The sequence below is a fragment of the Mytilus trossulus genome, chromosome 13 (assembly GCF_036588685.1).
Source record: "Mytilus trossulus isolate FHL-02 chromosome 13, PNRI_Mtr1.1.1.hap1, whole genome shotgun sequence".
NCBI classification, from domain to species: Eukaryota; Metazoa; Mollusca; class Bivalvia; order Mytilida; family Mytilidae; genus Mytilus; species Mytilus trossulus.
In genome coordinates, this window is record NC_086385.1 from 36,149,264 (window position 1) to 36,282,638 (window position 133,375).

Sequence of the window (133,375 nt, forward strand, 5' to 3'; positions counted from 1 at the left end):
CGTTCAATGTTCTGACAGACTTAGGCCACACTTAAAAATATTTTGGTTTGCCCAAACCCTACCCGAAGGTTGAGACAGTGAGTAGGTAGGTAGGCAGTTTCTTTTTTTTTTTCAAAAAAAGAAATTGAAGTATCAGATGTTTATTAGTCTTCATGCATATTTGATTAAAAAAAAACTTCTTCAAATCAGGACAATAAAAGAATTTGAGTAGGCAGCTTTTTTCTGGGTAGATAGAGTTTGGGCAAACAAACCTATTATTTATTATGGCCCTAACATATAGACAAATGTTGATTATTTTATCCATAAAAGTAGAACAGCATGGGTAATGTTTTAGTTATTCCATAAATTAATCATTCTATTTGATACTTATGTGTAACGATGGTAAACAAATGAACCAAAGATAGACTGCATAATTTGTTGTTTTTGTTGAAAGAGGGAACAAAGTAGACGAATGACAATTATAAGTGCTAAATATAGATATAAAAAAAGTATGGTCAGAGTGGCAAATCTTTTTTTCATGCTTAGAATATTTTTAGACATTCTTCAAGCAGGTGCTTCTAGCTTTTAAAAAGTATTTTTGTAGAACTGATAGCAAACTATTATATAATACTATCAGTTAGGTTAAAGAATTGTCTCAATTATATTCTTTTCGCTCACCTGGTAAGCAATTGCAATAACTTGGCATTTGTTTGTGTCCTTTGTATTTATGTTCTGAAATAGGTAACCAAAAAAAACATGTGCCAAATTTTGGAAGAAATGGTTCTCATTTACTCAACTTCAATTACTTATATGATCAATATGTCCACAACAGTTGGACTTGAATTGACCTCATACAAAAATATGTCAAAATGTTTTCTCTGATTTAAGTATTAATTGCTGTGAAACATTTGATTTTATGAGACAGTGGTCCTTTATATTTTGTTCTCGATTTTTTTTAGACCATTTATCTCTATATTGGAATATTTTTTTACCCTTATTAACTGGTCTTTATATTTCAAAATTTTTTGGGGGCTCTTTTTCACTATTTTTTGGCCTTGTTTCTCCTTAATTGCACTATCCCCAGGAAGACCCCTATGCAAGAGCTTTGCATATAGCTTAGAAACCAGGTGAGCAGGACAGATTCTATGGAGCTTCTAGTCACATGACAGATCATCAGGATCATAATATATGTTATTATAATTGTTTATTTTATTATGTAAATGATACTTGATCAAAATCAATATTTTTACAAGTAATGAGTTGACAATAATATTTATTTGTGTTTATTTTGTGACGGTTAAGATATGACATGAGGACCAATATCCCTAAACATTTACTCGAAGCATAAAAATGGCATTGAAATTTTTAATAGCTTTATTTTTATAAGCCAGTAGATAGTGATACTTTAGTCAGATTTTTTTTAAAATAATTTGCTGTTTCAAAATCTAATGCATCATGGGTTATATTTTCAAAACCTTATGTCAGGGTTTTGATTGGTTAAAATTATTCTAAACACTAGAAACTTAACCAATGATGTTTAGGAAGTTATTTTCATTGTGAGGTTGGAACAATGAAATAACCCATAGTCCTTTAGATTCTGAAATGGCAATTTGGAAAAAGAATATAGAAATTAGTTTTTGTGCCATAGTAGGTCAGAGTAGATTTTGTGATGAATAAAGATCTGTTATTTCATATAAAAAAGTTGTAGACTTGCTTCAATATGAATTATGAATGTGATATTGTAAATTCAGATATTTTTTATGCATTTGTTATTGCAATTATTTATTAAAATGCACACATTGAAGATAGTTATAGCAATTCATGAAAAACTGCTGTCAAAATTTAAATGCTAGGTTATTTATTTTTGTAAAAAAACTTTTTCTTTGTAATTTATGCAATAACAAAAACATGGCAAAAATTTCTGCCTTAACAGTATATAACAATTGGGAAAACTCTGCGTGGACTTATCTGAGGACATATGTCCCTACCTATTCAACTTAAACATTTCTTGTGTATGCAATTGATATTTACTGCATAGAAATATATTTATGTTGCTTTTACACATGAATATCGTTTGCAGAAAGGGGGAGGGGTTATGATTGACAGGTGATTTAAATGTTTCTATCTGATGTAATTTAGTAAGTTACATGGTTGAAACTTGGAATTAAAAGAGTTTATATAAGAATGAAAAATACATTGTATATTGGTGCAAATAAATTTTTTTCTAGACTGTTCTTGTTTGAAGGACTATAGGCCAATTTTATTTTATGTTACAAGTTTTAACAGTTTATAGACAAAAACATTCCATTTTGAATATTTATATACAGTGGAACCTGTTTAAATCGAACCTCTTCGGTACTTAAGATTTTGTTTATTTTCGGCCGATATTTGGTTTTATCAGGTTCACATCGCATGCAATTTGATGACGGTGCTGACGAACATGTTTGGTTTAGATAGGTTTTTCGGTTTATAAAGGATTCGGTTTAGTCAGGTTTCACTGTAGTTTATACTTCTTGATATTCCTTTGTTATCAGGTTTTGATGTCTTATATTTTTTTTCGTAGAAATTTTTAGAAAAATCAAAACACATGTATTATTTAATCAACTGCTGGTGTTGAAAAAAGCAATATGGTAGACGCTGTAGCTATTAAGCAAACCAACTTGTCCATTTGAAGAAAATGTATAATATGATATTCCTTACATTTTGCCTTCCCAATATTTGAATTATACAAAACTGTGATTTTCCAATACTGTAAATATATTTAATGCATTTTACAGTGTACTGAGTTATCTTCCCTTTAGTAAATACTAGATTCTCTTGAGGCAATTTGACCAAAGTATTTCCCTTTTATCACAATTTTTGAGGTCTACATGCACAATTTTCCTTATCAATCAGCAAAATTCAAATTATGCCAACAGGTAGACTAAAGAAAAAGCTGTTTTCTGAGCAATTCTATAGTCTCTAGACTTGCTTAATTCATTTCTACAATTTAGTAAGGATCTTTTATCAGACTTTTTTGTACCACATGTTTGAATTTGTTTAGACAGATAAAAAGACGAACTATTTTACCCCAAAAATCAAAATGGTGACCAAGAGAGATAACTTCAGCTTAAATTGCATCATTTTAAATTTATATTATATATTTATCTTAGTTGAAGATTTTCTTAAAAGAAGTATACCAAAGTTCAGCAATTTCCTTCTTTTTACAAATGATCAAAATAATGCTGTAAATTCAGAAATTATTGCGTACATTTTTTATTGAGATTTTGTCATTTTAGACAAAAATGAAACTTCTATTTTTTGCGATATTCAGAAAAAACCTTCATATAAAAAAAAATCAAAATGGGAGTTTTAGTGATTGTAATTATAACCCTGTCGCATTTTTTTCAATAACAAAAACATCGCAATAATTTCTGAATTTATAATATTCAAATCTTGTTTTCCCACCTTTAAATAAAACTTTGTCATGTGATAGTGAATTAAGTTTTTGAATTATGTTTTATAGAAATATATTTCTTGTTAATATCTTTATATCTATATTACCTTTGTATATAATTGAATAAGTAATTTGTCTTCCAAAGCAATAAATTTTCTGATTTTGTTATTTGTACATTGGTGTTGACTTGTTTTTATGCCCCACCTACAATAGTTGTTGGTCAAGGTAGTTTTTGATAAAGTAGAAGTCCAATCAACTTGAAACTTAGTATACATGTTCCCTTTGATAAGATCATTCTAATCTTAATGCCAAATTAGAGATTTTTTTCCAATTTCACAGTCCACTAAACATAGAAAATGATAGTACGAGTGGGGCATCCGTGTACTGTGGACACATTCTTGTTTCTGTATGCTAGTTGGGGCCTTGTTGGCTGAGTGGTCAAGTGTAGTACTGCCCTTTACTGTCAGACTTCAAACAGTCATTTTCCCCTACCATTAGTGTCAAATTGGTTATAACTTTACTGTGATACACCAAAATGTCCTTATTGTGATTCTTCAGAGGTCTTTAATAATTATCATTAGCATCATTTTGGGAAAGGAAATAACATGATGCGTCAAAATAGTATGATTTTTTATCATCTAAAAGAAAGTGTACATTTTTGTCGAGCCTGCAACTTTTGTTGCAGAAAGCTCAACATAGGGATAGTGATCCAGCGGCGTTAGCTCACTTCTTAAAAGCTTTATATTTTAGAAGGTGGAAGACCTGGATGCTTCATACTTTGTATATAGATGCCTCATGTTACGAAGTTTCTGTCAGTCACATGTCCAATGTCCTTGACCTCATTTTCATGGTTTAGTGACCACTTGAAAAAAAAGTTCAGATTTTTTGTAATGTTGAATTCTCTCTTAATATAAGTAATAGGATAACTCTATTTGGTATGTGCGTACCTTGCAAGGTCCTCATGCCCGTCAGACAGTTTTCACTTAACCTCAACCTCATTTCATGGCTCAGTGAACAAGGTTAAGTTTTGGTGGTCAAGTCCATATCTCAGATACTATAAGCAATAGGGCAAGTATATTCGTTGTATGGAAGGACTGGATGGTGTACATGTCCAACTGACAGGTGTCATCTGACCTTGACCTCATTTTCATGGTTCAGTGGTTATAGTTAAGTTTTTGTTTTGGTCTGTTTTTCTCATACTTTAAGCAATAGGTCTACTATATTTGTTGTATGGAATTATTGTAAGGTGAACATGTCTAGCGGACAGATGTTATCTGACCTTGACCTCATTTTCATGGTTCAGTGGTCAAAGTTATTTTTTTCAGTTTTGTTCTTTTTATCAAACACATTGTTAGCTGTACATGTCAGCCTGGCATGGTTCATCTGACCTTGAACCCATTTTCATGGTTCATTGGTCTTTGTTTAGTTTTCTTGGTTTAGGTTAAGTTTATGTGACAGTTATAATAAAGCTTTATACTTAGGACTATCAACATAATATCAATGATTAGTAAAGAAGGCGAGACACTTCAGTGTGTGCACTCTTGTTATCATCAGGCACTAAAAATTACTGTTAACGTCATTTGGCAAGAATTTTTACCGTAATTCGTCATGAAGGTACCCCATAACTACCCTCACTTATCTAAATCAACATGTAGCCTGTCAAATCAGAGGTTGTGAGTTTGATCCCTGATCGTGGTAGATGCATTCCACTCCGATCTTAATTGACTAGGATAGCCAGTTTTACTACCAAAGGTTGGTGGTTCAATGTAGGCACTCTGGCTGCCTTCTCAATTAAAAACAATTGACAACCACAATGTAACCATGAGTTCTGATATTAGCATTGACTTCGACAATGGAACAATCCATCATTATAATAGTTATTCTACCAGTAACTCATTCGAGGAAGACATACATGCACCTGGTCAAGCGAGAGCGACTACAAAAAGTAAAATAAAAAAAGTTTATTTTTGTAAAACAACAATTTACACTCAAAATTATCATTTAAAATTTCAATGCACAGACACATACTGGCTAACAGATGCTTATCCTTTTGAAAATGTCCACCAGAATAGATTAGACCCATATGGCTGACCACACAATTATAAGTATTGGAGGGTTAACAAGAGCTATTTTGCCAATCAACTAATTAAAGGACAGATAACATGGCAATATAAATGATAAAGGTAATCGAGAAGGTGTCAAAGAGATAACCTCACCAAAGAGCAGAAAACAGTCAAATGTCACCAAGAGGTTTTGTTTCTATCTTTACAAATAATAAAAGAACTCTTTTTTCATCTTCCAAATGGTGACGTTAACTTTTGTGCAATAAGTACACACTCAAGTATTTCCGCTGAAAGAAAAAAAATAAAACTTTCTTTGGATCGTTATATTCATAACACATGTGGTCTGCTTTATTTCTACATAAACATTTTCTATTTTTTTTTATGATGGTATGATACTAAACCCCTAACGGGAAGGATTGTGCCTGATATTCATATGATGAAATCATAATCTTTCAATCAGTTTAATTGATGTTTGAAGATGGCATGTCAGTTAACTGCTATTAGTCTGTTGTTATTTTTGTTTTATTGTCATTTTGTTTATTTTCTTTGGTTACATCTTCTGACATCAGACTCGAACTTCTCTTGAATTGAATTTTAAATGTGCGTATTGTTCTGCATTTACTTTTCTACATTAGCTAGAGGTATAGGGGAGGGTTGAGATCTCATAAACATGTTTAACCCCGTCGCATTTTTGCGCCTGTCCCAAGTCAGGAGCCTCTGGCCTTTGTTGGTCTTGTATTTTTTTAATTTTTAGTTTCTTGTGTATAATTTGGAAATTAGTATGGCGTTCATTATCACTGAACTAGTATATATTTGTTTAGGGGCCAGTTGAAGGACGACTCCGGGTGCGAGAATTTCTCGCTACATTGAAGACCTGTTAGTGACCTTCTGCTGTTATTTTTGCTATGGTCGGGTTGTTGTCTCTTTGACACATGCCCCATTTCCATTCTCAATTTTATTAATCTGATGTAATAGTATAATTGGTTTTATCAAAAGTGCAATTAAAGAGATGAAAAGGTTAAAAAAACATATAATATTCTGCTACTTACACCAAGATGTTGTTGGAAATTGGATGCCCTGTATCATTTCAGCACTTCATCTGGCAAATTACATGAGGTAATTGTTTTATAGCGTAGTAGTATTTCGAACATCTTCTGGAACTTTTAAAGTTTAAACAATATTTTGTTTTTCTTAAAACGACAAATGGCAAATCAAAGATTATATATCTCATTAAAAATATACAGCAGGCACATTTAAAACAATAAGAACTCATAAACATGGAAATTTGTCTACCTTCTTCTTTATTATTTCCTCCACTATCTTGAGTACCACTACTTGTGTAGTGTAGCACGGATAAGTAACTGATGATACTGTGAGCAACTGTGTGCATGTGCAGGAATATTGTACAGTGAATATGATCGGTGCACAAACCAGTATTATTTCACCTAAAATATATTGTTCAAGATACTGGTGTAAAGGATATCAACAGAGCCTGGCATACCCATCACCAATTTACAACGCAACGGCAGTTGGTCTTATCCAAAATGAGCTTAGCCTGCGATCCCAGCTGGGTGCTCAATTAAAAAAGTCTCCGCTATAACAAATATTATGTAATTAAGAAAAACTAAAAGTGTGATTTTAAACTGTTCAGAGAATTTGTTCTGTTGCATTTTCCCTTAAATTAACTTTTAGTAATACTTTTAAGAAATACTTCGACTAGGTCACATAGTTCTACTTGTAATATACAGTAAGAATAAACAAGTCTTGAAAAGTATTTTTAAGCGAAAAAGGGTATAAAACCCTTGTATTAGTCCAACAGCTTTGTTAGACATTTCCATACTGTTGGAACTCCGTAGAGGGATGTGTATTAATTATTCAAACTTTGTTAAGTTGAAATTAAGTATTCTGAAAGTGGTCAGGCTTTTCATTTAATTATCATTTGGACCTTGGTTGATAGTGGCCTCACTCTGACTGATCAACAATTAAACCAAGGCTGTGAACAAAGTTCACCTTTTGAGGTAAATAATGCAGCAGTAGTATACCTGTGTTCAAAAGTCCAACATCGAGTAAGAAAAAACAAATCTGGAGTACACACTAAAACCGAGGGAAACACAATCTGAAGATCTTTGGACATATGAAAACCATTGACTAAATGTTGATTTATTCTCTCCAAAACAATCACGTCAACCGCTTTGTGTTCAAGTCCCCAAAAGGTACACCTAAGATTCTTTAGATTATCTTTAAATAGTATTTAAACCAAAACAATTAAACTAAACAACTGTCTTGATTTTCATTTCAAAATTTGATATCTCTAATCTTTATTTGCGCTTTATATTTTACTATGCGTAAAATCAAGCAATATCTATATATTTAGCATGAACTCAATATGGGAATTCCGCTGTGTTCTACCCTTATTTTGTACTATTATTTTTTGTGAAAGATGTCTTATGACATAAACGTGATACCACAAATAAATTATCAGTAATTTTGTGTACCTGGATTATGGGCTTGTTTATTACATGGCACATATTTGCATGTTTAGCCAAGTTTGTTTGTTGTGCATCGCATGTAAATATTTGTTCTTATTTATTTGAAAAAAATAACAAACCCCATTATTATCTAATAACTATTTTTATTTAATTTTTGAAGCTGATGTGAATTGTCTTAAAACGTTGAAACTCTGACCACTTTTTTGCTTAGACTATTTTACATATTAACCTTAATTAATAATAAATTTTCGAATTTATTTACAAGAATTTGAAAAGAGGAGGGACATGTGCACTCTTCATTTCAATATTGAAAACTAGTTAAGTTAGATGATACAATATTAATATACCTTTGTATTGTGTGAAAAATACTCTTTAAAACTACTACCAATTCCAAAGAATGCATAAATTATATGTGAATGAATAATTTTGACTTCTTTAACAAATTGTACTCAAGTTTCAGTTTCAAAACTATTTATACTTTAGGCTCCGGTATGCTAAGCTTAAATATATTCAAACATTTTTTTCTCTTTCGTTGGAAGTCTATAGTAGCACTGCGAGACACTCAGCTCGTCCCGCCATAATTAAGATTGATTTTCTACGCATGGCTTTTGAATTCCTTGGCAAAGTTCTTTAATATAGGACTTAGCGCCCTTCAATGGGGATTTTTTTTGTTTGCTTTTATTATCTTGAATATTATAATAGATTAAGCAACATGACCGGCAAGCTTAAGGCAAGATCTACAAATGAGTCAAGATGTTTAAAATCGTGAGACGAATCCGTATTGGAGTTGTTTGCCTTTAATGATATTTTTATCATTTTCTTAGGCCCAAATGTTCATGTTTGCCTTGTTTCTCAATTATTTGAATAGTTAAATTGAGACTTAAATTAGCAAACAGGAAATGACAACCCAATGCTTTACCATTGTCTCGATAATCACCATGAACAAATCTTTATATTGGTCCAATAGCTTGATTGTAAATTCGCATAGTCAAGGGCCTGTTGGAAGGTGTGTAGTGATTGTTCAAACTGTTACAAGAATTATGAAATTATCCTTTGACCTTTGATTGATAATGCATTTGTCTCACTAACCAACATATCACCGTTTAGATTAAAGACAAGCTATGATCAAAGTTCGGTCTTTTGTGATAAGATTGCTCTCAATTAATATGAAGACGTTTATTTGTTTTTGTTTTCTAACACTCTCACATCAACGGACAATAGGTAAAATCAGGAGTTCATGAGTTTCAGTAGTTTCAGGAGTTAGCAATATCTTTTTATTGAGCATGACGTCAATATGGGAATTCCGTTGTGTTCTTTCTTTATTTTATACACTTATTATTTGTGAAATATGTCTTATGACATAAACGTGACGCCACACATAATGTATCGGTAATGATGTGTACCCGGACTTCGTGATTTGTTTATAACATGGTACATATTTGCATGTTTACCCAAGATTGTTTATTTTGCAGCACAATACATCTTTTGACCTTTTTCTTTTATGAAAACATATAACAAAAACCATTAAAATTTATTAGCACTTTAACACTTTTTTTAATATTGGGAAGCAAACATTGTAAATTGTATCCATTCGTACACAAAAATTGACACTCTGTAAACCCTTCTGCTTAGCTAGGTTAATTTATCCTGGAATCTATGATGAGTTTATTTTCATATAAACCATCATATTGAATGTTTGATGATTAAGAATTTGAAAAAAGGAGGGATACTCTTTATTTCAATGTTGAAAATAAAGAAAAATGATAAAATATGTATGTCATTTATATGTGCCAAAACCTGCAAGCTTATTTTATACCGAAGAAGACGTCTTTTATACCGATAATTGATGTAAATATGTTTTAGGTTTAACTTTTGTTTTATTATAGCTTTTACGAAATTTGTAAATACTAGTTCCTTTTAACCCGTCTCTCATAATTCTTTTTAGAATGGTGTTGATGTTTTAAAAAGGTTTACTTTTATAATGTGAAATGTGTATACTGTATTATTGATGGTGAGACGTAAATAAATTATAATTGTATTGTTATTGTTATATATAAGTCATTATCATCTGTTTTTCATCGTAATGTCTGAAATGAGGTCTCTAAAACTACTAAAAATTTCAATGAATGCTTAGCCATGCATAGATGTAATATCAATAGATGAAGCTCGTTAAAATTTCCCTACTGTTCTCTACAGCTAGATAAACCCATGAACATTAGTATCACATCTTTGAATTGCTAACTTATATGTGACTGAACAATTGACACTTCTTTAACTAATTGTGCTCAAATTTTTATGTTTCAAAACTATTTCTTCGCCATGTTCGTGTGAGATGTTTTTTTAAACTACCCTTTTCTTACGTACGCTATTTATTCCTTCTTTTTTCGTCAGACTCTGTAACAATCTCTTTTGGCCTCAGTTTGCTAAGCTTGTAAATTTTCAAGCATTTTTTCTCTTTCGTTGCCAGTCTATAAAAGCAATGTGAGACAATCATTTCGTCCCCACGATCATTAAGACTGATTTGCTATGCATGGCTTTTGAATTGGTTCTTTTATGACTTATCACCCTTAAATGGCGTTTTGTTTAATGTTTGCTTTTATTATCTTGAATATCATAATAGATAAAGCAAACATGACCAGCAAGGCAAAATTTACAAATACGTCAAGATGTTTCAAATCGTCAGACGATTCCGTATTGAATTTATTGGACTTTTTATGACATGTTTATCATTACTTTGGCAAAACGTTTGTAATATTACTAAATTGTTCGTCTAGTTGTAATTTTATATTTTGAAATTATCCTTTTGTACCTGATATTCATATGATGAAGACATAATCTTTCAATCAGTTTAATTGAGGTCTGGAGCTGGCATGTCAGTTAACTGCTAGTATTCTGTTGTTATTTATGTATTATTGTCATTTTATTTATTTTCTTTTGTTACATCTTTTGACATCGGACTCGCACTTCTCTTGAACTGAATTTTAATGTGCGTATTGTTATTCTTTTACTTTTCTACATTGGCTAGAGGTAGAGGGGGAGGATTGAGATCTCATAAACATGTTTAAACCCGCCGCAATTTTGCGCCTGTCCCAAGTCAGGAGCCTCTGGCCTTTGTTAGTCTTGTATGATTTAAAATTTTAGTTTCTAGTGTATAATTCGGAGTTTAGTATGACGTCCATTATCACTGTACTATTATGCATATTTTAGGGGCCAGCTGAAGGACACCTACGGGTGCGGGAATTCTCGCTGCATTGACGACCAATTGGTTGCCTTCGGCTGTTGTTTGCTCTATGGTTGGGTGGTTGTCGCTTTGACATATTCACAATTTCCTTTCTCAATTTTATTTTGACCTTGGTTTGATGTTTGTTCGTCATTCTCACTGACTAACATATCAAATCTTCGCTGAATTGAAAGCCTAGCTGTGAAAAAGTTCGCTTTTTGGTCCAACTGAAGTCTCTGAAGACTACACAAGTAAACCTTCTTTTAAAAACTATCACGTCAAACGTTTTTTTGCTTTACACCAAGGGACAATTAAGTTTCTTTATATTTTTTAAAAGAGTAATATTAACAAACCAATTGAACTAAACAACTGTCTGTTGATTTTTATTTCAAAATCCTCAATATTTAATATCTCTTATTTATATATGCGCAATAGGTAAAATCAGGATTTAGCAATATCTTTTTATTGGCCATGACGTCAATATGGGAATTCCGCTTTGTTCTATCCTTATTTTGTAGCATTATTTTTTGTGAAAGATGTCTTATGACATAAACGTGACACCACAAATAACACATCGGTAATTGACTGTACCCGGATTATGGGCTTGTTTATTGCATGGTACATGTGCATATTTGCATGTTTACCCAAGTTTAGTTGCATCAAATTTAATATTTTAATAGTTATTAAAGGTACCATGCTTATAATTTGATACGCGTTTCATCTACATAAAACTGGACAGTGACGCTCAGATCAAAATGGTTAGAAAGTCAAACAAGTATAAAGTTGAAAAGCACCTAAAATTCCAAAAAAATGTGCCAAATACGGCTATGGTAATTTTAACCTTTAGATCTTGGAAAGAAAAACAATGACTCACGGCATTGAAATTGAACCAAAAAAAGTACTTTTGGGGATGCAAACGATGTGAACAAAAGTTAACGCTATGGAAACCGTTCTGCTTAGATTAGTTTTCATATAAACCTGCATACTCAAAGTTCGAATTTGTTAACAGTGGGTGAATTATAATTTAGAAAAAGGAGGGGGCATTCTTTTATTTCAATATTGAATGATACAATGTATATGCAATTATCATATTTTCTTCTTCATAAAGACAGACGATCTAGCTCTTTAAAACTACTACCAATCTCATAGATTGCATTAGAACTTAAATGTTAATGAACAAGTGTAATTTCTCTTCTTCAAGTTTGAAAGTTTTACAAATTTTCCTTTGTGTAAAATTTTCTTTTTTCTACTATTTCATACAAACTCTATTTATTCTTCTATAGTTTGGTCTGTAACAATCTCTTTAGGCTCCGGTTTGCTCAGTTTAAATATTTTCAAGCAGTTTTTCTCTTTCGTTGCCAGTCTATAGTAACACTGCGAGACAATCATCTTGTCCCCACGATGATTAAGACTGATTTTCCATGGCCATTGAATTCCTTGGTTCACGACTACCCCTTCTAGGCGACCATCGGAGCTGATCTGAAGTATTTTATGCTGATCCCAAGCGGCCACGAGAATCTTGTTGCCATAGAAAACAACACCACGTGGTAGCTTGACACTCTCGTGAGAGAAATTCCAAATGTTTGTTCCTCGGATTGTCATGCAGATAATTGAAGTGTTTGGATGACCGTTTCGAGTAACGACGATCTTTTCTCCCGATGGATCCACGGCGATGTACATCAGACTTTCGGATCGTACTGGAATTGTCGTAGTTTTGAGCCACGCGTTATGGTCACGTTGGAAAACGTAAATGCTTTTGTTTGAACACGTGGCAAGTGTTCCTTTGTTGAAGGAAACAGAGTAGCATTTATCGCTAACAGACAAAACCTCTCCAGAATAGATACGCTCGTTTTCAATTTTCTGATGTTTTAGGCGCATGGTGTCTGGGAGACACACAACAACGTCAAATTCACCCACAGTCGTTATATCGCCAGGGTTAGAAGAAAATTTGGTCATTGTCAAAAACTGATATTTCGAATTGAGCAGCTTCAGTGAACTGTTTGCTGAGTCTGACAACACGATATAACCATTTTTCAGAAATGCAGCACCTTCAATAGAACACTCTTTCTGAAAAGCAACTGCAACATCAAGTTCAGTCTTCAAAGTCGCTTTGATCGTCTTTGAGCTTTTGTATGCGATACTGACGCCTGGTTGCTCATTTTCATAATCAACCTGAGGTGGGTCTCGCTGAGATTGTATTTCAACGTAGGACATGCGAGATGTTCTTGACGTCATATCTCCTTTCTCGCTGATTGATCTTATTGACGGAAGTGACGTCGAACTCGGGTTGTATGTAGTCGGTCGATGTGTATTTGGCCTGACAAATGCAATGTCAACGGTTGATCGCGCTGTCTTCGGTACATTTATAAAATCATACATATAATCTTGATTACTAGTACCAAGAAATTCATGGTGGTTTTGTCCTAGTCCAGCTATTTTACTACGTGTTCTGTCTATGCTCAGTGTACCAACGCTTTTGATCTGGAATAGATGATGTTCAATTTCGCGGTTAGCCTGAAAGGATATTCTTATATCCCTAAGACTTTCCGTCATTGTCTTTATCCGTTGTTGTCGTTCACTGTAACGCTTCAGATGGTCATTATATTTAGTAAGAAATTTAATTTCATCCGCATACTCTAATGCTTCTTGTACAGTTTTTATAGAGTCTTCAATTTCATTTAGAAGTCCGTGACAGATATCAATCTCCGTTTGGAGAACTCCGCCCTCTTTCATTCTCGCTTGCGCAATTTTGTCTAAAATTCTTCCTTCCATTTGGCTAAAAAAATCCAGAAACCTTTGTCTCATATCACCGAGTTGGTTTTTAATATCCATTTCTGTCTTCTCAATTGTTTCTAGCTGAACATGCCTATTGTTCATCACCTTTTCCGTCATGGTAATTTGTTCCGAAAGACCTGATATTATTTTGCTACTGCTCGTGCGGCGTTTGCTTATTGCTTCTGAAAGCGGGAGTACCGACTCGCATGTTTTGTGGGTAATGTTTGCACAGAGGGAGCATGCCAACGTGAGATGTTGTTCGCAGAAGAACTCAACTTCTTTACTCATATGGAAAGGACACTGTCTCGACGTTTGGTCATCGCTTAGTGTTAAAAGTTTCAAAATATTGACCAAGGACTCGTTTGTATGAAGCTCATCTGCCCAATCCACGGGTGCCTTCCCAATGAATTTTGCGACGCTTGTTTCTCGTCTGCATGTTGGGCATTCAAATCCTTTTGGCTTCTTTGCGTTTTTTACATTTTCAACGATGAATCCTTGGATACAGTTTTTGCAAAACGAGTGGAGACACAACAATGTCTTCGGATCATTCAGATTGTTTTTGCAAATGTGACATATTAGCTCTTCCTTTGCTGCTTTAATTGCACTGGCCATCTTTATAATGCGTACCTGAAACTGAAGCATAACAGTAACGAAACATTAAAGCTAGAATTCAAATTATAGACTTAAGTTTCATTTGTATTAAAGATGGGCCGAAGTAACGAAAGGGATATTTAAACTCATGGATCGATTCAGGACCACCTGAGATAACCCCAATATTTTGATGGGGTTCGTGTTGCCCAGTCTTAGTTTTTTTGTAGTGTTTTGTGTTTTTTTGTAGTGTTTTGTGTTTTGAAGGTTTTTTTCTGTTTGTCTGTTGATCTTTTTATTTTTTAGCAATGGCGTTTTGTTAGTTTATTTTCGAATTATGAGTTTGAATGTCCCTTTGGTATCTGTCGTCTCTCTTTTTGAAGTCAATTATACCTCATCGTTGTTTTAGGGCTATTTGGAAAAATTTAGTCCTATTACGTTATTGATACTTGAAACAAAAAAGAATCGTATTTCTTTTATTTGTCAAAATCGAAGCTAATGCCACTTTAGTTTTTAACTTTTTCGTGCTGCTCGAAATCTTATGATTTGACATAGAAAAATGTAAATATCAAAGATACCGAACTCTAAGGAAGATTCAAAACGGAAATTCCCTCATTAAATGGCAAAATCAAAAAGCTCAAACACATCAAACGAATGGAAAAAACTATCATATTCCTGACTTGGTACAGTCATTTCCTTTTGTAGAAAAATGATGGATTAATCTGGTTATATATATAGAGAACCGTCATCAATATTATTAGTTTTACTCTGTTTTATAAGGATATTTTGATATATATAAGAGCATTATAACAAATATGAAATTCTAATATCATTAGTCATTAATACTTACAATTTATATACGAAAATCAAAACTCTCCATATTTTCTGTTATAAAAATTGAACAAAACAAAACAATCGGTAACCGTGATTGTGTATACGTTGGTTCGTTAAATTTGAAAGACAACTTTACAGTGTAAAACTGTATTGTTTTAATATCTATTTTAAAACAAAGGGTCATTTAATTTCAATAGTAAAGTAAAATGCCATTTGAAATTTGATACGACACATTTGTTTCTCTCTTTTTCGTAATTTTAACGGCTTCGTCAAATTAAGACTCTTCCTATAAAATCAAAGCATTTGCATTTATGAATAGACGGAAATGAGAATAGTTTAGTAATGCAATGATTAACATCTTACTCGAAGAACCGACAGACTATGTATACTTTTACGTTTAAAATGTATGGTTTTGCAATTGAGATCAAAGACTGCCAAGGGTGAATGGGGAATAGAAATATGGTAACTTTTGGTCTTGTCCTGATTTACAGTAGAAACCAGGCTAAGTGCCACTGTGTTGCGTCCGTTTGGCTGTGCGGGATGTACAAGTACGTCGCAAACGTCCGTTCAGATATTGGGACATTAAATCCGATGCCCTTAATTTGTATCTATATTGAGAACTGCAACGCTCAAATATACTATACATTTTTGAAAGAGAGCTACATGTAACAACAAACATCAAACGTGCCACTATGACCATGCCACAATGGTATTAAAGTCAAGGGAGACTATTGAAAACCTTCTTTGAATGTCGCACTTCCTTATTACAAGTTCCTGTTAATAAAACTTTTTCATTGTTAACTATTTATTTGTCCAAGGAGTTGTAAGCTGTTAGATCAATATCATAAATTATATTAAGTATTAAGGAAGGTCAAAAGACTAGTTCAATACATAGATTTGTAAATCGTGACTTTTTATCACTATCTATGTGTCACCATTTCTTCTACTTTATTTATGATTCAAAAGAACGGTCACTTGAAAGGATAGAATTATCGATAGTCCCCGCTCTGTTACATGTAAATGCTCTTTTAATCTGCCTACTAGTATTTTGAATAAAATATACTAGTACTGGTAATTAATTCAGAGAGGGGCGTAATGCTAAAAAATGTTATTTTTAAATATAATTTTAAAATACACGTTATAGAAATAAAAGTCCTTTAGATATTTGTGTCCAGTTAGAAATTATGTAATTTTTGTATTCACAATTGTACTTGATATTCAATGTCCAGTGACGAATATTACGAGTTTGTTGAGGTTGATGCCGAATTATAGTTACTCAGTTCTGTGAGAAAGTGGACTTTGAAAAAATAAGAAATTTTTAATTGAGTTTCTATCGTTATATATACAGATGCACGTATATGAATTCATTACACTTTTTCAAACATTTAGGATAATTACCAGGAAGTCTTCCTTTTGAACCGAAAAAAAATACATACATACAAGGGTTCTCGAGCGGATTTGTCAACCGGTGTTTACAGTTGGTCTTATCGTCTGTGTCCTTTCATCACTGCCGGATACATGTTAAGCTAATGCCACACCATTTTATTTTATGCATGGCCTAAGGATGGAAACTGTTATGTAGTGGTTGTCGTGCGGTTGTTTTTCATATTCATTTTTTCTTTCATTTTTGTACTTGTATCAGAGACCCAATCATGCTAATACAATTGTATTATACGGTCTCTGCAATAGTCTCTGAGGCTGATATGATCTGACACCCGTTGGTTAATTGTCTTTAATTGTCTCTCAGATTGTCATACCGGGCACTTTTAAATTAATTTATAGCTTTATAATATTCAATATGATATGAACGAGGAGGTATTACTAATTAACCTCTTCGCATTGGTTTAACCAAGGAGGTTATATTAGATCTAATATAACCTCCTTGGTTTAACTCATTCAAAGTTGTATGGTAACCATGCAGAGGTGGATCCAGGAAAGACCGCAAATATATGTTAACAAAGTCCGTTTAAAAATTGGAAGCCAATATTAAAATGTAACTATGAGCGTGCTTACAAGACAAATAATTAGCATTATAAGTGACCATGAGGCAAAAAGACTAATTCACTCTCGAATTCACTAACTGATATAACAGATAAACTCTTAAGTGAAACTATCTTGAATACGTAATAAGGTTGACACTGTCCATACTCCTTTGTTTTATCGCGTCATTCATGGTTTTATATTTCACAATGCATAGTTTTCTTATCTTATATATATAAACAAAATTATCATACAAATAACGGTTAGTCTAAATACCTTACACGTAATTACCCAACGAACATTAAATCTCAGGTATAGTGGTCACACCCTCGATGTATATTAAGTCTTAAATTTTTCCGGGTGATATATTAATAGAGGTGCAATAAAAGGCAATAAATGGGGCTGTAATCAATTTGGGATTTCACAACTAGACAGGACATTGAAAGTGTGATAAGGTTTGTGTTTCATTTTTAATAACATTATTGATAGAAATATTTAAAGACCGTATTATTCGTATTAGACTGAGCTAAGCAAATATTTTTACATCTTGTATCTTAAAGGCGCATGTTTTACCTCTCTGTTTAATTCCTACTTCGGATATAGAATAAAAGAATCAGGACATACAGGAACATCTGATGATGTATATTCTTTTAAGATACTTAACAAGTTTCCATGCATGGTCGATACCTTCATGACAAATGGTTTTACTGAGCGGAAATTTATTACTGAATTGGACTTTTGCTTTAATTCTTTCTATTGCCGTTTTTTTTTATCGAGCGTTTGATTTTGTTCGGTTTTCGTGATGGGTACTTCCCCCCTTTGTTTTCACCTTGTTGTCAATAATTTTTTCGATCTTAGAAAAATATTTCATTTTCTCGGCATTTGGTTTTTAAAACTTGAAATATGTACATGCCTTTTGGTTATTTGTGCCGAGTGGCTGCTTAATGGAGGTTTTTCCAACATCTTTTATCTCCTACTCTAATCTTTTGATTTGTGTATATTGTAAAAAAAATAATACATTTTTGCATGCAAATGCCATTATGTGGTCAGATCGCACCGTATGTAATAGTACAATACATTAAGCAATTTTATTGTTTTGTAAATAGATATGAAATGGCCACCAGATTTACTTCTAATAAATCATTACATTTATAGGACGATTTTCGTGGAATCTGTATAAGGATAACTCATGACCAAAATAACTAACCACCAACTATTCTTCCAGTGCACACATATCCGCGATCGAATCCTGCATTGTGAAACAACCCAGATACATATACAAAATGAGATCATCGGCAGCCGCATTTTTGCGCCTGTCCCAAGTCACGGGAGCCTCTGGCCTTTGTTAGTCTTGTATTTTTTAAATTTTAGTTTCTTGTGTACAATTTGGAAATTAGTATGGCGTTCATTATCACTGAACTAGTATATATTTGTTAAGGGGCCAGCTGAAGGACGCCTCCGGGTGTGGGAATTTCTCGCTACATTGAAGACCTGTTGGCGACCTTCTGCTGTTGTTTTTTCTATGGTCGGGTTGTTGTCTCTTTGACACATTCCCCATTTCCATTCTCAATTTTATAAATTAGTAGTAACCGAACCCGATGCAGTAGAGTAACTTTGTTTTTATTACTAATTATTGTAAAAGCATTTTATCAAATTATTCAAATTATCAACTGATAAAAATGCATTAGAATATTTTAATCTTTCATTTTACATGTGTTCTAGAAATTCTTATGATACAAATATCTTATAATCGAAATCTTATCGTGTGTTCTTGTCTTAAGCATATTGAAAACTGAACTATATCTTATCTTAATAATTTGAGATAGGTTTTTGAAGGGATTTGTAAAAATTGAAATTGTTTACGGATATTTACATCAAGATGTCGTGTAATGGAATTTGATACCCTGTATTTATCATTCTTTTCAATAATATACATGTATTTTTTTTTGTATTTTTTTTTTATATATATATATATTAGACCGTTGGTTTTCCTGTTTGAATGGTTTTACACTAGTAATTCTGGGGCCCTTTATAGCTTGATGTTCGCTGTGAGCCAATGCTCCGTGTTGAAGGCCGTACATTGAACTATAATGGTTTACTTTTAAAAAAATTGTTATCTTTGGATGGAGATTTGTCTCATTGGCACTCACACCACATCTTCCTATATCTATGTTCAAATCGCTGAACGATACAATTACAAATTATTGAAAACGATCATTCTGCATTGACTTTTAATTTGGGGTTAATAGATACTAGCATCCATTCAATTTCATAATGCGTCTCATACTCATACAGTAGTTATAAGAGTATGTCATACTCTTATAAGCAGTTGCATGCAGGGAAAGCGGGAGGGAGACAGTTGATATATAACGATTGGTGAGAATATGTAGGATTGTCAGCCGTATGTGGATAACTCTAATGTGGTGTTGGTTTTTTTTTTTTTTTTTTTTTTTTGGGGGGGGGTCAGTGATTAATCAAACAAAATGGATTTTAATGTTTACAATTTTAAACCATTTATTCAATTTTAACACGTTTATATAAATTATCTCCGTGTCATGTTGCGATCTTTATATCAATAGAAGTCAAAATGACATATATCAAAATGATTAATTTCAGTTCAATAGCGATATGTAATGTATATCAAATCAAATGAGTCGTCCAGATAAAATATTGTTACTGTATTTGACCGTTGACTTTAATGATAAAGGCTATGATGGAATATTTGGTCAATATCCCATCTTTTCGTTTGCGCGAATCTGCGCAAAAAAACAACGTTTGCGCGAAAATCTCCTGTTGAAAAGTACTACATTTGCGCGATATGTTTCCATTCTCAATTTTGTGTTTTATTCATTGCTATACTTTGAATGTTTCTTTTCAAGGTACTCACTGCATTTTTATCAAAACCGTTTTTACATAACGTAGTGTTTTAATGAATATTTAAAAAATTACAGACTTCTCTTGTATTTATTAAAATAAGAAATAAAAAAGAGGTGGTATCATGATGGCCAATTCATGTTCAAGTGAAAATTTCGAGATCTACACATTAGGAATGACATCACCTTCCACCCTCTGCTTCCTTTTGATGTGTACATATGATATCACATGTTCGGCTTTGAGCGTTCATGTTGAAGGTAAATCCAGAAAAGCGCTCTTCGGACGCAAGAAAGTTGATTTCAATTTTTTACATCACTGGGTCGATACCTCTGCTGGTGGAATATAAGTCCCCGAGGGTATCATCAGCTCAGTAGTCAGTGCACCGGTACTGACATGAATTAACAAACTTTACTAAAATTGTCCGTTTGTAAATTTTGAATTTATTAAGAAACTATGGTTTCAACTCCCTCAGGCAAAGTTGGCTTTAGGTGAATTTTGGCTATTTATTTTAGGTATCTTTGGCATATAGCTCTTCAACGGTTTCGATACTTATACATCTTTGGATTTCAAATGTTAGGCTTTGAGCGTTACGGATGAAGGTAAATCATGCCAGAAAAGCGCTTAGGACGCAGTTGTTTACATTTTTTTTTATATCACTGGGTCGATACCTCTGCTGGTGGACTATCAGTCCCCGAGGGTACTATCATCAGCTCAGTAGTCAGTGCATCGGTATTTACATGAATAAACAAAATTTACTTAAGTTGTCCGTTTATAAATTTTGAAATTATTAAGTAACTATGGTTTCAACTTCCTCAGGCAAAATTGGCTTTAGATGAATGTTAGGCTATTTATTTTAGGTATTTTTGACATATAGCTTTTCAACGGTTTCGGTACTTATACATCTTCGGATTTCAAATGTTTGGTCTTTGAGCGTTCCTGATGATAGGTAAATTCAGAAAAGCGCTTTGGACGCATGCAATCATTAAACGTGTTGTTTTCAATTTGTTTTTCAATATTTGAATCAAAACTGTGGATTTGGGATTTGGGTCATAAGCATAAAATTAAGAAGACGTGGTATGATTGTCAATAAGACAACTCTTCACAAGAGACCAAAATGACATAAAATTGTAACTATTATAGGTCGTCGTACGGTCTCCAACAATGAATAAAACCGATACCGCATAGTCAGCTAAAAATGTCCCGGACAAATGTTAATCAATTGATACGAGAATAAATAATTTTTAAAACTATTTTTAACAAAATTTATACATTTCTTTTGTTAAAAATGGCGTAATGTTTGGGTGGTCTTAATTTTTGTATGATTTTTCTTCCTGTCTTCTGACTGCAGGTATAGATATTGAAATTTAATTTGATACAAAAAAAATCCAAAATTTACATACGCATTTAAAATTTTTCAACTACCCGCTATCCAAAGACGGAAGTTAAATATTTTACTCTTTCTGTAATTTTCGTCGTTTCTTCAATAATATTTACTATTGAAGAATTTATTAACAGTTGTATTTGAACTTCATATTTACAATTATTTTTGGAAAATATAAAAATGTGTGATTTTTTATTCTCCATACGGAATTACAGGTACAGGGGATTTACCCTTGTTAACTTATAAGGTTATAAAGCAACTGTTTGTCATTTCCTTATTCATCATCATAGTTTTGTTGAACGAAATTATGTTTATTCAAAATTAAAATATCTTTATTTCTAATCAAATGTTTATTTTTCATGGCGATGTCACCATGCTTAAACAAACTTTAACCTACCATTGACTATATTTAAACCTATGTAAGACCAAACCTAGACCGGATACGGACGGAGGGACGGACGGACAAACATACAGACGCACACATCGAAAAACGTAATGGGCGTATTCTTTCAAAGGCAGTGGTAACATATACCAATGCTAAATCACATTGTCAAGGATATAGACTTTATAAAAAATTTATGTCTTTCCCTCGTTTGTGGCTTGTTACTGACATCCTGAAGATCACCAAACTGTTCCCTCCCTTGTTATTTGAGTATATTCTTATGAATCATCAGTAAAATTAGCATTAAGGAAAGGCGGTCCAGTCTGAAATTAGAAAGGTTCAAACCTAAAAACAATTATATAAAAAATGGAATATTATAAAAAAAAAATGGAATATAAAAATAATGAGATTTGGATGATTAAAATGAGAAAACTAACCACAAAGATCAAATTTAGGACACATGCGATATTAATATGATAAAAGTTGAAAAACAATGCACGAACGAAACATTCAGCATATGATAGTTAATTAAAAAACAATACACAACCGAGAAAAAAACCAGCAGAATGAGTCATACAAAAATTGTCGCATTGACGTATAGCAGGTTTTTCTTAATTGTTTATTATATGAAAAATTCGCATGATAATAAAACATTACTGTAGATGTTTTCATCCCACCTCCGAATTATGTAAACTGTTAGAACGTTTATCGCGTGATATAAATATTAAGATACAAGGAGTTTTCGTGGCTGCCAAATTAGCAATGACGTGTCCTTATCGGTATATGATGGAGGTGAGTCCTTCAATTCTACTTTCTTTGATCTTCAAGCCATTCAAAGTTTTCTTTCTTCTTTTTAAATTCGGCCCCAATTATTCTATTTTCTTTATATATTGTCACTCCATTATTCCATGTTCCTTACTTTTGTAGTCCCTTTTCCGCCACCGCCACCCAGACCCTCATTACAAGGTCTGTTCGATTTACTTCCTCATTCAGAATCACGTTCAGTATATTTAATAGGATTGTAGATTTTACATGCATTTGATGATAATTATGGTGCAAAAACATTTGATATAATTTTTAAATGCACTTTAACATATATTTAATTGATCATAAAACCTAATGATCACACCGCACATGACATACAATATATAGAAATACTTCAAACCAGGAACTTCGATAGTTATTGATAGTCATCAGTCACGATGATGTCTTGGTGTTGTCTTTTAAATTAGCTTTTGTTGTTTAATAAGCTATTGTTTCAAAATCTCTCTAGACTAAGAACAATTTCCAGTTTATCATGGTACAGTGGCGGATCAAAAAGGAGTGAGGTTTGGGGGAGGGGTCGGGGTTTGGAACCCCCTTTTTTGGGGACGATCAATGCATTTGAATGGGGACATGTAGTTAGACCACCCCTTTATCCTGGGATTGGACCCCCTTTTAAAAATAGCTTGATCCGCCCCTGTGTTATACACTTGTCGATAAGTAAGTAAGTAAGTAAGTAATTTTTATTGGTTTAAAATCCAAAATTACAGGATTGATACCAAGACAATACAAATTTGTTATACACAAACATACAAACATATATATATATATCATACCAAATTTATAAACATTATATGAGGAGGTGGTACCACAAAGTTATTTAGTGCTTAATAGAGCATTTCTAGAAATGTACATGTCGCTTATAAATTTAACAATAATTCTAATTATATCAGTCTCAACACACGTATACAAAAATTTAAATATTGCTTCATTAGTCATATTGAAAAAAGAGGGAACTATTTCACTAATTCTGGAAAACAGTTGGTCTCTCATTATATTTAATTTTGTACATTTTAAAGTGAAATGAAATTCATCTTCTACTTCTAAGAGACACAAAGGACAAATTCTTTCTTCTACAGGGGTTTTAGTGTGACGCCCTTGTTCAATTCTAAGAACACTATTACTAATACGAATTTTAGCAAAATGCCCTATTACTTTTCTGTCTATATTTAACAATAAATAGGTTTCCAATTTATAATTTTCTTTAAGCTGTCTATATGTTCTCAGCTTATTACCATGTACTGATTTATTATCACAAAATATATTTTCTTTCCAATAATTAAGATATCTATCCTTAAGTTTGGTATGAATTGCATATAATAAACGCTTTTTTGAAATAGTATCATGATTTTTCCAAACATGTGAAAAATTTAATGTAGCAAGTAACTGTTCAATCTTTTTAGCAAATCCATTGGTTAATTGCAGGTTGGAACAATATACATCTTTTAGTAAACAATTGTTATCAGATTTTATGACATGCAACCAGAAGCCAATTGACAGTTTTAAAGCTTCTATAAAAACTGGATACATACCAAGTTCAGCTAGTACTGCTAAATTGACAGCTGATTTATTTACTCCAATTAAAGTTTTTGCAAATTTAATTTGGACTTTGATGGTAGCCAATGACCAATATTTTGACTCTAGATTTGTAATATCTTTTATCATATACAGAGACCAAACTTCGCTACAATAAAGAAGTATAGGTTTAACACAAGCATCAAAAAGCTTTAAGTGAGGTAATACATTGATATTTTCAGAAAATAACAGTTTTCTAATACAAAATATAGCTTTTGAGGCTTTTTTACAAAGAAGTCTCACTGCCTCTGTAAAACTACCAGATGGTTTAAACAGTATACCCAAATATTTATATTCTGTACAGTGTTCCAAAATATTATCACTAAAAACAAACTTGTCTTTTATAAGTTTTTTACCTGATTTGTTAAAAATCATAACTTTGGTTTTGTCAAGATTTACTGTTAAATCCCAACTAGTGCAATATAAACTAAGCTTGTCAAGGCATTTTTGTAAGCCATTAGCCGATTCAGAAATAAGAACTAAATCATCAGCATATAACAGACATGATATATCATTATCATTTAACTTGGGTGGTTCACATGTTGAGTCAAAAATAGATGGTAAATCATTAATATATAAAGAAAATAATGTAGGGCTTAAAATACACCCTTGTTTTACCCCAACTGAGGAATTAAAAAAATCAGTGATACCTTCCGAGATCTTTACCGAGTACAAAACCTCTTTATACATATCTTTCATTATACTAAAAAAGGGACCATCTATGTTGTAATAAGACAATTTGTAAAAGAGGGCATCTCTATTAATAGTATCAAATGCCTTCCTGAAATCAATGAAACAGGCATATATCTTTTTTGATGATTTAAATGCTTTATCAATTATAGTTTTTAGAGTTAAAACATGATCACTTGTTCGACTTCCCTTTCTGAATCCAATTTGCTCACGACATATAAGTTCATTTCCTTCAAGATACTTTTCTAATCTGTTATGTAAAACTTTTAGAAAAAATTTTCCCAAACAACTTGAAAGGGCTATACCTCGATAATTAGATGGATCATTAAAACACCCACCCTTGAAAATGGGCTTAATAAAATTTTTTCTCCATAAAGTTGGGTAGATACCAGACTTAAGAATAAGATTAAACAATTTTACATACACATCAATATTCATATAACAAGATATTTGTAACATTTCATTCGTAATACAATCTGAACGACTTGCTTTATTATTCTTTAAAGATTTTGCTGCAATAACCACCTCCTCAGTTGTAATAGAACTGTTTAACATCTTAGTACATGTGTTACAATCTTTAAAAGTAGTATACTCTTTCTTGTCATTACATACATTTTTATCATAATCAATATTCATTAATTTATTAAAATATTTAAACCATTCTTTAGGTTGTATGTTAGAACTAGGATCCTTGAAGTTCTCCTTTTTCAGTTTCTTAATTGTTTTCCAAAAATCATTTGGACAACTATTATTTGAATCTATAATCTGGTTTATCATTTTATGTCTAAATTGTCTATATTTTTTCCTTATAAGTTTATTCAGTTCCTTTTTATGATATAATACTTTGTGTCTAAGACTGTCATTCCAGGGCTCAGTACATAATTGTCGATATGTAAAAGTGCACAGGTCTTTAAGAGATGTAAAAAAAGAAGTTAAAAGATTCAACAACAAATGTGTCATCGTCATCCAAGGTCGAATCTCGATTTTGGAAAAAGAAATATCTACCGACCCTTCTTGTTTTTTTTATAATTTAAAATAAACAGTTTAAATTAAAGAAGACACTAATTAACTTCTGAACTATTGAAGTATAGAAATGTATGAGTTTGTGCGTGTGTGTGTGTTAGTTTGCTTGTCACTTTTTTTTTAAAGTTTATCTAGTCTTCTAACTTCTTAGACCACTCCTATATATAGTGCAAGTTTTTTTTTTTTTTATGGTGCATGGTATTAAAGGGTTGATGTCTAATTGACGTGTTGACTTTTTGAACTGATATTTATTTGAAAATTTTCACTATAAGATAATACACTTAAAAATAACTGAATTGTTGAAACTTTTTGAGGGTAATGTCGTAAAGTAAAGAATAACAGGCGAGAGCTGAGTTTGTCAGATCTCAAGAGAATCTATTGTGATTTGTTAAAAAATAAAAGTAGGCAATTAAACAAACTAATAAAAGTTTATTACAGGAATTTTTTTAGGGGAAGAACACTATAAGATTTCTCCGTTTTATGTAAAATAAAAGTTGATACTAAATTTGAAAAAATTAAAAAAAAATGTTAAATACCAAATAAGTATAACTGCCAAAATCTAAAACTATTCAGTTGTGATTGTAAGTACATGCAAGATCTCACCAGTGTCTTAGTAGATAAGTATTCTATAGTTTCAAATAAGCATATATGTGCTTAAATGGTATTTTAACTCGTTTGCATGACTGTTTTGGGGAATTCAGTTATTTCAATTTAAAATTTTAAGTAAGGTCAACACCTATTGTTTGGGACATCCGACATAAATGGCGAAAAGTTGGCAGAATATGTAGGCAATCGGTATGTAAACTGCAACACAATAAAGTGCAACATGCCTTTTTAATAATGTTGCCATGGACTAGAAGTTACTTTATGATTTAATTTCAAAAAGAAAGAAATAGTAAGGCGATTATCTCTTGAACAAATGGTATAGTACTTGTTCCTGGTCAAATTTTGTTCTAGCAGGAATATATTCTATCCATCTGTGTTTAGGGCAATTTTTAAGAGGAGCTTCTGTCAGGATGGACAATGCATATGTTTACAATATTAGTTTGTACATATCGACACCATTATGATAACAGAAAACCCGAATGGACACGAAAATGTGTCTTACGCTTAAGATTCCCATTAAACATCGCTGGAGGTAGACATCTCTAAACATGATTAAATAATACGTTGCAGATTAAGCATAACCGTATTAATTTTGATAGTACAACTGACAGCACTAATCGCCAACAATCAACATCTCCGAGAAAACAGTATATGAATCAAAGTACTGAAGTACTGAACATCGGATGACAGAAAGTTCTGGTGGATATATAATCATACGCACTTATCTAAGTTAAAAGAAATCACATCTCTATACCTCAATGTTAGGTTAAGGTGCATATATATATTTGAAAAATAGAATTCCAAAAGTTAACTGAACTCAAACTGGATGCTAATGAGTATTGCATTGATCGATTCATGGAGATGGAGAGTTGTCTCATTGGCACTCATACCACATCTTCCTATATCTATAGATATCAAAATGCACGTTCTCATAGTTAAGCATAAAAACACGATTTATATATAGTCTATACTTTTTTTTAAACCAGACTAAAATATCATGTGAATTGTTTTGTTATGATATTATGGAGTTATGATGATTGTATCAGTCGTTAAAAGTTGACAGGTATATAACTTAAGCTTATACGATTTACTAGGACTTATTGACGTAACAATTTTTCACACATTAATACATGGTAATAAAATAGAAAGACTACTTCCTCTATAGCAACCCTTCCGGTTAAGTGGTCTTAAAGTTCCCATGCCCTTTTATATTTTATCACATCCATATTTAAAACATAGAAGGAGGACAGTTGTTCTTATAATGCTATAAAGTCCGGGTTGCCTTATTTGCTTTTTGATTTCTACCAGGAAAGGCGTTTGTATGTTCATACATTATACACAGGCAATGAACGCTGAAGTTTAAAATTTCGGCGACACTTTCATTCAAATCGCTATATTTCTATACCCAAAACAATTAACTGCAGTTGAAGTGATAAAAAATTGCACACACATGTATTTTTTTTAACAAATTTAAGTAATAAAAATATACCGCCCAACTACTAAGTTTTATACAAACTAATATCATGTATTTCTAATTAGAATATTGACGATTAACCCACATAAAGCCATCTGTCGCCATTATTGAAATATTAAATAACCAAAAAGTACATAGACTTATTTGTTCCATTTCACATTACATTGAATTCATATGGAAACATTTATCATAAATATTGATAATTGAAAGCTGATTTATTATTTTGTAACATATTATTTATCCGAGCATTTTTTTTTTTTTTTTTATCAAAATACATCTTAATTACACACGGAAAACTGAGACTTACAGCTGAAACTAATGCACTGGGATGTAAATAAACAAGAGAACCTGTGATTAAGATGGCAGGAACAATGCAAAGTGTGGGAGGAGAGAGTTCAAGAGTTTCTTTAACCGATTTTCGTCCGATATAGTAAATTTAAGCAAGTGCGTGAAGTGTGCATCAGGTACCCCTTGTTCATCCGCCCAGTAAAGGTATTGCCTTTAATCCCAGCATTGTTTCGTGTATGCGTCAAGCTTAAAATGGTGAATTTGTGTCAGTATATCATTTACGATATCTTAGCAACATGAAGGGTGCTACATGTGGAACAGGAACTGATTGCCATTCTAGAGCACAAGAGTTAACCGTTGGTTAATGGTGTGTTTCGTGATGCATAATATTCAGTGTTTTTTTTGGTTGGTCTTTTTATCGTAATTCGCCTATATTTTTCATGGTCTTTCTAGATTTTCCTTGAGTTTGAGTTTCAATACTTATTTTACATCCAAAGAACATGATACTCTCTTTGTAAGATGCCTAGAAATAACATACCTATTCTGACAGCACATAGCTGCGTAATTGTACACTCCAAGTCAAATAGTTGCCCATTTTCTTCATGAGTATGCTTATATGCTGGATCGGAGAAGTCCAGAGGTTATCGAAATTTTATAAGAACGAACAATCAATCATTGTTGACTTGAAGAATAAATCGAACGAGATTCGAGGCAATATTGTACCACAGATTGTATAAAATGAGGTCTTACTGTAAACTTCAAAATATAAATACCAAAAAAAAAAAAATAGCAGCTGTTTCATATAATACCAGTAATAGGTCAGGGTTATGCGTACTTTACTATGCATTATGTTCTATCGTACACAGGGAAATTTCACACATCAGTTGCACACGAATTTAAATATATGTGATTACATCCCAGCTCCTTTGTTCTACCAGTGGTGATCTGAGCCGGATCACCTCTACTAGATCACCCCAGTTTGAATTTCTTTGTTATGAATTCTTTCCTTTGTTTGTAACATTTTGGCGGGAATACCTTATACACCATTAAACATTTATTTATACGTAAATGATTAACAATAAAAACCTTTGTAGAAAAAAAATCAAGTGTCTATGCTGTGATTCGAACTCAATACCTTTAGCATATACACCCACGACCCCCCCCCCCCCCCCCCCCCCCCCCCCCCCTTTACTGAAGGACGACTGCATAGTTGTAAGAACCAGCAAATGAGGAAAAAATATATGTAACTTAATATATAATATACTCAGGAAGATTAAGGCGGTGGAATACAAAAAACATTCATTTCACTTGTCTTAAGAAGATATGAAATAAATGTTTAATGCTCCCCCCCTTTTTTTTTTATCGTAATATGGACGTTTATGATTCTGATCTATACGAGTTCAACAAAGGTATGACTCCTTAACTGTATAAACAGCATCACGTGTAATATGTTACAGATGCAAAGTAACATTCAGATTAATCCCCCTTGTTTGTAAAACATAGTAAATCGATCATATTTAATATAAATCATAAATGATTCATTGAGATTAAATTGTTTCTTTATGATGCTTCATTCATGTTAAATAGATTGTAATTTTTTTTCTTCTGGACTTAGTATAAGACTTAACGGTAAGAAATACATGTAGTATATATATACATATATTATTAGACATCCTGTTTATGATTGAAATAGTGCTTTATGTTTTTTTTTATTCCTGTGCCAGTATACAAAGCTCTAAGATAGAGTAGTGAGAATAATTCATATATTAAGACAAGTATATATACTTAGTAATCCAGTCATAAATGTAAGAATGGCCTTACTGGATCAATAGGAAGACTAAATACAAATTTTGTGAAAAGGTTCTGAAACAACGAACCCATAACGTTTACACAGAACTAAAGATTTAGTAACGACGACCCTATTTTTGGCCAATGAAAATGAGAGAAATCTATTATTCTTAATTGTTAAAATATTTTTGAATGAAATAAAATCAAATCACATTCTTTCCGATCCCTATTACCATGTGGAATTTCTTGTTTCTATCTTTTGTTCACAGATCTAATATGTATCGCTTAAATGTCGAACAATATGGATTTATTAAACTTATACTGTTTGACTTGCACTTTTTTAAGCGCCAGATTAAATTTCGATAGGGTTGTTTTAATTTATGGGTTGGAAGCATGTTGTAAGTTAGAGATACTTGAAAACCCTATCCTACAGTTGAAGGTTATGTACTCGACCATACACTGAGAAAGTTACACATTCTCATGAAACCTTTAACATTCAAAGAACGAAACTTTTTTTTAAGTTTAATTAAATTTTATACTAATGTCTGTGAGAGTTACCAATACTTTCATTTGAACCCCCTAACCTGTGTACTGTTCTCATTTTGTGAACTAGGGGGTTCAAATCGAAGACCCCCCCTTTTTTTTAAAGTCTAATTGAATTTTATACTCATGTATGTGAGAGATGCCAATACTTTCATTTGAACCCTCTAACCTGTGTATTGTTCTCACTTTGTGAACTAGGGGGTTCAAATCGAAGATCCCCCCATTTTTTTTAAGTCTAATTGAATTTTATACTAATGTCTATGAGAGATGCCAATACTTTAATTTGAACCCCCTAACCTGTGTATTGTTCTCACTTAGTGAACTAGGGGGTTCAAATTTAAGACTTTCCCTCCGAGAGTCTTATGCATATTTTGCATACCTTTAATAAGGGGAGATAATAAATAACTGACTAAATACTTTCTTCACATACACTTGTGTGACAATACAATATAAAGCTAATTTAACCTTTTATATTGACTATTTGATTTGCATCGATTTGGTATGTTTGTTTTGACTCTATGAACTAGGCGTGGTTTGATTGTCAATTGAAATATATCGTCGTAAATAAACATTCAATTGATATTTATTGCGAATTTTTTATCCATTAGACAGATATGTATACGTAGGTAAGATAATAAATTTTCTTTAAGATTCGATGTTGCTCTGAGTGTTGTTGACAAGCAGTTGTCAAGTTTTAAGTCTCGATTCCAGTGCCTATGTCACATATATTGCATGTCTAATTTGTGGCCATAGAAAGAAAAACTGCAGTTATCTTTTTTCCAGATATTACAATGGAAAATCGTGTAGAAGTCATTTTTAGATAAATTTTTTATTGAAAGAGACGAAACATGAATAAATCGAAGGCATTTACCATTTTTCTATTTTATTTTCTGCTATTACAGTAAACTTACTTCCTGCTAAGAAAAAGTTTTACAAGAACAAATTGGTTTTACAAGGGCGGTTAGCTTGCTTGTTTAACCACAACGTTCGACTTTTTTTTCTCTCTATAAAACGCAATGTGACTAATGTGTCATCGTCTTTCAAATATGCCATTCTGTTAGAATAATAATTAAACCTTAATGTTTTGATAAACTAGAAAGAAGATTTGATGTCAGACTATTCATAGAATTTGTATTTCACCGACTGAAACTCATCATCAAAATTTTACTAACCATTTGAAATGTAACGGATGCCACTTGTGGAGCAGATTTGCTTAACTTTTCAAGGGCATCTCCATTCGCTAATGTATTTTTTAAGGGTTCGTGCTTTTCATTAGTATTTGTGAACTAGCTTGTCTCTGGTCTTCCGCCTTCTTTTAAATAAATATTTTCTTGTGTGTTGTTTTTAATAGAGGAAAAAAAATCAAATTACATATATGACCTTGTGCAAATGACAAAATTGATATGAACTGCAAACAACCTGCTTCCTCGTTTCAGTTTAATTTAAGAATCGTAACAAAAACGTTTTTTTGTAATACTCAGAAAATATAAAGTTAGAAATGTAAACAGATAGAAACTAAGGTTTCTTTTGTAGTGTTTTGTGAACTTCTTTGTTAGTTTCGTCATCAGTATGTTTACCATAGCGTTGTCATTTTCTTTCGAATTTGATGTTTGAGGGTCTCTTTATTATATAATCTTCCGTTTCTTTTTAAATAAACATTTTTTACGTCTTTATCTAAGGTGTTGATTGATAGAGGAAACAGGTTTCATTGCATTTCTGACCTTGTGCAAAATGACAAAAAATAATATGAAACGCAATAGCCTGCTTCCTCGTTTCAGTTATATTAAGGATCATAATTCAAATATTTTTTGCAATACTCAGAAAATATAAAGTTAAAAATATAATCAGACAGGAAACTATAAAAAAATATAAATACAAATAGTTATAAGTCATTAAAAAAATATAATAAATCAGAAACCGAAATCCGCAATAAAAACCACATAATTTTTCATAAAATGCATTCTTGTAAAGTTAACACCTTGGTCACAGGTAAAACTACAAAGACAACGTATTATAAATCTATATAAATTTGTCATTTTCCACTAAAATACCGACAATTGTACACACACCTATAGTTTTGATGGATATAAGTTTAACAGTCACTTGTCTTTTCTTGTTTAACATGTTAAAGTGACACCTATAGAGAGAAGGATTTGTATTGTTTACCTAGTAACATATTTGTAATCTTCGCGATGAAATATGGTTATATGCATCATAAAAATTAGTCATTTTCAAACTTGGGAAGTTCTTATTCTATCCTAGCGAGCGAAGGTAAATTCTTATTTCACATTTATGCATGCAGCCTTATATATCCGATCTTTAACAGGATATATTATGGGATTGATACTATTGTAGTTTTATCTACTTAAACTTGATACCACAAATATTTGTAATTTTCAAATTATTAGATCTGTCACAAAACTTTTGAACAGGGAGGGGCGTAATTCTTCAAAGGGATCAAATATTGGCAAGCGTAGCGAAACGATTTTTTTTTTTGACGATTTTACAAAAAAATCGTATTTTTCAATATAAAAAGGGGGGTCTCTGAACCCCACCCCTTGAATCCGCCACTGAGGAACGTAGTTTTATTATTTTCTATCGCTCAAGAGACATGGCTTCTTAAAGGTGTCAGAAAAATCATGGTCATAACTTTTACTTTCATACATTAGGAAATTTCCTTCGGTGATCTGTACATGTAAAAATGTCTTGGAACACGTGCCCGCACCTATTTTATCTGACATCTATAAACATTTTGGTGTGCCTGGTCTACTTAAGGTGCATAATAAAATTTCATAAAACAAAGTCCTTTCATTTTCACGTCGAAGATTTTATCTTGTAATTTTTATTGATAGTCCGGCCATATTTCATTAACATGTACATGTACTTGTTAAAAAGCCCATATTTCATATACATGTACTTGTTAAAAAAAGGCCATATTTCATATACATGTACTTGTTAATAATATGTAACTATGATCATTGCCTTGACCGGTAGTTTGAGTATTCATAATTCATTTGGACACACTATGTGTGAAAAGGACAGTTAAAATGTGATTGATCAGCGAAATAAAATAGTTCATAAGATTGAAATGACATTTGTAGTACAAAGCAAACGATATATAATAAAAGTTTTTTTCTATATATTATATAGTCAGTTCATTCAAGATAATAAAAGAGTGACTCACTTTATTCATTCAATTGTTTTATGAATGTGTATCTAACCTATTTCCATAAATTATAGTATTGTCATGTTTGTATTTGTTTTGCCCCGCCCTACTCCATTCTGACTTTTTATAACACATTTTAATGACAATTGCAATGTCTGTCTTACTTAAATTAATGGCTAAACATTCATAAGAAATATGCGATTACAATGAAATATTTTATTTTTTGAAATACTAAGGCTTTTCTACCTCAGGCATTGATCACTTAAGCTGTATTTGGCAAAACTTTTAGGAATTTTGGTACTCAATGCTCTTCAACTTCGTACTGTATTTTAACTTTTTTGGATTCGAGAGTCACTGATGGGTCTTTTGTGGACGAAACGCGCGTCTGGCGTATATACTAATTTAGTCCTGGTAGATCTATGATGAGTTTATTCACATACACATTCCTTTCTATATAATAAAAACGTTAAATATTCCAATTGGCTCATCGGTTTATAACTATCAATGTTCTGAACAAATTTAGAAAAAGGTATTCTTTCAATTTTGTATTGGAGAATTGATAAGAAGTAGTGGCTTCGTAACCGATAATCAACGAGCGACTTTAGTCGCGAGTTGATTATCGTTTTCGAATCCACTACTTCTTATCAATTCTCTAACTTAACCCATTTCTTGTAAAACGACTATCTGTTTCATGATCTGACAATGAATCAACGAAATTTCATGAAAATAATTTCGTATTTTGTCTTTTTTATTCTCTAATATCTGGAAATGGTTAGATCCACACGGTTCACATTTATATTTAACTTAATATAAGTTTAATTTAACTTAAATCGGTTGTTATCTACCCTTATTAATTCCAGATTGTATACTTGTAAATAATTATTTCATTCAATGTTTAATCACAGACATTTCGCAAAAAGACGAGATCTGGGGCTTGACTTTATATAGTGACCTTGCAATCTCTTGATGTTTTTTTTTAAATTTTTCTCGTTGGTTTGCTGTCTCATCCTCGTATATACATACTTTATATTTACTCTTAAGTACACTAACATCAGTTTAGAAAGGGACGTAACTCAAAAATATATATACTGCTATACATAACAAACAACAAAACGCAAACATGCACAAGCTGAACATTATAGTAAATGATTAATTCTACCATGAAATCATGTCGTCCTGCTCTTTAATGTTTATTTATATTTCAATCAAAACAAGTAATCATTTTCCCGTTTGAATGTAATTATTTTTAGTTTCGTGATGTTGTTTAACATGTTTAACGCTAATGACAATGAAAAAGTCGTCAATAAAACGTACGCCGAATAAGGATATTTATTAGGAGTTAAATTATATTCGACTTCATCAAAAGGTAAGAATCAACGAATATTCGTCGAATCTCTTTAAATTGCTATAGAAGATTTAGAAAAGAGAATGGTAATGGAGAATGTGTCAAAGAGACTAAGATCAGAACACACGGGATAAGGCCACCCATGAGTATTCAACGCAACAGCGCGAGAAAAAGCCTGCACCCGGAAGCGTGCATCAGCTGGCACCTTAGCATACATGTATACAAGTTCAGAGAAACGCCACACTAAACTATAAAAACATACAAATGAAACAAAATTTAGAAAAAAATACAGACTAACAAAGTTCCTGACTTTGGAGTCGCAAACATGCAGCGTGGTCCGCACATGATTATTTGACATGTTTTATAGCATGTTTTTAATTTATTTTGGCCCTTGCTTGCATAGGGGTTCTTTTGGGGCTATTAATATAGTATAGCTATACCAAAGACGTTTGCAATATGTGATTTTGTTTATAGTTTTTGCACTTTCCGACTATTACCCAAAATATTTTTTTGTCTGATTGTCTGCATTTGTTATAATAAATCATGATAAAATTGAGAAAGAAAATGGGGAATGTGTCAATGTACACAATGTTTTGTACTATAATACACAAATATGTCAACCCAGATTGTACAAGTTGTTTATTTCTAAAATGATGTCTTTGTTTAATATATTTACATTATGTTTTGATATTCAAATGTAAACACCTTGCCGCAGGTTGATTTAATGGAAAACGAAGTTGATATTTTGTGTAGACTTATCTTCTATCGATATCAGTAACAGTTGTTCATAGTCAGTGTTATGCTAATAGATATCAGTCATGAAATTTATAACGTGCTGTTTTCATTTTTTTTTATCACTGGGTCGATACCTCTGTTAGTGGACTATCAGTCCCCGATGGTATCATAAGCTTCAGTAGTCGGCTCTTCGGTACTGACATGATTTATAATAAACCTTTCAAAAATTGTCCATGTTGTCAGTTAATAATAATATTATTTTGAAATTGTTAGAAACTCCTTCAGGAAAAGTTGCCCGTAGATGCATATGGCATTTTTTAAGATCCTTTTTTTTGATATGCTTGAAACTCCTCATCTGTTTAGGCTCTTCATTGGCTTTCAAACATTCGGTGTTGAACGTTCCCGATGAAGGTACTGACGCATGCAAATTGACGTGCTTTGTTTCTCATTTCTGAATTCGCGAGTTCAGATCCACGCTCTCTTTTCTTTCTATATATATTATAGGCTACACAAATTTGGCCGGTTTTAAAAAGACTAAACAAATAGGGTTAATTTAAAAACATATAAACACCAACAAATATAATGTTTGTAACCCCCAATATCTTCCAAAATATAGCTTGTTTTTCATGCTTGTAGGAAATTACTGCTTTATGAGGAGTTTTGACAATTCATGTAAAAAATAAATTATTTTCTGTTTATAAATAATTTCTATAAAATGAATGTAACATATAATATATTGCATGTTCATAATCCGATTTGAGTTGTAAAACTTGTTTTAATCAAATTTTGCATGCACCGATTTATATAACTTGTTTATTCAACAATAATTATTAGATAAATAATCAATTATTAATCAACAGTTGATAAAATTAGAAATTCCAAGAAACGAAGGTGCCAATTTCTTCAGGCAGCATTGACCTTTGAAGAATTTTCCTATTCCTATTTTGTCCTTTTTTGTCAGATATGTGCCCAAAAATGATGCTACATTTTAAAAATCTCGGACAGTTCGAATGTTAAAGTTTGAGCGTTTCCGACGAAGATTTAACAAGAAAATCACTTCGGACACAATCTATTTATAAAACGTTGTTATCATTTATTCTTTTGAATTACTAGCATCGTTATCATAAAGTTTGACGTTCCATTACTTTAACGGATAAGAAGCAAATTAAAACATCGGAGTCCTATCATTGAATGAATCATTAAATCATCAGGCCAAGTTAAAACAAGCATTTTCTTTTTTCATTACTAACTTTTTATGGGCTTCATTCATACTCTCTAGAAGAATAAAATATGCATAATGCATTTCATTCAATTTTATGAATACAAATAAAAGAAGCATCGTAACAAAGCTATAAGAGAACTTGTTTATTGATCCAGCATCATCATATTCTACCCCTGCGATCAATGTTATGTCTGTTTTAAATGCTACAGTCCACGTCAATATTAACCTTTCGCCTATCTCGACACACCACACCTAGGTGCGATCAAGTTCATATGTGTTCTAGCATACTAAATTAAGTTATTCTTAGCAACAGTGGTAATAAATCTTTTATATCTTCATCTACTTCTCCTTTCAGATTCAAATCATGGCGAGACTGGACGTACCGTTAGTTTTTTGTGGCTATATATTTTATACAGGTAAGTTTTTACAGGTGAAAATTGAATTATTATACAAGTGCATTTTGTGTTTTTCTACGCATCTGAATGAGAAAGCAATTGACTTGATAAATAGATCGATAACGTTTATCACCTTATAACAAGATTGTATTAATCTTCATTGATTTGTATTTAATTTTCCTGACTGTTATTGTTTAAACTGTATTTTTGATGTGAAAAAGAAAAAGGGGTGCATATGACATTTAGGTGCTCATATCTTCATTAATTTGTATTTAATTTCCTTACTGTAACTGCTTAACGTGTATTACATTTTTGATTGTGAGAGAAAAAAAGCGGGATGCATATGACATGGAGATGTTCATTTCCAAAATCCATTTTTTTTCATGTTACGTCTTTCCTTTATCACATTTTTTCGTTATGTTCCCCAAATTTCATCTCATTACCCACCACATCCCTCATTTCCACTGTTTAAACCCCAAATATATATCACATCCTTATTTTTCAACCTCCTATATCCCACATTCACAAACGTATCTGCTATCATAAACTGTCCCCATATAATGACTTATTAATTTTATTATCTAGAATTTAATTAAAAACATTGAAGTTGATTCAACTCCGGTGTACGTGTCTTTTACTTCCTCTTTCCCCACTATGAGTTCAGTAAATAAAGATAGAGAAAATATGCTATTACATAGTAGAAAACACTTACTTTTCGTTTCGAACGAACGAATGCAAATGACATGTCCGATGCGCTTTTTGTGCGTTGTCTGTCTTCATGAAAGCTCAACGACCCTCCCCCCCCTTTTTTTTTGAAAGCAAGTGATGTGTAAATACGTAGACACTTTTAGAGTTTTACTAGGGTTCGCATAATAGTGAATAATGGATAAAAAATGTAGAATATATGGCAAAAAAGACCCAATGTTTTAAAGACCCTTTTTATATATGACCGAACAACCTTTTGATTAGTAGAAGAGGGTTCGTAAATTAAATCTCGAATCCCTCATGATATATTTCATAATAATTTCATGCATGCAAGGAAACTGAGCCTGCCGTTTACAAAAAAATAAATACATATGTTTTTATTTATAAATTGAATAATTAATGACTGACCAAGCATTCAGCGGCAACTATTACTTGAATATTCCATGTAATAGTTGCCGCTGAATGCTTGGTCAGTCATTAATTATTCAATTTATAACTAAAAACATATGTATTTATTTTTTTGTAAACGGCAGGCTCAGTTTCCTTGCATGCATGAAATTATTATGAAATATATCATGGTCGAAAAGGCGTTACAGATCTACATGAATATATATATTCAACATTAATTATCACTCAAATGCAAGGATATTAAATTGGATATGATTGATTGATTGTTGGTTGCTTAACGTTCAGTGCAAATGTTTCAACTTGTTAAGAACGAGAACAAATGAACAATACATAGGTAAGTCCAGTAATAGAGGACAGCGAACGTGGCTGCGTACTTTTACATCTGACATAGCCAAACGCACGCCCCACTGTGGCAGGATTTTATTACCGGTCGGAAGAAAACCTGTAGTGATAGTATTTCTATTCTCCAGTCACCCTCGGAGATTAAGCAGTTGCAAAAAGAATTAACTATATTGAAAGGACCATTCGTTTTTCAAAATTACATTACTTTGTAAAAAGGCCATACAGTACACGCCTGACTCAGTTACATTAGGATTCAATGATATTGATCGCCTTCAAATAAGATACTGTCATAATAAATCTGCCAATCGATAAAAATAGGTTGTGTTTTGCAATATTATTTAACATTTATTTCGAAATTAAAATATATTTATTGATTAATTATGTTTTATATATATCTATATAAAAAGAAGATTGAAGGTTGATTGTTGCTATTTTTAGACACTTGTCTATATAAAAAAAGAAGATATATATATTTACAAAGTAAAATAAATGAATATTAAAACGATGCATAGCCACGAAAATACATGGACTATAAACAGTCTGTAACAAAATAAATGTCTATAAAATGTTTTATGATATGTACATAACAATAGGCAACATTGAGATTAGCATTTCTCGAAAAATAGTATCATTTCTATGTACAGCTTACAAAGTAAATGTATACTTTGTGAATTTTGATTTTTGGACAACATAAACTATGTCAATCTTACTTTAGAAACCAATAGCCAAGAAAATGTTATGGTTGTTTTGATCCTCAATCCAATAAAAACATTTTATGATATTGATGAAGGTATTTTTTCTTTCTTTCCAGTGTTACTTTTACTTCATCTCACTTCATTGACAGTATCTCAGTCTACCACAGATAGCAATTCCATCACTACCATTGCGCCAACTACTGTGAACAATAGTTTGTCTGTCACTGAAACAGCCGCAACAGAATTGTTTTCATCAAATCTATCATCTTCTATTTCATCTAACAACACATATGAAACTGTTTCGCCTTCGTCATCATCCATCAGTACAACATCAAATCCAAGTATCGGTATACCGTTAGATTCAAGTATCGATATGTCGTCATACATATCCTCTTCTAGTTCGATGGATGTAATGGAATCCTCAAACAATTCAATTGAGACAATGACTTTATCGGATTATCCAATGGAATCAAGTACCCTTAACATACAATCATCGAGTGACATTGTTACAGTAACAAGTACAAGTGTAAATAATTCGAATTCAAATAATCAAATTAGTTCAAGTCAAACTACTTCAGGTTCTACACCTGCGATGTCGATAGCACAGACAACAGACATTTTAGAAACAAATAGCCCGATGATATCTACAGGACTTAATCCAATGACAAGTATAGATTCATCCCCATCGTCAATAGAAACTATCGAATCGTCTGAACCAATCGATTTAGAATCGTCAGTATCGGAATACCGCACATCATCCGACATTGAAGTAACATCGTCAATATTAGCCACAGAAAATCCATCTTTGACATCAGTCGGTACTGAAATGACATCAACACCCATTGATGATGCTTCATCGTCAGTATTTATAAATTCAATGGTATCGGACATGCCAAGCAGTTCGGAAACACCAGTATCGTCAGATATTCAAAGTGCTTCCAGAAGTGTTTCTTCCCTTGGTATTGTACCATCGTCAACAGTTACCCAAACCACTAGTAGTTCGTACATTCAAGTATCGAGTTCAGTTTTACCGATGACGACGACGACGACGACGACGACGACGACAACAACAACGACAACGACGACAAAGCCACCTCCAACAACAACTTTAGCAGACGATATTGAATCATCAATAGGTAGGTACTCTTGTCAATATTGTTTATATAGCCTCACTAAATGTATTCTAAAGTCGGGTGGAGTCAATACTTAATTGATAAGGGATATCTCAGATCAGGGGTCTATCATTCCACACTTTTCATTTAATTTAGATCTTAAAAATGTAAACCTTTTCAAATATTGCGTAGGCAAAATTGTAACATTTTCCCGTATTGGTTGGGTTTTGTGCGGTGTTTTTGAAAAGTGGAATATTTAAGGCAAAGATTCTGTGTGTAATGTTTACTTTACGGTGAGACTTACGGCTGTGAAAAAATGACAGAGCTTTTCATAAACAAGTAATAGGAACTTTATCGACCTTATTATATATTTTTGATAGTTTTCCCCACCTAATAGTTTTCCCATTTTTTCAAGCTGGAAAAGTGACCTATTCCAGCAGCACGTCTTATTACCTTGTATATAGGAAGTGCCCCCTCCCTGAGTTAACAGTACTGCTTCAGGAAATTTGACTGGCAATGAGAAAACTATCGATAAAGACCAAAAGGACAAATATATGTGTACAATTCAGATCATGTGCCGATAGTTGTTGATAACTTACTTATACTTGTTTACAAAAACAACCATAACCCCCTTGCAGGTTAAATGGCCGTTCCCTTAGTTTTAAGCGTTTTCCTGATCTGATTTTCCAGTTGCCTTCTCGATATCAGAAAGGGGTAGGGTAGCAGTATGTTAATGTACCTACCTTCTATGTTTAGGAACTTCTTTATTGGTTGTTTATGTTTTGTTTTTTTTGTTAATCAGAGGAACGTATGCTGGATTATTATAAAAAAAAATATGGACGTCCGATCTTTTTACGACTGTCACGTATTGTCTAAACATGAAGGTTTTAAACAGTCATACACACTTATAGATTCAAGAAAATAATACTTTATAATTGAGTGTGTCTAAAGCGCACTTCTGGATTCACCTTTACCAGTAACGCTCGAATTGCAAACATTTGAAAGCCAAGGAAATGCAGGAATCCGTGAGGAGCTATATTATCAAAAACATAATTGCATAATCAATATACTAATATAAAAAAGAAGATGTGGTATGATTACCAATGAGACAACTATCCACAAAAGATCACCTTTACATTACAGGGGTGGAACCAGATTTTCTTAATGATTTGAAAAAATATCAACGGAAAATTAAAACAAAATTTATAAACGTAGTTATATAATATTGTATTTGATGCTACAAAGTTGTTTTCTTCTTACAGATGGAAATACTTTATTCAATATAAGGACTAATTTGAATATCAACAGCAGTAGTTGTGAGAACTATAGAGTTGACGAGGCGCTAAGGAACTTTGTGAGTACAATTCACTTATATATGATTTGTCCTGATTTCAATTATTGGAATCTGGTTCATATTTTGTTTTTTAGAATTGTCAAACATTATATCATATGTGGGTCAATCGTTATTAACTTTATAATTTTTAAACAGATTACACAGAAAACCCCGTAGCTTTTAGAGAAGACCTGCTTTGCATTGGAATACGTATTTTTGAAAATACTTACCTCAGCCAATGTCTGTTTTTGAAATATTTACCATATTTAAAGATAACATTTTAAGCAGACTTTCAGTGGCAACAGCAATTTTTGCTCTACAACTTGTCAAAATCTAACATATTCATATGACATCAAAATTGATAATAATAATTTATGATTTTTTTAAATTATTTTAGATACAAAAGGAGGTACTTAAAGGCGTAGAGGCTGTGCGAAAGGTTGTTGTAATTAAGAATGGGTACGTATATAATTATAAAATTGAGAATGGAAATGGGGAATGTGTCAAAGAGACAAAAACCCGACCATAGAACAGACAAGAGCAGAACGTCACAAATAGGTCTTCAACGCAGCTAGAAATTACCTCACCCGGAGACGTCCTTCAACTGGCCCCTTAACAAATATATATAATAGTTCAGTGATAATGGACGTCATACTGAACTCCAAATTATATAATTATACATATTTTGTAGATATAAACTAAAATGTATCTCTAGATTAGTGAATATAATGATTTTTATTAATCATATTTTTACACTAACCTAATCATGCTGAATGAAACACAGGTCGGACAAATTTCTGTAATTCTTCGTGTATTTTAACACATACTAGTAATCATAAGCAAGTGTCAGCTAGTATTGTATTCGAATACCAAAATAAATTGAAAATTTAAAATAAATATAAATGGAACAGAAGTGTACAGCTGTTCGAAATTCATAAATCGATTGAGAAAAAAAACAAAACAAATCCGGGTTACAAACTAAAAGTAAGGGAAACACATCAAATATAAGAGGAGAACTACGACACAACAGAAACACTACATTAAAAATATATATTCATTTGCTCTTGCTCGATAATCAAAGATGTTTTCACAGGTAAAGCTTATCGAATGATTTTTTTTTTAATTCAAACTGTTTAACACTTAACTTTTTATTGCAAAATTGACCTTAAATTGTACAACGTAACCACTTAATTACATCTATATACCATATTTATTATTTATGCTTTATTTTTCAGGTGTATAAACGTTAGAAGAAGAAAACGGTATGTACGCATAAATGTATTGTTTATAATAAACAAAAGTAGCAAATTTTGCACAGCTTAACACATTTTACTCGATAAACTTGTATAAAGAGGGGTTTGTGTGGCCGAGTGGTCGAAGTGCATATACAGTTATTGTAAGAATGTCAACTCGGTGGTTGTTAGTTTGAATCAATAACTGTCACTTGTGTTCGACTACAATCTTAAATGACCAGGGGTGGTGTTCTCGAAGGTATCCCAAGATTCGTCATAAGTCATAGATAAGACCGATTTAAGGATGGACTAAGGATCGACTTAGGACACTCTTAAGTTGTGTCTCGAAGCTCTCTCAGACGAATCTTATGTTAGGACGTCCTAAACATTTCTAAGTCGAAATTTTAAATATTTAAAGTTATTTTGCGATAAAACATTTATTAATGACGAAATTATTCAATAAAATTGTTAACGAATTTTATAACAACATATACAGAATTAAATGCATAATTACCAATGTAATTATATCGAAAAGGATTGTTATTTAAACTTGAAAACAATTTGTTTTGAAATGAGAATTAAATTTGTAGTGTAATCGTATCGTGAAACACGTTCAAAGTTTAAAATCATGCACAATTTCTTTATATACGAGTTAATAACTGATGGTGCGTTTCATTTCATTTTCATTTTTACGTAAAATAATGAGCAAAAAGAAAAATCCAAACATTATTACACTAGGATGAAGGTAGGATGCTCTTAAGACACCTTATTGGGTGTCCTAAAGTTAGGACGAAAAATGAGATACATCATAAGTTAAGAGAGCTTCGAGAACACCTGATAGACTTAGGACACGTCTTAATCCTAAGATAGCTTCGAGAACACCACCCCATAATTGCCGGTTAGCTTGCCAAAGGTCAATGATTCTGTCAACGCAACACAGCTTCGCCAACCAATACAAACTGACCGCCATACAATTAAATTTTTAATAACTTATACTAGTATAAAAAATATTTTATTTATCATAATCCTGGTATTGTTGATACTGGATATATGGTTCGAATATCACTTATATCACTATAGGACTTTGTAGTTTTGTTTAAAACGAATGATAATATCATATTTGATCATTTGTTTGATGTAGAGGTTAATATAAAATAAGGAGTCGTTCTAGTATAACTACAGATAACTATTTACAGCTTTAAAAAAAACACCCATATGGTGAAGGAAACTATGGTTCTATGCAAAAAAGTGCTTATAAACCACCATTTTCTGCATAAGAAAATGTCTGTACAAAGTCAGGACAGTTGTTATCCAATTGTTTGATGTGTTTGAACTTTTTATTCATTTTGCCATTTGATTAGTGACCTTCCTTTTAGAATTTTCCTCGGAGTTCAGTAAATGTTTTTGATTTTACTTTCCATATATTGACAACCTTTAATAAATAACATCTGTTGGAATAGTTCAATATATATCAAGATGTACATACTATCTTTTTATAAAAATCAGAAGTTTTGTGTTATCATGAATAATTATGACATGGTCATATCAGAGACATATTAGTAGTCTATGGTCAAATTTATAAATTAACTTTTTACTAATCTTTCGATTTTCGAAATGATAAGGATTTTTACACTAGAAATAGATCACCTAATCTGTATTTGGCAATCTGTTTTTAGAATTTGGGTCCTAAGTGCTCTTCAACTTCGTACTTTATTTGAAATTTTTACCTTTTTATATTCGAGCTTCACTGTCGAGTCTTTGGTAGATAAAAACCGCGACTGGTGTACGCAAAATAATCCTTGTATCAATGATGAGTTTATTAACAACCATTGAGTCGATGCCATTGCTGGGAGAGTTTTTTTTTCTTTCACCGAGGTTATTTCCAGCCAGGTGGGCCATTATGTCGGTGTTGACATGAATTATCATTGATGAAATGCGCGTGTGGAGTTCAAAATTTAAATTCTGGTTATTATGATGAGTTTATTTATGACCAAAACTCTCAAGACGATTTTTAGGGGTCATTACCCTTAAATGATGATATTGTTTTACCAAAATATTTGTGATGAAACTTGCTTGTCAAAGGGATGTGTACGTTAATAATAATTGTTTGCAAGATACCTGAATAAATATTCATTAAAAAGCGAGATCATAGTTTGCTAAAATCAAAATTTTTCCGGGATAATCCAATGTCTTCAAGAAGAATCTCTATTAAAAAAAAATTACTGTTTGAAGATTAATAATAGGCAATTGATTTATATTTACATATGAAAACAATGCTGTTTTGTCGAAAAGATGGTAAGGATTTATTCAAATGACAAGATAAATCGTTTGAAAATCAATTTATTGCTTTTGACAGAGTCGTCTTTTATTAAAGGGAAATTACACTATTTATACTACTAATAATAATTCATTGAAACTTTGCATGTAGACATTTTTTTTGTACAATATTTTAGGCGAAAAAAATGGGGTCACCGATGTTGTTTTCGATATATGACGTCATCGAAAAGTAAAGAATTGCGTTATACCGAAATATAAAATAGCGCTTTAAAATGCTAAAAGAAGGCAAATTTATTGACAAACGATGTTTAACTGGTTTAACTAAAATCTAATTTTTATTGCAGTGCAGTCGATGGTTACCTGCTGTCACAGTTTGATATTGGTGTCGATGCCAATGCCGCCATAGCCGATCCCGTTACAGTAGCAAATAAGATTGCAGGCGCTTTAAAAAATAATGAAAACATTAGTTTTACCGAGGCTGGCACTTTTAATGAAACAGGTGAGCTTATCAATAAAAATATGAAAAATATGATCGCAAATATTCTTTAATGTGAGTGTTGACGGCCAACAATAACATTGATCAACATTTGATGTTCCAAGGAAGAGGGACGAAGGATACCATAGGGACAGTCAGACTCATAGATCGAAAATAAACTGACAAAGCTTGGCTAAAAATAAAAAGACAAACAGACAAATAATTGCAACAGAAGACACAACATAGAAAACTAAAAGACTAATCAATACGAAACCCACCAAAAATTGCAGGAAATTGCAAATACACATTCAAAAGTCAGGAAAACATGCAGTGGAAAGGGCACGTCGTTGTGTTAGGCTGGTTATTGCTCACCCATCATACGGGTATCTTATATCTGTCAGAACAAAACAGAAAGTACAGAGAAACAGTCGTTTTGTCTTGATGTGCATTTCCCCCTCAAATTGAGTTTTGTCCAATTATCAATTGATCAAGTTTAAATAAATACTCAAAATACATGTACTTTAATTGTATTCTGAAAATATATAATTAGAAACTGTCGATGAAAGATCAAATACGTAAAACTTCTGACTCAGCACTGTCGAAAAGATATTTAAAAAAAAAAATGCGTACACATTAAACCTTTAAGTTTTCCTTGAACTACAGTTGTACGATTTATGCCATTCAATAGCAAGAATGTGTCCATAGTACACGGATGCCCCACTCGTACTGTCCTTTTCCATGTTCAATGGACCGTGAAATTGGGGTAATTTTTTAATTTGGCATTAAAATTAGAAAGATCTTATCATGGGGAACATGTGTAATAAATTTCAAGTTGATGTGACTACAAATTCATCAAAAACTACCTAGATCAAAAACTTTAGCCTGAAGCGGGACGAACGGACGTACAGACGGATGGAGGCACATACCAGAAAACATAATGTTCATTACTATCGTAGGTTTGGCATCAAAACCGTCTCACAATATAAACATCAATTATTTTACAACTTCAAAATAGCCATAAAATAATTCAAAATTTAAAGTGAATTGTATTGTTTCAAATACAAAATTGAATCTTCTTGCTGCATAAGCCAGGTTAACTTAATGCATAAATGCTTTTTATAGACCACCGACATCACTAACAGTGAATTTAATTCCAATCTCATTCTAACTCATTACTTAATACGAATATACCAGCTTTCCATATTCCTTACAATTTACTTTCTTGATCTTTTGTTGAAACATCCACTCCATTGTATCAATAAGGACGCATATATTTTCACGTAATTAACAAAATTGTAAGACAACAGACACACTTTGTTACTGTTCTTTTTTCGCAACATCGGAAAACTGCTATTGCCTAAACTTCTTTGAAGAGTTCTTTCTTCTAATTTTGGTAAATTTGTGTGTTTTTTTTAGTTCTAAATACATTTAACAATGTATGCAAATCTGATATTTGTGATAAATATTATGGATACTCTTGTCAACAAATGAATACAACAGAAGCCAAGTGCACAAGTAGATGTAAAGATGTAACCTGTTCTAACCACGGAACCTGCAGTACCATAGTCACAGATAGTAACGTTTTTGGACATCATTGTTCGTAAGTGTATATTTGCTAATCATGCCATGCCCACTGCATTTTACAGATAATATTCATACCAAGGCGGGAATATGACAGTTGTTTTTCAATCGTTCCGTTGAATAATAAAATCTATCGTTTGAATTTCTCATGATGTAGGAACTTCCCCTTTTTGAAGCGGTATCGTTGTTAATACTTTTTTATACATTTCCTTGACATTTTTATCCTATTGTTTTTAAAAATTGTTTAGAACATATATCGTAAATGTACTTCTGACAAATTAATATATAGTACATACTATTTCTTTTACATTTATTTCACATAGTGTTTATTTGATTTTTCATCCGTATATTAATTTGAATTGGCTGCCATCTTAGAATGTGTAAACCGAATATATGGCAAAATATGAGAAGTGATGAAATACTTGTACTAGTATATTTATAACAGTTTTTTATTTGTACAAGGAGGGTCATTAGTGGTACTATTTGGGAAAGTGCAAATGATGTGCAGCATGTAAAACTATTTGTTAAATTTATTTTCCCGGTCGGGACTGAATTTTCAGTTTTAAAATATTTTAATTCAGTAATTGTCTTGGCAAAAAAAGACAAATGAAAATATAATATTATCAAGCAAATACAATTTTTAAAGCAGAAAATACCCTGTCAACACGCAACGCTCCATTGTAAAATCAGTTATCGATCCTTACACATTATTTGGTTTTCGACATCCACAATTCGGTGATATGCAGCGAGGAAAACTCTATCTAAGCGTTAAAATTCAACATTCAATTTTCCTTTGCAGTTTTCAACATACAACACTCCGTTGGTCTTTATTAAATCTACATAGATCTTGGTATAAAAACACATGTCACATGAGTCTGAAATGATATTGATGATCCTCTGGAGACTATGTTATGTCTGAAGGGTTTAAACGTAAAATCTTTTGAGCATTAAAACCAAATAGCATATATTTGAAGGAGAAATATCGCAAACACCTTAAAATTTCCAAGTAAACTGCATTTAATTCGAAAATTGAGTTTGACTATGAATCATGCATTTTTGTTCCTTTTTGATTCAGGTGTCAAAGTGAAGAATATTATAAATATGAAGGAGACAACTGCGAAGACAAAAGAATGAAATGGGAATTAGCTGTTGCCATAGCAGCTGGATCAGGGGGAGCAGTTATTTTAATCTTAGTTTTTGTTCTAATAATTTGCTGTTGCTGTAAAAATAAAGGAGACAAGTATGGGTATGTTTAAATTTTGTTTTTTTTAATTTATAGATCATTGATTTTTAGACTTTATATGAAAAAGAAGATGTGGTATGATTGCCAATGAGACAACTATCCACAAAATACCAAAATGACACAAACATTAACAACTATAGGTCATCGTACGGCCTTCAACAATGAGCAAAGCCCATACCACATAGTCGGCTATAAACGGGCCCGATAATACAATGTAAAACAATTCAAATGAGAAAACTAACGGCCTTATTTATGTAAAAAAATGAACGAAAAACAAATGTGTAACACATAAACAAACGACAACCACTGAATTACAGGCTCCTTACTTGGGACAGGCACATACATAAATAATGTGGCGGGTTTTATGTACATTTTTAAGATATTAGAGTATTTTACATAACCACATGAGAAATGCGACAGTTAAATATTGAATGTCTTTCATAAAACGTCATGCAAAATACGGCGTTATAGTTATTAGAGAATTTAAATAAGTGAAGCAAGATTTATTATTTTCATGCTCGCAGTCTTTGAGGCAGGAACGTATAAAATGTCTTTAACAAATTGATACAAACTCATTGTCCATTAAATTATCTTTTGATTTGTCAGTCCGAGAGTGTGACACTTTCAAAAATTAATTATCTTGCTGAGCCATTGGAAAGAGTCTTCCTCATATTAACCAATCAAAATCAGACATTTAACGTGAAGTATAGATATAAACATTTGTATAAACATAGGTTTTGTTATATTTAGATATGATAGAAGACACAGTTATGAACCAATGTCAGATGTTATAGGAAGATCTGGACCTGCGTATTATAGAAATGACACTAAAAATCAACAACCGGTGAGTGTATGTGTCCTTATTAAGTAGACATTATAAATGAGTTGAAAACGCAAAGCTTTACCTCAAAATTGAATCTAACAATTAACCACTGAAACGCATTTCGAACAGTTGCAAATACAATGATTGTTAGCTTGGTTTATTGTTTGTTTGAATTACAGACTATATATCGAATGGTTCTTTATTCTGATAATGAGTACTACTATTGGTTAACATAAATACAGAAGATCACTAAGCTTAAATATACAAACCTTTTGAGTCCTATTTCAAATGTCATAATAGAATGTTTTAATGCTATATGATTGAAGATGAACATATTGTAAGTATAAATGTCCCTCAAGAGTTATTGCTGAAAAGAAATCAATCACCTTATACCTAGTGATATCAAGCTTTAAAAAGCTTTTTATTTTTATCAAACTATTTGTTGAAGGTTTCCATTGTAGTTGTTCTGATGTACATTATATATTGTCATGCATTTTGTTGGTTTATTTTTTAGGGGTTTACAAATTTAGGTTATGATGATGATAAATATAGCGACTATAGTGATCCAAGTCAAACAAGACCCCCAAACGGACAATCCTGGAATCCTGAGGATAGCAAAGACACATATGCCAAAATAACTGAACAGTTAGACCAAGAAAAACGTTTTGAGGTAGATTTTATGTTACGAATATGCCTAGATATATCATTTCATAAAAGACGAAAACAGGATTATTATTATTATAGATTTATATGTCTATTTGCTTCGTCTGTCCGTTATTTTTGTCCAAGTATACATTACTGGTACAAAAGTGAAAAGAATCAATTAAAAGTCTGTCGTACAAATTTGAGTGTTGTAATGACTAAAACATTTTTTTTTTCACCAAAAGTTACAAGTGTATCTTTATTTTATATTTGTAACACAGAAGTGCTGGCTTAATGTTTAAAGTAATTTTAGAAAAAAAACCCATATCGCACTGTTTAATCTTAAATTAAGGCGACGTTAGGGAGGTACCATTTGATTTTTATAGGGGGGGTGCCTAGGATGACAAATTTTGTCCTGCCTTATTTTTAGTTGTAATCTCTGTCCTGCCTTTTTATTTTTCAGTCTATCCGGTTCTGCCTTTTTTTTCTTAGCTTATCCTGACTTTTTTTACAACAATTGTCATCCTGCCTTTTTTTTTGGCGAAGATACTCATCCTGCCTTTTTTTTTACTCAAACTCTGTCCTGCCTTTTTTCACATTTCACCCCCCCCCCCCCCCCCCCGGGTGCGTCGAAAGGTTATAAGCTAACGGCTATACATGCATCACATATCAATTCACAATTATCAAAATGTCACAATCGTCAAAAGAGAACAATCGGTTAGATTACATATAAGACCCTATATTATCAATTACAGATCGACGACCACGCAAGTATGTCGTTTGTGAGTTAAGAAGTCGACGTATTTTGACGATGACCGTATAACATATGTTATATCGGGGTGAAAATATTTAAAAAAAAAATTGCAAATTAGGTTGTCTAAAGATATACTCAAATTTAAAATCATTCTTCGGTACTATAGATAAGTCTTTGTGTTATAGATAAAAAGACCACAAGTATCTGGAAGTATACGACAGAATTCAAGCGCGGAGGTAAATATACATTTGATTAAATTAGGGTTGTTTATCATATATATATAGATTTTAAACACTAGACATATCAATATCGTTAAAACAGTAAGTTTATTTGCAGATGATTTTACTGATATTGCTGCAAAATTGAGCAAGTACCCCCAGATACTCTTTATTACTTATTAAAACATACATCTGCAACGATAAATTGTTTATCAATGAAATGCAAATGAGAAGAGCTTTCGTACTGAGTACACACAAATGTTGAAATTGAGCAAGTACCCCCAGATATTATTAATTACTTATTAAAACATATATCTATAACGATAAATTGTTTATCAATGAAATGCAAATGAGGAGAGCTTTCGTACTGAGTACAAACAAATGTACATGTACTATATGCAATTAATTTTTAAAACCTATTGAAAAATTTTCTGCTAGCTGAAATGTTGCTTAATACTATTTTCCAATTTAGTCATATCCAAAAGGACGGGTAATAACTTTTTAGTAAAATGCAGTGGTAGTATTTTTCTTGATTTGTTTTATTTAGTTTCCTTTTTGCCCATTAATGAGGATATAGATTTGGGGAGGGTTTGTCAATTTTTGTTAGATTATTGTTTTAAGACATTTTTAGTCTTCATTTCTATGGCCTATTTTCTATATTAGTTGTTATCCATTCGTTTGATGTGTTTTATAATTTGATTTTGCCATTTGATTAGGGACTCTCTGTTTTGAATTTTCCTCAATAGTTCTGTGATTTTACTTTTTGCTCACAATTCTCTATAGTATTGGCCTATTGTTCTCTGTAATCTCAATTCTTCTGTAAACCCCATCGAGGACATAAATGTTTGAATTTGAATTTGACCAAGTGCAGAAAGGTTAATATAAATACAGACAAGTTATAAGCAGTTAGCTTTAAGCGAGTCCACCTTAGATTTACTCAATATTTCCAGTGGAAACTATGGTTTTATTACAACTTCTGTCCTTTATAGCTAGTGTTAAACTAGAATTTACCATCTTAAAGATATTTGTTTTTTAATTGTAATGTTGTGATATTGACAGATAGATGTAGTAAAGCAACTCGCCGTATCAGAATCTAATGCATTCTGGGTAATATTTTTCATAAGTGTACACCAAAACGCCGTGATTGGTCGAAAATGTCATAAACAATGTAAATTCAACCAATGAAGTGACTTTGTTTTCATTTTAGGATACGAACAATAATTCATTGAATTCTGAAAAGGCGAATTGTATTTATAGATTGTAGTTATAGACTTACTAGCAATACGATGCTTTAAATGTTTAGAATCCTGAACTCTCTGAAATTCATTTTATTTCTTTTAATTACTCACCTTTTTTTATCAGATACATTCTGTACCAGTAATCAATGTGATTTAGAATTAATTCCTGTCTTCAGATTAAAAGAGAATATAGAAAAAATTAAGAACGCATTTAACGAATTTTGTTTTTCGACCATGGTAATATTTTTCAAAGATTAAGATTGCTTATGTAATAACATCATGAATAATGACTGACAATCTGATGTCTTGATGTTGTTGTTTTCATTGCAATATGAATGATATAAAGTCTGATATAAGAATACTCATGGAGAGTTTACGTTCATACCATATCTTATTCATTTTTTATAAATTAAAGAAGTAATATTTCTTTCTTTCTGATTTACAGGCAACAACAGGATTTTAAAAAACAACAGAAGCCATAACATGGAGAGAACAATATTCTTAATTATAGTATTGGTTATTAGATGTGTTTAAACTATTTGGTCTTCCGTCATAATGATCATACTTTGTAGTTTCCTATAGATTGAAGTTTTTATGCCCCACCTACGATAGTAGAGGGGCATTATGTTTTCTGGTCTGTGCGTCCGTTTGTCCGTTCGTCCTTTTATCTGTCTGTCCCGCTTCATGTCAAAGTTTTTGGTCAAGGTAGTTTTTGATGAAGTTGAAATCCAATCAACTTGAAACTTAGTACACATGTTCCCTATGATATTATATTTCCAATTTTAATGCCAAAATTAGAGTTGTTACCCTAATTTCACAGTCCACTGAACATAGAAAATGGTACTGCGAGTGGGGCATCCGTGTACTGTGAACACATACTTGTTTTTATATATTCAAAATGCAATAACGAGAACAACGTTTGTTATATATCTCTGAATGATCTGATATTATATATGCTTAATTTGTCCATTCATGTTGTTAAAATTTTCATCGTTTGTTTAGTTGGTCTTGTTTTTGATATTGTTTGTTTTATTTTTACATCCTTATATATGTGTCTAATAGCAATTTACAAACAAAATGGCAATAGATATCTTTAGAGCTCGATGCATTTCTGTCAAAATTTCTGGTTTAAATGAACATCATTCGTCCGTTTAGGGGCATCGTCACTGCCATTTCCATGTTGAGCTTTTGGCTGGAAAACTATGATGCTATATTACACAAATTAATCGACGAATTAAATTCTCATAATTGACAATAAGCCCAGCTGAAATTAGGAAATTGTGATAAAGAACTTACCGAACAAACATTATTTTATAGTTCATCCTGCACAATGACGATCACAAAGATGCTTAATGAACGTTAATAGTGTAGGGATACAGGTGATCCCCTCTATCTGGTAAATGACGTCATAAAGGCGCGCATAGTTGACGAGGGTTTATTTTCTGGTAAAAGACAAACTCGAAAGTGGTCTATTGTAGGAACACATATTCTTAAAAGGCTTTGGGATATATTTTGGATACTGATGATTTTTTATGGATGAAGAACTCTTGCAACCTAATTTAAATATCGAAAAAAGTATACATTAAACATTTAAGTGTCAAGATATACGGCCAATTAAACAATTCTGAAGTAGGACTTGACATGTATAATATAAACAATAGAACTTATCATGGTTGAAGAAAACTTAAAGTCATCGAATCCATTGTGGGTATTTGGAAACATATCAACAGTTAAAGATACTGGAAGGTTATGAAAACACAACTTTAAGCTTAAGGCTACTCTGCACCTAATCGGATTCCTTTGTGTAGTCAATATTCATGTCTACCTGGATAGTATTGAGCTAAGCTAATGACTGTCATTGAATCTTAACATAATGTTGAGAGTTCATTCATCATCACTATATATGATATTTCAATATTGAAACTATATTCACTCATGGAAATCTCTTATTTACATTTTTATCATTTGTCTGTTGTGTTATAATAATTTGTTTTGCTTTGTATATTGTTATATTTATTATTGCGAACAAAGTCCTTCTAATCATATTCCCCCAAGTGTAATTTATTTTTGATTATCATATTCGGATGGACTTTGAATACTTCTTTATATTTTTAGATGTAAACTTATCTTGTATTACATATCATTTGCACATATCAAACATTTGATAACGGAATAAATGTCTGGCTCACTGTAATCTTGATATTTATGATGAGTTAATTTATCATTATGAGTTTTTCTATTGTTGTATACCCTTGTAAAGAAATTTTTCTCCTATTTAAAATACAAGTTTTATAGACTGTGGCATGGGGAAGAGACACCTGTCGGGGATCAACTTATTTATATACTGTTTAAATTTTTTAAATATTGTAGCTTACCTTTTAACTAGTAGATGGACAAATTGTTTCTTAAAATCAAGCTAACAAAAAAAACCGTTGTTATAATAATTAAACCAACAGAGTTATAAAATATAGAAAAATGATCCTTGAATTGTCTTTGATATTCTTATTACAACACCCCCCCCCCCCCAGGCCAATGTAATTATGACATGTACGAAAGTATATCAAGAAAGGCACTTCTGACGCAAGTAATGTTAAAGTTTTAATTTCATTGAAACCTCAAATCATGTTTTATCCAATGTTTAATTTTAAGTGGTACACACTGCACACACAACACTGTGAGTATGTCACAAGTAGTACTTTCTCTCGATCAATGTCTGCAACGGATAGTAACCAACCTAGTACTCAACACTTTTGTGTTGACATGAATTTTCATTGACATGTTCATTTTCTATAAATTAGCTGTTTATAAAATGGTGATTTATTCGAAACACTTATGTTTTTCAACCCTAAGGCATAGATACCCTTAACTACATTTTGCAAAACTTTTCGAAATTCTAGGATATTAATGCTTTTTAGTTTTGTATAAAACTGGCTTGCAAACCATTTTAATCCGAGTGCCACTAAAGAGACGAAACGTGCTTCTGTCGTATCAAATTGTAAACCTTGTATATTTGATTACATTTTCTAAATTTCTATGAATTATTTAGTAGAACCCTGTAGTTGTTAAATATGTAAACTTTTATTTCATTGACATCACTTTCATTTTATATTCATGTTTTTACGAAAACGTTCAACTTTATTTCAATAGGTTTTAAAATAAATGCTGAATTAAAACATCTTGACATTACTTATATCACGGCATTGTTTTCTTCATGAACTTCTACACATTTACTTTTTTTTTCTATAGATTTTTATTTATACATATTGATAAGCATTCACAGAGATACGCTGAATCTAATTCATGTACAGGTAGTTATATTCCTATTACATCAATGTGCAGAATTATACCGAAGAATGACTCTTTCTCTTATGTCCATCATGATGCTAGTTTACCAAAGTTATGTATAAGAAAAGTTTTTCATTTGTTGTTAATTTATCTGATACATTGATTTATATTTTAAATACAAAAACTTATCTGAAATGGAAAAATCAAGAATGTTAATTGTACAATAAATTATGTTTTATATAGAAAGTATTTTGTTATATTTCTTAAAGTGACTGACCTTGTTCGGAGTCTAGTCTCATATATTGCTTAAGTATAAATAAATATATGATGGACAAAGATTAAACAAGAAATCGGTTAAGTTGATTGAAAGTAGCTAGATTAAGAAGAAATAACAATTGCAGGTTGACAAGGTTAGCCTCATGATGGAATAGAGAGGCGACAGATCTCAGAGATACATTCAAACTTATACGTACAAAAATAAACTGATAACGCCATGGCTAAAAATGAAAAGAACAACAGACAAACAATTGTACACAAAAAATAACATAGAAACTAAAGACTGAGAAATAATAATCTGGTTTTCCTATAGATTATAATTAGCATGAATCATAACATTCATTTCTTATCAAATTCCCATTTTGATAAATTTAGAAATTATCAAGATACTAAATATTCATCATAAGTAGAGTTTTTGTTAATAAAATCCTAGACTCAACATACTAAATGAATTATTTTAAAGAATATTCACTATTTTATCATGTAACGTATATGTATGTTTTTTTGCAACGTTTGTATCGTTCGTGTTGTTAGATTCTATTGCCGTCCCTGACCTTGCCTAAAACTTATATTAACCAACAGTGGTTTACTTTACACCAAAAAATATCAATGATCATAAAGAAGATCTATGAGCGTCTTCATAATAAAATTACTTTGATGTTGGATAATAACAACAATATACAACGATGTCCTCATTATCATAATATATGCATTCAAACATATATTAGGGTCTGACTAAAGATTGTCGAACAGGAAACAAATACTGAATAAAGAACTAAAGAAATAATAAGTAATGGACAAAAAATACAGAAAATAAGACTGGATAAGACAAGGAAGCGCTGCTGGCGTATCAAATTATAAAACTGGTACATTTGATTACTATTTACATCATTTGGTCGATGACACTGCTGGTGAAACCAGCCCAGTAGTCAGCACTTCAGTGAATATCATTTATATTTTCATAAAGGAGTATGTTATAAATATAAGGAGTAAATTATAATCCTGGTACCTTTGATAACTATTTACACCACTGGGTCGATGCCACTGCTGGTGGACGTTTCGTCCCCGAGGGTATCACCAGCCCAGTAGTCAACACTTCGGTGTTGACATGAATATCAATAATGTGGTCATTTTTATAAATTTCCTGTTTACTAAACTTTGAATTTTTCGAAAAACTAAGGATTTTCTTATTCCAGGCATAGATTACCTTAGCCGTATTTAGCACAATTTTTTGGAATTTTGGATCCTCAATGCTCTTCAACTTTTTACTTGTTTGACTTTATAAATATTTTTTTTTTTTTAAAGTTTAACGAATCCGCGATACGGACTTTTTTTTTTTTTTTTTTTTAAAATATAAAACATATTTTATTAACAATCGCCTGTTACATCAACCCTCAGTTGCCCAGGGGAGCAACTAAGGGGGCCCCAATTGTTACAGTCTCATTTGTCGGGGAAAAATCAAATGAGAAAAAAAACTCCCACTATAAATTATTAACATCAACCCTCAGTAAAAATATTATCTATCCTTGTACAAATGTACATGTACCTGCAAACATTATCGATCTATATATCTTTACCTCTCACCATATATAATTTTTTTAAATAAAGTTTGTTTTGTATCTTTATTTCTCACAAAAGCTACCTGTATTTATTAAGCAGTTTCAAAGTTACCGTACATCAAGTCTTTTGTTATGTTAATTTGTAACTTGCTTTATAAATATTTTGATATGAGCGTCACTGATGAGTCTTATATAGACGAAACGCGCGTCTGGCGTACTAAATTATAATCCTGGTACCTTTGATAACTATATTCGGTAAGGGCCATATTTGGCCCCAATTATAAAGTTGATAGTTTCAAGACAATAAATGTTTAAAGTTGCCTTAAAGACATTAGAGAAAGTTGAAAAGAACTTTTTTTTGTCAAATTTTAATTCTAACACGTTGATTTTTCTTCCCAAAAAGGTCAAAATAAGAGATTGTGGTGAAATTTGACAAAATCAGCAAGAATTCAACCAAATAAAGGACCAGGAAACATAGAGCGCAGGCGTCGACAAGCTAAATATTCAAATGAGAGATATGAAATGTCTTCACAAACATTATTTTAAAAGATCTTTGTTGTTGACGTATACGCTCTATGTTTCCTGTCCAATAATGTGTGAAAATTTACCCATTTTCATTGATTTTTTCGTGAAAAATCAATTTGAGTACAACTTGTGACGTCATAATGAAACGCAGAAACATAAAATTTTCAACAAAATGGCTTATATCCTTTCTGGTCAATGTATTAGCTATAATTTATCGTCACTTTGGTCAATAAATACGAATTTGAAATTTACGCTAAAAAAGGGGGCCATTTTGGGACCTTATCGAACATGCTTGCAAAAGTATGAACTATTCGAAATACTGAGGATGGTGGTCATCAATGCTCTTCAACTTTGTACTTGCTTTAACTTTTAACTTTGTTCATATGAGTGTCACTGATGGGTCTTACGTAGATGAAACGGGCGTCTGGCGTATCAAATTATAAGCTCGGTACTGTTGATAATTATAATCATAAGTAAATGAAGAACCCCTACCATGCAGACTCGTATATTCAAACATTAATATTCCGAATCAAATGGTTTTATATAACTGAAAGAAAACGCCACGTTTCATCTTCATAAGAAACTCATTTTCCATTTTACGCCAACAAATATCAAGTTGCAGGGGGAAGTCAGATTAATACGAGGACCATTAACGATTCATTAATATTTACAGATACACTAACATTTCATAATTAATTAATGAAGTTCATGTAAAAAGCTATCTTTAATTCTAAATTAACGTATGTTCATATGAAATATAACTTTTATGTATACACAATTGAACATTTATAGCGAGAGATTATTCCACAATCTGCAATTTATGTTTCTGTGAATTTCGCACCAAGCTTAGGTTCTTCCATGTATAGACAAAAGTAGAGAAATAAAGGCAACAGTAGTCATAAATCGATTAGGCAAAAACAAATCTGGGTCACATAGTCATCAATTATCAATGAAAAACAAAAGAATAACAGAATCACTGTCCTGCCACAAAAATAACAAAAACACTGACCTGCAAAAAAAATACAAACGCCAACTAAGACCGGGGCCCATTCATGATGTTTACCAAACTGTTTAAATATCGGACGCTCCTTTTATATGAATATCTTGCATGATTGTCGCAGGGATCTATACTATATATCAAGATTCTCTTTGTCATCTGTTTTTTGAATCGTACTTACTGAAATTAACAACTGTTAAAGTTCCTTCACGGCATGAAATTAAAAAAAATGTATCAGCGATCATTTTAAATGATGGCGGATAAATAAACCGTATGTAGTATTACAAGTAATACTATTATAGTATATAGCTGTATAGTGTATATGGTAACAGATTGTGGTCTAGAAAGTCATTGTAGTCTTTTCGAAGAAAACCAAAACCCCATAGCGATTCCGAAAAAACAGCATGTTTATTCTACAGAAACTATTACATCGATAATCTATATACATTAATGTATCTTTAAAATTGTGTATGAAACATTTTACATGACCTTACAAGTTGATCACTCGCTAGTCATATGATCACCTCACAGTTATTTGGGTATTTCGGAACGCAGTGAAAAAAAATTCTAAAAAAATATTTCATAAAAACCTATCGTTTTTAATTTTCCATCCGAATAGTATATATAATAAAGAATTATTGCAATCAGCGTATTTCGCTGCATTTCTAATTTGTACTGAGCTATATATTGATCATATTGTCTAACATATAATTGTACTCAGAAAATTTCCCCGCGTGAATCCTCTATTTATCATAGCCAATTAACTGACATATGCGGGGACAGATTTTTGATGACTTTCTTGGAAGTCCTCCTCTGAATGAGTTCCGGCAACTACAATAAACGTGTGCCATACACCATTGTGTCAAATTAGATAAAAAAAGTTTGAGAGGAATAGACAAAGGCTAAAAAAGGGAAAAAATCGAACGTTCGTGACCGATTGTCAATTCCTAAAATTAGAGATGAGATCCTTGTGTTAAGGAAAGGCATGATACATATATTGTTCTTTACATGAACACGTACCTGTGCGAAATACGAAAGGAAAAATATTCTTACTTAATACCCGGATAACAAATGACAAAAAACAGCAAACGATATACAATAAAAAACAAACAAAACCAAATGCCTGAAACAAATGAACATGTGAAGATGCCCATATTTGACAAGGAAACCTTAAAATATTATGATAAAGTTTGAAATCAAAGGGTATATACGATTTATGCTTAAATGTCTATTGAAATATAATCTTTACCACGATCTTGCAACTGGTTATTATGAAGATGTGACCTTCGTACAAGCGAAAGGTTTAGCGCTTTAAAACCAGATTCAATCCACCGTTTTCGATATTCACAAATGCCTGTACCAGGTCAGGAATATGACAGTTGTTGTCCATTCGTTTGCTGTGTTTTATCATTTGATTTTGACATTCGATTAGGGACTTACCTTTTTGAATTTTCCTCGGAGTTCATTATTTTTGTGATTTTACTTTTCATAATTAGATTAAAACACATGCCAATTCATATCAAACACTGTTGATTCTCTTTAAAATATTTTATGACTTTTTTCTAATGTTCTGACGTGATTGAATAATTATTTAGCGTCGCCATGGTCAATTCATTTTGATTTTGTCAAGCTGTTTTGAAACATGATCCATTTTATAAAGGCAACAATAGTATACCCTATGACATTTGAGAATACAAAGAATCGATTGCAGTAACACCTGTGATTTTTCTATAAAACAGAATTTTCAGGTTATAACATTTCTTGGAATCTCGAAATGACAAAAAAAATATTATTTAGAATTCCTAGCGCTGCATTATTAGATAACAACAAAGGATCTCTTATCTTTTAATAAACATATTTTATCATTTGATGAACATATTTTATCATCAGTATTTGGCTGTCAAGAATTTTTGAAATTGAAACAAAATATGTTGGTGGAGAAGTTATTTCCGTTAAAGATGTAGAATCGAATTATTAATCTAACATATTCAGCAGATACTTTCATAAATGAATAAAATAACACTATTTGATAATTATAGCTTCCTACAAATATTTTCTGATTTTTGATATCAAATTTGTATACCCATTGACTTGAAATCATTCTTCAATGACCAATCATTCATTTCCATTTTCGCCATACATAAAGCATTCTGAAATGAACAGATCATCGAAAAAATATCTATTGATAATGCTTTATCATTGTGGTCAGAGTTAATTGTTGAAAGAAGCAGGAATGCCTCAAAGAAACATAACGTAGGCCGTACTTTAACCTATAATGGTTTAATTTTTGAATTGTTGTTTGGATGGAGAGTTGTCTCATTGGCACTCACACCACATCTTCCTATATCTATATAACGACCTTCCACATGAAAGCGCGTTTCAAAAGACTCATCAGTGACGCTCGAATCATAAAATGTTTAAAAGGTCAAATAAAGTAAGAAGTTGAAGAGCATTGAAGACCAAAAATTCATAAAAGTTTTGCCAAATTCACGGTAATTGCAACAACTTGTTTAAGTGGGTTTCAAACTCACAGTATACTGCGGAAACAAAAGTTCTTCATACACAAATTCAAATTACATAAGAAATAATTCTATGCATTTTTGAAGCTCGAATTTATTAATACTACAATTGACGAAAGACTAACTGCCCAATAATCAAGCTTTGTTTACAAATTTCAAATTTTCCAAGCTGATGTTACACGATAGCAACATTAATTGAAATGTGCACCTATGTAATTGATCGCAGCTGACATAATATTATGAGTTTGAAATTGATACCTGCTCTTTGAATAAACAATAACCTTGGTTGATTCCTGATACATAATGTGTGTTTCCTTACCTAGAAAAAGTAATGCACATTGCTATATATAATGCATTTGCGCTGCATATCAGTAAAGTGTTCATTAAAAATTGATATCACCGAACTAACAGTCACTGTAAGTATTACATAAAGTATATCCAAATATATTTGCGTCATAAAGGTATGTATGCATTTTAATCTAACAGTAATTGAAACATAACTAGACTTGAATATTTATTACATTAAAGATTAATAACACACGCTTACAACAATTTAAAAAATAATTCTCCGATTTTGTATGGTCCTTTTTATAAGTTGCCGGTTACAAAACATTGATTTTTTCGTAAAAACTAAGGACTTTCTTATCCCAGTAATAGCTAGATTACAATATCCGTATTTGGCACAACTTTTTGGAATTTTTGGTCCTCTATGCTCTTCAACTTTGTACTTGTTTGACTCTATAACTATGTTGGTCTGAGAGTAACTGATGAGTCTTATGTAGACGATACGCGCGTCTGACGTATTTTGTTATAATCCTGGTACTTTTGATAACTATTTGACAATGTGAACATTTACCCTAAACCTTTCTAAGCACATACATTAGCAGGTAAATTTTTACACACCTTCACACTACTTGTGCATCGAAAACTTTTAGAGAGAAAGGAGAATATATGAACAAAGGGATATACAAGATATGGAGATCTGTTTAAATATTATAAAATGTAAATTTTATGTACGACTACATGTGAGTGGCTCAAGTAGAAAGGCTGTGTTCTGTAGTTGTAATACTGAATGTCCGGTATATTTTTTTTTTGTAAATAATTTTGTTCTTAATACAACCGTTAGTTTTCTCGTTTCTTGTTTTACATTGTTCATTTCGGGGCCCTTTCAATTGAACTCTAGTGGATTGTTGTCTTCTTGACAATCTCGCATCTTCTTATAGTTAAACATGTTAAATGGAAAGTAAATAAAAAAAAAAAAATATGAACCGTACAAATATTCTTTTTTTACAGCAAATTTACCATGTCGATTCTTCCTTTATTGTATCTTGTTTTGGCTGCTGGTGTTTACGCACAAAGTCCTGACAACGTAGACGATGAAACAAATGATCTGGTCAAAAGACACAGTAAGTTTAAACTACAGATCAGATATAAAATCGCTTTCAAATATCAAACATGACTTTTTAAACGCTTTGCATTGTACCGAAATTATTGTTTTTTTTTTAAATTTTACTTAGATATCGCTATTTATGCAAATGTATATTGTAATGTCTCACGTGATATGACGACCCTTTACTTCTGGGTTAGAATTGTCCAACTTAGTATTAGGGTAAGGGTGAGGGTAAGTTGTATTTTTTGTTTTCGATAAGAGTTGGAATGAAGTTCGCCGCTTAGGTATTGGTAAAATTATATGTGGATTTAGATTTTACAATTTCTCGTATGTTCTTACTAGGGATTCAAGTACATGGTCATTATCAATCTAGAAATGGATGGCGTATTGGTGGTCATTTTCATCATGGATGGGGACAACACCGCGGAACAGGAGGTAAGCTAAACATATTGCAGCTCAAAAACACAGTTGATTTGGTGATTTTTTAATCATAGTTCAATTTTACAAGAATGGTTACTAAAAGAAGAGAGGATAGATAGCCCTTATAAAATATGTAAAATGTACGATTATATACGGACTAGAACTATATATAATACTTACATATTAGTTCTAATATTAAAGTGATTGCAATTTAAACATCTTATACAATGAATAAAAAGAAGAAACAAGAAAAAAATATGGAGTAAAAGAAAAGAAAAGAAAAAGAAATAATTGGTGAGTACGCGCTTCAATCGCTTGTATCTCAACACATTTTTGAAGACTTTTCTTTTTTATTGATTGAAAATCGTATCTCATGTATCCGTGCATTTACTTTTCTTTCGCTTTTATTTATGATACGAGAGGACAAGAATGAAGAAATCTTGTTTTGATTCTTTGAAAAAAAAAAATTCCAACTGGTACGAATCCTAGGCTCTTGGTGTAAAATACGATTTGAGGCTTTTTGAATTTTCTCTTCATGGTAAACTTATAAAATAAGAGAAAATACAAAGAATTATTACAAATCGTCAGTCGACTGTCTTAAAGAAAAAACAATGAGAAATGCAACGAAAACTAACTAGCAGTATTTAAAAATAAGAACCCACTGGACATCAACAGAGGTCGTATATTACAAACACGATGAAACGGTAGTAAATCAAAACATCGAATGGTCTTATGATGAAACACAACATTGAAACAGGTTTATATAAAAGAGGGTGTTTAGAAATGTATTTCTAAAATTAACAATTACCCTATTTTGAAGGTGGCATATCAATTTCAAAGTCTTGGGGTAAGAAGAGAGCTTCAACTGTCTGCATGTCGAGATGTGCCTATGCCTGCAGAAATTCTACAGTTAAATGTATGAAGAGCTGTCTCATGAATATGTGCTGATTTGATCTCTTATGTTTTGTCATGAAATAAAGAGAAATTGAAACTTGAATATTGTGTTGCCTGTATGTATATACAACAATTGTGTTCAGCAACTGAAAACTTGGTAATTGTCGATTTGTAATCGAATCATGTAGTTTTAACGTTCTTTATTACATTTAAGACCTGGTAGCGACAATAAAAAAGACAAGCAAGATTTTCACAAATTTTTTAAACTATACACACCTAAGTTGTCGATGCATGTTTGTATGTACGTCGGTCCCTCCGTTTTCGAATCACTACTCACCAGCTTTGGTGGTACAGTGGAATCCATGTACACTCCCTATTGTGGGATTAATGGAGATCTGTCACTAACGTATGTACAACAATATTCACATCTACAACCCCTACTTCAACACAAAGAGAGTACTCGGTCACCAAGCAGGGTCTGTTATTATGAGAGAGAAAGACCTAATGAGCAGATTGATCTCAAGGTGGCCATCTGAAGCCCCAAAAATACCCATTCAATTCCGGTCGTGGTAGAGAGATGTGCGTCGGAGCATGAAAGCACTTTTTTGATGCACTGAAAATTCCAATGCGCCGAGTCAGGTACGAATGTAAGACCTTCTGCATGATGATCATTGCTCTTATCTAGTAGACCACAAACCTAATTCAAACTTTAACTCAAAAAAGTATTTTTCATGAAAATAAAATGTAAATTCTTATGGTCCAAAAGTTTAACTCGCTTTTTCACTATATTTACACTCGTTAAGTAGTTGTTCATTTTGGTTTTAAAATGGCATTCTAAAAAAACTTAATCAATATAATTTCACATTGATAAAAATCAATTTGTTTTGTCAATCAGTTATCACATGTAAGGAAAATGTACTTAAATAATGCAAAATTGCACTCCATAAAACAAGATAACAGAGCACAGTTCACACACGATCAAAACATATTTTTGTCTGACAGTTTCGTTTTATACAGATAATGCAGAGGTTCGACAAATACGCTCAACAAAATATTGACGGAAAATCGAATATCCGGTTTAAATTTGCATATAGTAGCATCTAATTAAATTCTCTATTTGTGTTGGGGTCGTTTTTCGTTTTTTTGCTATGGGATTGTTGATTCGTTTTCGCAAAAGTATCGACATTAGCATCGTTAAACAGCATTCTGATGAGAATGTTTGTCCTGATTAAAGGTTTTTATTACATAAGAAAAGATGGAAAAGACAACAAAAAAATCACAATCTGGAACATTTTTAGTCGTTGATGGAAGAGTTGTAAAATTGTAAAAAGAAATGTTATCAATACAGCGGGGTGTCAAAAAAAATACTTTCTAATTCAAATAATTCTATAGAAAAACAAATTACAGTTAATGTTTGTTATTTCTGTTAAATAATGAATTTACGTCAACTAGACAGCAACATAGCGAACAGATGTATAGTACTATCATGTGTTGCGAATAAGACAACTCTCTTGCAAAGACATAATTTCATTTTTGTGTATACAAATTTAGATTATAGTATGACCTTTTAAAAGGAGCTTTTAGTTACAACGCATATTATCATGTTAAGAAAAAATGAAGCTAGAACAACATGTGTAAAACAATTCGAACGAGAAAATTTACAACCTGATAGAAATACAAAACAATAAACGAACAGCAAAATATGAAATATACAAACAAAAGTCTTCGACTTAATTCTGAATAAACCTAACCATTCCTCTTTTTTGAAATCTAACTTAAGATATAAGAAGATTTACATGTACAATCTAGAACGTCAAGTTGACCTTGACCTTAATTTCAAGGTCATAGGTCAGTGACCTCAAATCAAAAGACCCCATGTCAATCACTAGTATGGTTGTGGAAAAATACCGATTTTAAATACAAAAAGGGAGATTACTCCTATAAGGGTTGACCAAAACACTTCGACCTAAATGGGTTGAAGTTGTCCTTTATTGTAAACAGTAATTTGGCAAACACATCATATCATTAAATGTAACAGTTACTTTTGAATATAGATTACAAGCAAATTCCAAAATTATAACATGACCTTGACCTTTGACCTTGACCTCAATTTCAAGATCATGGGTCAGTGAACTCAAAATAGAAGGTCTAAGGTCAATCGCTTGTATAGTTGTGAAGAAATAATGATTTCAAATACATAAGGGGAGAAAACTCCTATAAGGGTTTACCAAAACCCTTCGACTGAATATGATGAAGTTTCCCCTTATTGTAAACATTAATTTTGCAAACATATCATATCATTAACTGTAACATTTTCTTTTGAATAACGATAACGAGCTAAATTCTAAATTTATAACCTGACCTTGACCTTTGACCTTGACCTCAATTTCCTTTAAATGGACCAAGGACTTCATATTAAAAGACTGTAGGCCTCTAAGACTTAAACCGTATGTATTTATCCAACATATTGTCTTTTTTAAATTTTCAAAGGGAAATAACTCCCATAAGATGTCTTCTGATCAAGTCAGTCAAAATAAAATAAATCATTCTACAGAGGAGAAGAATAATTTGGTGAAAACAGTTTGTAAAAATCTTCTACGGTTTTAGAGATATAGCGATAACAAGAAAAAGAGGAGGGGGGAGATAACTCCTATAAGAATAAATGTTCGGTTACACAGGGTGAGTTTTAAAAAACCCATTACTGTGCAACATCATTAGCCAAACATCCATTCGACATGTTTTAAAACAAAAAAGCATCTCAGACGGCAGAAGAAAAAAAAAATAATCAGAAGAAAAACAAAAGGTATTTCCACGAAAAGTGGAAAGACCTAATAAAAAACCAAAACAACAGAAAAAATGTACTGAAGCAAAAACAAACGCTAACATACAACCGTGACCCATTCATGATGTTTACCAAACAGTTTTAATATTCGTTTGCTCCTTTTATATGAAACCCTTGCATGTTTATACAGGGATTGATACTATATATCAAGCTTATCTTAATCATACAGGTTTCAGTAAAAAGTAAAATCACAAAAAACTAAACTCCGAGGAAAACTCGAAACGGAAAGTTCCTATGAAATAGCAGAATCAAACGCTTAAACACATCAACATCAAACGAATGCACAACAAATGTCATATTCCTGACTTGGTATTTGCATTTTCTTCAGTAGAAATGATGGATTAAACCTGGTTTAATAGCTAGCAAAACCTCTTACATGTATAACAGTCGCATATATTACATTGTAATTAACTTTTCGAACAGACAGCACTTGAAACGGTTAACACTTGTCTAATGGAAAATGTATCATTTGATTGCATGTTTTTAAATCGTAGCTATTGAAATTAACAATAATTAAAGTTCGTTCGGCCTGAATTCGAAATCTAAAAAAAATATATCAGCAACTGTTTTGAATGATGATGGGTAAATAAACCGTATATAGTATTACGAGTAATACTAGTATAATATATAGCTGCACAGTTATAGAACAGATTTTGTTATAGGAAGCTATTGTAGTGTTTGCGAATAAAACCAACACCATTGTGTAAAAACGTCTATTTAGACAAAACAAGTTTGAGAGGAATAGACGAAGGTTGAAAACGGAAAAAAAGAAAGTTCGCGACCGATTGTCAATTCCTTAAATTAGAGATGAGATCCTTGTGCATGTTGCCTGAAGGAAAGGCTTGCTACCTTTATTTTTTTCAATAAAAACACGCAACTGTGCAAAAAACGAAAGGAGAACTGTCCTTGCTAAATACCCAGATAACAAATGACTAAGAAAACAGCAAACGAAATACAATAAAGAACAAACAAAACCAAAACCCGGAAACAAAGCAACATGTAAAGATACCAATATTTGACAAGGAAACTTTAAAATATTATGATAAAGATTGAAATCAAAGGGTATATACTATTAATGTTAAAATGTCTATTGAAATATAATCTTTACCACGATCTTGCAAAGATCAGACATAGTCATCATCGTTTAATTGGTTAAGGGCATACGATACAGTTTTGATCCCGTATTTACATTTTGATAAGAATTTTCATATAGACTATGTATTACATGATTAAATCAAATATGTAATAAAAAATATACCTGCATGTGCTACTTTTTGAGTTAAATGAGGTCGAAATTTTGTATATGTGCTCAAAATTCGGAATTGTGGCCGTATTTTCCTTTTCGAAAGAAAGACATTACTTTTTAGTTTTAAAAGATACACCCAAATTGTTTTTGTTAACTAATTAGTAATTTCTGTATTTTATAAGTATCCTAAACATTTTCACATTTTTTATTCAGAAATAACTCATATTTACCAAATGTTCATGAATGTAGAAAACAACCATCATTTTTTGGTGTATATTTATCAAATTGAAAAAAAATGCACTATTTACGTTTTCATGAAAATTGGCACAAATAATCTTCTCGCGTAATCAAACAAAATGACTTTTTAAAAAAGAGTGGTCCATGACGACGTTTTCAAGTTAAATAAGTTTGAATGATAAAAATCAGTTGAACACTGAATCATTTCCCGATAAGTCATAGTTTGACGTCGCGAAAAAAACAATTCACGTTAGCAACGTCATTACCTCCCCTGTAACTGTATCGTATGCCCTTAAGTTGAAAATGTGACTTTCGTACAAGAGAGACGTTTAGCGCTATAAAACCAGATTCAATCCACCATTTTCTACATTTGAAAATGCATGTACTAGGTCAGGAATATGACAGTTGTTGTCCATTCGTTTGCTGTGTTTTATCATTTGATTTTGACACTTGATTAGGGACTTTCCTTTTTGAATTTTCCTCGGAGTTCTGTATTTTTGTGATTTTACTTTTCATCATTAGATTAAAACACATGTCGTGTCATATCTAACGCTGTTTATTCTCTTTAAAATATCAGATTACTTTCTCCTAATTTTCTGACGTGTTAAAATAATTATTTAGCGTCGCCATGGTCAATTCATTTTGATTTTGTCAAGCTATTTTGAAACATGATCCATTTTATAAAGGCAACAATAGAATATTCTATGATATTTTTGAACTCAAAGAATCGATTGAAGTAACACCTGTGATTTATCTATAAAACAGAATTTTCAGGTTAAAACATTTCTGATGTACAGTAGTTGTCGTTTGTTTATGTAATTTATACGTGTTTCTCGTTTCTCGTTTTTTATATAGATTAGACCGTTGATTTTCCCGTTTGAATGGTTTTACACTAGTAGTTTTGGGGCCATTTATAGCTTGTTGTTCGGTGTGAGCCAAGGCTCCGTGTTGAAGGCCGTACATTGACCTATAATGGTTTTCTTTTATAAATTGTTATTTGGATGGAGAGTTGTCTCATTGGCACTCACACCACATCTTCCTGTATCTATATACAGGAGATACTTTCATAAATTAATAAAATTACACTATTTGATAATTATTGCTTTCAATAAATATTTTCTGATTTTCGATATCAAATTTGTATACCCATTGACTTGAAATCATTTTTTCAATGAACAACCAATCATTTTCGTTTTCGCCTTATAATGAATTCTAAAATGAACAGATCATCGAAAACGTATCTATTAATAATGCTTAATCATTGCGGTCATTAATTGTTGAAAGAAGCAGGAATGCCAAAAAGAAACATAACGAACTTCCATATGAAGGCGCGTTTCGTCTACAAAAGACTCATCAGTGACGCTCGAATCATAAAATTTTTAAAAGGTCAAATAAAGTAAGAAGTTGAAGGGCATTGAAGACCAAACATTCATCAATGTTTTGCCAAATACAGCTACGGTAATTACAGCTTGTTTTAAGTGGGGTTCAAACTCACAGCATACTTTGGAAACAAAAGTTCTACATACACAAATTCAAATGACATAAGAAATAATTTTATGCATTTTTAAAGCTCGAATTTATCAATACTACGATTGATGAAAGACTTACTGCCAAATAATAAAGCTTTAAAACAAATTTCAAACTTTCCAAACTGATGTTACACGATACCAACATTAATTGAAATGTGCACCTATGTAATTGATCGCAGCTGACATAATATTATGAGTTTGAAATTGATACCTCTTTGAATAAACAATAACCTTGATTGATTCCTGATACAGAATGTGTGTTTCCCTACCTAGAAAAGTAATGCACATTGCTATATATAATGCATTTGCGCTGCATATCAGTAAAGTGTTCATTAAAGTTTTATATCACCGAACTAACAGTTACTGTAAGTATTACATAAAGTATATCCAATAAAGTATGGCAAACTTAGTATGTATGTATTTTAATCTAACAGTAATTGAAACATAATAAGACTTGAATATTTATTACATTAAACATTAATAACACACACACTAACAACAATTTAAAAATAATTCTCCGATTTTGTAAGTTGCCGGTTACAAAACTTTGATTTTTTCGAAAAACTAAGGACTTTCTTATCCCAGTAATAGCTAGATTACAGTATCCGTATTTGGCACAACTTTTTGGAATTTTTGGTCCTCAATGCTCTTCAACTTTGTACTTGTTTGGCTCTATAACTATATTGATCTGAACGTCACTGATGAGTCTTATGTAGACGAAACGCGCGTCTGGTGTATTATGTTATAATCCTGGTACTTTTGATAACTATTTGACAATGTGAACATTTACCCTAAACCGTTCTTTGCACATACCATTAGCAGGTAAATATTTACACATCTTCACACTACTGGTGCATCGAAAACTTTTAGAGAAAAAGGAGAATATATGAACAAAGGGTTATACAAGATATGGAGATCCGTGAAATATTATAAAATGTAAATTTTATTTACGACTATATGTGAGTTTCTCTAGTAGAAAGGCTGTGTTGTATTAATGGATGTCCGGTATATTTGTTTTTCGTAAATAATTTTGTTCTTAATGAAACCGTTAGTTTTCTCGTTTGAATTGTTTTACATTGTTCATTTCGGGGCCCTTTCAATTGAACTCTGGTGGATTGTGGTCTTCTTGACAATCTCTCATCTTCTCATAGTCAAATGGAAAGTAAATTAAAAATGAAAAAAATATGAACCGTACAAATATTCTTTTTTTTTTCAGGAAACTAACCATGTCGATTCTTCCGTTGTTGTGTCTTGTTTTGGTTGCTTGTGTTTACGCACAGAGTCCAGATAACGAAGACGATGAAACAAGTGATCTGGTCAAAAGACACAGTAAGTTTAAACTATAGATCAGATATCAAATCGCCTTGAAATATTAAACATGACCGTTTAAACTCTTTGCATTGTTACCGAATTCTTTTTTTTTTAATTCTACTAAATTATCGCTATTTATGCAAATATATATTAAAATGTCTTACGTGATATGACGACCCTTTACCTCTGGGTTAGAATTTTTCAACTTAAAATTAGGGTTAGAGTTAGGGCAAGCTGTATTTTTGTTTTCGATAAGATTTGGAATAAAGTTCGCAACTTAGGTATTGGTAAAATTATATGTGAATTTAGATTTTACAATTTTTCGTATGTTCTTACTAGGGATTCAAATAAATGGTCATTATCAATCTAGAAATGGATGGCGTATTGGTGGTCATTTTCATCATGGATGGGGACAACACCGCGGAACAGGAGGTAAGCTAAACATATTGCAGCTCAAAAACACAGTTGTTTTGGTGATTTTTTTTAATCATCGTACAATTTTACATTAATGGTTACTAAAGCAAGAGATGATAGACAGCCCTTATAAAATATAAAAAGTGTAAGATTGTATACGGACTAAAATCTTAGACAATGAATAAAAAGAAGAAACAAGAAAAAAATATTGAATAAAAGAAAATGAAAGAAAAAGAAATAATTGGTGAGTACGCGCTTCAATCGCATGTTTCTCAACACATTTTTGAAGACTTTTCTTTTTTATTGATTGAAAATCGTATCTCATGTGTATCCGTGCATTTACTTTTCTTTCCCTTTTCTTTATGATACGAGAGGACAAGATTGTAGAAATCTTGTTTTTTTCTGAGAAAAAAAATTCCGACTGTTACGAATCCTAGGCTTTTTGAATATTTTTTTCACTGTAAACTAATAAAATAAGAGGTAATACAAATCGTCAGTCGACTGTCTTAAAGAAAAACGATGAGAAATGCAAAAAACATTTGAAAAATTTCCACACAGAAAACTAACTAGCAGTATTTGAAAATAAAGACCACCTGCACATCAAAAGAGATCACATATAACAAACACGATGAAACGGTAGTAAATCAAAACATCGAAATGGTCTTATGATGAACACACTGTAACTGTCGTTGAACTCAACATTGAAACATTTTTATATAAAAGAGGGTGTTTAGAAATGTATTTCTAAAATTTACAATTACCCTAATTTGAAGGTGGCATATCAATTTCAAAGTCCTGGGGTAAGAAGAGAGCTTCGACTGTCTGCATGTCGAGATGTGCCTATGCCTGCAGAAATTCTACAGTTAAATGTATGAAGAGCTGTCTCATGAATATGTGCTGATTTGATCTCTTATGTTTTGTCTTGAAATAAAGAGTGATTAAAACATAAATATTGTGTTGCCTGTATGTATATAAAAAAAATGTGTTCAGCATCTGAACACTTGGTAATTGTCGATTTGCAATTGAACCTAGAAGTATTCAACGTGCTTTATTTAGTTAAAGACCTGGTAGCGACATACAAAACGACAAGCAAGATTTTCACAAAATATTTAAACTATACACACCTAAGTTGTCAATGCATGTTTGTTTGTACGTCGATCCCTCCGTTTTCGAATCACTACTCGCCAGCTTTGGTGGTACAGTGAAATCCATGTACACTCCCTGGTTTGGGATTAATGGAGATCTGTCACTAACTTATGTACAACAATATTTACATCTACAACCCCCACTTCAACACAAGGGGAGTACTCGGGCACCAATCAGGGTCTGTTATTATGAGAGATAAAGACGTAATAAGCAGATTCATCTCAAGGTCAAAGTCGATGGCCATCTGAATATAGTTATCAAAGGTACCAGGATTATAATTTAGTACGCCAGGCGTGCGATTCGTCTACATAAGACTCATCAGTGAAACTCATATCAAAAAAATTTATAAAGCAAAACAAGTACGCAGTTAAAGAGCATTGAGGATCCAAAATTCCAAAAAGTTGTGCCAAATATGGCTTAGGTAATCTATGCCTGGGATAGGAAAATCCTTAGTTTTTCGAAAAATTCAAAAGTTTCGTTAACAGGAAATTTATAAAAATGACCACATTATTGATATTCATGTCAACACCGAAGTGTTGACTACTGAGCTGGTGATACCATTGGGGACGAAACGTCCACCAGCAGTGGCATCGACCTAGACCAAAAAAATAACTTTCCAATAATTCTATAGAAAAAAAATAACAGTGATGTTTGTTATTTCTACGGAAGCGTATTAGCGCCACAAATTTGTTTGTTTTATTTTTCTTCCTATGTTTGCGTTATTAACGCAAACATTTGTTTTATATTATTTCTTATTTAAGATTCAAAAGAGACAGTAGTTATTACTGGAGGATGCTGTATATATTAAAATTTATCACCTTTGTAGTCATTGCAAAGTAAAATGCTTGATTAATTAGATCATATCAATGACTAATAATGAGCAGAATAATATAAGAAGATGTGGTATGAGTGCCAATAAGAAAACTGTCCATCTAAGTCACTATTCGTAAAAGTAAACCATCATATGCCGAATTACGGTCTTCAACACGGAGCATTGGCTCACACTGAACAACAAACTATAAAGGTCCCCAAAAACGATATTCATGTTACTACTAGTATATATATTACAAAGAAAATTGAGTAAATTGAGGTTATACCTAAGAAAAAAATCATCCCTGTTCATATAGCTATAACCGAATATAAATATACTTCCAAAGTGGGCTGTCGTTTGAGAACTGTGTAAAGTAGGTTAGATTCCAACAAGCTACCCTTTGGCAATAAATGTATAGAATGAAGATGTTTTATTAATAAAATTATGTTCTCTCTATTCAAAGTGCTACCCAAGCATCTCAAAAATACTTCGTTATATTGAAATGAAAATTCAATGACTTTCTATCAAAGAATCTTGATCATATTCTGAGATTTAAAAAACATGTTTCCTTAATTTAATAATTCATTTTAAAGCAGAAAGATCATTTGTCTATTTGACTTTGAGGTTTCACAATTGTATGACATTATTTTTGATCTTTCAATTTAAATATGACTATATACTAAACTATATCTATTTTCTTGTTAAATTATATACTTTTCTGATACACAAATCAGTCTTATTTTATGTATAATTGCACTTCAAGTATTCCATTATTCCTATTCATTTTTATTCTAATGATTTGGCCTTGAATGTATATGTTTTCTTTTATCTACTTTTAAATAACATCAGAAATGAATGACAGACGGACATATATACAAAACTTAATGAATAATTGAAATCAAGATATTTGCGTTATATCGTAAAGGTTTGCGTTACATCGCAAAGGTTTGCGTTATATCGCAAAGGTTTGTGTTATAACGCAAAGGTTTGTGTTATAACGCAAAGGTTTGCGTTGTAACGCAAAGGTTTGCGTTATATCGCAAATGTTTGCGTTATAACGCAAAGGTTTGCGTTATAACGCAAAGGTTTGCGTTATAACGCAAAGGTTTGCGTTATAACGCAAACATAGGAAGAAAAATGAAAAAAAAAAATGTGTGGAGCTCATACTCTTCCGTATATTTCTGTTAAATAATGAATATACGTCAACTGGACAGCAATATAGCGAACAGATTATAGTACTATCATGTGTTGCGAATAAGACAACTCTCTTGCCAAGACATAATTTCATTGTTGTGTATGCAAATTTAGGTTATAGTATGACCTTTGAAAAGGAGCTTTTGGTTACACCGCATATTATTATATTAAGACAAAATGACCCTAGAACAACATGTGTAAAACAATTCGAACGAGAAAAATTACAACCTGATAGAAATACAAAACAATAAAAAGAACAGCAAATATGAAATAAACAAACAAAAGTCTTCGACTTAATTCTGAATAAACCTAACCATTCCACTTTCCGTCAATGTGAATTATTGGTCCATATCGCATAATAAGCAATGTAGGAATATACAATGACCAGTATAAAACAATTCAAACATGAACACTACGGCTTGAGGTATAAATAAAAAAATAAACGAACGAGTAGTAGAAACTCAGCAACAAACGAAAACCATTGTTTGACCACCTTCCCGTTACACCATCGGACTTTAGCGTGTGATTTGGTCGCACTTACAAAATAAATAACAATTGCACTCTAGGGTCTGAAATCATTGCACTATAGCGTAGACCATCACCCTTTAGCATAACCATCGCACTTTAGAGTCCCACATATATAAACAATAAGGAGATGTCGGATAATTAATAATAAGACAACTATATATATTAAAAAACAATTCTGAGCCTCGATGCGATCAGATTGCAGAGGCTCGCTTTAGACGGTCGTGTTGTTGCCGTCAGCATCTTTTATTTTATTTAAGCTGTGTCTTATGTGTAGCTTGCCAACAATCGAAGGCACACCTTAATCTAACATTTCTGTGTATTCCTATGCCAGCAATCTACAAAACACTTCTTAGAAATTTAAAGACTAATGAACTTGAAGCCTATAAAAATCTGGACGGTCATATGGTGCTCCTGATGAATCAGTAGATCAACTGGTGGCACCTATCATGTTGATCATGACTAGAATGGTGAATCATTTCCTTGTTGTCACAATCGAGTAAATGAACACTGGAATATTGAAACACATCCACTCTAAAAACGACAACAAACTCATGATCGCGCCCGAAAAATAATGATATTCCGAATCAAATTGTTTTATATGAATTAAAAACAACAACACTTTTCATCTTTATGAGAAAATCGTTGTCCATTTTACACCAACTAATATCAAGTTGCAGGGGGAAGTCAGATTAATACGAGAGCATTACCGATTTATATATATTTACAGATACATTGACATTTCAGAATTAATTAATGAAATTTATGTAAAAAGCTTTCTTTTTTTCTACATTAACGTATGTATATATGAAATATAACTTATATGTATACACAAATGAACATCTATAACGAGATATTATTCCACAATCTGCAATTTATGTTTGTGTGAATTTCGCGCCCAGCTTAGGTTCTTCAATGTTTAGGCAGAAGTAGAGAAATAAGACAACAGTAGTCATAAATCGATTAGGCGAAAACACATCTGGGTCACAAAGACATCAATTATAAATGAATAACAAAAGAATAACAGAATCATTGTCCTGCCACAAAAATTACAGAAACACTGTCCTGCAACAAAAAAAAACCAAACGCTAACATACGACCGGGTGCCATTCATGATGTTTACCAAACTGTTTACACATTCAACGCTCCTTTTATATGAACCTCATGCATGAATGTCGCAGGGATCTATACTATATATCAAACTTCTCTTTGTCATCTTTGGATTTGAATCGTATTTACTGAAATTAACAACAGTTAAATTTCCTTCACTGCATGAAATATAAAAAACAATGTATCAGCGATCATTTTAAAAGATCGCGGATAATTTAACCGTATGTAGTATTAGAAGTAACTAGAACACACCCTTGAAATCGCGGGTCCGTGACTGAATTAAAGTATATAACTATGCGTAAGTCTTATTGTAGTATTGGTATTGTCATCAGATAAAGTCATGCCGATTATAAGATGCACAGTTTTCTCTGCTTACAAAATCTTTCTACTTGAACCCGTCGACCTGGAACTAATCAATTATTGGTATTATTAATTGTTTGGAAATCAAAAGGTCCTTGAATGGAGTATTTTTTTAATCAACAGCATTGTCCTACATAAGTTATAAATAAACTTGAACTCTTTGATTCGCTGTTTTACGTCATGCCCGCTAACAAATTGAAAATTACGCCTTACAGATTTTTAGTATTCGTATGGTCATCTTAGAAAGTCTTACTAATTAAAATACTACAATAGAGAACAAATTGACAATGATTGAATTTAGTAGTGTCAACCCTGTGATTATGTCTAATATATGTAACATCCTAAATTTAACATGCGGAACGTACAGATAAGGTAATAGGTAACAGGTGAATATATATTATAATATTGGTATCGGTATCGGATTCGACCCGGAACTTGTTAATTATTGGCAATATCAATTATGTGAAAAACAAAAGGGTCTGGAGTGGTGTAATTTTTAATCAACACTATTGTCCGATATTAGTTATATATAAAGTTGAATTCTTGGATTTGTCGTTTTAACGTGATGACGGCTGACAAATTGGACCTCGTAATTTTAGTATTATAGATACTACTGTAAATTCAGAAATTATTGCGTGCATTTATTATTGCGATTTTTTCATTTTAGACTTAAATGCGATTTTAATTTTTACGTTTTTGAGAAAAATCCTGTTAAATTCATATAAAATATTTCAAAATGCGAGTTTAAATTATTGCGTTTACAATTCAGTCGCATTTTTCACAATAATGAAAACCTCGCATTCATTTCTGAATTTACAGTATTATAGTATATAGCTTCATAGTGTATATATAACAGATTGTGTTCTAGAAGGTTATTGTAGTCTTTTCGAATAAAACCAAAACCCCACAGCGAAAAAAGCAGCATGTCTATTCTACTGAAACTATTACATCGATAATTTACATACATTAATGTATCTTTAAATTGTGTATGAAACATTTTACATGGCCTTACAAGTTGATCAACCGCTAGTCATATGATCACCTCACCGTTATTTGGTAATTGCGGAATGCAGTGAAAAAATATTCTAAAGAAAATATTTCACAAAAACCTATCGTTTTTAATTTTCCATCCGAATAGTATATGTATTAAAGAATTATTTTTCAATCAGCGTATTTCGCTGCATTTCTAATTTGTACTGAGCTATATATTGATCATATTGTCCAACATATTATTGTAGTCAGAAAACTTTCCCGCGGGAATCCTCTATTTGTCATAGCCAATTAACTGTCCAATGCGGGCACAGAGTGTTGTTGACTTTCTTAACTACAATAAACGTGTCATACACCATTGTATAAAATGTCTAATTTAACAAAAAAAAGTTTGAGAGGAATAGACAAAGGTTGAAAACGAAAAAAATCGAAAGTTCGTGACCGATTGTCAATTCCTAAAATTAGAGATGAGATCCTTGTGTTAAGGAAAGGCATGATACATGTAATTTTTTTTTAACATGAACACGTATTGTGTAAAAAAAACAACTTAATACCCAGATAACCAGTGACAAAACACAGGAAACGAATTACAATAAAGAACAAACAAAAACCACAATCCCAGAAACAAAGCAACATGTAAAGATGCACATATTTGTCAAGGAAACTTTAAAATAATATGATAAAGATTGAAATCAAAGTGTATATACGATTTATGTTAAAATGTCTAGTGAAATACAATCTTTACCACGATTTTGCAAAGAATAGACATAGTCATCATCGTTGAAAATGTGACTTTCGTACAAGTGAGAGGTTTAGCGCTATAAAACCAGATTCAATCCACCATTTTCTACATTTGAAAATGCCTGTACCAGTTCAGGAATATGACAGTTGTTCTCCATTCGTTTGCTGTGTTTTATCATTTGATTTTGACATTTGATTAGGACTTTCTTTTTTGAAATTTCTTCGAAGTTCAGTATTTTTGTGATTTTACTTTTCATAATTAGATGAAAACACATGTCGTTCCATACCTAACACTGTTGATTCTTTAAAATATTATATGACTTTTTCCTAATTTTCTGACGTGTTAAAATAATTATTTAGCGTCGCCATGGCCAATTCATTTTGATTTTGTCAAGCTGTTTTGAAACATGATCCATTTTACAAAGGCAACAATAGTATACCCTATGACATTTGTGAATTCAAAGAATCGATTGCAGTAACACCTGTGATTTTTCTATAAAACAGAATTCTCAGGTTAAAACATTTCTAAGAATTTCGAAATGAAAAAAAAACCAATTATGTAGAATTCCTAGTGCTGCATTCTTAGATTACATCAAATGATCTCTTTTTATCATTTTATTAACATATTTTATCATCAGTATTTGGCTGTCAAGAATTTTTGTAATTGAAAAAAATATGTTGGTGGAGAAGTTATTTCCGTTTAAGATGTAGAATCGAATTATTAATCGAACATTACCCGCTGCAAATGTTTGCACCTGTCCTATGTCAGCAATCTGATATACAGTAGTTGTCGTTTGTTCATGTAATTTATATGTGTTTCTCGTTTTCCGGTTTTTATATAGATTAGACCGTTGGATTTCCCGTTTAAATGGTTTTACACGTCTAATAATTCTGGGGTCCTTTATAGCTTGTTGTTCAGTGTGAGCCAAGGCTCCGTGTTGAAGGCCGTACATTGACCTATAATGGTTTAATTTTATAAATTGTTATTTGGGTGGACAGTTGTCTCATTGGCACTCACACCACATTTTCCTATATCTATATACATCAGATAATTTTATAAATTGATAATATTACACTATTTGATAATTATAGCTTCAATAAATATTTTCTGATTTTCGATATCAAATTTATATATCCTTTGACTTGAAATCATTTTTTCAATGACTAACCTATCATTTCTATTTTCGCCTTATATAGAATTCTGAAATGCACAGATCATCGAAAACATATCTATTAATAATGCTTTATCATTGCGGTCAGGGTTAATTGTTGAAAGAAGCAGGAATGTCCAAAAGAAACATAACGACATTCCACATGAAAAGCGCGTTTCGTCTACAAAAGACTTATCAGTGACGTTCGAATCATAAAATGTTTAAAAGGTCAAATAAAGTAAAAAGTTGAAGGGCATTGAAGACCAGCATTTCATTAAAGTTTTGCCAAATTCACGGTAATTGCAACAACTTGTTTAAAGTGGGGTTCAAACTCACAGTATACTGCGGAAACAAAAGTTCTACATACACAAATTCAAATTACATAAGAAATAATTCGATGCATTTTTAAAGCTCGAATTTATTAATACAACGATTGATGAAAGACTTACTGCCAACTAATAAAGCTTTGTTTACAAATTTCGAACTTTCCAAGCTGATGTTACACGATAACAACACTAATTGAAATGTGCACCTATGTAATTGATCGCAGCTGACATAATATTATGAATTTGAAATTGATACCTCTTTGAATAAACAATAACCTTGGTTGATTCCTGATACAGAATGTGTGTTTCCCTACCTAGAAAAGTAATGCACATTGCTATATATAATGCATTTGCGTTGCATATCAGTAAAGTGTTCATTAAAGTTTGATATCACCGAACTAACAGTCACTGTAAGTATTACATAAAGTATATTCAAATATATTCGCGTCAGAAAGGTATGGCAAACTTATGATTAGACTTGAATATTTATTAACTAAAAGATTAATAACAAATAATAACAACGATTTTAAATTATTCTCCGATTTTGTATGGTCATTTTTATAAGTTGCCGGTTACAAAACTTTGAATTTTTCGAAAACTAAGGACTTTCTTATCCCAGTGAAAGATTACAGTACCCGTATTTGGACAACTTTTTGGAATTTTGGGTCATCAATGCTCTTCAACTTTGTACTTGTTTGGCTCTATAAATATGTTGATTTGAGCGTCACTGATGAGTTTTATGTAGGCGAAACGCGCGTCTGGCGTTTCATGTTATAATCCTGGTACTTTTGATAACTATTTGACAATGTGAACATTTACCCAAAACCGTTCTTGCACATACCATTAGCAGGTAAATTTTTACACATCTTCACACTACTTGTGCATCGAAAACTTTTAGAGAGAAAGGAGAATATGTGAACAAAGTGATATACAAGATATGGAGATTCGTTTAAATATTATAAAATGTAACTTTTATTTACGACTATATGTGAGTGTTTCAAGTAGAAAGGCTGTGTTCTATAGTTAATGGGTGTCCGGTATATGTTTTTTTTCGTAAATGATTTTGTTCTTAATAAAACCGTTAGTTTTCTCGTTTCTTGTTTTACATTGTTCATTTCGGGACCCTTTCAATTGAACTCTGGTGAATTGTTGTCTTCTTGATAATCTCTCATCTTCTTATATTTAAATATGTTAAATGGAAAGTAAATAAAGAATGAAAAAAATATGATCCGTACAAATATTCATTATTTACAGCAAACTAACCATGTCGATTCTTCCATTGCTGTGTCTTGTTTTGGTTGCTTGTGTTTACGCACAAAGTCCAGACAACGCAAACGATGAAACAAGTGATCTGGTCAAAAGGCACAGTAAGTTAAAACTACAGATCAGATATCAAATCGCTTTGAAATAATAAACATTACTTTTTACACACTTTGCATTGTTACCGAAATTATTGTTTTTTTTTTAATTCTACTTAGATATCGCTATTCTTGCAAACATATATAACAATGTCTCACGTGATATGACGACCTTTTACCTTTTGGTTAGAATTTTCTACCTTAGTATTAGGGTTAGGGTTTTCGATAAGAGTTTGAATGAAGTTCGCAGTTAAGGTATTGGTAAAAATATATTTGAATTTAGATTTTACATTTTCTCGTATGATTTTACTAGGGATTCAAGTACATGGACATTATCAATCTAGAAATGGATGGCGTATTGGTGGTCATTTTCATCATGGATGGGGACAACACCGCGGAACAGGAGGTAAGCTAAACATATTGCAGCTCAAAAACACAGTTGATTTGGTGATTTTGATAATCATTGTACAATTTTACAATAATGGTTACTAAAACAAGAAAGGATAGACAGCCCTTATAAAATATGTAAAGTGTACAATTATATACGGACTAGAACTATATATAACACTTACATAAGGGAATAAGTTCTTATATGAAAGTGATTGCAATAAAAAAAAATCTTAGACAATGAATAAAAAGAAAAAAACAAGAAAAAATTATTAAATAAAAGAAAAAGAAATAATTGGCGAGTACACGCTTTAATCGCTTGTATCTCAACACATCTTTGAAGACTTTTCTTTTTAATTGATTGAAAACTGTATCTCATGTGTATCCGTGCACATTTACTTTTCTTTCGCTTTTCTTTATGATACGAGAGGACACAAATGCAGAAATCTCGCATTTTTTCTGTAAAAAAATCCCGACTGTTACGAATCATAGGCTCTTGGTGTAAGATACTATTTGAGGCTTTTTGAGTTTTCTCTTCACTGTAAACTTATAAAATAAAAGAAAATACAAAGGGGGAATACAAATCGTCAGTTGACTGTCTTAAAGAAAAACTATGAGAAATGCAACAACATTTGAAAATTTTCCACACAGAAAACTAACTAGCAGTAATCAGAAATAAGAACCACCTGCACATCAAAAGAGGATATATATTACAAACACGATGAAACGGTAGTAAATCAAAACATCGAAATGGTCGTTTGATGAACCCACTGAAACTGTCGTGGAACACAACATTGAAACAGGTTCATATAAAAGAGGGTGTTTAGAAATGTATTTCTAAAATTAACAATTACCCTATTTTGAAGGTGGCATATCAATTTCAAAGTCATGGGGTAAGAAGAGAGCTTCGACTGTCTGCATGTCGAGATGTGCCTATGCCTGCAGAAATTCTACAGTTAAATGTATGAAGAGCTGTCTCATGAATATGTGCTGATTTGATCTCTAATGTTTTGTCATGAAATAAAGAGTAATTAAAATTTGAATATTGTGTTGCCTGTATGTATGAAAAAAAGTTGTGTTCAGCAACTAAACATTTGGTAATTGTGGATTACCAATTGAAACTAGTAGTTTTCAACGTGGTTAATTTAGTTTAGGACCTAGTAGCAACATTAAAAAAGACAAGAAAGATTTTCAATTTTTTTTTAAACTTTACACACCTATGTTTTCAATGCATGTTGGTGTGTACGTTGATCCCTCCCTTTTCGAATCACTACTCGCCAGCTTTGGTGGTACAGTGGAATCCATGTACACTCCCTAGTGTTGGATTAATGGAGATCTGTCACTAACTTATGTACAACAATATTTACATCTACAACCCCCACTTCAACAAAAAGGGAGTACTCGGTCAACAAACAGGGTCTGTTATTATGAGAGGGAAAGACGTAATGAGCAGATTGATTTCAAGGTCAAAGTCCATGGCCTTCTGAAACCCCCAAAATACCCATTATTTTCCGGTCGTGGTATAGAGATGTGCGTGGGAGCATGAAAGCATCTTTTTGATGCACTGAAAATTCCCAATACCCCGAGTCAGGTACGAAATTAAGACTTTCTGCATTGTGATTATTGCTCTTATTTAGTAGACCACGAACCCAATTCAAACTTTAACTTCCAAATGTATTTTTCATGATAATAAAATGTAAAACTTATGGTCCGAAAGTTTAACTGGCTTTTTTTAACTATATGTACATCCGTAAAATAGTTGTTTATTTCGGTTTTAAAATGGTTTTCTAAAAAACTTAATCAATATCATTTCACATTGATAAAAATCAATTTGTTTTGTCCATCAGTTATCCTATGTAGGGAAAATGTATTCAAATAATGCAAAATTGCACTCCATAAAACAAGATAACAGAGCACAGTTCACACACGACCAAAACATACTTTTGTCTGACAGTTTCATTCTATACAGATTATGCAGAGGTTCGAGAAATATGCTCAACAAAATATTGACAGAAAATCGAATATCCGGTTTAAATTTGCATAATGTAGCATTTTTGTTGGGGTTGTTTTTCATTTTTTTGCTATAGAATTGTCGATACGTTTTCGCAAAAGTACCGACATTAGCATCGTTAAACAGCATTATGATGAGAATGTTTCTCCTAATTAAAGTATTGTATTACATAAGAAAAAAGGAAAAAACAATAAAAGATCAAAATCTGTAACATTTTTGGTCGTTGATGGAAGAGTTGTAAAATTGTAAAAAGAAATTTAATCAATACAGCGGGGTGTCAAAAAAAATTACTATCTTATTGAATAATTTTATAAAAAAAATAACAGTAATGTTTGTTATTTCTGTTAAATAATGAATATACGTCAACTAGACAGCAACATAGCGAACAGAAATTCTCTTGCCAAGACATACTTTCATTTTGGGTATGCAAATTTAGATTATAGTATGACCTTTTGAAAGGAGCTTTTGGTTACACTGTATGAAGACATAGTATTATATGAAGACCAAATGACCCTATCACAATAATTGTAAAACAAATCGAACGAGAAAACGTACAACCTTTAGAAATGCATATGTATGGTACGCCAAAATTAGTATGGCGTTCATTATCACTGAACTAGTATATATTTGTTTAGGGGCCAGCTGAAGGTTGCCTCTGGGTGCGGGAATTTCTCGCTACATTGAAGACCTGTTGGTGACCTTCTGCTGTTGTTTGTTTTTTATTTGGTCGGGTTGTTGTCTCTTTGACACATTCCCCATTTCCATTCTCAATTTTATAATAATAAACGAACAGCAAATATGAAATATACAAACAAAAGTCTTCGACTTCATTCTGAATAAACCTAACCATTCCACTTTCTTGAAAACTACCTTAAAACATAAAAAGATTTACATGTACTATGAATTATACATTCAACTCAAAATGGTGTTAATGAGTGCAACTAATAATCATACGGCTGTCAACGTGAATTCTTGGTCCATATCGCATAATAAGCAATATGTAGGATTATACAATGACCAGTATAAAACAATTCAAACATGAACACTACGGCTTGAGGTAAAAAATAAAACAATTAACGAACGAGTATCTGGACGGCCATATAGTGCTCCTGATGAATTAGTAGATCAACATGTGGCACCTACCATGTTGATCATAACTAGAATGGTGAATCTTATTCCTTGTTGTCACAATCGAGTAAATGAACACGTGAATATTGAAACACATCCGTTCTAAAAACGACAGTAAACTCATGATGGCGCCCGAAAATATTGATATTCCGATTCAAATTGTTTTGTATGAATTAAAAACAACACCACTTTTCATCTTTATAAGAAAATCATTGTCCATTTTACACCAAATAGTATCAAGTTGCAGGGGGAAGTCAGATTAATACGAGAGCATTTATACCGATTCATATATATTAACAGATACACTGACATTTCAAAATTGATTAATGGAATTTATGTGAAAAGCTTTCTATTATTTCTACATTAACGTATGTTCATATGAAATATAACTTATATCTATACACAGTTGGACATCTATAACGAGTGATTATTCCACAATATGCAGTAGATGTTTGTGTGAATTTCGCACCAAGGTTTATTCCATGTATAGGCAGAAGTAGAGAAATAAAGGCAACCATAGTCCTGAATCGATTAGGCAAAAACAAATCCGGGTTACTGTACTGCAACAAAAACAAACGCCAACATACAACCGTGACCCATTCATGATGTTTGTCAAACTGTTTAAATATTGGTTTACTCCTTTTATATGAACCCCTTGCATGATTTTGAGAGGCATTGATACGTTATCAAGCTTATCTTAGTCATACAGGTTTCAGTAAACAGTAAAATCACAAAATACAGAAATCAGAGAAAAATTTGAAACGGAAAGTCCCGATCAAATAGCAAAATCAAACGCTTAAACACATCTACATCAAAAGAATACACAACAACTGTCATATTCCTGACATGGTAAATGCATTTTCTGCAGTAGAAATAGTGGATTAAACCTGGTTTAATAGCTAGAAAAACCTCTTACATGTATAACAGTCGCATACATTACATTGTAATTATCTTTTCGAACAGACAGCACTTGTTCAATGGACACTTGAAACAGATAACACTTGTCCAATGGAAAATGTATCAATTGATTGCATGTTATTGAAATTAAAAATAATGAAAGTTCGTTCGGCCTGAAATCTAAAAAATATATATCAGCAACTGTTTTGAAAAGTAAAATCACAAAAATACTTAACTCAGAGGATATTCAATTTGGAAAGTCCATAATCACATGGCAAAATCAAAAAACAAAACGCATCAAAAACGAATGGACAAGAACTGTCATATTCCTGACTTGGTACAGGCATTTTCAAATTTAGAAAATGGTGGATTAAACCTGGTTCTATAGCGCTAACCCTCTCACTTTAATAACAGTCTCATCAAATTCCGCTACATTTACATGATGCGTTAAATAAACAGTCACATTTAATAAAATAGTCAAAATAGAGGTACATCAGTCATCCTCGTATAACAATTTTAAAAGGAACAAATTTAACAGGACACAAACAACTACTATCTACGAACACATGGATTGATTTGAGTGTCTGACGTCAGAAAAATTATATACGTCACATATATGATAACGGATAAATAAACCGTATATAGTATTACGAGTAATACTAGAATATCATATAGCTGCAAAGTAGAACAGATTGTGTTTAAGGAAGAAAATATAATTCCTGCACGGTATAAAAAGTAATTATTACTAGTATTCGAACATATATATTTGAAATATTTGAAATATTTATGGGATAATAAGGGCTTACAATAAAACCACTGTTATTTTGGGGTTTGGTATTTAAATTTGATATTTTCGGTTTGCCGATATTAAAAAATTGAAAACAACACGTTTAATAATTTCTTGCGTCCGAAGCGCTTTTCTGGATTTACCTTCATCCAGAACGCTCAAAACAAACATTTGAAATCCGAAGATGTATAAGTACCGAAATTCGTTAAAGAGCTAAGTGTAAAAAATACCTAGAATAAATAGCCAAAATCATCTAAAGCCAACTTTGCCTGGGGGAGTTGAAACCTAAGTTTCATAATAATTTCAAAATTTATAAACAGACAAATAAGTAAAGTTTGTTAAATCAAACGGTGAAATCCGTTGACAAAAATAATTTCATAATGCACAACCAATCATATTTCTTTCTGTTTTATATTGAATTTTGTAAAAAAAAGTGAGCAATGAACAGGCCATTGAAAAATCTCAATAGCTCTTTATCATTGCGGCAGTTCATATTGATGAAAGAAACAAGAGTACACAGATAAAACTGATGACCATCCATATGAAAACGAAATATTGAAGTCAATATAGATTGGAGTCAAATGCACTCGAGTTCAACGAATTCGAGTACTCGTGAAGGTCAGTGCAACGCTTTTTAAATTATAAAAAAAAACCGTATTACTTAAATGTGACATAATTACAGAATATCATTTGCTTTGGTCGTTTTATTGTTGTTCTAATTGTGATATGCATAAAAGGACCCTGAACAAGTAACAATGAAACCAATATATCACACATTGATTAACTTCAATGTCAGTATGGATGCATCTGGTTTCAGATTGGCGTTCAATTATGCATAACAAAAATTCAACCACAAGGATAATATGCTAACCTTTTGATGACAGCTTTAGGTAAACGTGTTTTGTCGTTGAAAAAGACTACATATTTAAAGAAAATGTACTAGTTATTTCTTTTAAGATTACCTGTGTCGTCGAAAATATCAAGAGAGATGTTGAAGTCAGTAACTACAAAATAAAATGTATTTTTTTTTAGCGGCTATCCTTTTTAACGGAATGTTTTTGGTTTAGATTTTATGTTATTATATTAAACCATTATTAAGCTTACAAAGCATTGCAACACTGTTCGATAGGTTGAATGAATGATATTATGAATGAACACGCGTGTGTACTGCATTGATACATTGACACGAATGAACCACAAACTCGTGACTGGACTGTTGCATGAGATCATTATATACGGGTGTCACGACCTGCCCATGTTCAGAAAAAATATTAGCACTAAGTTTAATGACAAAGTGAACACATTACTAATAAATTATTTCAATACATATTTTTTACGAATACGTTTGATTTTGCCTATGTAATAACCTCAAAATTGCCCAGGGCACAAAAAAGGTTATTGGTTATGAGCCCTGATTTAAAATGACGTGACGTCTTTGTGTCCTTAACGACAATGGCTTACAATGACGGTGTTTGTATTTAAAATAATGAGAATTTTGCTGCAATAGCTACTATTAACAATGTATGACTAACTTTTATTGATTTAGCCTCAGTTAAGGCAAATTATTGGTTTAGTGTAGTACCATATTCAAAAATAAGGGGAATGCTACAATAAATGTGTATGCAGTACATGCAATTTTATTTTATGGAAAATGTGATAAATCTGTTCAGAATTTACCTTTTGTTTTTAGTAATGAGACCGTTTTTCTCTTTTCTACAGATCTCAAATATGTGATTAATAGATTATAACATGTCTTTTCCATACTGGCAACCCTGGACCCATATCGGCACTCGGCTTAAGATTCGTGCCGATATGAGAGTCTCGGGATGATACCAGGGCCAATATGGAATAGAGCATGTTACAATTTATACATATTCACTACTATATCTGATAAAAAAAAAAGTAACATGATATCCGTTTATCATATCGACCTTGTTATGGATAGCTGTAACATTTTGCAGTATTTCCCCTTTTTATGTATATAGAGATATAGATATCGATGATGTGAATTTATTCCGTAGACTATAACATGCACATTAATGTATCTTGGCAATTATGGAAATGGGTTAACGAGGGGTTAACAATAACATTGTAATGCAATTTTTAAAAGTACTATGTGGAGATTTGAAGAAACATCGTCTCACATATAAGAGTTATATACTTATTTTAACAACAAAGAATAGTCGACCACTATGAACTTTATGAAATAAGATATGATCAACAGGTACTTATTTTCCCAATCATCAACTTTCAATTAATACAATTATTTTGGCATGGCGTTCCCTGCAATGATTTCAACTGTATTTAGTGTTGTCCATCACGGAAGATAATTGGTCTTAAAAAGTAAAGTTAACAAAATAGTCCCCATTTCCATTCTCAATTTTACTTTTTCTTGGAGTTTAATGCATATGGTCACATTCTTTATATATATGTCCTATTTGCTGTATCTACAATTATGTACAAAAATGTGATCGATATTTGGGATGATATACTGGATTTCACAATTATGCTCGTTGACTTCATGGAATAATTAATGATAAAACAAGTTATATTTCTCTGAACAAAACGTGTTCATCACTACAGAGAATGTGAATACGTGTTTAACTATATCTATATAAATGTTTATTCTACAAAACAGATATCCAATTCAGATACATCACAATCGTCAGTTGGTATGTATCAAATTCAATTAAAAGCAATTATGTTAAAAAAAAATCAGATATGTTTTTAATTTGCGTTATACAACATTAATTCAACTTATCCTTTGAACTTATTGGGAGTATTCATTAATGTATTTATAATTTATAACTTAGCACGTACTATTTTGGAGACATAATAACACTTAACCTAAAAATTAAGATCCATCAATATTTGAGAGAAATCCGATTTTGGTATTCCTGCAATACATTTGAAGATGAGACACACTTTTTTTTATTGCTGGAAAAACATATTATAGGACCAGATTTTGTTGAAAAATAAGTATGCACAATTTTCCTTTTGAAATGTTTGGTCCTCAATAATCATTTTTTTGTTTTACTTTGCCTTTAACATTTTTGTGTTCGGTCGTGACTGATCAGTCTGTTGAAGACGTAACACGCGTCTGATGTACACAATTTTTAGCCTGAGATATATGATGAGTTTATACAAGTTAAAGAATAGAACAGTTTTATTGATATGGAAGATAATGCAAAAGTGGAACATAAAAACTGTTCGTTCACAAATAGTCTTTAGTACTTAGGATTGGGCTCTTGTCATTGAGTTATATCATAATTATTATAATAATTTGGTTTGTTATAATTTGTATGTTTTCTTCTTGTCAACATTCATAAATGTCTGTTATACTATGTTTCGATTGTTTTTTCACAAATCACATCTGTTGACATTGAGTGCTAAAATATTTATGTTAGTGGCATTATTATTTCTCTTTTTATTTATGGAGCTACAGTAGTATTCATAGGAAGTCAAAATGTCCACCATTCCGTTGCTTTATATTGTTTTACTTGCATGCGTACAAGTACAGTCACAGCTTGAAAACTTCTTCAGAGGACCACGTAAGTAATTAATTGTTTAAAATTATCATAACGTCATATTATTTTTTAATAAACTTGGGTTATGCCATTATAAATAAATTTTGTGTATTTACTGTCGTCTGATCTGTTTAAAGTATTACTTTTATTTTCAATGTCGTCAATTGTTATGGCGACAAGCCCATTCTGACTTTGTGTATTCATACGCCATCATGTGTGTATGTTGCTATTGTTAATATAAATAATATAAAAAGTTCTTTGAGCCTTATTTTTGATGGAAATCTATTTATGATAAATTAAATGGCAATAATTTATTTTGAATTTATTGAACCATAAAATAAATTTTTGACTCTTCACATTTTACATAATCCACTTAGAGCCATTCATTAGTTAAACTTACTTCAATTCAATTTTTATTGTTATCAAACATATACAGTGTTTATGTCAATACATGTTTAAACAAACAATATTCAGCAAAATAAAAAAAAGAAATATCACACAGACATAAAAACATAAGTGATAAATTAACAATATTGCAATATTCAATAGTCATGTTATAATGAAATATCTGCCCTCAATTCTCATGATCTTAAGCTTTTAACATGTTTAAAAAAAGAAGCCAATAGTTCGAACATGTCTAAAGGAAGCTAAACAAAATAATAACAAGATAAACGTCTGCGCTTTTTAAAATTAAATGCATGCTATGGTTTTTTTTTATCAAATACTCTGAATACTTGGCCACCATGTTACATTGAGTTTGTCACATTTAAAAAGATCTGTATAATTACCACAGAGCATGCCACATTTAACAAGTAATTACGACCATGTGAGATCATTATTTGTATATATTATAGGAAGAAAATATTTGAAAGCTTCTTCGCTTGTTTCTAAATCCTTATAATTTCATGAACATATATATTGCTGTATTTCCATGTGATAATATATTGAAATAGCTATTCACATTAACTGAATGTTGATAAATAAGATATGAACCTTGTAAAACGTCAATGTATGATGTATTTTAGTGAAGCCAACATTTAAGTACACAGGTGGTCTTTCTGGAAATCTTGGAGCAAATTACAAATTCAACAATGGTAATAGTCTCGGCGGACACATTCATGGAAACTTAAAAAGCCCAGGGTTAATAAACGGTATGTACATGTCCAGAGGAGAAGAATAATGAGTATGTTATATATCAAAATAATTATATATGTGTTTCGTATGTCATCGACACACCAATGCACTAGAGCATGTTGTTGTTTTTAGTTAAGTCGTAATTTTATGGTTGTAGCATAAAACATGTTATTAAATGCTTATTTGTTTTAATTTCAAGATTGTAAGTGTTAATCGCACGCCCATTTTTATTATAAATGTGATGTGGTCAACGTTTATACACCCGTAATATTCTCAAAAAGAAATAGCTATTTCTTAAAAAAAAATACTGACGTAAAAAGATATATAGAAAACCTAATCGTTCAAAACAATATCGACTTTCAAAGCAAAGATCGTCAAATGTTTTTTATGAAGAAATGGTAATCAGTTTTATATATCTGATAATTGTTTTTATTATCGGGTCTCTTTTACAAAGAGATGGGGAAAATATAAAACACTTTATAGGAATAATAATGGTGTATGTCTTATATTTGTGAATGGTTTCTCGGGGGCAGAGAGTTCTAAGAAGTCTACAAATATATCACTAGCCTTTCAACACTGCATGATCTCACGAGTTTGAATTCTGCACGTTGCATGTTAGGTTATGTTAGAGATTTGTTTATTTCTGAGTATTTGTTTAAGGTGTTGGTCTTAACGGTAGTTTTGGTAGAAAGAATTGGCGTTTACATGGTAATATTAATCAAGGATGGGTATCTAACCGCGGCGGAGGTAAGATAATCAAAGATTGCAGTTGAAGTGGTAGCCCATATTACTTAACATGCAAAATCAAAAAAATACTAGTCTTTTATTCTACGACATTACAAAAGATATTAACACTGGGCCCCAAAATGACTAATGTAAAACCACTAAAACAGAAAAACCAACTGTTTAAAATCGAGAAACGAGAAACACGTATGAACCACATCAACAAACAACAAACACTGAACATTAGGTTTCTGACTATTCGGACTTCATCATTCACAAAATGCAGCTTGATTTTTATTTCTATAAAATTTCGATAGGGAAAATGCTTGACCCACACCTAACTTTACATTTGTACTGTATCATGAGATATATTATCTGATGATTAAATGCATTTTTAATTTTTTGATATCAATTTCATTAACATGCAATAACCGTCATTATAAGTGCTTAGTATTATTATAAATACATCACTGATAAAAAAAAAAAATCGTTATTATTATTTGAAAAGATAGGTGATTAGTTTTTTTTAACAGGAACACGAATATAAAAGCATATTCATTCGATAATATTACTGTCAAGATTTTTATGTTTTTGATCTGATATGCCACGTATAAGAAAACATTATCTTACATTTGACTTATTTGTGCATGAATAAGATAAGATAGAAACCATTGAGAAATGTTGAAATATAACACCAATTTCAGTGTCAAAATGAAAGAGACGAATGTTAAACACGATCTTTCTCAAAATATCCCACAGAAAGAAACGTTTCAGCAATTCAAACTTTATCAACCACTTTTGTACGAAAGAAATAGCATTTATTTATATATATATGAAAATTTTGTTAACTATATATGCGATTGTTTCGATCTATAAGAAAAATATACATAACACTCAAAGAAAATGGAACCACACGCACTTATAACGATGCATGCTTTATTGGTACGAATTGTCTTTATTCCAATATCCTTCCTCAAAATAAGTTAATTCATAGATTTGCTAACTATTTCGTGATTTTTGTGTTAAAGCTGCTGGTCTCAAAGGTACCTATAATCTAGGAAAGGGATGGCGTTTCGGTGGTCATATTAATCATCGATGGGGACCCAACAGCGGAACAGGAGGTGAGATAGATAGTAATTCAATAAACTGGGAATTCATGATTATTCGTTGGATACCAATTTTCGTACATTTTTTGGGTATAGATGAACCACGAAATTGAAAGTTCACTGAACGTCGAATTCCTAAACGCTTGTATACAGACTTTTATGACCCGAGTTATGTTCTTCTTATATATTTCATGATGGTATAACACTTAACCCCTAACAGGAGGGATTGTGCCTTATATTCATATGATGAAGACATAATCTTTCAATCGGTTTTGATTAAGGTCTTGAGCTGGTATGTCAGTAACTGCTAGTAGTCTGTTGTTATTTATGTATTTTTGTCATTTTGTTTATTTTCTTTTGTTTCATATTCTGACATCGGACTCGGACTTCTCTTAAACTGAGTTTTACTGTGCGTACTGTTGTTGTCTGCTCTATGGTCGGGTTGTTTTCGCTTTGACACATTCCCCATTCTCAATTATACTTTTATTTCGCAAAATCAAGAAAAATGAATATCCACGAACATGTTAGTTTTCCTTAATCCACGAAAATACCCACGAATAAAATGAATTTGGCATTGTTTTTTGTTTTACATTTTACTTCTTAGCATGTGAGTTAGATACTGAGTAATTATATAATATGACACAAAGGGCAAAATGAAATCACCGGTAGCTTACGGCCAGAAAACGACTGTTGATAATTCTATGTTCATAGATCTGATATTTTATGTGTACGATTTGACAGTTCTTTTTTTTACAATTCGCTTCATTATATACGAGTTACATGTATATAAGATACAAGGGTCCATAATGAAATCATCGGTAGATTACGGACGGAAAACTGTTGTTAATAATTGTATGTTTGTAAATCTGATATTTATGCTTTCGAGTTGGCAAGTTTTGTTTAACATTTTACTTTATTGTAAATAAGTTATATAAGAAACAGATGGCCATAATTAAATCATCTGTAGATTACGGACACACATAACAATCACCGTAGTGGTACCATAATAAAAATGATGACAGTGTAACATCGAGAGAAAAAAAATTGAGAGATACGAACCAGTATAGCAAAACCTAAAATGAAGAAAATCAACACAATACATAAACCCTCTTCCAAACATGATAATGATGCAAAAACCGGTCTGTTTGTATAGATTAACACACTGAAACGGTCGAATAATAAGCACACTGAATTGTCGTGTAAAATATAAAATCTCTGTGAAGTGGTCGTATTATAGATATAATGAAAAGATCGTATAATATTAACACTGACACAGTTGTTAGATACTAGCACTTACACTTGTATTAAAACAACAAACACTGAAATACTCATGGAATTAACACCGCGAAACGGTCGGACAATACAGACACAGAAGTTATTACTAGTTTGTTTTTTTAAAATGCATTGATATATTTTTTTCTTAAACTGATATGACTATGTTGTAGGTGGCATTTCAATCTCGAAGACCTTCGGTAAAAGGCGATCAACTGTTTGCATGTCCAGATGTGCCTATGCCTGCAGAGTTTCTACGGTTAAATGTGTGAAGAACTGTCTTGTGAATATGTGCTAGTAATATCTCTGATGTTGTGTTATGCAATAAAGAGTAATTGTGTATTTCATTATGTCTTTGTCTGTATGGACGAAAACTTCAAAACGCTTTTTCGGCAAATAGAGCAGCAATTTACCCCTATGTTAATGTGTTGTAAAATACAGAGTAATTGCTATCTTCTACTTAAGAAATCATTCTTTCATGCCATGCTCTATGCTCATTTTAACACTGGTAGGCATTATATTTGTTAATATCTTAGTACCGAGCGTTAGCGAGGTTTTAAATGTTTACAAATGTAATGCCTATCCATCTTAAAATGAACATAGAGCAGCAACTTACCCCTATGTTAAGGTGTTTTAAAATACAGAGCAATTGCTATCTTCTATTTAAGAAATAATTCTTTCGTGCCATGATCTATGCTCATTTTAACATGGGTAGGCATCATATTTGTTAAAAGCTTAATACCGAGCGTTAGCGAGGTATTAAATGTTAACAAATATAATGCCTACCCATCTTAAAATGAGCATAGAGCATGGCATGAAAGAATTATTCGATTCTAATAGGAATATTTCGAACGTCTGTGCTTCGAAGCAGACCTATAATAGACGCTCGAAATGTCGCCATTTTGATTTGATGAACAAAAACGTTATATAAAAATCAACAGTTTATCAATAAGAACAGAAACATTTTAACTTGCTTTTAGAATGTTTTTATTTGATTTCCTAACGAGGAACACCAAAAAAATGTCCATTTTGATCTCTGGCGTTGTTCAAAATTCATCTGACGTTACAATTTCAACTGTGACGTCAATCACGTGTAGTCCATGTTCTATTCGAATTAAAACATGGCTTTGTACCCAAAGCTAAAGAAGAACGCCATACTATAATCAGCCGTTGCATGTATGTAATGCAAAACAGACCAATAGTTTAACAACCAGTAGAGCAGCAACATTACCCTGTCTTGTATTAATAGGTCGTTGTATGTATGTATAACCTTTTTTTTTTAAACTCGATGCTTTGAAAATTTTAAATCAGCAACTGAATCATGTGAATACTCAAATGTAATTTTTATATTGTACACGGTTTTTGGATGTATGGATGAAAAGGCTAATGTTTTTATAACCAAAAGAATAGCAACTAAATATCAAAAGAATAATATATATGTGTTACAATGTTTTTACATATTTTTTGTGAACATGGTTTTCGTCAAACACTACTACACTAATGATTTTAAATCCAACTATACATGTAAAACAGGACAAGTAACTGAAAAATTCAATATGGACAAACAACTTTAAATCTGTCGTAAACATAAACAATAACAAAAAAAGTGGCGAATCCCGGAGAAGTTTATCTTGGTTTCATGAAATTTAACCACTTATTTCAACAATAGAGACCTGTGTTCTGTATGTGTTATTTCTTACATGTAACAATCACATGACAAACAGATAAGCTAACAAATATTACATATACCACCAGAGAATGTATAACAATAATGAACAGTTTGCTGTCACTCAGAATTGATAACAACTTGTTATGATCGTTAACAAAACTATTAAGAAAATTGAAAAGTAAAAACTATCAGAAGGTTTGGTGTGATTGTTAATGGTTCTAAATAAACTCATCATAGATACCAGGATTGAAATTTTGTATTTACGCCAAACGCGCGTTTTATCTACAAAAGGCTCATCAGTTAAGCTCGAATAAAAAAATGTTAAAACACGATCTTAGGTTCTGCACTTGGTAATTTTACTAGGATTGGTCTATTTAGCTTTTCTTTGTTAACTTTTTCAAGTCTTTTAATTGTCTTCAAGTTTTCCTTATCCAGTTGTATTTTGCAATCTTTAAAGAGCTCATTTAGTCTTTCTTTGTCAGCGTTTTCTCTTACTTCTTTGCTCTCTTCGTCTATTTCAGGGTTCCCAAAGACGATCAGGTTATTTTCTCTGGACTTTCTCTTATTAATTTCTTCAAGGACATTTGTTACTGTATCCTTCCTTGTTATAGGGTTCGCTGCTTTATCTACCTCATTGTTTGTGGAGTCACTATCTCCTTTATTCTCTGGCTTTTGTATCTTGTTTATTTCTTCTGTTACTTTTACCTCATTACAACCTTCTTCTGTGATTAGTGCCTCTAGTTTGCTCACTCCCTCTTTTACCATCATTTTTACCATATTATCTTCATTGCAGTTCTTTATTTCCTCACAAACAATCTGCTTGACTTTATCCTCGTCACATTTATTTTCAACTGGTTTTTTTTCAAGCGATGTAATTCTTTCCTCATAACTCTCCATTATCTGTTTGCACCTTTTTTCTATCTCAATACTGGTAACTGCATGTTGTTCCATGACTATCCTGCATTTTCCACAAAACCACATTGCATCCGTTTTGTATAACATGATGTATTCCGCTTTTGTGTTCTTTGGACAGGTTATGCAAAAATGTTCCTTACACCTTTGGCATTCCATAAGTTGAGCCTCAGGCTATTTGAAGATTTTTGGTACATTTAGCGCATGTCCATGCTTCCTCCTCGTCTTTACTTTTTTTGTGACGATTTGTTGTACTGCTTTTTCTAGTTGATGCCATACTTTTAATTAATTAAAATAGGGCTTCCCTATTATTTTTTGTTTTACCTGGCTGAGAAATTGTATAAGGCTTCCTTACACCAATTTCTTATAAAGTATGTTATTTTGTACTATTTTTAATTAAAGACTGAACAGGGGTTCCCTATCCTTGATTGTTGTATTTCAGACGAAGCTAGACTATCTTAATGGTATTTTGATTTAAAGGACAAGGCTACCCTATCCTTGACTAAGTATATATATAAGTCCATAAACATGTGCTTTTACTTAGAATAAAAGTCTGAAATTTTTGTTTGCTGCTTACAGAGACATATATTGTATTCATGTCTCTCACGGCTGCTTATAATGACAAATGGTTACTAATATTTTACACTAGAGTTACTCCATTTAGAACACATATAATTTGATAATTAATCTTAGTTAAGTTTGTTTAAATGTTATTCTTTGTTGTATATAACTTATGCTATTAATGATTATGTTCATAATTGAGCTTTCTTTAACAAAATATTTCGTATTTCGTATTTCGTATTTATTTCAAATACATTAATTTTACATTTATTTCAGAAGCGAAATGAAAAAATAAGGGTTTCAATTTTGTCAAAATACTTTGTTTACCAATAACGGCAAAAAAAATGAGCAGGACAATTATAATCATAATTTTCATGTATAATATGAGAACATTTTTTTTAGATTTGGCAAAGTATAAACCATGATTAGTTTTTTTTTTTTTTTTTATCTAATTGATAAACATCTAATGTTAAAGTAAATGAAATAATACGTAGTATATACTATGCTTCTGTGTTTTAGTAAAATTAATCAATTATAAATAATGTCTATGATCGATTCATATGAATTGGGGGTGGCAAATTGCGGCCGCAGGAAGCTTCATGTATATGTTCCAGACCGTATGCGTATTTGGACCGTACGCGTAAGGTCTGGCCCGTATGCGTACTTTTTCAAAATACTCATACGGTCGGACCGTACGCGTATGGTCTGACTAAATAAATATTTAAAGGTTTAAACTTGGTCAAGTTTATTAGATACAAATGCATGTATCAGATCAACATAACTTAACTATCAAATTAATATAAAAAAGTACAATTGTAATTGAAACAAAAACTTTATATTTTAACTTTTTTTAAATTCACGCTAATTAAATATGTTAATCTCTTGTATTAGCAACTTTACCAAAAAATGCAAATGCAAACGAACATGCATGAACTGCATACATGAAAATGTAAAAAATATTACGTTAATACATGAATTGTGTCAATTTGGGCGAGAGTACAAAAATAGGATTCAGATTTACAATTAAACAAATACTTAATTTCAATTGTTCGTTTTTTCATTTTATCTATGTAATTGTAATAAATTATCAATAACAATTTGTAAAACTAAAAATAAAAATTGTTTTAATCAAACTCATATGATCAAATAACATGTATGGTCAGCTCGTACTGGACCGTACGCGTATGCGTACGGTCCAAATACTCATATGGTCTGGAACATATATATACATGATAAATGCTTAGACTTTGTAGAAGCATACTACAAAAATTAAAAAAATGAAGAAAAAAATGTATTATTAGAAAATTGTTACAAAAACCCAACTTATAATTCAAAGGCCGAGTTCGCCAAATTTCTTTTTCTAGATAAAGGCAGGCCGAGTTCGTTATAGTCCGATTTTGTTAACGTCCGAGATTGATATAGGCCGAAATGACTTTAGGCCGAGTTAACGAACTCCTTTCGAAGCGGACCTCGTTGAAAGCACCAAGCATGTGCGTGTCCGGTCTGCTTTTATGTTTTAGTTTGCATTGTTTACTTCCGTTACCAGTGACAATACCCGGGTCTTTTTTATGATCATCATCTGGTTTGTTGACAAACTAAACTTATTTATCTTTGTGTTCACAAGAGTCTCTTTACTTTTTATTGTATTGCAATACTATTTCATTTTCATATAAATATTGTTTTACAGATCCACTAAATAATGCACATAGTTTATGCGTCAGAGTATATTTGACAGGTCAGGAATAACCACTAATTGGTGGATTATACCTCAATTGACGTATAATCCACCAATTGACATATAATGGTATAGACTAGACCAATTGGTGTATAATTCCTTGTTTTTCAAAACAAATTATTCCACCAAAATGGAGCATTGTATTTTTAAAACCATATTATGGTATGAAAACTTGTCAAACATTCCTAGTTTAGTATTGTAACATAACATATTGCATTTAATCAATAATTGTATTTGAAGTTTTTTCTATTGTTATCTTGTCAATTCTTGATTGGCAAATTTACCTGTAATCACCTGTCAATGGACATCATTACTGTCTGCAGTCGTGTGATCTTGAGTACAACTCCACAGGTGAATGGAGCTCTTTGTTAATACTTAACTTTCATTATCAAAAGTCAATCATGGTCAATAGCACAAATGTTTCAACAAAAGAATTGTTGTACACATGCATTCTCAAGAGATGCAGCAGGCTTTGACAAAAACTAAAACTTTTGGAGGACTCAATTAGGGTCATGAAATAGGTTGTAAGTTGCAAAATCATGCTCCTATCTCACACTAGCATTTAATTACAAAAAACTTGCATTATACATCAATTGGTCTATACCAGTATACCTCAATTGGTGGATTATACGTCAATTGAGGTATAATCCACCAATTGGTGGTTATTCCTGACCTGTTTGACACAAGGTTGCTCATACTTTATATTTAGACAAGTCTTGGACATTCAAAGTTTTCAAAATTCTAAAAAGGAAAATTGAGTTAGAGAATACCTATCTGCATCATTAAATTAATAGGTAAAAGTGCTGTTCAAATTGTATTATATTCTACTGGATTTCGACTACCTGAATTTTAATCTACTGTGATACTAGTAGTACTTTGTAGTCCAACCTCTGTTTGCCAGATAAGCTGGGTCCGTGGGAGATCAGAGCTTGTTCCATATCAAAAAGTGGATATCTGCCCATCAAAAATTTATGCGCTGCTTCATTGCTTCTTGGGCCTACTGGCGGCATTCGATCCATATACAATGTAAATGGGGCAATATATTTTTGATTAATCTATTTGTTTTTGTAAGTTTCATCTACTTGAAATCATTAATTTCTTATATTTGGACAATTTTCACAAAAATTCATCTACATGTATTCCAGCATTTTAACTTTCACTTTGATTAATATGGATTTAATGCAGTCAGAAGGCTCCAGATTGACCAAAAGCAACAAAGGACCCCACATCTCTGACATCCAATGGCCCCAGCTTGTCTGGCAAAGCAGCCATTGGATGGCAGAGTAATCTTGGACTACTGTTATACAACACTTCCCTTTTTTGCATTTGGGTACCAAACATCTCACAGCTGACAGAACCTCTACTAAACAGCCAGTACCATCCATAGATTATATCTGTGACTACTGGTCATGCGGTACCTGATGGCTTAATCAAATCAAATTAACCACTAGAAAATATTGGCGTTGTGGGTGGATCTGATTCTGGATCCTGCTTATTGTATAGTGATAATCCCCTATCCCTCTTCTGGTTACCTTAATACAATGTATATACTGTGCATGTGATTTTGAGTCCTCAAGTTTCCTGCCAGACTTTATTACCTGTTTTCATGCCTAATTATTTGACTTTCATGTTGCACTTAAAAATAATCAGCCAATCCCATGTCATGTTAATTATAAGACCTCAATGAGACCTACTTTTGAGCAACTACTACTGGTACATATACATGTATATATATTTATATATACTACTCATGCATGTACATACATTTGTATTAGATAACCTTTATATCTTCAGTTAAACAACAATTCTCTTCTTGTACTATGATTTCAAATATCCTAAAGACATCCTTTTTAAAAAAAAATTGTCATTTGTTTACCAGTTACAAATTGTAGTAATATTCATACAGTTTATATATGTTCTTGCCAGTGATCTTGCCAGCACTTGTCAATTTTCTTAACAATTTTCAGGATGACCCAATACTTATTCTCATCATTTTGTCACTAAATTTATAAAATAAAAAATTCCACAACAGACTTTGATTACTTGGAAAACAAAAACAATAATGAAAAAATATTGTTACATTTAACACAAATTTCAAAAACCAAGGTCGTTTACTGTACATCTATCAAATATTCTTTCTTTCCCAGTCATTCTATATTAGGATATTGAGTGCAAAATTGCATTGTCTCCCCTTAATGCAGTTCGGTCACTAGATTGAGTCAAAAATGAAATTAATGTTTGGAAAATTTTGATAATACAAAATCAGTTTGAAGAAAAAAAACTCAATGTTTTATAACTCCAAAGATGTACATGTATGTATATTTCAATGTCTGATAGATGAGTTATTGGTTTTGGTCAATGTTGAAGGCCATACAGTACTCTATAAGGGCTTTAGTTGCTGACTTTAATTCATTTGGTCTCTGGCTGACTGTTTTCTCATCTGCAATCATACATCTTCTTCGTTTTACTTTACAGATTTCCATTATTAGATTCATTTCATACTAAATCAAGATGCCTAAGAAAAAAGGAGGAAAGAAGTCTGGTGGAAAGCTGTCTAAAATGACAGAAGAGGAAAGATTGGCGTATGAAGAACAGAAAAGACTTCAAGAAGAGGAAATGAAAAAGAAGAAAGAAGACATGTTAACACAGTTCTTAAAGGTATTTGCTAGAGATTAAAGATAAGATTAGATAACGTTTTTAGCACTAAATCATTTTTTGTAAATTATGAACAATAAATGATTATGGCAACACAATACAGACAAATCTACAATAAGACAATTATGTACAATGACTGATTAAAATACAGATCTCATGTCTATGCTACCCTTACATGCACAGCTTTTTATGAGAGAGCTGTGGTTTAGTGGTTAGTGCATCGGACTACTAACACAAAGGTTCCTGGTTCGATTCCCGTTTGGGATGAAAATTTCAGGAACTCAATTTTCGGCTCTCCCTTGACACCATCTGCGAGTATGGTCTTCAGGAAACGATGATAGTCCGTCGAAAAGGGACGATAAATGGCTGAGCCGTGTTAAGAGAGAGCCACATCTCTTGCACGTTAAAGACACATTTCGAAAGAGTAGGCTAATGCCGCTACAAGGCAGCACTCGCACCCGCAAAGTGGAAAGGGATTAATATAAGTTGCAAAACTTGTTTCCCAATCCACTATAAATAAATATGTTTAAAACTAAACAGCACTGACACAGGAAAAAAGTTAAATATAATAGACCACTTTCAAATTTCCATCAAAAACTCTGGTTTTAGTGAACATCATTTTTGCGTTATGGGGGCATCATCACTTCCATTCCAATGTTGCGTGAGTGGTTGGAAATTTATAATGTTATATTGCACGAATTATTCTGCAAATAAAATTCTCATAATTGACAATCAGCACTGCAGTCATTAGGGAATGTAATTAAGACAGTTCAGAGCTCCAGATAAGCTGCGTATTTGGGTGATCACGCAAAACAAATAATAGACAACCCAATGCAATTGTCCATTGAAGGGTTCAACAACCCAATTAATTCAACGGAAAACCCAATTATATGCCAAAACCATGAGTTCTCAACTCTTTTATTGGCTACCGTTTGTGTTATTTACCCTTATCTGTTTACAGTAGTCGCGTAAACTATTTTTATAATCATAATTGGAAATTTCCTGTCATTCTAAAAATAGATCCCTGCATCAAGTAGCTGAAATGGGTCCCTGTTTGAGTTTTCTGTTGCTCAAAAGGTACACGTGTTTTTGTTAACATTTCGATCTTCTCGGTGTTTATCCAATTAGTGTGTGTCATGTAGTCATATTTTTTTCGCATTGCTCTGGATTTTTCATAACATACATTGAATTAAAATAAAAGTGAATGTCCGGTTAAAATATTGAATAGAAGCATGTTTTGGGCTTCTTTTGGAAAACTGAGGGAAAGTTATAATGATACCAAGACTCAGCCAGTGTTTATAGGAAGCGTCCATCGAAAGCACAGACGTGTGTGCGTACCATAACGAGAACATTGCTATTATAAACAAGGGGTTTCATCAAAGACTAATTCAGTTGGAAAACGTGAAAGGCCAAATCCATTATGAAATGATAAAGCATCAGAAACCAAAAGTTCTAATAAAAGACAACTAAACCCAGATTTATGTAAATTAAATAAAAGAAAATCATTCAAGTATAATTAGAGTTTATATACTATTTTTTATTCATTTTACAGTTAACTAATGAACACACACATCATGCACACAGCCACTGATCAGGCACTGGTCTCAGAATTTATTATATAAAGGTTTAAGACGAGTGCCTGTGAATACACATATCCTTTTTGTGAGAAAATACAAAACTGAAAAAAGGTTTGAAACGGGATACAAATTAAACTCCTCAGTGAATTAACCAAATAAAACAGCTAGCAAATAACCCTAACCATAACCCTTAACCAAATAAAAGAGCTAAACAAAGACAGAAACATATTAATTAAAGATGGAAAAAAATTGGGGTTGATAGTGCCTAAATATTCTATATTGTGTCAATGGAAAAACCCAATACATGAAGGAGTTTGGTGGTGAAAAACCCAATATGATATTAACCTGAGGGGTGAATTGGAAATGATAATGCAATTAAAAAACTTTATCACCCAATTATATAAGAAAATGGTGGGTAAAAACCCCAATTTGTGAATTCTTATCTGGAGCTCTGTTAAGTACTTACAAAACAAACCGAATATTTCTGGTTTATCCTGCACAATGATGATCACTAAGACGCTTGATGAACGTTGATAGTGCAAGGATACAGGCGGTTCCCTCTATCTGGTAAATGCCGTCATAAAGGCGCGCATAATTGACAAGTTTTTCTGGTGACAGAATGAACTAGAAAGTGGTCGTTGCTGTTTGTCATATATTTTGTTTCACATTCAGCCATACCAAAGTCTCTTATAAACCATGCAGATTTCTAAACAGTATATATGGGTAAGGTTTTGCTTATTGTTGGAATTCTTTACACAGTTTTCATATAATCTCTAACTTAATATATGAATGATGGAAATACAGGTCCAATCAACCAATGTTCATGTTACACTTACATACAAGGAATGGACACAGGAACTATTTTAAGAAGATTGACAGTAACTGACATTTTTTTATATTGACGATGAAATTTCTTTTTGTAACTATTATAGCAGACACTTTAACATGTTTAAACCTTAATCTCACTTGAAATACTGAAAACATTTATTAAATACACATTTAGATCACTGTAAACTAGCTTTTATGAAAATCTTCCTTTATTACAGGACAAACTATCAAAAGAAGAACGAGCAACCAAATACAATTTAAACAAACTGAATCATCAATGGAGAAACATAATGAGAGAGGCTAAATCTAAAGAACTACGCAAAGAAATTGAAATTCTCAGTCAGACATTTGAAAGAATCGTAGACAGGAAAGATGCCACGATTAAATCTCTCGCCAAAGATTTACAGGAAGCAGAGGAACAATATGCTATGGCTCTCCGTAGTCATTTACAGGCTGTTGATAGTTTATTTGGTAACTACTGTTAGTTCAGAAATTAATGCATGCGTTATATATAATTGCAAATCCTTGACCAGTGGCAAAACATGTGAAATCTTATTAATGCAATATAAAACTTTTAAGAATGAAATTCAGTACTGAGTTTTTAGCTCACCTGGCCCAAAGGCGTCTGTCGTCGTCGTCCGTCGTCGTTAACTTTTACAAAAATCTTCTCTGAAACTATTGGGCCAAATTGAACCAAACTTGGCCACAATCATCATTGAGGTATCTAGTTTAAAAAATAAGTGGCGTGACCCGCCAAACCAACCAAGATGGCCGCCATGGCTAAAAATAGAACATAGGGGTAAAATGCAGTTTTTGGCTTATAACTCAAAAACCAAAGCATTTAGAGCAAATCTGACTGTTGTAAAATTGTCAATCAGGTCAAGATCTATCTGCCCTGATATTTTCAGATGAATTGGACAACCCATTGTTGGGTTGCTGCCCCTGAATTGGTAATTTTAGGGAAATTTTGCTGTTTTTGGTTATTATCTTGAATATAATTATAGATAGAGATAAACTGTAAACAGCAATAATGTTCAACAAAGTAAGATTTACAAATAAGTCAACATGACCAAAATGGTCAGTTGACCCCTTTAAGAGTTATTGCCCTTTAAAGTCAATTTTTAACCATTTTTCGTTAATTTTATATATCTTTTACAAAAATCTTCTTCTCTGAAACTACTGGGCCAAATTAAACCAAACTTGGCCACAATCATCATTGGGGTATCTAGTTTAAAAAATGTGTGGCGTGACCTGGTCAACCAACCAAGATGACCACCATGGCTAAAAATAGAACATAGGGGCAAAAGGCAGTTTTTGGCTTATAACTCAAAAACAAAAGCATTTAGAGCAAATCTGATTTGGGGTAAATTTGTTTATCAGATCAAAATCTATCTGCCCTGAAATTTTCAGATGAATCGGACAACCCGTTGTAGGGTTGCTGTGCCTGAATTGGTAATTTTAGGGAAATTTTGCTGTTTTTGGTTATTATCTTGAATATTATTATAGATAGAGATAAACTGTAAACAGCAATAATGTTCAGCAAAGTAAGATTTACAAATACCCCTTTAGGAGTTATTGCACTTTAAAGTCAATTTTTAACAATTTTTCGTAAATTTTATATTTCTTTTACAAAAATCTTCTCCTCTGAAACTGCCTGGCCAAATTAATCCAAACTTGGCCACAATCAGCTTTGGGGTATCTTGTTTAAAAAATGTCTGGCGTGACCCGCCAAACCAACCAAGATGGCCGCCATGGCTAAAAATAGAACATAGAGGGTAAAACGCAGTTTTTGGCTTATAACTCAAAAACCAAAGCATTTAAAGCAAATATGACATGGGGGTAAAATTGTTTATCAGGTCAAGATCTATCTGGCCTGAAATTTTCAGATGAATCGGAAAACCCGTTGTTGGGTTGCTGCCCCTGAATTGGTAATTTTAAGGAAATTTTGCTGTTTTTGGTTATTATCTTGAATATTATTATAGAAAGAGATAAACTGTAAACAGCAATAATGTTCAGCAAAGTAAGATCTAAAAATGAATCAACATGACCAAAATGGTCAATTGACCCGACCCCTAAGGAGTTATTGTCCTTTATAGTCAATTTTTAACAATTTTCATAAAATTTGTTATTTTTACTAACATTGTCCACTGAAACTACTGGGCCAAGTTCATTATAGATAGAGATAATTGTAAGCAGCAAGAATGTTCAGTAAAGTAAGATGTACAAACACATCACCATCACCAAAACACAATTTTGTCATGAATCCATCTGCTTCTTTTGTTTAATATTCACATAGACCAAAGTGAGCGACACAGGCTCTTTAGAGCCTCTAGTTATTATTGCTAAACCTGAAAAATCTGAAAATTGAAATGTATATATTTATAGGTTCCTAAAAGGAATAAACCTACATGTACATGTATGTAAAAAATAACTTACACTGTGGGATGATAGAGCAAAAAAGAAAGGCTTTGATTTCTGTTGTTTACATGATGACATGATATAAAGTAAAGTTAAAAAGTAATGTTGACTTTATATAATTATTTTCAAATTTAGTTCTAGTATACTTTCTATGATCAAGATTACAACACACTTTTAAATTTCATTTTAAAAAAATACGCAAGTTTCTCTTTGCACAAGTTATGGCAAAAACATACTACTGCCTAAAATCCATAAACCATAGATTCTGCAATTAAATATTTATCTGAAATGATCTCAGTTTTTTTAAATTTTTATATTTTATTTTATAGACATACAAGAAGAAAGGTTAAACAAATTACAGATATATTATGAAGATGAGTTAGCCCTTATCCGGGAAGAATTTGACACGGAAAGAGCACTTATGATAGAACAGCATGGGGTTGAAATGAATGATATAGCTGACATTTTGTTTGCTATGGATCAAAACTTCCAAGATCGTGAAAATGAGGCGCGAGCTGAATTTGAAAGTTTTTGTGATGAAATTAAAAACAAGGTACCTGTCTGTATTATATTTAAATGACTATTAATGTTCAACAGGACCAAATACATTTTCTAATTTATACGTTATAATTCATCATTATTCATGGGATACTTAATTTAGTGGATTTCAGGGGTAACAAATCACTCACAAATTTAAATGTTCAAGGAACTGTTTATTTTTTTATTGGCTTGTATTCAGACTTTAACATACCTGCCAACTTTTGAAAATGTCCATGGGGGTTTTAGCGCGCGACAACAATTTCAAAGGTTAAAATTCTTTGCGACGACTATTTTGCGCGTGCTGTTTTATAGTCTAAAAAAAGTGTCATATTTGCATGATTTGTAAGATGAGCTTACATCCCTTTTTCTTAAGTTTATTTGCATGATTCTAGTTATTATATCAGCAGAAAATATGAACATGTAGCTGTAAGACCAGGAATTATTTTCATGTGTAAGGATACATAATAGTTGTTGACTTTTCAAATTTAAAATTATACACAAGGAAGGACCTTTATCAGGTTGGGAACAACACATAGGGATCCCCCCTAAATGTTAGGACAGTAAAAACCACTTTTTAAGTGCAATTGAGCACACATTCATATTATTTGAAGAAACTTTTCCCAAAGAACTATACATCTTATGATCTATCTGGTATAATATGGTCAACACATGTCCAAGAATTTTGTTATGTTCTTGGCCTTATATCTTCTTTATTATTCAAAATAATAGGACTCTTCATTTAAGAATCTGTTCCAAATATAATGTCAGAATTTCCCATTTTCAAGTTAATAAATTTACATTTTTCTATTTTATTTTTACAAGAGTGGCCCCTTGACTAAGGGTAGTCCCTCATTTAAGGGATTCCTCATGTTGATGTGGGTGGGGTTGGGGGTCAAAATGAAAAATAATGAATAGTTCATTATACTTTAAATGATTGAATACTTATACATAAATAAAATTATGTTACACCAAGTGTACATGTAATGTCATTAAATTAGTAAATACACTACTATTTATTATATTCATGGTAGTACTGCATCATTGTCTTTGTCAATCAGCCATGCTTTTATTCTTATTCTGTGTAAGAACCTCCTTGCAATTGAAAAATCATTTGACATGTTCACGTTTTTACAATTCTGAGCAACAGAGGAATACAACACAAGTTCAATATCTAGCATGTTAAAACAATCTTGAGAGAAAACGTTTTTGATTGGCTGATTGATTTGATCATGAGAAACACACAATTTGTTTGGCTAAACACGATTTCCTCCATTGTACACAGTGTAAAATCGGGAACAACAATATTTTTCGTGTAGATTTTCACCAAATCGTGTTTTAGAGGGTTTTTCAGGAACACGATCGTGTAATCGTGACAAAGGGTAAAAATCGTGAAGTACACGCCTAAATCGTGAAAGTTGGCAGGTATGCTTTAACAAAATTATGTATAAAATCAAATATCCACAAAAAATATAATTTTCTCTCAATCCATGAAAATTTATACCCACCAAAAACAGTAGTATTATTGAATAAGTTGATTGTTACTAAGGTAACAAAAAGAGCTCTATGCTTTAATGAATTTATCCTGTTTAAAATGTTTTCATCAACTAAGTCTTGTTCATTTGAGTATTGTAAGGGTATAAGGTCTTACAAGGAATAAAAGGAGCTGTAGAAAACTTTCCAGTTCGATGCGTTTCTGTCAAAAACTTTGGTTTAAGTGAACATCATTCATGTGTTTAGGGGCGCCACCACTTCCTTTCCCATGTTGAGTGATTGGTTTGAGAACTATGATGATGAATTGCACGTATACTAAGGCAAATTGAATTCTCATAATTGACAATTAGCACTGCTGTCATTACAGAATTTTGATTAAGAGCCTACAGAACAAACATTATTCTAGTTTATCCTGCATAATGACGATCATTAAGAAACTTGATGAACGTTAATAGTACAGGCCTAGGTATACAGGTGATGTTAAGGTAAATGATGAGTTTTTTTCTGGTGAAATACAAACTTGAAAGTGGTCTATAAGTTTACAACTATCCAACAAATTAAAGTCTAAACCTGTATAGATGGAACCATTAATCTAAGAAGAATTTTGATAGGTATAAGCCAACATTTGGTGTGATACTTGTTAAGAGTCTGCATTTTAATATATGTACATTGTAGTTACGAGAGGGGGTCTAAATCTGTGCATTGAATAACAATTCCTTAATTTTAGGATACTGAGGAGAAACATGGGTTAAAGGTCCTCCTGTTTGAAAAACAAAAAGAATTAATGAGACAGTTTGAGCAGGCTTTGGATGCCTATCTAAATTCTACAAAAAGTAGGAAGAATGAATTTGAGGAATATAAACGCAAAGATGATCATGCTGCACAGGAAATAGATTCACAGATGAGAAGAATTAATAAGTTATCGGTAAGATGTCATAATTGTGCATCAATATCTATTAATTTTGACAGCTATAGCTATTTTAATAGAAAAAAAAACTTTCATTGATTTTTTTTTTAATTTATGAATAGAAAATATTACTGTAAAAAGCAGCAAATTTTGTATTACCGGGAATGGGAAATTTGTGCTTTTTTTAATGGCAGGAACACAGTTTGCCCTATCTTGGTGCTGTTTTCCTGCCCCCCCCCCCCCCCCCCCCCCAAAAAAAAAATATAGGGGAAAGAGAGGCGAAAGTTGCCAAAAGAATATTTGAACTTGTTTATATACAAAAAAAATAACAATGACATGTCAAAATACAAAAAAGACAAACAACAGTATACAAACACAAAATTGAAAATTAAAGATTGCACAACAAGAGCCGTATCAAAAACATGTGATCTCATGTGCTCCAGAAAAGTAAGCGAATTCTATCAAAATATTTTTTTGAAAAGTGACTTATTTACTGTTTAGTTATAATTAAGACTAAAAAAGAGAAACTGTAGAAAACCCATAAATATTGTATTCACTTATGATGATTATCTACTAAGTAGTTTAGACTAACAAAGAAATTATATTTTTAGGACAATATTTCACAATTGAAAAATAAAATGATGGCCAATGCAAAAGAATGTGAAGAAAGAAATAAACAACTGAAAGAGGTAAGTAAATTTTATCAGTCTTTTCATATCTACAATATGTTAATATCCAAGAATTCATTTTCATTATTCTATTAATTTGTTAATCCCTCTTTATAGTATTTAGGTACTTAATGCTTGATATAATGATAATATGGAAAGAGATGTACTTATTTGTATGCCCCTCTTAGGGGCATTATGTGTTTTGGTCTGGTTTGTCTGTTTATCTGTTTGTTTGTCCATCTGTCCCACTTCAGGTTTAAGTTTTTGATGAATGTTATTTTTGTTGAGGTATATGTCATATTGTCAATATAACCCCAGTCTGCAATTTATTTCAATACTAAAAAAAAAGTTTCTGTGGTTTGATGAACCTTTTCTGCATCAATGAACATGATTGTAAAAAGATTATATGAGGTCATAGAAAAGGATCCTGATGTTACATATGATATTAAAGAAAAATCTTTTTTACAGGAAAGAGAAAAGATGTTAGCCCACTTTCAAGATTTGAAAGCACAGATGAATAAGTTACGAGAGCGAGAGAGGGACAAGCTAACAAAAATGACACTAGAAAGTAATTCTGCTATGAAAGAACTAAAAAGACAAAATGAGAAGGTATGTTAACAAAATAAGAATAAGATAAAAAAAAGAACAAAGTTAAAAATCGAAATCAAATTTGACAATACATAAATATACCAGTAATGTCTTGCATGATGGTCTAAAAAATTGGATTTAAAATAAAACCCCAATTTATTGATTGCTTAAATATATTTTTTTCATACAATACACAATAAGTGTTTTAGTTAAAATAATTTTTTGGTGGAAATTTGCCACTTTGCAGTGTAGGTTGTGTATACTTTAACCATTGACCATACGATTTAAAATTGAATGTCTTGTTTTTGGTACATATCTTTTACACTATGCACTAAATACATGTATCATATCTGTTTTTGGGTGCTGTACTATTATAAGGCTATTTTAAAGAATCCTTAAATGTATTTCATAATTAGTATTTGAGTAGTAGCTGTTTGTTATTATTGTTTCATATCTTTGTTATATTTTAACAAGGGATACATATATTGTGGTCTACTGACAAGTGGAATAAGAGCACCCTTTCCCCCGAAACAAAACCCAACAATTCAAATTAAAATAAATCACAAGTGATGTAGTTGATGAATAAATTAGTGATCAGAATGATAAAGAAAATTCAAGAAGCTATAATTCAATGAATGATCAAGATTATCAAAATGATTCTCTCTAATTTACCTCAGACAGTCATACAGTCACCTTTTGTATTTTCAGGTCACTGTGATATTGAAACTAGCCGAAATGTGCCGTAAGCTTGAGACTGAAGAGGAGAAGGTGCTTCCATTCTATGCCTCCTCTCTGACTCAGGAGGAACAGGATGATGTCCAAACAGCCATGTTAGAACGAGGTTATGAACCCCTGGCTCAGGTAAAAATACTTTTAATTCTTTGACTTTCTATATAGTGTCTTGTGTACTATTATTTGTCAGTTTTTCTTTTTTAGCAATGGCATGAATTTTACTGCCCTTTGGTATCTTTAGCCCCTCTTTTAAGATTTTAATAAATGTTGATTTTTTTTTAAATTGAATGAATGCTTTCCTCTTAAATACATGCAAAAATCTCTGAAATGTTAAAACTTAACAACCACTGCATACTATATAAGAGGTTCTGGATTAGTCTTTTTTTTTATCTTTAAAATTAGCTGAACTAATTAATAATTCTATTTTTTTTATATTTTCTTTTTCTTTAAAAACCCAAAAAGCGTACTAAATTCAATATGAATACAAACGTATTGAAAAAAAACGTAAACATATAAATAAGTGATTGATGGAAGACAAGTCATTCTAATTCATGTTCAGAGTCAAAATTTCAAGATTTTTTCTTAATAATTCTGATCCTCAGTAAGAGATTCCATCTAGATAATAACTGTCAACCTATAATTTGGAAACAATGTTTTAAATGCTGTTTTTAGGTGAAGTACTAAACTTCCACTATACAAATGTTGAGCAACATAATTGTGTTTAACTCACTATATTTTTTTTTAATTGTAAAGCATGTAATTGACAGTAATCGAAAAGTAATGTAATTACTTTTGATAAAGTAATCGATTGCAATTGATTACATGCAAAATTCTGAGTAATCGATTAATAATCGATTGCACAAAACACCTTCATGTAATCGATTATTAATCGATTACATTTGTCAGTAATCGTGCCCATCCCTGGGATTAGAAGACTCTAATGTTTTGTGACGATTGGTTTCTATTTTTCAATGTTTTATTCATTACTGTCTATTATTTATTTTGTATCTTGTTTCTCTGTTCTATTTTTTGTCCTTTATTTTTTTCGTTGATTACCCATTGTTAACTACATTTTTAAACCCCATAACAACTTTTCACTTATGGTAATGGTTCTTAAATCTTTTTCAGATCATGCATGAATATTCTTCAATGGAAAATTTCTGGAAGAGATTTAACAAAGTATTCTTAGACAAGTTAGCTCTAGATAAAGAAAAGATGGGTCTAGTCCAAGAAAACCAACAGCTGCGAACCCTACTGAAGCAGTACCTGGATGGAATCTCTGTCAATGATGAAATTATCAGCCAAGTCAATCCATTGTTTATTGTCAACAATAAAACAAATGTCAAGTAAGTAAAAAAAAAGATAATTTATTGCACATCGTACGTTTATGGAACAATTTTTGTCTGGTACCGATGAGATAAAAAGTTTAGAAAACCAAAAGTGAGGACCTAAATTAAGTTTGAAAAAAAGTAAGCACAAAAAAATCAACAACAAAATCATGCTCAATCAAAAAAGAAAAAAGAAAAAGCAGATATTATTAATATCTTAGCAGACAACAAAAAGTACAGTGTGTAAAAATTACCATACTAAATTAGGGTTATTCCATTATGATATATGTGGAAGGGTAGGAATGGTAATTTATTTCTGTACATAGGTCTTAAATCATTTTAATATTTTTTTCATGCTGATTTGATATATTCCAAATTTTTTTATATGTGTTCTTTTTGAAATTGGTCAATTTTTTGTCATACAGGATCCTTTTACAGCTTGCTATACAATACTGTTGAGTTTTCTCATTGTTGAATGCACTGTAGTCAGAGACCAGCTTTAGTTGAAAATCCCTGCCATTTAAGTTTTGGTGGATTTGCAATTATACCACATCTCATTTTGACAAATTTATAGGAATTTATTTGTCAGTGTATTGAAACGTTTAATTTTAATTTTTTTCAGACTAAATGTTCCAGTGACAGATCCACGTGTACAGAGACCCGTAGCACAGACTGTTGTAGAGGCAGCCCATGTGGTCAGACATGTTTTACCATCATAGTGAACTAAGGCACTTCTAAGACATCTGTGTATCTTTTTATTTATTCATTTTGAAATGAGAGCATTGATAGGCATCATAACATATCCTGAATATTAAATAACCCATGAAATTAACCATAAAGTGTGTATGTTGAGTGGCTAAGTAATTATGAAAAATTTATAATTTGTTTTCAAAATTACATGAAATTAAGTGAGTTATTTCCCCTGATTTTGTTGTTATGCTGTACATTCTATACAAATTTAATTTTTTAAATGTCTAAGTAGACAAGGGCAACCTCTTGTCGGACACATTTTGATTCTGTTGTTTGCTAGTAAGAAGAAATATTTTTTCTACAATTTTTTTTAGTAGTTATAACCAAAATAAATGCATTTCCTTATGTGCAAAATCCATACTTATTCATCTGACAATTTATACATTCATTATTTATTTACAATAATTTATTTTTATAATTCAGGTGAACAAACTTACAGCATTTTTACCGATTTTTGCATTTTTTTTTACTGTGTTGTTCCTTTTTCTAATGCATGTATTTGTAACATTTTATTTTGATAAAATAACATTTTATTTTGCAATGACACCACTAAAACCATTGATGAAAACTGCATTTAAATTCCGGTGAAATAATTTTCATTTTAATTGTTTCTTATTTTCACAAACACATTCAAGTTTGGGAAAACCATGTTATATTTTCAAATTTGCTGCCATATTGTTACTTTAAATGAATGTCATAGAATTTAACTAAGGTTTAATTTGTCATTTTTGCATCAAAAAAAAGTATACTGGTATATAAAAATCCTATGCTTGAATAGCAGCATTTTTAACAATGGATGTCCATGCAGTGACATAAAAAAAATGTATTTGGTGGAGAACCAATATATAATTATGTAATCCTGTTTAAAATTTGTTTTCTGAAATTATGAAGAATTGATATCATCTTATAACTTCAAGCTACAGCTGTGATATTTCAAAGACAAATTTTATGCATTTTTTGTAAATATTGTGTTGTTATATATATTATTTGTTGGTATTTTCTATGGTAAACATAGCTTTACAATTTATTTTTGAAATAGGTCAATGCATGCATTTTCAGATACAGTAAATGTATCATATATTTTTAATTGTCTTTACAATGGAATGAAAGTTATATAAAATTTAGCAAATCGTGCGGTTGACAGTTAAATACACCTATTTTACAGATTAGCAAAAATCACCAACCCACCCTTAAAGTAAAGGTTCCACTATTATTTTTCTTGTTCAATTTATTCATGCATTGGCCAATTATGAGCTCTGTGATATAAGATTATGGACTTTAATCATTTTTATGCACTGATTAAATGGACAATCATTATTGCAAACAATGTAAGTTTTTTACTAATGATTTTTTTTTTAATGTTATTTAGATTTTAATGTTGTTTTTTATATACTTTTTGCATTTAGTTTAATCAATAAAGTATGCTTTTATTTTTCTAATCTATACTTTTTCATAGGTGTAACGATGTAAGATTAAACCACCATTTTCTTGACTTTTCCCTTTTGTAAAGGCATAAAAAAGAGATAATATTTAGTGACATTGCACAGATAGATAACATGTCTGTAGTTTCTAGGGGACACCTAAATATTGTCTTACATTCATAATAAAAATAGGTTACCATGGTATAAAATTGCAATCAAATTATATTTCCCACCTTAAATAATGATGTTCAGGGATTAAGGATTCTAGAATTTATTTTCTGCATTTATATTTTCACTTGCTCCTTCGAGGCCTATGTTGCAGAGTGGTCACTGCATCACTAGCCTGTCAAATCTGAGGAATTGACTAAATTTTAATTTATTAAGATTGTTAGTTTTCCTGGGTACTTAGGCTTCCTCCACTGATAAAAACTTCCTGCCATGAAACTACATAATAGTTTGGAAAGCAGCATTAAACAGCAACTAATTAATCGCATTAACTCTTGTAGATTTCGACCATAGTTTTTTGAAGGAAAATATAAACTTATGAGTGTTTAAAATTCAAAATTAACTACTGCAAAAAGTCATTTACAACCATAAATCCCTTAAATCCAGCAAAAAATCATTAATTTATTCAATTATTTCAGTAGTTCTTATTTTAATACATGATATGGATATCCCTTTTTGACAAAAATCTGGTCTGATCTGCCCTTTTATTCTATGGTTGTGAACCCCTCTGCCCTAAAAACTGATTAATTCATCCTCATATACATCCATTCTAACTGCATTTATGAGGGTCTTGGTGGAGTTTTCAGTATAGAGAAAAATATGACAATAAATAAAGAATAGAAAGTAAAATAAGGTGCTACATCATGTACATGTATAAAGAATTGAGATACAAATGGCATATACTAAAATGTAGATCCCCATCCAGACACTCTTGTTTATTGTTCTTAATTTTACAAAATTTGATATGACATTTAGAGCAAGATATGTTTTATATAATTGAATTTTAATGAAGTGCAGATGTGATTTTGATATCTGTTTTTGTAGGCTTTTATATTTTGTTAAGCATTTGTTGTTTAAAGCAAGTTTAATTTTATATTAACAATTATTTTTTTACTTTTTTTCTATGCTCCTATTATTTTTGTATTTTTCCCAGTGAATTATGTAAACTAATAAATTACAAGGAATTTGCATTGTGTTTTACTGTAAGCCTTTCTAAACAGAACCATAGGTAATCATTAACAGTCTGACTGGCACCTTTTTAGCTCACCTGACCTGAAAGGTCAAGTGAGCTTTTCTCATCACTTGGCGTCCGTCGTCTGTCGTCCGTCGTCCGTAAACTTTTACAAAAATCTTCTCCTCTGAAACTACTGGGCCAAATTTTACCAAACTTGGCCACAATCATCCTTGGGGTATCTAGTTTAAAAAATGTGTCCGGTGACCTGGCCATCCAACCAAGATGGCCGCCATGGCTAAAAATAGAACACAGGGGTAAAATGTATATTTTGGCTTATATCTTTGAAACCAAAACATTTAGAGCAAATCTGACATGGGGTAAAATTGTTAATCAGGTCAAGATCTATCTGCCCTAGAATTTTCAGATGAATTGGACAACCAGTTGTTAGGTTGCTGCCCCTGAATTGGTTATTTTAAGGAAATTTTGCAGTTTTTGGTTATTATCTTGAATACTATTATAGATAGAGATAAACTGTAAACAGCAATAATGTTCAGCAAAGTAAAACCTACAAATAAGTCAACATGATCAAAATTGTCAGTCAACCCCTTAAAGAGTTATTGCCCTTTATAGTCAATTTTTAACAAATTTTCATCAGTTTTTGTAACTTGTACAAAAATCTTCTTCTCTGAAACTACATGGCCGAATTAAACCAAACTTGGCGATAATTATCATTGTGGTATATAGTTTGAAAAATGTGTCTGATGACACCGCCTACCAAACATAATGGCCGACATGGCTAAAATTAGAACATAGTGGTAAAATACAGTTTTTGATTTATATCTTTAAAACTAAGACATTTAGGGCAAATCTTTCAAGATTTAAATGTCAATCAGAATAAGATCTATCCCCTCGCAAATTTTCAGATGAATCTGACAACTCGCTTTTGGGTTGCTGCCCTAAAATTGGTAATTTTAAGGAAATTTTGCAGTTTTTGGTTATTATCTTGAATACTATTATAGATAGAGATAAACTGTAAACAGCAATTTTGTTCAGCAAAGTAGGATCTACAAATAAGTCAACATGATAAAAATTGTAAGAGTACCCTTTAAGGAGTTATTGCCCTTTATAGTCAATTTTGAACAAATTTTCGTCATTTTTGTAACTTGTACAAAAATCTTCTTTTCTAAAACTATGGGCCATATTAAACTAAACGTGGCCACAATCATCACTATGGTATCTATTTACAAAAAGTGTCTTATGACCCCACCTACCAACCAAGATGACCGACATCAGTAAATACAGTAACAGGTGAGCGACACAGGCTCTTGAGAGCCTCTAGTTAGTCTGAATAATAGTCGCTAGAAAGAACCTTGGGAAGTTGATATCTGAGTAGTACTTTTTATCTGATTAATAGTCTCGAAACAGAATCTTGGGCAATCTCTGTTGAAGACTACCTTGACCTATAATGGTTTACTTTTATAAATTGTGACTTTTATGGAGAGTTGTCTTATTGGCACTCATACCACATATTCCTATATCTAATTTAGTGGATACTCATATTTTGTGAAGCCTGCGACAGCTTTTTTTTAGGAAAAGTGATTTAGCAGCAGTGGTGATGTTAACAAAATTCTTAATAGCCTAATATTTCAGAATATAGAAGACCTTGAACCTTCATACTTTGTATATAGATGCCTTTAAATGTTATGACGATTCTGTCTTTTGTCCTTCACCTCTTTTTCATGGTTCAATGTGTACCTTGAAAGGTTCTTATATTGGTATCACATTGTTGTCCTCTTCAGCGTGGTTCGAAGACATTTGATTTCCGGACAATAACTTTGGTATATGTGAATAGAAATCTTTGAAATTCAAACACAAGGTTTACAACAATAAAGGGAAGGTTGGGATTGATTTTTGTGGGTTGTCCTAACACCTAACAGTTTAGGAATTAAGGGCAAAAATGGGGCCCCAATAAGCATTTTTCTAGTTTCCAGACAATATCTTGTGGAATGGTGTATGGATCTCTCTGAAATTGTATCAACAAGTTCCATCCGAGAAAGGGATGGTGAGGAATGACATTGGGGGGGGGGGGGTTATGGCTCAAACTGTTTAGGAATAAGGGGCCAAAAAAGGTGGAAAAACAAGGGTGTTCTCGTTATAATAGAGTTACTTTTTCAAGTAAAATGTTAAATTTGGATTACCTCCCTTTCACTGCTTGTAAATTATTAAATGGGTAATAATTGGAAATTTGAATTTTGCAAGTCTGGCATGGTTCATCTGACCTTGACATCCTGTTCATAAAGTCGAAGGCTCGACAAAAGTGAGGTCGATGTGTCAGATAAACCAAAAACAAATACATGTACACCTTACAATTATTCCATATGCCAAATGTATTTGACCTACTGCTTAATTTTTTTTCAGAAAGCCTATAAAAGGGCCCCAGAGATGGAACACTAAAACACTCATCTTTTTTTATTTCTATTTTCCATGAAATCTTAACATTGACTAAATAAAAATGAACAGGATGTCAAGGTCAGATGAATCATACCAGACTTGCATGTACGCATGTACACCTTGCAATCAATCTATGTACTACAAATGTAGTATTAAATTTAGTTGACATCTCACCATTAGTATCTAAGAAACAATTTTTACCACAAAAATTTAACACTAACCGATAAAGTTATGTCAGGTCAGATGATACCTGACAGACATTTACACCTTACAATAATTTCATACACTAAATACAGTTTACTTACCTTTTGCTTACAATTAAAGAAAAACAGACCAAATCATAAAAAGTTAACATCGAGCACTGAACTGTCGTCGGTGTCGTCGGCAGCGTCCACAAATATTCACTCTGTGGTTAAAGTTTTTGAAATTTTAATTACTTTCTTGAACTATCCTGGATTTCTACCAAACTTAGACAGAAGCTTGTTTATGGTCATAAGATAGTATCCAGATGTAAATTTTGTAAAAATAAAATTCCAGTTTTTCTGTATTTTACTTATAAATGGACTCAGTTTTTTTTCTGCCAGGAACCATTACATTCACTCTGTGGTTAAAGTTTTTTAAATTTTATTTACTTTCTTGAACTATCCTGGATTTCTACCAAACTTGGACAGAAATTAAGCTTGTTTATGGTCATAAGATAGTATCCAGATGTAAATTTTGTAAAAATAAAATTCCATTTTTTCTGTATTTTACTTACAAATGGACTTCGTTTTTTCCCCTGCCAGGAACCATTACATTCACTCTAGGTATCGTTGTACATAGGTTAACATCATTATAGCCGAACACAAAACAGCCCATTCATAGCCAACAAATCATCAGTATAATATATAATCGCGGCATATTAAACTTTCTTATTTTTTTATTGGAAACTAAATAGATATATATAAGAATAAATTCGTCAAATGAAAATTGTCGACTTGCTCCGATCGATAGTTTACACGGGCCAAATTTTCATGAATACGACCACTTTAAAAAATGCCTTAATATTCGCCGCTGTCGTTGACTGTATATATATTTTTTGTTATTTCCGTTTTATCATGTTTATATCTTGTAAAATATATATGTGTCTCAGTTTCTGACCGTTGAACCGAAATATTTTGATCGTTATTTTGAGACTAAAAATCAAGACTAGCCATGGATCTTTGTAGAATTAATTGAATTCATTTTATCATACCAATATGACTTTTAAATTATGCGTATGAAATTCCAATTTATGAAACACTTCCTCAATGGAATAATTCACGGAATGATGAGTTATAAAAGTCGAACACATAAAGTTTTTCATGATTGATTAATATCAGAAGTCCATGACTAGACGTCTAATAATGGATTTCTGTTAATATACATACACAAATATCCAATTCACGGTTAAATTTTTTTTTAAAATACTTCAGTTTTTCCCAAACTGAAAGTGGGACACCCCTGTCTCTATCTAATCACTAATGTCAGCGCACTTTCATGTGTACAGTTCATACTGAAACTACAACATATGCCGGCCGCTTTGTGCATGTTGTGCATAACAGGCACTTGTCGCAGAAAAAAAATTCCTATATACCTTATTTTATAAGAAGGTATATAGGAAAAAAAATTCTGAGACAAGTGCCTGCATGTGTTGTGCATATTATATATATTTACGTATTATTTGTTTTTATTTACAGTTGATATGAACATGATAGCGGACTTCAGAGACGGATCCAGAAACTTTTAGAAAGTGGATTTCGGCCAACTGGCATATGAAATAAAGAGGAGGGATTTCGAACCATATGTGTGCATACAAAACACATGCAGGCACTTGTCTCAGAATGGTTTCATCTCCTTATTATATCTGAACATAACATTATGTTATATTAAGGTATGATAGGGAGAAATCTGAGACAAGTGCCTGTGATTCAAAAGTATTAATCATAAAAAAGAGGTTTCACCCCCTCCCCTGAATTCGACACTGTACTTATACTTTCTGAAAATACAAACTCTATCTATTTTAGATCGTAATAAGGTTACCTCCTAACAGAGACTTTCTATACTAAGTTATAATATAGTATAGAAAGTCCCCGCTCATAACTAATTAAAATCATGAGAACTTGAATACCAGAATTGAAACTTATTCTGTTTATTAAATTGATTGAAATCAAAATAATAACTTAACGTTGAAATTCACGAAAAAAATTTGAGGAAATTAATGCGGGTAAGATAAGATAGGATAAGATAAGATAATTTTTATTAACCAATCATGGTGCCCAAAATTTGAGCTATACAATCAAATGAATGAATTACAAAATAAAGCACAGAAAATGATTAGAATGATTAAAGTACATTTAGACAACAAAAAACAAAAACAACACATGAATACACATTTACACTAATTAACCTGATATAAACCAAGTTATTGACAAAACATAGTTGTTATGGGTGCCACTGTGACCTGGAGAAATAACATAATTCTTTATAGTACTAGGTCTATGGGAGACAACTCCTGATCAATTTTATTTCCTATAATTATATATCTATCTATATTTTTCTTCTATTTATTTCTTTTTTTTTTTTTTTTTTTTTTTTTAAACAACAATATTTTCTTTAATTTTCTTTCGTTCTTCAAAAAGGGAGTGCAATAAATTAGATAAGTTTGAAGTTACAAACAAATCTTCAGATGAAAGAATCCAAACAAATTTCATTTCATCAGATATTCTTGAAAAAAATTTGAATTTGGAATTTAAATTAGATAGATGTTGAGATCGAGTATCTTTTAGAACAGGACATTTTAAAAGAAAATGTAGTTCGTCTTCAACTGCGTTCTTACATAGCTTACACTTAATGTCTTCAGCTTTAATCCCAAAATACCTCCCTCTTTCGATTTCAAGATCATGACAGCTAGTTCTAAATCTTGTGATTATTTGCCTGTCTTTTTTTGAATTCATTTTTAAATATGGTTCAAACATAAAAATATTTTTAAATTTTCTGTAAGATCTCAATTTATTGCCAGATTGTAAATTAGTACACTTCCCAGAATTGCTTTCTAAACTATCTAACCAGCTTTCTTTAAATTTAATAGTTAAAGATGTTTTTACCTTTTTTAGAATATGGTTTTGTTTAAAGTTTGACTGGTTAACAAATAGATATTCTAAGTCTAGAAATTTAAATATATGTTTAATACTTCCTATCCAAGATTCCTGGTTATGTTTGTCCATAGAATGAGACAGATTTATGACTTCCCTTAGAATAATATTTGAAGGTTCATTCAATATCTTTCATAAGATAGATCCAATATTTTATCATATTCATTATTACATAATACAGTGTAGGGAGTGAACCTATTTCTCCTCTACATGCCATATTTGATGTTTTTATGTTAACTCCAAGTGAAAATTTACAAAGCTTAGTATGAATTTTCTCTAGTACAAGATAATCAGTTTCTTTTGATATAAAGTTATCCAAATGTATTTGTTTCTTATGTGGTTCATATGTACTAATTTTTATGTTAAAGTTTAAAAATGTGAATATACAAATAAACAAACAAATATTTTATTTCCAATCACGGCGCCCGAAATGAGCAGAATAATTACAATATGATTTTCAAACAATTAAAAATAGGTTAATATATATATCCGAACTATAAATCCGAAATGATTACAAATCTTCACCGGAATAGGTTTGATTTTCACAAACTCCTGTATTTCCGGTTTAAAAAAAATATTGTTTGGCATTTTTTGGCACATGTTCCCTAATGATTAATGTAAGATATTGATGATGATGTATGCATTTGTTTGTATCTTTTTAACAATTTAGCTGGTTAATGAAGCAAGATGAGTACACATTTCTCGTTCTAGATCTAAAACAACTGTTCAAAAGCTGAAAAGGAAAGATATAATTTTTCCAAAATTTGAAGCCAACTTACAGTCAGGGGTACTACTTGTACAAGTGTATTTTATTTACTTGAAGAAGTGAAAAAAAATATACACATATAAGTAAATAAATAATGTTTGAATAATCTCCCCTTAATTTTCTGAAAAATTTACTTGTATAAGTAAATTTTTCTTACAATCCAACAAAAATCCTCAAGTTTTGAGATGTGAAATCATGCCTTTAATGATTTTTCCCAGGTTTGCTCAAATTTTTTCATTAAAGTTCAATGTTTCATCTCATTAATTCATCAAAGAAACTGATTGAGCAAAGATCTTGTATATTTGCGCAAGGCCTTCAAAAATTGCTCCTTTGGGGCTTGTAAATGAGCAGTGTTTAGAAGATAACAGACAAATGGGACTTTCATTGTCCATGAAATTACACTTAAATGATTAGTAAAGACATCTGCATAGGGTACACAATCTAAAATTCTATTAGAGCAAAGAAATATTCAAAATTTTAGAAAAGAAGAAAGGTTGATTTTTTTACCTATACAAGTAAAAAAATCGGAATGCCGAAGGGACATAACTCAGCCAATTTTTTTTTTACCTATACAAGTAAAAAAAATTCACTTGTATAAGTATCCTACAAATTTACTTATATGTGTATATATTTTTTTACTTGTTCAAGTAAATAAAATACACTTGTATGAGTAGTACCCCTGACTGACTTAACATGCTTTAAAGTAAAGTAATCTTTATTTAAAGTCGGGTTTCATATATACACAATGACAATGAACAATGAACATGAGCTCTTAAGAGCTCTTTAAAACAACTGAAATGTTCAAGGTTCATCATAACAAATGCTAATACGGGAGTCTCATTGGTGGGGGGGGGGGGTGGAAATCGGATCCCCAGATCCCACTTATTGTTTTGTTAGATTACCGTATCCCGCTTACACTATTTACGTAAGCAATTCTCATATTTTTGTCATTTCCCGGGTCCAGCTAGACCTAATTTCCCGTTCTCACGACACAATAATTTGACTTTCACGTGTCACGCTTACAAAAAATAGGTAATCCCACGTCACGCTTAGACCCAAATGAGACCCACTAATACCTGTTGATACTGTTTATAATGCTTTTTTTGTTATTTTATATCAATATGGATCTTGTCTATATATACCAGCTTTGATTTATATTTGGAATACGGAATACATTCTAATTTTTACTTCTTACTACGTGTTTACTTGTACATGTACTACAATTTGTATAACTTCAAGATTTACCTGTATTATTTTTTTTCTTCAAAAGTGATTACTTCGAAGGGTTTAATATTTCGCAATTGTGTCTTGCCATGGCTTTGTTTGGACTTGTTTGTTTGCCTTTTGGCCTTCAATGTTTGTCCCTAATATTTTATTAACTGTGCATTTGCATTCAGATATCACAGATTAAATTTATTTGTTCTAGTGCATTAATTTACGTTTTTTGATTGAGTTAAGCCTGCCAATTGATATTTTATCGTGTGTTTTTTTCTATGTTGTGATGTTATGCTATCATGGCTATTGTTTCAGAAAAAGGGAGAAGGTTTGGTACCATTAAAATGTTTAATCCCGCTGCAAATGTTTGCATCTGTCCTAAGTCAGGAATCTGCTGTATTGTAGTTTCTTGTTTTTTCATATAGGTTAGATGGTTGGTTTTCCCGTTGGAATGGTTTTACACTAGTAATTTTGGGGTCCTTTATAGCTTGTTGTTCGGTGTGAAGGCCGTTCATTGACCTATAATGGTTTACTTTTTTAATTTTCATTTGGATGGAGAGTTGTCTCATTGGCACTCACACCAAATCTTCCTATATCTAATATGGCTATATTTACACCCTAAAAACTACTCTGAGAACAGACTTACCAGTTTAGTTTGGAAAGTTTTAAGGGTGGCATCAACTCGATATATGAAAGTTAAATGCATTTTGTGTTTTTGAAAGATAAAATAATTTTAGTTCGTTCCTACAAAAGAATAGTTGAAAACAGAATTTTGTTTTAAACCATTTTTGATGTGTTACAGAGATTTCTCAAGAAGATACAATGTAAAGGCAAACAGATGAATTGAAAGAAAAATAGTATTTAATTCAGGTAAATTTATACAATCTTGTTTTGGTAATGTAAAGTTTAAATAATTATGATCAGTCAGGGGTACTTCTTAAACAAGTGATTTCAAAATCACTTCCTGAGTGATTTTGGCTAGCGCTAAAATCACTTCTTTGAGTGATTTTGGCTAAAATCACTTCTTTGAATGATTTTGGCTGTGAAATATTAAAATTTTTCACACAGACTTTTCAAAATCACTGAAACAAGTACAATGTAACTTGAGAAGTTAAAATGTAATCACTTCAATAAGTGTTTATAACATTTTTGGGATATTTTTCACACAAGCTTGATTATTTTATTGGTCATGCAGGAATTGTCTTTTGCTTGATAAGCCTGTCAGTTTTTATACGACCGCAAATTTTGGAAAAATTTTCGTCGTATATTGCTATCACGTCTGCGTCGTCGTCGTTGTCGTCGTCGTCGTCCGAATACTTTTAGTTTTCGCACTCTAACTTTAGTAAAAGTGAATAGAAATCTATGAAATTTTAACACAAGGTTTATGACCATAAAAGGAAGGTTGGTATCGATTTTGGGAGTTTTGGTCCCAACATTTTAGGAATTAGGGGCCAAAAAGGGCCCAAATAAGCATTTTCTTGGTTTTCGCACTATAACTTTAGTTTAAGTTAATAGAAATCTATGAAATTTTGACACAAGGTTGATGACCACAAAATAAAGGTTGGGATTGATTTTGGGAGTTTTGGTTTCAACAGTTTAGGAATTAGGGGCCAAAAAAGGGCCCAAATAAGCATAATTCTTGGTTTTCGCACAATAACTTTAGTTTAAGTATATAGAAATCAATGAAATTTAAACATAATGTTTATGACCACAAAAGGAAGATTGGTATTGATTTTGGGAGTTAAGGTCCCAACAGTTTAGGAATTAGGGGCCAAAAAGGGACCCAAATAAGCATTTTTCTTGGTTTTCGCACCATAACGTTAGTATAAGTAAATAGAAATCTATGAAATTTAAACACAAGGTTAATGACCATAAAAGGAAGGTTGGTATTGATTTTGGGAGTTTTGGTCCCAACAGTTTAGGAAAAAGGGGCCCAAAGGGTCCAAAATTAAACTTTGTTTGATTTCATCAAAATTGAATAATTGGGGTTCTTTGATATGCCGAATCTAACTGTGTATGTAGATTCTTCAATTTTGGTCCCGTTTTCAAATTGGTCTACATTAAGGTCCAAAGGGTCCAAAATTAAACTTAGTTTGATTTTGACAAAAAATGAATCGGTTGGGTTCTTTGATATGTTGAATCTAAAAATGTACTTAGATTCTTGATTATTGGCCCAGTTTTCAAGTTGGTCCAAATCTGGGTCCAAAATTTAACTTTTTTGATTTCATCAAAATTGAATAAATGAGGTTCTTTGATATGCCAAATCTAACTGGGTGTATGTTTTCTTCATTTTTGGTCAAGTTTTCAAATTGGCCTACATTAAGGTCCAAAGTGTCCAAAATTAAACTAAGTTTGATTATTGGGCCTCTTTGATATGCTGAATCTAAACATGTACTTAGATTTTTGATTATGGGCCCAGATTTCAAGTTGGTCCAAATCAGGATCTAAAATTATTATATTAAGTATTGTGCAATAGCAAGTCTTTTCAATTGCACAGTATTGTGCAATGGCAAGAAATATCTAATTTCACAATATTGTGAAATAGCAAGTTTTTTTTTAATTAGAGTTATCTTTCTTTGTCCAAAATAGTAAGCAAGAAATATCTTATTGCAAGAAATTTTTTTAATTGGAGTTATCTTTCTTTGTCCAGAATCAACTTAAATCTTTGTTATATACAATATACAATGTATATTCACTTTTTACTACCAACTGATAAATTGTAATAATCTTTACCATTCAGTGATAACAAGCAGTTTTTTTTACATCTTAATATTTTATGATGTATTTAAATGAGTAGTTATTGTTGCAAACTCCATTAGAATATTTTAATTGAGATTAGTTTTGGAATGAGGGTAAGGGGGATGTGATTAAAAAATTGGGTTCAATTTTTCTCATTTGAAATTTCATAAATAAAAAGAAAATTTCTTCAAACATTTTTTTGAGAGGATTAATATTGAACAGCATAGTGAATTGCTCTAAGAGAAAACAAAAATTTTAAGTTCATTAGAACACATTCATTCTGTGTCAGAAACCTATGCTGTGTCAACTATTTAATCACAATCCAAATTTAGAGCTGAATCCAGCTTGAATGTTGTGTCCATACTTGCCCCAACCGTTCAGGGTTCAACCTCTGCGGTTGTATAAAGCTACGCCCTGCGAAGCATCTGGTTAAAGTTTATTTGAATATGCAAAAACTGGAATAATTTGTTGTTCAGAACATAACCTTAACATAAATCATTCTAACTCTAAAGAAAACCAATCAGGTCACCTAATATTGTTGACCTTGTCTGATAGTAAGAGTAGTTAATGAATATTTAATTACAGAACAATTCCCAAGGGTACTTTTAAAAAGCTTTAGTGCACTAACTTACTGCCCAAGAGCACTGGTGAAATTGATATCCAAAGATAAAGGGATAATTCATTGATTTATGTACATTTTGTAGGAAAATATGTAGGAAAATTATAGAAAAGTTTTTGAAAATATGGAAAATCACTGAAATTAGCATTAAGATCAAAGGAAACATCAAAATCACTGACATAGGTGATAACTAAATTAAAAAAATCACTGAAATAAGTGATAATGAAATCACTTGTTTATGTAGCACCCCTGACTGATGACGTTTTGAAAGGATATTTTAATTTTTTTCTTTGACGCCTTTGGGATGTAAGGCGTCAAAAAAAAAAATATAATAGCCTTTCAAGACATCATAATTATTTGGACTAGGTAATGTGGTCAATTTGGGCACTTATCTGGGGATTTCTTAGGTATCAGGTCCGTCCACTCCCAATACACTTTCACACCCTACACGCTGCACCCAATTTTAAAGCAAATTCTAGTCAAATAATTAGAAAATTATGATTGTTTTGATGTAAATACTGCATGTATTAAGCTTGGTATGAGTAAAAAATTGAAGATTTTAAATGATCTGAAACAATAAAACAAAGAATTATAGCAATTCGCTAACCAAAAATGTTTTCAGAATCTCACTTTATTTTAAAACAATGAAATAAATTTATAACAATACTCTAATCAAAACATGATTAAGATTTATTCAACACAAAAAAAGAAGTTCCCTCTCTTTATTTTGAGTAAATGGCAACAAATTATACTTATAGGAACACACTTTCCAAAACTTGATAACAAAGTCATTAAACATAGAACCAATAAAAAATTGGGAGCGAACGTGTAGGGTGATGTGCGAACATGTAGGGTGCAGAGGGATTAGGAGGAAACTGGAATGGGCACGAACGTGAATTGGCACTAACGAATCCAGATTCGATTCTGTAAGCCATTTATAGATGGTGCTTCCCCAGCGTCTGTGACTGTGGCGGTAAAAAGAAGGCATATGATTTGTCTTGGGTCCCTGATCACTTGCAAGTGAATATTTCGACCTTATATTGAATCTGTATTCATTTGAACTTCAATTTTACCCCTTAGCTAGAGATGAATAATATTAACACATGAATTGTCAGTGTAAAATATTACTTATTTAGAGGAAAAAAATGTCATTGAAAGTGAAACATAGGTAAATCATTTCATTGACTGAAGCGATCAACAAAAAATCATTCTTATACAGCATTACAGGTAAAAACATTGATAAACATATATTTTTATATGACCGCAAATATTGAAATTATTTTGGTCGTATATTGGTATGATGTTGGCGTTGTCGTCGTCCAAAGACATTTTGTTTTCGCACTATAACTTTAGTATAAGTAAATAGAACTCTATGAAATTTAAACACAAGGTTTATGACCATTAAAGAAAGGTTGGGATTGGTTTTGGGAGTTTTGGTCCCAATAGTTTAGGAATTGGGGACCAAAAAGGGCCCAAATACATGTAAGCATTTTTCTTGGTTTTCGCACAATAACTTTAGAAAAAGTAAACAGAAATCCATGAAATTTTAAGCTTATGAACACAAAAGGAAGGTTGGGATTGATTTTGGGAGTTTTGGTACCAACAGTTTACGAATTAGGGGCCAAAAAAAGGTCCCAAATAAGCATTTTTCTTGGTTTTTGTACAATAACTTAAGTATAAGTAAATAGAAATTTAGGAAATTTTAACACAAGGTTTATGACCACAAAAGGAAGGTTGGGATTGATTTTGGGAGTTTTGGTCCCAACAGTTTAGGAATTAGGGGCCAAAAGGGTCCAAATTTAAACTTTGTTTGATTTCATCAAAAAATGAATTATTGGGGTTCTTTGATATGCCAAATCTAACCGTGTATTTAGATTCATATTTTTTGGTCTACATTAAGGTCCAAAGGGTCCAAAATTAAACTTAGTTTGATTGTAACAAAAATTGAATCCTTGGGGTTCTTTGATATGCTGAATCTAAAAATGAACTTAGATTTTTTTATTATTGGCCCAGTTTTCAAGTTGGCCCAAATCGGGGTCCAAAATTAAACTTTTTTGATTTCATCAAAAATTGAATAAATGGGGTTCTTTGATATGCCAAATCTAACTGTGTATGTAGATTCTTCATTTTTGGTCCCGTTTTCAAATTGGCCTACATTAAGGTCCAAAGAGTCCAAAATTAAACTAAGTTTGATTTTAACAAAAATTAAATTCTTGGGCCTCTTTTATATGCTCAAGTTGGTCCAAATCAGGATCTAAAATTATTATATTAAGTATTGTGGAATAGCAAGTCTTTTCAATTGCACAGTATTGTGCAATTGCAAGAAATATCTAATTTCACAATATTGTGAAATAGTGGCAAATTTTTTTTTAATTAGAGTTATCTTTCTTTGTCCAAAATAGTAAGCAAGAAATATCTTATTGCAAGAATGTTTTTTAATTGGAGTTATCTTTCTTTGTCCAGAATCAACTTAAATCTTTGTTATATACAATATACAATGTATACATGGTATATTCACTTTTTACTACCAACTGATAAATTTAAATAATCTTTACCATTCAGTGATAACAAGCAGTTTTTTTACATTTTATTTACAGTTTATTTTATGATGTATTTAAATGAGTAGTTATTGTTGCAAACTCCATTAGAATATTTTAATTGAGATTAGTTTTGGAATAAGGGAAAGGGGGATGTGATTAAAAAATTGGGTTCAATTTTTCTCATTTGAAATTTCATAAATAAAAAGAAAATTTCTTCAAACATTATTTTGAGAGGATTAATATTGAACAGCATAATGAATTGCTCTAAGAGAAAACAAAAATTTTAAGTTCATTAGAACACATTCATTCTGTGTCAGAAACCTATGCTGTGTCAACTATTTAATCACAATCCAAATTTAGAGCTGAATCCAGCTTGAATGTTGTGTCCATACTTGCCCCAACCGTTCAGGGTTCAACCTCTGCGGTCGTATAAAGCTACGCCTTGCGAAGCATCTGGTTAATATTTGGGCCCAGTTATCAAATTGGTCCACATTGAGGTCATTTATAAGGGTCTTAAATTGAACATTATTTGATTTCATCAAAAATTGAAGTCTAGGGCTTCAATGATATGCTGAATCTAACCATGTATTTAGATTTTGGCTATTAGACCATAATAGGTAAATGTCCAATTTAAAATTTTTAAGTTTTTATGATTAAGTTCTTAGACCACATTCATTCTGTGTCAGAAACCTATGTTGTGTTCAACTATTTAATCACAATCCAAATTCAGAGCTGTATCAATCTTAAATGTTGTGTTCATACTTGCCCCAACTGTTCAGGGTTCGACCTCTGTGGTGGTATAAAGCTGCGCCCTGCAGAGCATCTGGTTCCATCTTACTTTGAACAATAATTAATGTACATTTATTACACACACAAAAAAAAAATTATGGAAACAAATTGTTTTTCCAAAGAGAACAATTCAAAAAGTTCAGGTTTTATTTTATTTTAATTTTTTTGGAATAATTAATCATGTTAATAATTTTAGAAAAAAAAATTCTTATCAATATTGATTTAAAATAATTACATTAGATGTATGTTTCATTATAATACGTTATTCTGATTGGCTAATTGCACATCTCATGTTATTCCGTGAGCAATTGCATCAGACAATAACATTTATCATTCATGATGACACGAGGTCCCACGATAAAGTGCACAGGTGAATTAAATAAAACTTCATAAAAATCGTGTTTTTATAATCCTAGCTAAAGAATGTAATTATAAGTATTGAATGCTTCTTTTTGTAACTTTATAGGGTTGTAAAAGCGTTGACCGTGCATACATTTTTAGAATGAAGCGTTCTGTGCTTCATACAAAATGTACTTCGGTCAACGCTTTTACACCCCAATAAAATTACAAAAAGAAGCATTCAATTCTTAAATAAAAACTTAATCTTGTGATTAATTATGTTAATTAAGAAAAGAATCAAATGTTTTTTTTGAAGATGAAAACACCCATGACCTATGAATGATGAATGGTCAGAGGTACATCAAGTTACTGTAAGATTATGAGAAGGTAATTTAAATGCCATTAGTTTAATATCTTTATTTGTTTTTCAGAGAAAACCATTCATATAGAGAAAATGGCATCAAGTTTCAGTTCAAATACTTCATCAGAAGACACCCCTAGATTTATGTCAATTTTATCTGGAGAATGGATGGACCTTCCCGTAGATTCAAGACATGGAAAATGTCGTAGTGTAAGTGACTTTGAAAAACTGAGCCGAGTTGGAGAGGGGACTTATGGAATAGTATATAGAGCCAGAGATAGGAGAACAAATTATATTGTTGCATTGAAAAAAATGAGAATGGAGAAAGAGAAAAATGGAATTCCAATCAGTGGTCTTAGAGAAATTAACATTTTGCTTAATCTTCGACATACAAATATTGTTGAAATGTCTGAAGTTGTTGTAGGAAGGAGTCTTGAAAGCATTTTCCTCGTTATGGAATACTGTGAACAAGATCTTGCTTCTTTATTGGACAATATGTCTGCCCCGTTCACAGAGGCTCAGGTCAAGTGCATTATGATTCAATTATTAAAAGCACTGAGGTATTTGCATGAAAATTTCATCCTTCACCGAGATTTAAAAGTATCAAATTTACTTATGACAGATAAAGGCTGTGTTAAAATAGCTGACTTTGGATTGGCCAGGAAGTATGCTTTCCCGGAACAACCAATGACACCAAGAGTAGTAACTCTTTGGTACAGGGCACCAGAACTATTATTAGGATCTAAGACACAGACGACAGCCTTAGATATGTGGTCTGCAGGTTGTATATTTGGTGAGTTGTTAGCTCACAAGCCTCTCATACCAGGTCGATCTGAAATCCACCAATTAGAAATGACCATAGAACTGTTTGGTACCCCTAGTGAAGCAATCTGGCCAGGATTTAACGATTTACCAGGAATGAAAGATATCACTTTGAAGAAACAACCATACAACAATGTCCGTCATACTTTCCCGTGGTTGACCGATGCCGGAATCAGACTTCTGAATTATTTGTTCATGTACGATCCAGAAAAGCGAGCGTCTGCCGAGGATGCTCTTGATAGCTCGTATTTTAAAGAACAACCTTATCCGTGTGAACCAGAGTTTATGCCATCGTTTCCTCATCATAGGTTGAAACGAAAAGAAGAGACAAGAGAAAAATGATTCTGATAGAGAAGATAAGATCATGGATAAATTTGTTGTAAAGTTACAATTGCATTTAAGTTAGAATGTTAAAATGCATTATGTGTAAGACATGTACAAAAGTCAATTGTAAGAAAGAAGAATGTTTGAATGGAAATTGAAATTTTTTATATTCCTTACCATACATGTATAAGAATTAGTTTAGCAGTTGAATTAGAGTTTAAATAAGATGTTAAAAGAGGATAACATTTGAGAAAAGTTAACATTATTGGTTCAAATGCAAAAAAATGTACATTTGTTGTAACAAAATGCTTGCAATCACAAAAAAACATAAAATTTCTGATCCATATATGCGAAATTATGATCATTGTTATTTATATCGTGTATTTCATTTATAATGG

At 31.7% G+C, this 133,375-nt stretch overlaps 5 protein-coding genes across 10 annotated transcripts; 4 read left to right on the top strand and 1 right to left on the bottom strand.

Moving 5' to 3' along the window:
- Positions 1-12,232: 12,232 nt before the first annotated feature.
- On the bottom strand, positions 12,233-15,510 carry LOC134695133 (uncharacterized). The gene is made up of 2 exons (XM_063556319.1): positions 15,401-15,510; positions 12,233-14,595 (listed from the first exon to the last, which is right to left on the bottom strand). The coding sequence occupies exon 2, from the start codon at positions 14,572-14,574 to the stop codon at positions 12,457-12,459; it is 2,118 nt and encodes a 705-aa protein (XP_063412389.1). The 5' UTR covers positions 14,575-14,595; positions 15,401-15,510; the 3' UTR covers positions 12,233-12,456.
- Positions 15,511-17,640: 2,130 nt separating this feature from the next.
- On the top strand, positions 17,641-56,276 carry LOC134693948 (serine-rich adhesin for platelets-like). 4 transcript variants are annotated; one of them, XM_063554916.1, is made up of 13 exons: positions 17,641-17,819; positions 37,634-37,694; positions 39,940-40,959; positions 42,198-42,289; positions 42,666-42,727; positions 43,504-43,530; positions 46,122-46,276; positions 47,669-47,852; positions 48,909-49,079; positions 49,827-49,926; positions 50,414-50,569; positions 51,481-51,531; positions 53,197-56,276. In XM_063554916.1, the coding sequence occupies exons 2-13, from the start codon at positions 37,643-37,645 to the stop codon at positions 53,212-53,214; spliced, it is 2,088 nt and encodes a 695-aa protein (XP_063410986.1). In that variant the 5' UTR covers positions 17,641-17,819; positions 37,634-37,642; the 3' UTR covers positions 53,215-56,276. The 4 variants fall into 4 exon arrangements, with proteins under 4 accessions (XP_063410986.1, XP_063410989.1, XP_063410988.1 ...); XM_063554919.1 differs by having other exon boundaries at positions 49,827-49,920; XM_063554918.1 differs by lacking the exon at positions 17,641-17,819 and adding an exon at positions 31,416-31,436.
- A 6,935-nt stretch (positions 56,277-63,211) lies between these two features.
- Positions 63,212-64,727, top strand: LOC134693957 (uncharacterized). Its single transcript, XM_063554935.1, has 3 exons — positions 63,212-63,318; positions 63,645-63,737; positions 64,543-64,727. The coding sequence occupies exons 1-3, from the start codon at positions 63,216-63,218 to the stop codon at positions 64,668-64,670; spliced, it is 324 nt and encodes a 107-aa protein (XP_063411005.1). The 5' UTR covers positions 63,212-63,215; the 3' UTR covers positions 64,671-64,727.
- A 34,775-nt stretch (positions 64,728-99,502) lies between these two features.
- On the top strand, positions 99,503-116,769 carry LOC134693928 (dynein regulatory complex subunit 2-like). 2 transcript variants are annotated; one of them, XM_063554870.1, is made up of 10 exons: positions 99,503-99,603; positions 102,232-102,414; positions 105,035-105,287; positions 107,564-107,787; positions 109,993-110,190; positions 110,784-110,861; positions 111,309-111,449; positions 112,137-112,289; positions 113,289-113,506; positions 114,111-116,768. In XM_063554870.1, exons 2-10 carry the CDS (start codon positions 102,268-102,270, stop codon positions 114,205-114,207), a joined length of 1,509 nt encoding a protein of 502 aa, XP_063410940.1. In that variant the 5' UTR covers positions 99,503-99,603; positions 102,232-102,267; the 3' UTR covers positions 114,208-116,768. The 2 variants fall into 2 exon arrangements, with proteins under 2 accessions (XP_063410940.1, XP_063410941.1); XM_063554871.1 differs by lacking the exon at positions 99,503-99,603 and adding an exon at positions 100,118-100,280 and having other exon boundaries at positions 114,111-116,769.
- Positions 116,770-122,996: 6,227 nt separating this feature from the next.
- On the top strand, positions 122,997-133,157 carry LOC134694802 (cyclin-dependent kinase 10-like). 2 transcript variants are annotated; one of them, XM_063555864.1, is made up of 3 exons: positions 122,997-123,080; positions 125,247-125,314; positions 131,902-133,154. In XM_063555864.1, exon 3 carries the CDS (start codon positions 131,925-131,927, stop codon positions 132,993-132,995), a length of 1,071 nt encoding a protein of 356 aa, XP_063411934.1. In that variant the 5' UTR covers positions 122,997-123,080; positions 125,247-125,314; positions 131,902-131,924; the 3' UTR covers positions 132,996-133,154. The 2 variants fall into 2 exon arrangements, with proteins under 2 accessions (XP_063411934.1, XP_063411935.1); XM_063555865.1 differs by having other exon boundaries at positions 123,024-123,099; positions 131,902-133,157.
- The last annotated feature ends 218 nt before the right edge of the window (positions 133,158-133,375 follow it).

What these genes read in the sequence shown, in the direction of transcription:
- LOC134695133 (XM_063556319.1), bottom strand. Translation starts at nt 14,574, where the DNA reads ATGGCCAGTGCAATTAAAGCAGCAAAGGAAGAGCTAATATGTCACATT.
- LOC134693948 (XM_063554916.1), top strand. Translation starts at nt 37,643, where the DNA reads ATGGCGAGACTGGACGTACCGTTAGTTTTTTGTGGCTATATATTTTAT. An exon ending in CGATATTGAATCATCAATAG is followed by an intron (nt 40,960 to 42,197) that starts GTAGGTACTCTT and finishes TTCTTCTTACAG; the next exon opens with ATGGAAATACTTTATTCAAT. An exon ending in GTTGTTGTAATTAAGAATGG is followed by an intron (nt 42,728 to 43,503) that starts GTACGTATATAA and finishes TTTATTTTTCAG; the next exon opens with GTGTATAAACGTTAGAAGAA.
- LOC134693957 (XM_063554935.1), top strand. Translation starts at nt 63,216, where the DNA reads ATGTCGATTCTTCCTTTATTGTATCTTGTTTTGGCTGCTGGTGTTTAC. An exon ending in TGATCTGGTCAAAAGACACA is followed by an intron (nt 63,319 to 63,644) that starts GTAAGTTTAAAC and finishes TGTTCTTACTAG; the next exon opens with GGATTCAAGTACATGGTCAT. An exon ending in ACAACACCGCGGAACAGGAG is followed by an intron (nt 63,738 to 64,542) that starts GTAAGCTAAACA and finishes CCTATTTTGAAG; the next exon opens with GTGGCATATCAATTTCAAAG.
- LOC134693928 (XM_063554870.1), top strand. Translation starts at nt 102,268, where the DNA reads ATGCCTAAGAAAAAAGGAGGAAAGAAGTCTGGTGGAAAGCTGTCTAAA. An exon ending in GAAATAAACAACTGAAAGAG is followed by an intron (nt 110,862 to 111,308) that starts GTAAGTAAATTT and finishes TCTTTTTTACAG; the next exon opens with GAAAGAGAAAAGATGTTAGC. An exon ending in TAAAAAGACAAAATGAGAAG is followed by an intron (nt 111,450 to 112,136) that starts GTATGTTAACAA and finishes TTGTATTTTCAG; the next exon opens with GTCACTGTGATATTGAAACT.
- LOC134694802 (XM_063555864.1), top strand. Translation starts at nt 131,925, where the DNA reads ATGGCATCAAGTTTCAGTTCAAATACTTCATCAGAAGACACCCCTAGA.